This window comes from Oreochromis aureus, linkage group 7 (genome assembly GCF_013358895.1).
Source record: "Oreochromis aureus strain Israel breed Guangdong linkage group 7, ZZ_aureus, whole genome shotgun sequence".
Classification (NCBI taxonomy): Eukaryota; Metazoa; Chordata; class Actinopteri; order Cichliformes; family Cichlidae; genus Oreochromis; species Oreochromis aureus.
The window spans coordinates 25,655,258-25,774,633 of record NC_052948.1 but is presented as its reverse complement, the minus strand read 5'-3'; the positions used below and the strand labels follow the sequence as shown (position 1 = coordinate 25,774,633).

At 40.1% G+C, this 119,376-nt stretch overlaps 2 protein-coding genes and 2 long non-coding RNA genes across 5 annotated transcripts in view; 2 read left to right on the top strand and 2 right to left on the bottom strand.

Annotated features, from left to right (window-relative positions):
- Positions 1-15,684: 15,684 nt before the first annotated feature.
- Positions 15,685-88,617, bottom strand: LOC116319269 (NT-3 growth factor receptor-like). Its single transcript, XM_039614366.1, has 19 exons — positions 87,965-88,617; positions 77,297-77,371; positions 71,536-71,607; positions 66,084-66,155; positions 56,892-57,046; positions 51,962-52,104; positions 46,535-46,676; positions 43,690-43,802; positions 36,014-36,194; positions 34,826-34,846; positions 33,595-33,612; positions 33,398-33,444; positions 32,845-32,950; positions 27,951-28,139; positions 26,090-26,220; positions 24,823-24,995; positions 23,392-23,635; positions 22,196-22,354; positions 15,685-18,709 (listed from the first exon to the last, which is right to left on the bottom strand). The coding sequence occupies exons 1-19, from the start codon at positions 88,219-88,221 to the stop codon at positions 18,524-18,526; spliced, it is 2,484 nt and encodes an 827-aa protein (XP_039470300.1). The 5' UTR covers positions 88,222-88,617; the 3' UTR covers positions 15,685-18,523.
- On the top strand, positions 88,500-92,926 carry LOC120440880. Its single transcript, XR_005613591.1, has 3 exons — positions 88,500-88,565; positions 92,641-92,689; positions 92,819-92,926. It is a non-coding gene; the product is annotated as an uncharacterized LOC120440880 (long non-coding RNA).
- Positions 92,927-106,539: 13,613 nt separating this feature from the next.
- Positions 106,540-111,927, bottom strand: LOC120440929. 2 transcript variants are annotated; one of them, XR_005613636.1, is made up of 5 exons: positions 111,763-111,927; positions 111,561-111,612; positions 110,360-110,505; positions 110,099-110,254; positions 106,540-106,604 (listed from the first exon to the last, which is right to left on the bottom strand). It is a non-coding gene; the product is annotated as an uncharacterized LOC120440929 (long non-coding RNA). The 2 variants fall into 2 exon arrangements; XR_005613635.1 differs by lacking the exon at positions 111,763-111,927 and having other exon boundaries at positions 111,561-111,715.
- Positions 111,928-116,841: 4,914 nt separating this feature from the next.
- The window catches only part of pard6a (par-6 family cell polarity regulator alpha), a 17,954-nt gene continuing 15,419 nt past the window's right edge, over positions 116,842-119,376 (top strand). The window contains exon 1 of the mRNA XM_031738540.2: positions 116,842-117,188. Within this exon, the coding sequence (XP_031594400.1) occupies positions 117,114-117,188 (75 nt within the window). The 5' untranslated portion in view covers positions 116,842-117,113. The remainder of the gene's footprint in view (positions 117,189-119,376) is intronic.

The following is a 119,376-nucleotide window of genomic DNA, read 5'->3' as shown; positions in this document are numbered from 1 at the left end:
TTCTGGGGTCTTCCACTTGACTTTTTGTTCCATAACCCTCAGTAACAAGAAATTCAAAATGACTGTCACACTGCGTCCCACCTCAGCAGCGATGGCGTGCTGCAAGAGACCGTGCTTATGCAGTTCAACAACCCGACCACATTCAAAAAGGGAACATTTTTGCCATCAAAACGTCATGACAGTGTGACTACCTGACAGAAAATGACAATGAATCCACATTTTAGCACAGATTTGGCCTTTTAAAGGCATGTGGTCGTAAATTTTTGATCAGCTGTAAAACAGCCTGTTTCAGTTTAAGCGTTGTTTTCAATAAATTGCATGCTCAAAAAAATGTTTTATCTCACTCCCAAAATATGATATTTTGCCATTGATCGGGACTGTAGTACTGATCTTTCTGACATGCTCTTACACATGTTCAAGACTCCAGCATAGTCAAGATACATCCCTGTTTGAATATATCCATCATATATACATCCCAAGACCCTCAAAGCGACTACCAGATGTGTGTTAGCAGAAGTACAAACATCTGCTATTTCAGTGTGACAGGCTGCAATTGTCCAAAGTATGTTCCTTGATTTGAATGTACACCAACAGTGCTTTGCATCAGAAATAAAGGGATTCTAATGCCCCTAAACTGGCTGTGACACTTGGCTTTGTTGAACTAACAAACATTTTAGGAAGGTTTATGACTTTTGCATTGGAGATTTAAGAGAGTCCAAGAATTTTATTTTATTGTCTCTAATCTAGTTATGTATTCTGAGTTTTACCATAAATTGGTGACTCAACCATTTGGTAGAGACCACTATTTAAAAAAAAAAAAAGGGGTTGTTTGAATCAAAGAATAAAGATTAGATTTACTGTGGCCCCAAATGGGGAAAAAATACAATAAAAAACTGTTTTCATGTGTTTTTTTCTTGGCGCTGCCTTTAAAGGGTCAAGGTCACTGAAATTTGATCTCGTTCAAGATTTTTAGTAGATACACATATGGTATCAATTAGAAAATCCTGTCACTTTGTTCTCGCACTATCACGCTCACGAGATTTTCAGAAAACTTGACCTCTGACCTTGAGGCTGAGCTGAAGGTTTTTATAAGCTTAAAATTCATATGAGTTCAATTCAATTTTATCTATGTAGCGCCAAATCACAGTGGATTAATTTGCTGATTAATTTCCCAGGTAACAGACTGATTGAGAATAATGAGAAATTCTAATGTCTAAATCTAAAAGAGCAGAAGTGTGAGAGTACAACAACAGCATGAACAACAATAGATCTGAGGAACCACTGGAGCATAAATAAAAAGCAAGTGAACTTGGTTATCTTTCACTATCTTTCACCTTACAATGTGAACATAGAAATTTCTCTTGGTGCACTTTCAGATCCATTTTGAAGAGGACTGTATGTAAAAACAAGATTTCAGGCTGCAAACAAGGTTTTCAGTGTGCAATTTAAATGACAAACCCATGGGCCCTAAAGCAGATTTACTGAAAACTTATGTTATTATTGCCAACAATGTTCTAAGTGTGAAGTATTTTTCAATCACTGTGACAAAAAAAGACACACAAACACTGGAAATACATTTACAGGCACAATGGAGGCACACAGATGAACATACATACACATGAGACTGTGGTTCAGGGAATCATCTTGCACCCACAGACATCAATAATGCTGGACAGACATTTTAATTATTAATGCTCTGAATGAAGTATCTTTCTATTGCTCTACACTGTGTCTGTCTTTATGTGTGTGTGTGTGTGCGCGCGCACAGGCAAGCACATGTAACTCCACAAAGCAGCATGCATAGTATAATACACGTTTCTATCTATACACACACACACACTTCTACACTTTTTGAAAGAGAGAGATAAAGCATTAAGGTGAGCCGAACTGTAAAATAAGGGGCTATTTTTTGTACAAGGCAACAACTCTCTAAATATGCATATTAATTAAGTACATGTGCAACAGTAACAGATGGATAAACATGTCAGTATTTATAAATTACAAACTAAGGACAGATAATGCCTTATAAATGATGTCTTAAGCACTTGCTAATACCTTATTAATGCTTCATAGCGTGACATTATTATGTGCTACTGTGTGGCTTAACTGTGTGGCTACAATTATATACAGGAGGAGATGTGTTATCACAGAGAGTGATACGACTGTCTCTGAAACACAATAAACAATACACAGGGCTATAATAGCTCTCTTGATACAATAACAGTTAATTAGGCTGGTGAAGTGGGAGCTGTATTGATTGGCTCAGTTAATTGGTCATTTAACTCTGCAATCCCACAGGCCCATTCAACACAGCTAGTGTTACAGGTAGTGTGTGTGAGAGTGTTTGGCAGTGTGTCTGTGTTTGTGAGCGTAAGCCTATACAACAAATAGTAGGAAACACAAAGCAGCCTCATGCCTTTAAGCTAGAAATGTTCTGCCTCACTACTCTTATTTTTGCACAGAGTTGTTGTTGACGTCTAAGTTATAATTATGGATACATGGACTGGACTGGCGAATACTATTTACTCTAACTTTGCATTAAGCACTTTTTACTGCAAGCTTTATTCATCCAAGCAACCTAAACCAGCCTAAACTGAACCTGTTTTAATCCATTTAAAGCTTTATGGTCAATGGTAATGATGTAAAGCTGTATGCATAATTTATGCACTGAATATTTAGATCTCAAATCACAGCATGCATTAACTCCACCGTCCTTCCAAGTTTTCAGTAAGAGACAAGATTTTTGTTTGCCATGAAAAAATGTTTGTATCAAGAAAAAGAACTTCAACTTTAAGACCTAAAGATCCTTTCAGTTCATAAACTAGCTGACACAAAGATACTGAAAAAGTATTTGGGCCTCTTTATTTTTTGTTGGGTTTTTTTGGCATTTTAGTCATATTTACATAACCCGAGTAAATACTGAATGCTTTTTTAAATACTTTTTCACGGTGCTGTAAACATGGAGCAGATAAACTGTTAATCCGGACTTGGCAAAGGCCACTTTTTAGTTACTTTGGGTTAATACTTCTTGGATTTTTTGATCTTGCCATTGATCAGTAAGATGGTAGAAGACAGGTCTCACTCTTGGAAAAATAAATGGATTTCTGTTAACTTGCTGAAAAAAATGTAATTATTTACACATAAATAACAAATAACTGGTATGTTCGCTGGCATTGGAAACTGATTTTTTTTAGGCTAAATTGTATTCAATTTCATTTCAGTACTCTGAAGTCATCGTTTCTTAAATAATGGGCAAATTAAGCTTTTTTAAAAAAGAAAAAGAAAAAAAAAGCTTAGTATGCAGAGCCAACAAACATAGTTGTCGCATGCATAAACAAAATAAAACATTGCAGTATTAAAGCTAAATTTAAACATTATCACAATAAATTAGCTGATCATTTGTCTTTTAAATCAATTATTATATAATGTCAACAGATCAGATGACTGTCCCACAACAGCTTCACTCACTTACACATAAACATAATATGCTGCACTACCATTCATATATTATTATTGTTGTATTAAATTATAATATATTATATTTTTTATAATGAAAATACATGTAAAATGTCTGACTGCAGGGAAAACGTGTGAGGTGGAAAAAGTGAGTCAGAAGAACAATAGAGAGTAAGGAAAGAGATATAGGAGGCTGCTCCTCAGAGGACCATCATCTACTATATCAGGTTTTTAACATATCAAAATATGAAACTGGAGCACGGGGAGTGAAATCTGTTCTATGATTTCTGAGTAGTAAATTATTTATCAGTCTGAAAGCCCCTCTAACTACGGTAAGACCTATTGCCAAGGGGGGTTGTGAGTCATGTATATGTAATACTGCCTAATACCAGTGACAGAGACACTGACTTGGAATTACTCTACAGGTTTATATCTGCGCTATGTTCCTCTGAAATTCATGGTGATGAGAAGACTTCAGGATGTTATTGCATTCTGGCAAGAAACAGGAGGACATGTCCAGTGTTGGGAAGGTTACTTTTAAAATGTATTCCACTACAGAATACTGAATACATGCCCCAAAATGTATTCTGTAACGTATTCCGTTACGTTACTCAATGAGAGTAACGTATTCTGAATACTTTGGAATACTTAATATATTATCATGCTGTTTACAACTACATGAATGTCCTATTGCTGTGATTTATTACTGTTACTGAAGGTCCGCGGCTCCGAAACGTAGTAAAGGGACCTCTGGCTAATACGTCGGGTTCGTGTCGGGCTGGTAGCCGAAAACTAGCTTTACTTTGTTGTCTGGGTCAACTTTGCTTGCGGGAGACAGAGAGAGGCGTTGAAAGGCTGCTCCAACAGAACTTATTTTTTCCGGAGGAAAACACGAACACAGTGTACAGTTGAGTCTTAATAGCTTACTTACAGCTGGGCTCCTCAGGCACTCTTCTTGGTTGCTGTGGTTATTATTATATTTACATGCTTCCAGCTCCCGTTTTTGCTCCGTGACAGCTCGGACTTTTCCTTTCTCTCCCTCCCTCGCTCACAGACACATCACGTGTATGGCAGTCCATTCTCGCTGCAGCACGGACTACACTGCCCATGAGGCTACATGCTTTAGAGCTATGCCTGTAGCATTCTGCCTTTTAGCTTAGCACAACAACAACAACAAAAAAGCGCTCTCTCACCCAGGAAACACGCAGAGAGAGAGCGCGTCACCCTGTAACCATGGCAACCGTAACGCTGCCGCCTGGAACAACAGAACGTAGCTGTCAAACAAACCCAAACAATCCTGACCCGCGACAATATGAAACAGGAAAGTACCGCCGTGTATTCCATTTATTTCAACAAAGTAACTGTATTCTGAATACCACCTTTTTAAACGGTAACTGTAACGGAATACAGTTACTCATATTTTGTATTCTGAATACGTAACGGCGGTACATGTATTCCGTTACTCCCCAACACTGGACATGTCACAGCTACGTTGGCTGATTTCCATTTCCTACACTAACAGTATACTTCTTATACACTGTATACTAGACCTATACAGTTAGTATAAAGGTGGAATTCGGTGAAATAATTAAGCGTCATCAGCTTAAAATGCAAATTGTTCTGTAACACTTGATGTAACCAAACACTGACCATGAGCCTCACAGCCAGTGTTCAAATGTCCAACACAGCGCTTTACTATAAATTCACAACAGTACGACAAACTAATATGTTTATCATGCACAAGACTACAAAATATTTTCATGCAAGATTTGAATAACACAAACTTGATATACTTTCTTTTTGTTTGTAGGATGTTTCATAACACGAAAAAACATAATTTGGCAAAACTCATTATATAGAGATGCACTATGTGTGCAATACTTCATACCATCCCTCAGAGTTAACTGGTAAATGTGCTGGTACTTATATAATGCTTTTCTACTTAATTTGAGCATTCACAGGGCTTTCTTACTGGAAGCCTCATTCACCCATTTCCAACGCATTTTCTTTCTATGGCTAAGTGCTTTCAACCTAACATGCACACACTCACACTTTGATAGATGCATCTGGTGCAACTTTGAGAACAGTATCATGCCCCAGGATACTTCAGCATGCTGTTTGAATGGTTACAATTCAATTTATTTCAATTTTATTTATATAGTGCCAAAACACAACAACAGACGCCCCAAGGGACGTAATCTTGTTCGGTAAAGACCTTCCAATATTAGACAGAAACCGCAACAATCAGATGACCCCCTATGAGCAAGCAGAGTTTTAAACATTTTAAACATTAAATAAAAAATAAAAATAATGTTGCAGCTGTGGCATAAACCTTATTCTTCTGGGCATCCTCGTCTCTCTCTCTTATTTTCTTCTTTCATGAGCTTCTCAGAGTAGTCCTTCTATCTTCTTAGCACATTTCTATTTCTACCCTTAATCATCCTAACCTGCTGCACATCCTTTCAAAATCACTCAAACTCACTATAACTCTTTGCCACCTCTCTCTTTGTTGTACATCTTAACTCCAAGTACTAGCGTATACTTTCTGAGTATCCCACTTTTTCCTTGCTAACCTCTTCCTTTGAATACTTTCCTGTACTTCCTCATTCCACCACCACGTCTCCTTATCCTCTTTCCTTTGTCCAGAGGATACACCAAATACCTTCTTGGCACTTTCTCTCATCACTTCAGCAGTCCTTTCCCAGTCATCTGGTAACTCTTCCCCACCCTAGAGCCTGTCTTAATCCCTTCCTCTTTCCTAAATGACACAAAGTTTTCAGAAAACATTATCTGGCTATTGCAGGGTTCTAACCAGTCTGCTGGAGTTGCAATATTAGAGTATAATTTCAGTGATAAAGTTTTATTTTTAATTCTTGAATGCACTGTTCATTATATTCTACTGGTTGTAAACTACTTTTGATTGCTCCCTTATTCACACAAGGGTTTATTACAACAAGTAGCTCTGCATAGATTTAAGAGAATTTTACACTGGACACTATTCCTGATGCAAACCCGCCTGAACTTATTATGGAATCAAAAGGCACTGCCCTAATCATAAATGGAGAATGGGTGGAATCTGTCTCCACCTTCAGGTTTCTGGGAACCCACTCTCCGCCAATCTCTGCCAATCTCTGCCAATCTCAACATTGGTGTTGTGGACCCACAACACCAATGCCCTGGTAAAGATAAAGTGTAGCAGAGGCTGAACAGGAAGGCTGTGAAGAGGGTAATTAACACTGCCCAAAAATTCTCCATTGCCAGCTGCTCCTGTCTGAGGAAAACTAGGGCCATCAAAAGTTACCCCTTGCACCCTGCACACCGGACCCACCCAACCCTCCACACACACACACACACACACACACACACACACACACACACACACACACACACACACACACACACACACACACACACACACACACACACACTACCCCTGGGCCCACCCACCCACCAATCTAAGACAACCTTCGTAACCCTCATCACTCAGACCACTCACATATGGATGCTACTCAGACTGAGTCCCTTGCACTACTTCCAAGCACTCTGCAACCTGTTCTTTAATGTGCCTTTTCTATTGTTTGTCTTTTTCTTGTTTCGTATATATTTTTCATGTTTGTTATTTATACCTGCTGTCTTTCTATTTATATTTCATTCCTGCACAGCTGATGTGGAGCTCCCAAAATGTCGTTGTACATGTACAATGACAATAAAGGGCATTCTGTTCTATTTACTAAGTTTAATTAGCGTTTTTGCTATCATACCACTTTTATTTTATTGCTATTTTAAATCTATATTGATAGTAATATAGGGCTGTTTACCACACGCCTGACCCAATTACGAAGAAGTTCTGGTCAATATCAGCTCAAATAACAAAATCAAATCTGATATCTTACCAGCAACCCTCTTAGATCACAGACCCACAGACGTTTCTTGAGATAAATGTCTCGGCACAGTACAAAACAAGAAAGGCAATATGTTGGAAAGCTGGATTTGTGTGTATGTGTGTGTGTGTGTGTGTGTGTGTGTGTGTGTGTGTGTGTGTGTGTGTGTGTGTGTGTGTGTGTGTGTGTGTGTGTGTGCAGGAGAGGTGGTCTAAGTAATGGCAGATTGTGTGTCACTCAGGCAAAGAGACTCCCGTGGGATGATGTGATAAAAGAGAGAAAATTTGATTAAAATACTGACAAGGCACTCAGAAGCACACACACACTTACACACACGTAGATTAGAAAGAGAAGACAGAGCAAGAGATGGAGCGATAAATGCAGTAAATGGAAGGAGCATAAAAAATATGGGGTGAGTTTGAGAAACAAAGACAAATATTTGACTTAAGTAGAGTGAAACTAATTGAAAATAATTTCAGTTCATGCATAACAATAGATTGAATTTTCTGAACATTCAGAACCCAGTTTTAACATTGGTTCATGATTTTGTGAATAACAATACCCCAATAGTAAATAGTACTAAAAGAAAGCAGAAATATTAGTTCAATTCTTGTTCGGGTCGCTTACTCGTTTAAAGAATTGTATATTTATTACATTTACATTTTTATGCATGTTACATATAGGGGCAGTACAGTGGCATGGTGGTTAGCACTGCTGCCTCACAGCCAGAAGGTCCAGAGTTGGACTCCACCATCCGGTCAGAGCCTTTCTGTGTGGAGTTTGCATCTTCTCATGTTTGTGTAGGTTCTCTGTGGGTATTCCAGCTTCTTCCCAAAGCCTAAAGACATGTTTGCTTAGGTTAACTGGTGATTCTAAATTGCCCATAGGTGTGAATGTGACTGTGAATGGTTGTCTGTCTCTCTGTGTTATCCCTATGTTAGACTGGCAACCTATCCAGGGTGTACCCTGCCTCAGAGACATTATTATTAGATGATGATGATAAAATGGTAAATATATATATGTGTGTGTGTGTGTGTGTGTGTGTGTGTGTGTGTGTGTGTGTGTGTGTGTGTGTGTGTGTGTGTGTGGAGAGATTAATGCTGCAGAAAATTGATAATCTGGGAATTTAGCAGGCAGAGTAGTAACTTAGTAAATTTTAATGGGAGCTAATTCTTTTAATGCTGCTGTCTGTTCCTAATGTGATGGCTACAAATGACAGCTTTCAACTGGATCAAATTAAACATCAAAGCTTACTGCCCCATGGCCTTAAGGAGACATGGAAATCGCTGTAGTTTGGAAGCTGATCAAAGATGATTTGTAAAGGTGTGTTCATGTGGGTCCATGAAGAGTGTCAATGAAATGTTTAATCTGTCAACAGACACAATGCGCTATATGTTCACATTGTTACCTTTTCTGGACACTAGAACAGAATGGTGAGTGACTCTGCTGTCAGTACAGAGACTGACTGACGTCTCAAACCAAATTGTTTTTCCAAAATAGTCCAAAATAATTTTTTAAAAAGTGTCCTTGTGCAAACATCAAACCCGAAGTCCAACAGCATGATGCAGTTCTGCTTTCCTGTATTGTAAAAATATATATAAACACAGGAATTAATATAATTTGTAATTATTTTTTTTAAATAAAATACACACACATACAAGAACATAAGCTAACCCACTACTATTAAAGTAGCAAGCTGCTTTCATGAGCTACAGTAAATATGCCTCTGAAAAAACATTAAGAGAGCAGCATTCTGTAGTATGTGGTCAGTCAGTTGTATCATGTCTCCTTTAAAAATTCATTGGCACCAAAAGACTACTCCCTTATTACTCCTGATAAATTCACTCCAGACCATGCGGAGGCTGATAGGCAAGCATTTACCATGCAACTCTATACTTAAAGGTCACAAAGAGCAGTACAAGCCTGTGTGTGTGTTGTGTGCTATGCAGTAAGGATTCCAGCTTCAGTTAACAAATGATATGGATTTGCTGTGTCTGTGTGTGACTTGGCTCATGTCTCCTCTGAGGATCAAATTTCATGGTTGACAATCTAGAAAAAAACCCCTGATGAAAATTAAAATGACAATATCATTTGTCCCCCTTGTTATACATAAATGCTCACAGTTGGCACAGCTGTTGAAAAGACCAGTGCTGAATCACACCAAATCACAGCAATGGTCACCTCAAGGTGCTTATTGTAATGTAAAGACCCTACAATAATAAGGTGTAAAATGTAGCTGGTAACTCCTAGTTAGATACATATAGATAAAGTTGGGCTTGTCTCAATGCACCGGTTGAGCTCTGGAACCAGATGGTGGAGAGGGGCTGGACCAATCTGGAGTTGCCCTTGCTGAGATGCAGATGACAAGGTTAGGTAGAGCTGTATCTGTACCTCAATTCAACGACTGTATCTGTTTTCCCTGGTGTATTACAGATTTCCTTCTCTACGCCCTTGGCTTGGGGAAAAGGTCAAGACTGTTGTTTGTGCTTATGTGACAAATAACAGTTCAGCGTACCCAAACTTCTTGGAGTCACTAGGCAAGGTGCTCGAAGATGTTTGAAAGTTCCCTGCTTGAGACATACTGTGATATTGAAACCTTGGTTCTATCTGTTCACACTGTTTGATATTTCAAGGTTTGGACACAACTTTGACTTATAGCCCTGCCTGTGAATCCAACCTAAGTGTGTTTATGTAAAGTAAAAATGAGTCTGTCATCAAGGTGCATTGCCAGTCAAAAGTTTGGACATAACTTCTCATTTAATGTTTTTTTTAAAATTTTGATTATTTTCTGGACAGTGAGGTGGAAGTGAGAGAGCTAGGTCCGTACAAAAGACTTTTGGGAGATTGTGATAAACTTGGGGATAGTTTATCACAATAAAAACTTGGGCATTGAGAGAGAAAAAGCAGGTCAAGTGGCCTTGCTATGGTGATGTGCTCTACTAGAGGTGTGGTGGATTTTAAACACAGTTGATGGCAGTTTAAACTCCATTCAGAGATGCTATTCTTGCATCAATTAGTATTTAAATTGTGGGAGCTGAGCCAGGGGTGACAGAGAACCAAAGTCATGTGTGGAGCTTTGAACAAACACAGACTGTAGCAAGAGGGACCAAGTGCTTGGCAGTTTGGCAGTGAGTGACTCCGGTATTGATGTCAAGGAAATTAGTCTGAGTTATGGCCTGAGTTCTATGTGTTGTGTCCAGCAGACGGGGAGAAAGGTTCAGGAAGTGGAACGGGAGATAAATATGAATGAGCAGTGAGAGAGTGATCAATACAATTTGACTCCGCTCCGGAATCAATTAAAGCTTTGAGGAAGTAAGTTTGACCGCTGACTGAGATTTTAGCTAGAAGCATGAGTCTTGGCATGTTTCCAGTAGACATAAATCACTAGAGACTTTGCCCGCCAATAACACCATCATTATTGGTGGGCACAACGTTTGGTATGAAAAAACCCCATGTTTCTCTAACTCACCATCTTTCTCTAACTAACTCAGGCATAGGTAAAGGCCTTTTCAGAAAATTGGGTGGCGGCGATGGCTGCAGAACAACAGGTGGTGCGGGGCTGTGAGGACAGGTAGGTTAACCAGAAATTCAGTTACATGTGTTTGCATCATACCCTTCACTTCACCCAAATGAAGGGTGATTGTGTTCATTTCTCCTGAGATGTGCTGCAGTATTTCTTCATGACAGCCCAGCTGTTCTTGTTGGTTTGCAAGGGCGCAACTCACTTGACCCGAGCCGGCTGGGTCCATCTGGCTAGATCATTCTGTCGAGGTCTGGACACAAATTGGATTCACATGGAGTTCCAAGTCAAAGTTTAGTGTGCTAATAAAAATCAAAGACTCTAATATGGTTGTCCACAGTTTTTAAACTATTAAGAGAATGTCTTTAAATCCAAACACAGCTGACCATTCTGTAGAAGGGAATTCTCCAGGCAAACCTGAGCACAAGAAAAAGGCAGATAAGGTTCTTTCTCACCGATGAGTCAAAACATAAACTAAAGACTTGGAGTCAGGTTACATTAAGTGTTGCAAGTTAACGATCCAGCGAGGACTGAAGATCTGCCACTCCCCTATACAGAAATTGTTACTGCTCTGGATGAAAACCGTAGGTGAAAACCATGGGTCATGGTGGACATTTGCCATGGGTCCCTAAAGCCGAGCATGCTGTCCTGTGCTTGGCTTACAGGATATGGGGCTGGCTAGTCTGGCTCCAGGAACAGTTGGAAGGCAATTAATGCTGTGAAAAGTCTCTAGCTGAGGCCTGATGTCCTTTGTCCCCATGGTTAAGGTGCCGAAGTATTGGCCTTCCTTAGCCCGTAGAGCGTCTGGACAGGTAGGAAGAAGGTAGAATGAGATAATCAGAAGCAGGTGTGTGATTAGGCCAAGAACCCTGAAGGTCCCACTTCTGCACCAAAACCAGAATACACACATGCAAATACACACACAACAGAGTGGAGAGAGAGAGAGAAGGAGAGCGAGAGAGAGAGAGAGACATAGAAAATGGTGAGTCGACCAATAAGGACAGAGGGACAGTTTTCCATATGTACAGGGTATGTACATAGGTGCATGTATTCATTTATAATTCTTTAAGACACTCTGGCTTGCCCGGCTACGCCCCAAAGCACAGAGTAATCAAACCTCATAGTACTGTATCACCCCAATTACTTCTCTCTCAGACTGCTGGCTTACTTGTGGTTTTTAGGTTATTTAAAAGTAGAATGGGAGGCAGAGCCTTCAGCTTTCAGACCCCTCTTATGTGGAACCAGCTCCCAGTTTGACACACTGCTTATATTCCTGGATTTCTCCAGATACACACAAAACTGCTAAGGTTGAAGCTCACTCATATGCGCACACGCACGTGCGCATGCACACACCTGCACACCTTTATATATTTATCATTTTACATTTTGACTTATTTTTTGTTAAGATTAAAAAGGCTTTATTATTAGGATTTTAATCTCTTTCTACCCCAGGGCACATGACAAAATCTAATATTAAAAAAAGCCTAGACTATGCCAAAACAAGGGAAAGAAGACACACTTGCACATGCTTGTATGGGTTATGAGTGTATTACATCAATTGTTTTGCTGTGGTTTGCTATGGTTTTGAGTGCTTCACTTCATTTTGCAAGATGGGGAGTTTTGATAAACCAATTAACAATTAAAACAAAGCAATTAACACAGTTTGTGTTCAGAGCTTTGAGAAACTGAGCCACAGTTTCCAGAAATGTATATAAATGTCTGGGGAATAATATGTTACGGGGAGTGGGGAAGTGATGTTACATAATGAATATGAGTCACTTATTTCTCTTTTTTTCTTGTTAAAAATAAGTGGACGCAAACTTCATTGAAGTCAGTTTTAATGAGAATTGAGAGTCAGAATCATACACAGAGCCACCTTAAAAAATCACCACGTCTAAGCTTGTCAGAAACATGTTATACAAGTTTAAGTCAAATGATTCACATACATATGTGTTGAGATGGATATACAACAATTAGAAAAGACATGGATTCTTAATAGAGTAATGATGTTTCTTACATATTCAGCTTAGAAACCTTGTATGGTAAAGTGACAGTGGGAAAGGGGAAGAGAATAAATAAGAACACAATAGACAAAAAAGAAGAATACATGTAAAGTGAAGAGCAAACAGAGAGAAAGATTTCATTTAACCCTAATATCATTAGAAACAACCAAGACTGTCAGTCTGTTAAGCTTAAGGCTTGATCATACAGGAAACATTTATCTGGTGATTTCTGTTTTGTAATACAATTTGATGTATTTTGCTAGCCAATTGTGTCCTCCAGGAAGTTTGCATGTATCAACACAGCATGCTTGCAGCATTTAGGAAGGTCTCTTGAGAAAACAGGATAAGGTTAACCACTCAGAAGATGTCTGCCCCTCCCTGAGCCTGGTTCTGCTGGAGGTTTCTTCCTGTTAAATGATAGTTTTTTCTTCCCACTGTTACCAAGGATGTTGTTTGACTGTAAAGGTTTTCTCCATATTATTGAAGGGTCTTTACCTTACAGTATGAAGCACCCTGAGACGAGTGTTGTTCTGATTTGGAGCTATATAAATAAAATTGAACTGAACTGAATTGAATATGGTTCTGTTCTTCAGTTTCTTCTAACATGGCTTATTGGGTCCCTAATTTTGACTTGAGCATAAAAATAAAATTGAGATGAATGATCTTTTGCCCATTTCTTACAATAAAAAAGGGGAACTATGTACACAATTTTAAAAATATAAAGTTTATGTATCATCATTATAACTCTAAGCTGCTAGGAAGAGTTCCACTGCTCTCACTCAAATGACAATCTAAATCACAGTTTTGCAAATCTCTGAACACAAACACATTTTGTTCTAGAAACATGGCCTTAAAGTACACTCTGACTATTAATTAGTCTCACTCATGGTCCTCCTTTGACCCACTCAACTGGAAGAACGATCCTGTATCAGAGGATAACACCGGCTTCAAGTGACAGACAAGAAGGTGAAGCAACGAAAACACAAAGGAAGAGGAAAGGTAAGAAAAAAGCCTGGGAGGGAGAAGGCATTCTTTTATTTTTGTCAGTTCATCTGAAAACTTTGTATTGTGGTAACAAATAAATGTTTTGTTTGTTACCTTTTTTCTAAAAATCTGTGCACTGATTTGCTTTGTTTTGTTTCTCATTTATTTCCATTAAAAAGGTTATACTGCACTAGATAAATGTAAATGGTATTTGGACAGAATAAACATAAAAATAAACATGTATACTTTTCCAAAACAAGGAAAAGTATGTACCATGGCCTCATGAAGCCAAGACATAGTCAAACACCTCTGATGGTAGGTTTTGAATTGATCGGTGTTTTTTATTCTCTCTTAGATATAATCATATAATAGCTGTTTGTATTGTTTAGTTGGAAAGAATCGGTTTTGAGAGTGCTGTGTTTCATGTTGAAAGAGTTAACTCCTTTGACTTTATGTTTAGAGTTCTGTGAAACTGACTTTTTCTATAAATGTGTTGAGATTTCTCTAAAATTTGCATTTTCTTTTGTGTAGAAAACGAATGAAACAAAATTTAAATTCTGTAATTCACTCCTGTAGAGTGAGGTTCTAATGAAGCCGACCCTCTCAGGTACCTTGCAGACCTTATAAGTAATACCTGACTTCCTGGAGGACTTTGAGTAAGCAAACACTCATAGTGAGAGAAAGACAAAATTTAAAACACTGACACTAATGCAAATATAATCAATTTGCTAAGATGAAATGAATGGCTTAGAAACAGAGTTCACATTATGGGTGATACTTGGTAAGCAAATCTACTGTAAGATAACTTCGATCATGTTTTATTCTAGCATTAGGATTGCAGTTTAGAAATGCACATATCTTTAATTACACAGCTCTAATCTAAATTTAGAAAAGATACAGAATCAGATTTATTCATAGTAACCAGGCAATGCAGGTGATGCACCTGTTTAATGTTTATACAATATACCTATATATCAATGCAAATCCCAGGTATACTTTTTATGTTCAGTTATTTTAGATGAACTGTTTTAGAATAAATACACTTTTGAGAAACAAAATCTTAGAAAAACCAACACCAAATATGTGACACTCAAACATCACGCACAGGATAGGATGACAGTGACTTTCTCACAGTATTGTAAATCTGTCTCATTTAACAAGAAGGGACGAAATAAATGAAGTGTGTCTTTTACTGCAGACTGATGATACATTCAAATATCAATAAATAATTAATCAAAGGCTTTTCATTTTGCTCTTCAGATGACTCTTCTAATGGCTTAGGAGGGGTTTCATGTATCAAGCTAATGGACAGCATGCTGCTGCCCCTTTGTTGATTCAAGTAAAATAAAGAAAAATACTGATTCCTGCATCTCTAGATGCTCGCTGAAAATTGAGGTATAGAGTCAGTAAGGCAATGCTAAACCCAGTATTCACTCATTGACCCAAGAGCATATGAAGTTAACAACTTTATGCACTGAATTCCTTGTGAGACTAGATTTTAAATTCTTTAGGCCAGTGTGGACAAAACAGTTAAAATCTCAAATACAGTGTAGAGACTAGGTGCACGACACATCACTAGACACACTGATGACAGTGTTATTTGTCATTTTCTGACTGTGGTCGATGAATGACAAACTATTTCTTTTAAATTACAAAATGCGTTTGATCTTTGAACAGTTCTTGAAGAGGGCAATAAAACATTGACTTTTTAGCATTTGTAACTTTGTAGTTTTAATCCGTTTTCCTGACTTATTATTTTTTATTAATTTATTTCAATTATATGAAATGCCTCATAACCCTGAATTGGATAAGAGGAAGAATATGGATGAATCAATGGATGCATAGTATAAAATGACACAAAACAAAATGACATTTCTTAAATCTAGATTTTTTTAGCCAGTCTCTAATGAGATAAATGCAACTCGTGACAGTAAATTACAACTGGAAAGCAAATCAAAAGATCTATAAGATTTACAGTAATCATATAATAACATATTTAGAAACAAAAAATAATCCAACATAGGAAAACAAAATAAATTAACATATCTCAAGACAGACAGATTTACAGTATATACATCCTAGTGTCTCAAGTATTATCCTTTCAGTTCACACATATATCAGTTCATTAATTTTTTTTTAGCTTTGGAAAATGGCAAATGGTTATCTGTAAACGGTCTAGTAGCACACCTTGCTAATAGTGAGTTGGGCCAGTTTCTAATTTCAAAACTGCCATAATTCTTTGTGCCATAAAATCAACAAGGTGCTGCAAACATCTCTCAGAGATTCTGATCCATGCTGACACAGTTAGTACAGATTTTTTGGTTCTACATCCACAACGTGAATCTGTGGTCTCACCACACCCCAAAAGATGGGTACACTGTGATCATAGTCATGGTCAACAACAATACTCGGGTAATTTGTGACAATGAAGGCATATTATTAAAGGCCCAAACGCTTGCCAAGAAAATATCCCACACCACCACCAGCCTGAATAACTGACATAAGGTTGGTTTGATCCATGGGTTCATCATATTCTGACCCTACCCTCCAACTGTCATGGCAGAATTCAAGACTCATCAGGCACTGATGGCAACATTTTTCCAGTCTTCTATTGGGACCCACATATTGTACGTTTAGAGATGCTTCTTGGTTGTAACGAGTGATTATTCGAGTTCCTATTGCCTTGTTATCAGCTCAAGGCAGTTTCAGCCTCGTTGGTGTAACTCTGCGGCTGGTTGTGTGGGTAAATCCCAGTAGTATCAGTTTCTGAAATACCAGCCAACCTGGCACTGGCATCCATGCCACGTCCAACGTCACTTTAATCACCCATTTTCACCCATTCTGAAGATGGGTTTGAACTTTAGTAGTTCATTTGGACCATGCCTACATGTCTAAATATATTGGGTTGCTGTCATGTGATTGGCTGATTTGATATTTATACTAATGACCAGTTTAACAGGTATACCTAATAAATTGACTGGTTAGTGTATATACTAAAATGTAATTTCAATTTCACCTTGGGTAGTTTGGCTTTTAATTTATTTTTTTTTTGCTTTTAATTTTTTTATACAGTAGATACTTATGAAACTAGGCTGGTAATAAGAAAAAGAAGAGTTTACAGCTAGTGGCCATTAGGCAGGTAAACAAAATGTAAAAGTGCTATTATTTTGAAAGACTACTTTCCTGGTTCCTAGTGTTCAGAAAGAAGTAGGAGGCACTTAGGTCCATTTCTATAGTGGCAGACAGTCACTCAGGCCATGCTTCCAGGCTCAGGATTGGAAGGTATGGTCAGGTTCTTGTAAAGCTAAGCAGCTCAGTGAGCTATCATGAGCTCCGGACTTAAAAGTGTAGTAACAATGATGTTTCAGAAAAAAAACTGTGTTGCAAGCTGCCACTGAACTAGCACTTAAGAACAGCAGTCATGTATAGCAGCTGCTGTACATGAAATATTTGATTTATGTGCATTGTTCTATTTTTTCACCTCCTTCCTTAATTTATACATGAACAGAAAGAAAAGTCAAGAAATATAATCTGCACATGGTCACATAAACTACACATTTCCTTGACATTAAGATACAACTATCTGGTCCTTGTGAATGCTCAATAAATGTGGTCTGTTCCCCAAATACCTGTGTCAGAACAACTGTGCCACAACCCACAAGAATGTTGGTGGTTTCAGGCAGGTGCAGAGCCAAACTGTGGCCACAGTGTAGCAACCATAAACAACCAAAAGCAAAACCTTTTAGGGATCCATGTGCTAATCCACGAAACTGAATTACATCTAGTGAATACTGTTTCTCTGAAAAAGGGGGGGAGGGAAAGGGCTTTAAAAAGAAAGCGAATTTTCTGTGCTCAACCTCAGCCTTGCAGCCTGGCCACCCCTGAAAATATTTTGGCTCTGCCATTGGTTTCTGGGGTTGCCAGAAATTAAAAACAGAATACAGAAATGTTAGTACTTTGAAACTTTATAGTGTCTCATCATCATCATTACTTTATATTAAAGATGTCTACCACTGCAACCCAAGACATGAGAAAGATTTTGTGAAATTGACGAGCTTGGGCACAGATATAAATTAAAATAATAAAAAAGAGAACAAATTCATCCTTCTGACTTTTCACATTTCACAAATGAAGACCAGGCAAAGATAAGCCACAGGAAGACTAGAAGGTTACTTAAGGTTTGTGAAACCTATTAGCCAATCCAACTGAGATCAATGTAATCCTGGGCAGGATTACTACCAGTAAACTACCAGTCCAGGTCAGGGTTTATTAACTAGTGCTGCTATGATCAAAACAGGGTGAAACGCACATTATTATGATGTGACACCTTAACTATACCACATCAGCACTATCAGGATAATCAGTCCACATTGTTGCAATACATACTTTATACTTACGTCTTTTTAGTTACAATTCCATTTGAAAAAACTAAATGGGTATAGAATTTGCAGGTTCCAGATTATTCGGTACTGATTCAATTCAGATCATTTTGGTCCAGTTAAATAAACATAATATACAATGTGTTAGTTGCAGTCCTCAAATATCGGGCAGATGAAAACTGGGTATTTTCAGCCCCTAATCCGCATAGTTTCACCACAGAGTATGCAAACAGATCACTTCTGTTTGGGGGCAATTCAGTGCTTTGAATATATTCCATTAGTGTCTCCTTGTGGCTATTATTATCCCAGTATGTCCAGATAGACTGGTGTGGCTTTCATCAAAGTAAACAGCATCTTCTGGATGTCCTTAATGTTGAGACGTTGTTGCGGTTCCCTCTGCCAGCAGCCAAGCATAATATCGTAGATTTCCTTAGGACAGAGTCTTGGGCGCTCCAGTACTCTGCCTTGAGTAATACACTCTATCACCTGTAAAGACACAGAGACCAGTAGCTCAGCAGAGATACTTTACTGTCTTTTTCAAGAAAGGACTGCTACGCAACCAGACTTGCATCAGTTGTACACTGCACTGGCCTGGCCTATGGCTGTATTGTTTTTTTTTTTTTAACCTGTCCCGTTTGGTTCTTTTGCCATCAGAATTATTGTCTAAAGGCGAAGAAAGATGCCCAACGGATTTACTTTACCAAATGGACCATCCCAGCCTTGCCGTAATGGTCCATCTGATTCACCTTTTATTGTTTATTTTATTTTCACTTGCTGAATACGGGACAGACTTGACTGGTGGAAAGAAAGGGAGAGAGAAAGAGGAAAAAAAAAAAAAAAAAAAACACCTGAGAAGAGGACGGGAAAAAGGGCAAAAACAAAAACCAACAGAATAAGCAGACAAAAAAAAAAATACATATCGATCACCTGGATCACCTGTTGAGAAAGAAAAAAGAAAGCAAGCAGAAGAAGACAAGAGTAATGAACAAGATCACAATGATATATGGGAATATGACAGTAAATACTAAATATTAAACATTATGGTGCAGCACGTGAGATCGACAGCGCACAGTGTGCTTTGAGGTAGGAGCCCAAAAGGGTGTAGTTTGTGTGTGTGATCACCCGTGTGTACACCTGTGAGCATGAACGCGCTTGTTTTAAGAGGTTCCTTCATGTAATGATCTGCTAGAGGGTGTGGGGGGCCACTGCCCCGACCTCCAGGGCATGAAGCAGGTATGGAGGAGATCAAAACTCCAGACATCCAGAGGCCCCCAGAACACAAGAGACCAAGGAAGACCAACAGAGGGGCAGCCGCGCACTATCCCAGAAAGAGCTGAGGAGAGTCCCAGATGAGGGGTCACTCAGCAGCCGCGAGCAGAAGCTGGGGGTTGCAGTGGCGTGCCCGTGAGCTCCGCCGGCAGCCAGCTGTGCCTGAGTGACCGAGCCCGGGCCGAGGCCGAGGCACCCCATCCCAGTGGCCCGAGCGAGCCCCAGGCTCTATGCCCCGATAAGCAGCACCAAGGAGTGAGCCGGTGGGTACCTGGGCGCCCACCCCCGGACACAAAGAACCACCAATGCACCTATGGCTGTATTGTGGAGTGTCATTATACTGATAGGCAACAAGTGATGCACACAGTATATAATGACTACATCATACAAATAATCCAGGTACATATTTGTTTTAGAAAACAAAACAGCCTATTAACAATAATGTTAAAATGTTCGAACCTTAGGAAGACTTCTTTTAAATACCTTTCTTACAAATAAAACCAAGCAGTACATCTACTGAGTTTTCTCGTTAATGCCAGGAGTATGAGGAAAATCTGAACATTCTTAAAGCCAGTGATTGTACTTGTTTGTGTAATCTGCATCATAAGAAAGAAATAAGGATATGTGAAGATTTTGAAACAAAACAAAACAAAAACCCTCAAACAGTCAGCAGCAAAACTGGGTCTGGGTTATTGCTTCAAACTCTGACTTAAATCCCACTGGAAACCTGTGAGGTGACCTGAAGACTAAGGTCCACCAAAAATAGCCTGGGATTGCTCAGAAAACGTACGAAACTTTACAACAAGAATACACAACCTACTTTTAGCATGATTGGGGTAATAATTTTGACCTAATTTTTAATAGGGGGGCTAATAATTGCATCCTCATCTGTAGATCGTCAACAGACTCTTCCCTTGTTACACCAGTAATGACACTGAGGATTGGATTCTACACCAGAAAGACCGTGCAGAAAGACCTTTGTTGTTACTGAAAGGACCAGATATTTTCTTACTGTACTGTCATTTTGTTTTCCTGACACCACAGGGTAGGTTTTCTATAGCTGTTGCAAGTCCTGTAGTGTCACCAGCCCTAAAGGCTGCCGTGGGGGGCCTATGATCCTGTCCTGTCAGCCATGGCTTCTGGTTAGCATGGACAGTAACAGTTTTGCAGTGAGTGACATTATCAGTGTATTTTGCGATGTATGCTGCAACAGCCTCAGCGTATTCCTTAATGTCTGTTTTAGGTGGGTGCTTGTTTGAAGATGTACCAGTTTCTAGTGCTGAAGCAATCCTTCAGAGTTGAGGAGGCCCCCTCTGGCTACACACATCTGATTTTGTGTTGGTCTGATGGCTCTCACTCTGGGTCTGTATGCAGGTCTCAGAATAATGGTGAAGTGATCAGAGAGTCTGACTTGGTGTTCACAGCGTCCAGTAGTTATCTTCCATGGTCCTAGCAGTGGCGTTAGTGGTGGGAGGGATGTAAACATCAATGAGGTCAATCGATGTAAATTCCCTTGCTAGGTGGACTGGTCGGCACTTAATGATAACAAACTCTGAGAGCGGAGAACAGTGTTTGTGCACAGCAGTAGATTTCAGCACCAAGCGCTGCTGATGTAAACATCAACACTGCCCTGCCACAAGTCCTTCCTCCTTCCATAAAGACTTGGTTGGCATGGTAGATTGTTACCCGATCTAGCTTAATGGAAGAGTCCAGGATTCAGTAAAAATAAAAGCACATCTTGCACTGTGTGTAAGATATACTGGATCAATTTTGATGTCTAATGAGTGGCTAGCCTAATCTATATACCTTCACACTTGTCCCACTTGTGCTCTCTCTCACACTGCCCCAGTGTCTCCTCTCTGGGTGAGATACAGTCCGTTGACGTGGTAATCCAGCAGAGAAGTCTCAGGCCCTGGAGTATCTCTGTAACTTTCTGGTCTGAGTTGAGGGTGTTTGGTTTTATTTGTTATATCCAAAAGGGAGTGGTGGCAGTATCTTGTAAAGTACATCAAGCACTTGACATTGTAGTAATTAAACACTGTTTAGAGTCTAAACAATACCAAACAGCTTATTCTGCTATTGACACTTTTTTTGAGCTTATGGTACCCCGGGTGTCTGATTAAGGACACCTGTGAGTTTGGACCCTGCTACAGTGGTCAGTTGGTGTCGATTCTGAACATGCCATGTTTGACTGAATTGGCTAGGACTCGTGCCGTAGGGCAACCAAAAGCTGATGTTCTGCAAAACCAAGTGGCCGAAGTATTTGGAGTGAGCCCTAGTAGCATCTCCAAATTGAAGGCCCAGTTCCATATAACAGGGGATGTCAGAGACAGGGCACCAACTGAGCATTCCAGGAAAATTACACCACAAAAAGACCAATTCAATCCAACTGAAATTTATTTATATAGCACAAAATCACAACAAGAGTTGCTTGAAGGCGCTTTATAATGTAAGTTAAAGACCCTACAACATTATTTTGTGGAAATTCATCAGGTTTTGGAGAAGTTAGGTAAAATGAGAGTGGCTATTAGTTCTGTCCATTAAGTTACAGTGATATATGCACCTCTATTTTTTTCATAATACTGGACTAATAAATTGGGTGCCTAGGGAAAAAAGCTCATTTAAGTAAAATAATCAAATGTTTTTGTTCCTGGTAATTATATCATGTCCTCAGCAAACGACAGTGTTGAAATAATAGTTTACCTCATTATTGGCGAGCTGGAACCATGGCTGTTTTCCATAAGTGAAGATCTCCCACAGAATAACGCCAAAGCTCCACACATCACTTTCTGTGGTGAACTTTCTGTACATGATGCTCTCTGGTGGCATCCAGCGGATAGGCAGCATGGTGTGACCTCCCACCTGAACATACAGATACATACATACACACATGCACAAGTTGAAATGCTTTATGGGAAAGTTATAAGCAATATGATAACTTCAAAAACTTACACAAACAAGTCAGACTCAACATGGCAAATCTGACTTATACATTTGTGATAATCATTTGAATATAAAAGTAAATACATGAATTCATGCTGGACTGAATTTTGGGCACTGGTAGTCTTTTCACAGATAACAAAGTAACACATTCCGCTTAGTTACTCAAACAAGCAAAAGACATTTTCTTGGCTTTAACACGTTATAAAATAAATGCTGACTTCACAATGCAATGGCTGTAGAAGAATGACATCACACTTAGATTACCTGTCTTCAGAAAATTTAAAATAAAATTATGCCATACACCAAATATAAAACAAATTTCTACCATGCCTTCTACCAGAAGAGCCCATCTAAAGTTTACAAAATGTTTTCTATATTTTTAGCCTTCATGTGTGCACTGTATTCAGAAAATATATAGAACATGTCATATTTTTGTTTTTACTAAATTTGCAGGAATTTCACACAAAGTCTCTTCACTTCATCATTATGGGCTATTATGTGTAAAATTTTGAGGTGAAAAATGAATAATTGAATTGAGTAATTTCATCTGTTTTGGAATAAGGGTGCAACATAACACAATGTGGAACAAAAGAAGTGCTGTCAACGCTTTCTGGATGCACTGTATTTGCAAAGGTCCCTGTCATAAAACAGATGTTACAGAACAGTTACAGAACAATTCCTCTACTTCTCCAGTTCTTGAAGACTTTAGAAAAGCTGTTTTTATAAACTGGTATTAAGCGATTACCAATATGCCTTCAGAGTAAACACATCAGTGTAACTGCAATGAAACGTCTTGCCTTTTAAAAAAGCTTTTGATACTACAGGTCTTACATTATTGATGAACAATTTAGCAATGTTGCCCATGAAACTTACCATTTCATTGCTCATCTTTGAAAACATTTCCAGTTTTGATAAAAGAAAGGAAGACAAAAATACAAGAAGAAAAATGTCCTTACCCTGTAATAATCTGTGCTGTAAATGTCTCTGGACATGCCAAAATCTCCTATTTTGACCAGAAGACCATTCCCCACCAAGCAGTTCCTGGTTGCCAGATCACGATGCACAAAGTGTTGAGATGCCAAGTAGATCATCCCAGCTGCAATTTGGCTGGCTATATGAAGCATCTGGGACAGACCGAGTTCACCACTCGTCTGCAAAGGCTGTCCATCCACTAGGATCATGGCATCTGGCCCATGGGCTCTGAGAAAATCATCAGAGGGTTGCACTGTTAGGAATGCAGGACATTCAGAACAATTTTAATGCAAGACGGTTCGACTTAAAACTTAATCTGAAGACTACCAAAACATTTTGGTAGTCAATGTAGGGCCCAGTGTCAGAAAGCTGGGTCTGCATCAGAGGTCATGGGTGTTCCAGCAGCACAGTGACCCCAAACATAACTCACAAAGCACCCAGAAATGGTTGAAGACAAAGCGCTGGAGAGTTCTGGCCAGCAATGAGTCCGGATGTAGATCCAATTGAACACTTACAGAGAGATCTCAAAACTGCTGTTGGGAGAAGGTGCCCTTTAAATCTGAGAGACCTTGAGCAGTTTGCAAAAGCAGAGTGGTCTAAAATTCCAGTTGAGAGGTGTAAAAAGCTTGTTGATGGTCATACGAAGTGATTGATTGCAGTACCAAAAGAGGGTGCTACCAAATATTAAGTTGAAGGTGCCAACAATTTTGTCCAGCCCAGTTTTTGCATTTTGTGGGAAAAGCTGTCAAACTCAAGTTTGTTTGTGTTGATCCACTGCACATAAAGGAAATAAAGATGTGTACACCAAAACAAATGTAATTGTAACAATTTTATGGGAGAAATTGTGCATTTTTTGGAAAAATTCCAGGGGTGCCGATCATTATCTTCGTGAGTCTTTATTATATGGCGTGCTACTGGCAAAAGCCAGTTCTAACCTTTGAGTCCACACTCTTTTATGAGTCTTGCTTAGGTTGTGGAAGAGGTTTGTTGTGTTAATCTCTGTGGCTTGTTTGCTGCGTAATTTGTACAATACAGTTTTCTGCTCAGTGTCAGACTTTCCATAACAAACCATGTCCATGCTACAGAGGTAGCCCCTCATTTAGGAAGGGGCTCCTCAATTCGTTTTGGCTGGTCCTTCTGTTGTTCTGTGGTGACCATTACTGTTATCTAAAGCAATGAAAAATATTTACAGTAAACAGAGTGTTTTGCAACATCACGAAATAAATAATAGAGTATAATATGAAACAATAGATGTTTTAATATTGTCATCCGATATACTTCATCATATCTCTCACAGACACACATTAGTGAATAGCACTGTTACAAGTAGAATCGAATTCTACTTGTAAAATTGTCTGTCGTCAAAACCCTGTAGAAGAAGAAAGACACACCTGCTGCTTCAGTGGTTGACTTACCTGAGAAACTTATTGAGATCTCCGTGCTTCATGTACTCAAAGACCATGATGAGAGGGTCTCCATCCACACACACTCCGTAGAACTTCACTATGTGCTCGTGTTGAAGGTTAGTCAGGAGCTCAGCCTCACGCTGGAAATCCTTTCTGGCTGCAAGTGTGGGATCCTTCAGCGTCTGGGAGATTCAGAGAGTATGCTGTTGTCATACGATCATATCACAGCACGAACGTTACACTCGGATAGCTATGGTAACAGTTCTCCCTCACATGTATATCCATAAGCTTTGGATAAAACTTCATTAATTACTTACAGTAAATGATCCTTAAATTGGGCCAGATTCTGCCAGTATCTGACTACAAATGCCAATTATTTTCTGTACTTAACACTGGTGGGTTGTCACACAGACTTCCGTTTTTTGGCACCCTGTTAAGTGGCAGCCTGTTACAGCAGTTCCCATTATTGTTGTTGCTGTGCTGTATTAAATGACTTTATCACCCGATAAAGTTGATCTTCCTTGCTGAAGTTGAGATGACTCATTGTTTTGCATCTCATGTCCTACAGCCTGGAGTAAGACTTGTAATTCTGAAGGAGCCACGGGGGAGACAGACCATGAAGTAAGTGGAGAGCTAAGAAGAAATATAAACAGGATGTACCAGCTGTAATTGATGTAAAGTCCTTGGAAAATAGGATGGACGAGCTTGGTAAACTTATTAATAGAATAAAGGAAAACTGTGAATGCAGTTTGTAGTGTTTCATGGAGATGTGTTCACACTCACACTGGCTTTTTGAGTGGACAGAGATGATAACCTGAGTGTTAATGAGAAATGTGCAGAGACTGCACTGCTTGTGAAAGGTTATTGCCATTGCTCTTTGAACTCAGTTTGAATCAACACAGTGTTTAGATTCCTTCACTAATACATTTTAACTTCGACCAGATGCTTTTGGTAGTCATCAACAAGCTTCTGACATAATTCTGGCTGGATATTTGACCACTGTTCTTGGCAGAATTGGTAGAGTTGATTTAAATTGGTTGATTTCCTGCCACAGACCCAGCTTTTAAGAATGGGCCAGAAATATTTTAAAGAAGTCAGGGTTTCAGGAGGGGCAACATCAGGTCAAGTTAAAAGACACTGTAGACAGTGTAGTCTGACTAATCTGTGTAGGTTCTCAGTCATCCAGGTCACGGTAGTCTAAAGAGCTTGGGAAGAAAGCGTCCTCATGACTCATAAGGATGAATACACACACACAAGTTATATCTGTGTAGCTTACCTTTACAGCTACCAGCATCTTGTCCTTAGTGGGACTCAGGTTGTAACACTCAGCCAGGAACACCTTACCGAAGGCTCCCTCACCAAGCTCTCTTTTCAGAATTATGTCCCGCCGTTTAATATGCTGAACATCTGAGAAAGACAAAGATAAGGAGGGAATGAGTTTTCAGCCAAATGAAGCTTCCCAAGTATTCATTCCCACTGCTTATGTTTGATTGCCACCTGCTTATGTTTGATTGCCACCTGTGGGCTACAGTTTACATCATGAAGTTGAATAAAACTGCAAAACTTATTAATAGATCTACTTTAAACTAATCAAACAGAAGATTACTGACACTGTTCTCTGTGGATGATCTGAAATAGTTTTGTTTTTTTGTTTTTTTACATGTGTTTTATGGATTTTAAAAAAATAGATTTTTTTCATTTGAACACACTGTTTTGGGATTTAGCACAAGTGTATTTTATTTACAACAGATATTTGTCCTGCCTGTAGCAGTAAATGACACATTTTCAGAGACTAAAATGGGCTTCTATTACACCTTAATATTATATCTCAAATAGCATATATTTATGCAAGGAATTATTTTAATATAAATTTATGTGATTAATTAATTAATTAACATTAAGGAGGAAGTTATCTAAGATATCTCTGAGGAAGCTGATGGCAGCAGAGTAAGTGCATATCATAATAATCATCTGAATAAAATGATAATAAAGATAACATTGTTACATACACAATCAATGAGTTTCAAGACTGAATAACACTTTGTGGAATTATTCAAAAACATCAGCATCAAGATTTTATTTAACAGTGAACCAGTTTAATGGCATTTGAACCTTTAATGTCAGGGCTATAAGGCCTTTTGTGGCGTTTCTTGTCTCTGCCTCTAATGCTCAGAAATGTGTGCACAAAGCACAGTTTGCCTTAGTGAATCACTGTAAGATTCATTTAAATATTCTCCTCTCAAAATGTGCGTGTGTGTGTGTGTGTGTGTGTGTGTGGGTGTGTGTGAATGTGAATGTGAATATCTCCATCTGAACAGTTCCCTCATTTTCAAGGGGAAGCTATTCAGAGACAAATATATCAGACTAAATCTACCTCTATTTTAAGTCCATATTGATATGCAGTGATGCCGCCATGCTTGTTTTTCAAGATTTTTTAAGAGCAGAGTAATCGAACTGTTAACAATGAGTACACAGTGGCTGCTGTGATTGCAGCCGTTCCCCAACTCTCTGTGAATGGTACTCATGGCCACTGATCAATGGTCTCTGATCAATGATCAGTGGTCTTTGATCAATGGTTGTTGATCAATGGTCATGACAATTTGGATATTAATGATCAAAGGCCTGACCTCACAGCCCATTGTTCATTCAGTGGGCTGGTTTCAGTTATTGTGCAAATGTACTGTTTATAAGGTTGGGGGAACCTGCAGTCAGCTGAAACTGAAGGAGTCACTTGGATGATTGTCAAAACGCACTTCTCTCACTGAAAACGTTTCGTCCACATTAACAGAATCAAGCTTCTGGGATTTACTTACCTGGTTGATTGAGCATGCATCAAGACATTAGTTATTTTTAATGTCTGGCTTTCTTTCACAGCATGTCTTTGTCCTCCCCTCATCCCCAACTGGTCGCGCCAGATGGCCTCACTTCCCTGAGCCTTGTTCTGCAACCAGTTCTTCCTGTTAAAAGGGAGTTTTTCCTTCCCCAAGTGCTTACTCATAGGGGGTCGTCTGATTGTTGAGTTTCCTCTGTCTTTACTTTACAATATAAAATGCTCCAAGAGTGTTGTTGCGAATCGGTGCTATATAGGTAAAACTGAAGTGAATCGAACTGAAAACTGAATACATGTTTTCACTTACAGGTGGTAGGTTTGTTGCAGTTGTGCCCATGTCTGAAGTACTGTGGGTTCTCTATAACAGGAATTCTAGTCATTCCAATCACCACTGCAGCTGGTCCAGCATCCAGTGTACAGGGGCTAATGATCCCATGGTTAACGTGATGAAGGGGGCTGGCAGAGTCTTCCTCACCACTTATCACTGCCACTGGACCTACAAAGAGACAGATGGAGTGTTTAGATTGAATGAATATCTCTATACTGTCAGTCACTAACTGTTTCTAAGTCTAGGACACTTCCTCAAATATTTCCTGTTATTATAAGAAGAGTCTCTGAAACAAAGGGATGTGATACAAGGGTAAAAGCAGAGTTTCATTGTTGATTAATCGTTGACTGTTCAACTGTTTTTATGCACTACAGAGGAAATAATGAAAAGGCTGTGTTTTAGGACGATATAGCTAATCTTAACAATCAGTCACAACAATCAATCAACCAACTAGAATCTAAACAGCTTGTACTTCAAAACCAGTTCAAGATATACTTTATGTCACAAACATGACAAATATAAAAATAAGGCAAATATGAATTATATTGTTGTCTTAGTGACAGTAGTTAGTAGTCTATGTTGACAGTAGACTGTGGGATATTTAGTAGTGAGGACATTTCATAGTTGGACTTGCACAGGTGGCATCCTATCAGAGTATCATGGAAATTACAGAGCTCCTGAGAGCGACCCATTCTTTCACAAATGTTTGCAAAAGCAGTCTGGATGCCAAGGTGCTTGGTTTTATACACCTGTGACAGTGGAAGTTATTGGAACTTCTGAATTCAATGATTCAGACGGGTGAGTGAATAATTATGTCAGTACTACATCTTTGTCTTATCTGCCTTATTAGCAATCCTACTAAGTTGTCACGCAAAGCTGGGTTGACCTGTTTACTCAGTAGGTCAGTCCAGAGTTTTTACGTATCTGTGCTGCCCAGAGGACTGTACTACGAAGCAGGATTTCACCTTATCTCTGTAACTTCAGGGTTAACCCTGGGTTTTCTGTACTATGAAGGTGGTTGATTACTTATCGAAGTACAATCTCCATAGTAACATGCACTGCAGATTCGAGATCAACTGATTTGAAATCACTACCTACTGACTTCAAATAATTTCAGCCTCATCTTCACTCAAATATTCGGATCTCTATCGCAGATATCAGTGTAACCAATTACAATATGACAAATGACAGAGCTAAACTGCTGTATCATTTTTTGTTTTTTATGATTAAGGTTTGGCTGTGAGTTCATTTCCTGGCCTTTAAGAACATTTGAGTTTGAAACTGTTTATCCTTTATTAGATAATTCTCTTTTTAGTCATAGTTGTCAAAAAAGTCCTAATTGGTGGGACAGTAGTGAGCATACAGCCATATAAAGATGGCTAAAACACTCAGAGCCTTTTCATTGGCTTGGGTGAGGAAACTCAGAGAAAACACTCAGTTGTCACAGCAACAAACTCATTGTAATGCTGGTTGTCGCTTTGTGCCTTGAATGTTACAGCAGTGTTGACAAACTGCAAACATGACATTCTTTGAAGACATGAACTGAATAAAAAAAAGAAAATATGATTAATGCACAGATGAATATAGTGTTAACATGTGCACCTTATGTACAGGAATTAGGGGGGGGGGGGGCTGGCTAAAATTAAATCCCTCAAACACAATCATAAAGAACCCACTCAAAAAATACAAAAAGCGATCGTATCAACTGGTAAAAGTCAAAATACAATTAGTTACAATTCAGATATTTTGTGGATTAAGAATTGTGCACCAACATGTTAAACCTAAATCTACATTTTATCATCTAAAACCTGAACTACGAATGCACCAATATAGTTTATAGTTTTTCATAATTAATTTTCATATAGATTTTCTGCATGGGGCACAGTCTCAATTCAATTTCACTCCCAGAAGACCTATAGGACTATACGCATCAGACAGACAGACTATAATGACCTTAGCTCATCGGGGGGAGAGCAGAGTATCATTCAAGGTTTACAATAGAATAAAACAACTAAAAAAAGGTCATACTAAAGAACGGACTGGACTTGAGTGACCAAGGAAAATAACACATTCAATTACAGACATGTTTTAGTCTCCTAAGAACATAACAATCCTATTGGAACCAAAAGGAGAGTACAGTGACATACAGATGCCAATGTTCTCTCTTAGAAGAAACTAGAGAGTTTCTCCCCCAAAAGGTCTCTGAGGAGCAGGATTTATGAAGCCCTAATGGAATCATCCCTTTTTTATTCTTTTACAAACAATGCATTTGGAGCAGTGTAAGTGAACAGTGACACAATATCAGTGCAAGCTAAATGTCTTCAAAATGTGCGCGTGTTTCTGTGTGTTCATGGCCATTAAAACGTAGTTTCTCTAGGGCTTCACTCGGGCCACGCTGGCAATCACATTGAGGCCCAGACATAGGTCACTGATGTATTTTAATGTAAAGTAAAATTCAAGTCTCATTTAATCTCCTAACAAAACGCATCCTAATTAATTCTGTTTGCCATTCGCTGGCTGTCATTTTTAGCTATTCTTTTTTTTTGGCAAATGGTGAAGCATTCTTCTTTTAAATCCTTTGAGATACAGATGATGAAGATTGGTTGGATTCAGCCGGTCTTTTGAAGACCCCTATGAGGTCTTAAAAAAGACTTTATTGACCAAAATATAGTCACTCTGATATATTGCTCTTTGCGTTCGCTTTAAACAGGGGTTTATCCAACCACCACTGAAAAAGAAACATGGACACACCACTGAAGAAAACCTACAGGCCCATTTCCAAACTTCCTTTCATTGCCAAAATATGTGCCCCAAAAGTTTGTTGAGACACAATTAAGGAATGTTGGAGAAGCACAATATTCTTGAAATTTTCAGTCTGGTTTAAGGAAGTAACATCCGCTAAAAGAGCTCTCTGTGGAGACTATGAGACAACTGTAGTCTAACTACACTGCAGCACAGCAATGCGAAGACGAAGTAATGCACTCAGTATTTCTCTGTTGATGAGAAATTGTTCCTTAAAGTATCACAGTTAATGGTCATCCAGCACTGAGCTCTGACCTGTGTGCATACTGTCAAAGCTAATAATTATAATAATAACTGCAACTATGGGGTTTCTCATTTGTGTAAGAACATCATCACCTTAAGTAGTTCAACTCATTTTACCTCAGACAGCACAGGGTATCTCTGTGACTCCGATAGTTAACAACCTTTAGTTTTATTAAGAATGAACCTACACACAAGTCACAAAGTGATTGTGCCTTCTGCAAGGTGAAACACCATTTTCTTGTCAGTTTCTCATCAGAAAAAGCTGCCTGACAGCAGCTTCAGGATAGAAAACATTCATCTAATAGGGCTTTTGTTGCCTCTCTCTTTTACACCTTTGTGAAACCTATTAAATTAAAAACTTAAAAGCTGCACTCCAATCACATCTCAATTGTTTGATTTATGGATTGTGTTGGTGCACAGAAGAAACAAAAATTGCCTAGTAACTTTCATTCTCATCAAGACACTAAAAAGAAAATTTGGTTTGAACTGAAGCACATAAACTCTCCAACCAAACAGAGTGACAATGTGAAACTGAGAAAAATCCAAGCTTGACTCATCATGCCTGGACCTTTTCCCACTCTAATCCCTTTTGAATCCACTGATATGAGTCATCATAAGGGAGCTAGGGTGGTAAACATGAGCATGCTGTGGACAGTTTACTTTCACTATTTCTAGATTTGATGTGTGCAAACACCCACCTCTAGATACCACCTCATGATGGCAGTGTGTGAGTTGACGTGCTGTAGCTTTAAACCTCTGTTCTGCTGCAGACACTCAGCTAGGAGTGTGTACTGCTGCACGGCAAGGGCCACATGCTACTCAGTGTACCTGTTCCACACATCCTGCATGTCAGCAGCATGCTTCTTTTTGTTGATTTTTTATAGTCAAGCTTTCACCACCAGTGTCTCCCCATTTATTTTCAATGTAGCATTTTGATTTCAATTCAATTCAGTTTTATTTATAAAGCGCCAAATCACAACAACAGTTGCTTGAAGGTGCTTTACATTGTAAGGTATAGATCCTACAATAATACAGAGCACGTTTCTTATTGCTTCTCAGAATAACAATAGGGAGAATGAATTATGTATGGAAACATCTGTTTCCCTTGATTTCCAAAGAATTGTACTGCTTTTGCACACGCTTGTGACATTTAGCAAGCTAAAAATCCCAATATTTTTGCCATCAGCAGTGTATCTAATCAAATAACATACAACACAATGTATCGCTTAGTCTTGCTATGTTATCATAATCAGTTCATATAGATTTCAACAGAATGCTGTGCTGGTTGTTCCTCACTAGTCAGTAAATAATATAAAATAAAAGTCTTATCCGACCAAAAAAATGATTTCATGCCAGCATGCATCAAGTGACAAAGAGGGAAAAGAAAGATGTTGTAGAGGTCGAAGGTGAAGTAGAAAAAACGCCCAGACTGGCCAAACAGTCAAACTGTTTTTTTGGCACTTTGTTGTCTCCTATGTGTTCTTCCATTGTTCCTCCATTTGGTCTTGATTGCACTTGTATTGCTTGCATAGTATAGTACCATGTTTGCATAGTATGTCACAAATATTATCTGCAATTTTCTGCAGCCCACCACAATATATATCCATATCAGTGTTTGCACACAATGAAAAAACGAGCAAAGCAGATTTCACACTTTTAATATTTCCTTCTAAGCATTCAGTTCAGTTTTATTTCTATAGTGCAGATTTAGAACGACTACAATCATCTCACAGTGCTCATCTTTCTGCTGCCCACCTTCATACAAGTCACACATTTTTATTCCAGAGCAAAGACAGAGCAGAAAAACTGAAAATACATTCGCTCTTACCTTTCATGCCAAACTTGGATCGCCCACCATACTTGTTGATGAGAAGAAAGAGAACCACCAGCATCAAACTTAGGGCAAACCCTGCCAGGCCCACTGCTATGGATACCTGTAAATCACATGAAGTCTAAACATCGCAGTCACACAGTTTCACAGCATTGAATTGAAAGTACCTGACCTCTAAAGTATTTTCAAGAGTGAGGACTCACTATCTTTAAACCCACAAACATCATAAAATACTGTCTTCAGCAGGCAGTAATCTCTGAACTAGTAAGATTTTTAAGTTCTAAAACCAAATGGTGAAGAGTCCCAAGTATTTAATCCCTAGATAAGAGGGTCGTAAGCCCACTATTAATCATGTGCCTCACCACATGCCAAGGTGAAAAAAAGGCGTGGGTCAATATCAGCAGAGGTTTCGGGTGAAACGATTGGGACACCTTAGCTCACCCTATTATTTGACTCACTGAAATCACCTGATGCAAGATGTGAGTGGCAGTTGAGGCACCTGGGAAGGGTTCTAAAAACTGCACTGTAGGCGGCAGACAGTTTCACTTACCCCAAAAGTATCTTCCTCTGGTATGTGAGTCTCTGCAGTTGGAGTTCCTGTAAGAAAAACACAAAAAGTGTTAGTTTGTTTTCCCAGGCAGAGGTAAAGTACAGGTGTGAGCATCTCTTAGTTGCTGGGTGTAGCTGATTCGTGTTAGGGGAAACATAATTGACTCGTTTTAGGCAGTGGCATCTTATTCCACTCACCTGGTTCACCTGTGGCTCCTTCAAGAAAAAGAAAGAAATCACACATTATTAACAAATTCTTGCAGTCTTGCTTGATAGGATTTCTGCTGCTGAACAATTTCATTTGTTGAATGTTTTTTTCATAATGTTAGATAAAACAACAACAAAATAACACATGCAACAATTCAACTCAATTCAATTTTATTTATATACTGCTAAATCACAACAGTAATTTCCTCATGGGGCTTTTTATTGTAAGATAAGGGACCCTACAATAATACAGAGACTACAGAGGCAAAACCCACCTATGGGATGACCCCCTATGAACAAGCACTTTGGTGACAGTGGGAAGGAAAAACTCCCCTTTAACAGGAAGAAACCTCAAACAGAACCAGGCTCATGGAGGAGCAACTATCTGCCACGGCCTGTGTTACTCCATATTAAACCTTGGTGTGTGAAGAGGGGTCTGTAATTACATAAACAAACACCAGTTCATCTTCAGCATATGAGTTATTTGCTTTAAGGTGCGTGTTTAAGAGTTATACTACTGATTCAACAGTATGGAGTCTTACACAGTGAAGATGTAAAACTATTAGTAATATAATTTACCTCTGTGGGAGTAGAGTTCAGGAATCTGTTCTGTATTGTGTTGGCACATGACACTCAAGTTGACAGTGAGGGAGTTATATCCTTAAATTTTAGTTAAACCACTTTCAGAAAGACATTTACTGTAATAAAATTTATTCCCAAATGATCTGTAATCTATTATTCTAAATGTTATTAGAGTTAGTTAGGAATTAGTTAGGGCTTGACCCTGAATCCTCCCTTAGATCAGCTGCAATAGCTCTAGGCTGCTGGGCCACTCCCATGATGCCTTGAGTGTTTCTTCTTCAATCAGCTTTTTCACTCACTTTGTATTTATGCACCTCTCTGAATTCAATGATTATTATTTATTAATAATCCCTGACTCTTTTCCACAGTGTGTCTTTGTCCTGTCTTCCTCCCCCAGATGGCCGCCAGTTCTGTGAGCCTTGTTCTGCTAAAGGTTTCTTCCTGTTACAATGGAGTTTTTCTTTTCCACCGTCACTAAAGCGCTTGCTCATACGGGGTCATATGATTGTTGGGGTTTTCATTGTATTGGGGTTTTTTTGTATTTTTTTTAAAATGGAAAACTAATGAAATGGAAAACTACATAATTTCCCCTATAAAGTATTCCGATTCTGATAATGGATTGATGGATAATAAAACTTACCATAATCGTAATCATCTGTACCTATAAAAGAAAGAGAAGAGAAAAAGTGAAGATTGGAAAGGATCCTCTATAAGGCATACTCTGCAGAGGAATCTGATCAATCATGGAAAACAACCTACGCATCACTTCAAAGAAAGCAGTTGTAAATGACTGAAAATGACTTAAAACTGAAAATGTGAACAATTTGGAAATAAATAACATTACTAAGAAGCTTATCATATCCTGTATGACTTTTCTAATTTCTCCACATCTAATTTACACTTAGGCTAAATATAAGCATTATTTCACAACTATATCCAGTACAAACACAGGGTGATGATTAGAGTTTGACATGACATGGGGAGCATGTTTTTTTATAAGAACACTGTGACACTGAATCAAACTGAATGATAAATCATGACAGTGTGCTTGATGGTAATCTCTGATAAAGCAAAGGGAACTAAAATGTCCCTTTAGCAGAAACTTGTGTTTTTCTTTTACTTTTTCCTGCAAAGGTTCTAAACACATTGAAACTGAGCTTGAAAGCAGCAGAATAATGCAATGGTTCCTTGTGGTACAAGGCTAAATTAGGCAAGGAACATTTCATGTTTTGTTTGTTTGAATATTTTTTTTTTATGTGGCAAAGCAGTTTTTGAGTTTTATTATTGCCATTGTTTAACATTCAATCACCACCCAGACTAATAACTCAGGGTCATGTTCAAGAGTAAAGATTTTTCTTTGACTCAGACAACTGATACATTTGAAACTTCCATGTTCACTTTAACAGGGGGCACTTGCAAGAGTGGGACCCTATGGTGCTGTAGCCCAAAAAGGTTGTGTAACTTTTACAGGATAAACATTCTTCTTGTTCTAGTTTGTATAAAATTTTTGATAAAATGAAAATGGAGAAGCGTGATTTGACTTCCAGCCAATACTAAAATGGTTTGCAGCTCATCTGAACTGGCAGGAAAAAGAATTAGGAACTTGACATCCAAAGCCATGGCTCTCAATCGCAAAAGGATGGAGTGCCCACTCAGAATTTACTGCCCTTTCTCTGAGTCTTGTCGAAAAGTAAGGGGAAACTGGAGCAGGTGACTGACAGATTGATGTAGTGCCGACAGTGATGCAGGTGCTGTGGTGAAGAGACAGCCGAGTGTGAAAGCAAAGCTTTTGATTTACTTTAGTATAACTCTAAATGATTGAACTTACCAAAAGGCTTTTCCAGGAAGTGCCCATACACAGTACTGGTGGCTATGCCCAGATAGTTTCTGGCCTCCAGAGTATAATTGCCATTATTGTGGTGTGTTGGGTTTTTAAAGGTTAGGCATCCCTCTATGTAGTCCAGGTAAATATCCATGTCAGGACGCACATACTCAGTGTGGGAAATTTCCTACATTGGGAAAAAAGTGCAAGTATTGATGTGAAAGAGATCAGCTACAGCCCTGACAACTTATGTACATGATATAGTATACAGAGCTCTGTAACATTTTTTTTTAAACTTTGTAAAATGCTTTACTTTAAAAGTTTAATATTTTTTTTCTAAAACCCTAGTAGTTATTGTGGTAGTCAATGTTCCCTCTAATTTTTCATGTGTCTGAGCAAACACACAAACTCCCTGAGCGGTCCCCTGGACTACTGTAAGCAACATTAGACGTGTGCGCTGTGGTCACGCCAGCATTGAATCCATCCAAGTTATATGGTTTATTAAAATAATCAAATTAAAGCATTTACATTTATGTTAGACTACTTTTAATTAAGTGCTTTAGCCCACTTACAATGAAAATTAAAAAAAAATCTTGTTCATGACCTGTGTAGTATGTTAACACTATTAGAAGTAAAAATAACTTGAACTCCAATTTTGAAAACACAACTTTCTTTTTTTTTTTTTTTATAAAGCTCTGACTATTATTATAAGTCTGTGGTCTGTGAGAGAGTCCTGTAACTCTCTGTCTGCAAAATACAGTATATAATGACCAATGATGGGCAATTAACTATAAAGTAACTGAGTTTTGCAAACAACAAAGTTTTTTGCAGCTTTTTACCTAAAAATGCAGCTAAGGCGGTTTTTTAAAGAAACATTTCAAACTATTTACAGAACAATCAGGTGTTCTGCATCAAATTTGATGCCACACAAAATATTTGTGCCACTCCAAAAAATAATTTGTGTCCACTATGAGATAAAGAAGAACATCACAAGCCTGATACCTGCAGGCCTGACAACAGATGTATCACTCCTCTAACACCTGTAACATTCAGCAGTCGCCTCATTGTTCTGACACCCACAACAAAACTATTGAATACACTACACACTAACTACACAAGATTTGCGCTAAACGTTGCAAATCTCTCACATCTCAAAACCGCCATCGCCCCTAAAACTTCCCCCTTCCTAAACAACTAAATGTTGTTGTTGCCATATCATTTTTTGATTGGTCGACATGGTACATTTTTCCACCAATAGCAAAGGGTGGGGTTTTTTTGCTTTTGTTTTTGCTCACAGGCGGAGAGTGCTTTCAAGCGCTTTCCTTATAAAACACCGTTTTTACCGTTTCTTATATAAGTAAATATAAACAACGATAGTATTGTAGCGGGCCAGGGCTGTTCGGGGTTCTGTTATTACAGTTATGTGTTTGTTGTCATGTTGTTATGGTGACGAGTGACGCGCTCTCTCGGCGACTGTGTTTCCGGTGAGAGAGCGCCCTGTCACTACCCGATCTGTACCGGAAACCCGATCGGTACCCCGCATGCGCGAAAGGTGTCTACTTCTGGTCGAAGCGTTTTACGATAGTTACGGGTCAGAGTATCTGTTAAGATGTTAAGAATAATAAGTATATCTTCAAATGTTTGCAATAATGAAGCATTTCAGTACAATGTAGACAAAAGCGAAAAAAAAGATAGTTACGGATCAGGACTCCCCGATCCTTACTGCGCATGTGCACAGTCCGACCGTACAAATCGGGTCTACCCGATCCGTACCGCGCATGTGCAGATGTTTTCTTCTTCTTCTGTTCGTTTAATGGCAGTTTACTCCCCAGTGTGCGAGGATACCGCCACCTGCTGACCGGCGAATGAACCCTGTTATAAACTGAATTAGCGTCATTTCAAATGCGTGTTAAATTTGATTTAGCGATAGTCAAGTGTGTTTATGCTTGTCTGTGTGGAGAGGATTGATTGGAATAGTGACGATGATGTCCGCTATCACTGTCAATTGTCAGTAAACACTTAATCTGGCTGATGAATCTTCACGTGACCTATTACAAAGTCTGTATTATTAAGTCTGTAATTAGGCGCCATTCTTATTATTTTACGGAGCTTTTGTTCAATCGGGGGACGCTGTCTGTTGAGGAGAAAAGCATGAATTTGTTTGTATACGGATTATCCATTGTTTAAATGTCCCGGTAGTCGAAAAGGAGGCAGAGCTGTTGAGAAATGCTAGGAGCTAACTGGGCGCTAACTGTATCATTCAAATATATTGAATGTCGCAATGCTGGCAAAGAGAGGAAGTGACGTAAGATTTGCGCATGCGGGGTACCGATCGGGTTTCCAGTACGGATCGGGTAGCGACACGCCCTTTTTTGTTGTTGTTGTTGGTTGCCGCGCGGAGCAGTGAGGGAGCGGCAGTGTTCTCGCGCAGAGATAAATAAACGGGTGCTCCCAAGAAACCTCTGTCTCCTCCGTGTCTGAGCTCGCCACATTGGTGTCAGAAGTGGGATAGCTCACCCTCGCCGGAATGGAGAGAGACACTCAGAGGCTGGAGCAAGCCGTCGAAGAGAGCATTCGCTGCTTGGGAAGTGGGCGATTGAAGAGAGAGCAAGCGAGCGGCCATGTAAGTCCCCCGACGGGTCCCGACGGCGCGAGCGCACCGTGGCAGCGGCCCGTCACGACCGACGCTGGGACAGTGCTTCATGGGCTGCCTCTGTCGACCGACACGCCGGGCCCCCAACAGCGAGCAGTGATGCCTGCAACGCCAGCTAAGGTACCGAAATACAACGGGCTAACCCGCTAGAGCCCTACCTCTCACAAGTGCGGCTAGCCATGAGGCATAATGGCTGGAGCGACGAAGAGGCTGCTACACACCTAGCGTTAGCATTGGAAGGAGATGCACTGCAGGTACTCCTTGACCTAGCCCCGTCAGAGCAGCATGAGCTCCAGGCCCTCACTATAGCACTCGAGAGGCGATTTGGGCAGCGGCACTCCACTGATCAGAGCAGGGAGCAGCTGACCAACCGGAGCCGTAGGCCGGGGGAGAGCCTGGGCACCTTTGCAGCGGATGTGTTGCTGTATGCTCGTCGTGGCTATCCAGAGTTCCCAGCAGCAGCCCGTGAGGAGCTTAGCCTGCATGCATTCCTGCGAGGACTTTTCCCAGAGCGACTACGCCAACACGTCCGCCTGGCCATGTCTCAGACTCTCCGTGAGGCGCTCCTTGAGGCTGAAAGGGCCGAACTCGTGCTCACCTCGCGACCTGACCAGCAGTTGCGCCCCACAAACTACCCTCAAATCAGAGCTGCAGACTGCGACAGTGAGGGGGAGGTCGCGGGGATATGCCAGCCGCAGCCCTCCGTGCCCTGGAGGCGCCCCCGTCGACCGACCGACCGCTGCTACCGGTGCGATGAGCCTGGCCACGTGGCGCGCGACTGCCTGGCGCCCGCCCCGAAGGCCAGAACTATGTGGCCTCAGGGGGATGAGAGGGGGAGCGTCACAGCGAGGGGACCACCGTTCCAGCTTCCTGGCCCCCTCCAAGAACGATGCACGGTGGCGGGCCTAGTCGGGCACCTTAAGGGACTCTACCTGAGCTGCTGTGTTGAGGACCAGCCCTGCCAGGCCCTGGTGGACACGGGGTCCACCATTTCCCTAATACGACCTGGTGTGTTTCCTGGAACATCCGGGCCGCTTGTGATGGGTTGGTCGCCCATCAACACCCAGCTGATGACAGTGACGGGGGAGAGAACTGACATGCGGGGAAGAAACCGTTATGGATCCGGTGAAGGATCTGGAGCTGGTGCACGACTTCTGGCTTGCTGACATCCAAGATCAGTGCATCATCGGCCTTGATCTGCTGACCCGCTGGGGGGCCTGTGTTGACACCGCGAAGCTGGCTATCACTCTTGGTACAGAGACTCTGGCCCTCCAGTGCAGTCAAAAGCAGGGAACCAGAGACTGCAGGCAGACGCGGCTGGTTCAGCACACCATCGACACCGGCTCTGCTCAACCCATCTGTCTGCGCCCACGCCAGCTGCCCCTCTCGAAACGGCAGGGAGAGCGGGCCCAGGAGGCACGGGGCGTGGCTACTGCTCGGGCCACAGCCGGCGGAGGGGGATGGCTCTCGTTGACCATGCAGCAGCTGAAGCAGGAGCAGGGGGCTGATGCGACGTTGGTTCAGGTGGGGGCCTGGCTGGAGGTAGCACGACGCCCAGGCTGGACAGGGGTGTCAGGACAGGGGCCCGAAGTGAAGGCCTACTACTCCCAGTACAACAATCTGGAGACCCACGGCGGCCTCCTGTACCAGAGATGGCGGGCCCTCGGACAGGGCAAGGATCTCCTGCAGCTGTTGGTGCCTCGGTCGCTGCGGTCGCAGGTGTCACAACGGGACTGAACGGACTCACGCGCAGGCTCTGAATCCGAAAGCACAACAGTCTTTATTACAGCAACACTGGGTGATCTATTTACAAAGTGAGGGGAAGGACGGGCTCCGGGGGTCTACACACGAATGGGGAAAGACGCTGACAGTCCACACACACTCCGTCCACGCCTCACGCTCCTCTTCACACTCCACAGAAAATACGATAGCTTACTCCACACCTCGCACACACGATCGCTCAGGTAACACAGGGGTTGGTCCAGGGAATCTGCTCACAGAGACACAAAGGGATTACTGACGGAAGATCGCTGAGAAACACACGAGAGTAAACTGAGCTGGGGTTACACTGACGAGAGTCGACAACGGTCCAGCGACGAGAAACACAAAGCTGCCATCTTATGAAGGAGCTGGAACACTCGTGATGAGCCACAGGTGTGTCATTGCGACCAGGTGCGTGGGCCAAGGGCGGGAGCCCACAGGTGAGCTCCGCCCAGGCAGAGGGAGGTGGGAAAGGGAGGAAGGGAGAGAGCAGGAGCAAAATGAAAACACAAACATGTAGCCATACTGAGCCGACCGGGTAGGCACAGGGATCCTGACAGCAGGTGCTTGAGCTTGTCCACGGCTCGGTGGGGGCCAGCCACTATGGAAATGCTAAAACTCTCCGCCGTCTCAGGGGACAGTTCTACTGGCCTGGTTGTCGACGGGAAGTGGAACTTCATGTGCACTGCTGTGACACCTGTACGGCACGGAAGGGCCCCACTCAACGCTCCACTGCCCCCCTACAGCGGCATCGGGTGGGGGCCCCGATGGAGAGAGTGGGAGGAGACGTCCTAGGGCCTTTCCCCGTCCCCGAGGCAAGGAACCGGCGCGTGTCGGTGGCCGGGGACTGCTCCAGGAGGCTGAGGGGGCGGCCGCGAGTGGTTAATGAATACACCCGCCAGGCCCAGGTCAGCGCCGCAGTACGACAGAAAAGAGCCTGCGACACCAGGTGCCGAGGGGGAGTTTTTGTGCCTGGCGACAAGGTTTGGGTGTACTGCCCGGTTCGCAAGAGAGGGGTGTCCCCCAGGCTGTGCGGTCACTGGCAAGGGCCGGTGGAAGTCGTGGGGCGGCTGACAGAAGTGGTGTACTGGATCCGCATGCCGGGCCCAGGGCGCGTGGCGGTGTTGCACCTGGACAGGCTCTCACCGTACCGCCCGCCCGCTCCAGCAGCCGCCGGGGCAGGGGATGCTGGTGGCACCCCAGGTTCTCATCCGAGTGACTCTTCCCCTGCTGGTCGAGATCGGCCTGCGCGCCGAAGGAAGACACATGGACATTTGCAGGACTTTGTGTTGGGTAATGCGGTTGTCGGGGACGACTGACCCCTTAGGTGGGGGCTATGTAGCGGGCCAGGGCTGTTCGGGGTTCTGTTATTACAGTTATGTGTTTGTTGTCATGTTGTTATGGTGACGAGTGACGCGCTCTCTCGGCGACTGTGTTTCCGGTGAGAGAGTGCCCTTTTTTGTTGTTGTTGTTGGTTGCCGCGCGGAGCAGTGAGGGAGCGGCAGTGTTCTCGCGCAGAGATAAATAAACGGGTGCTCCCAAGAAACCTCTGTCTCCTCCATGTCTGAGCTCGCCACAGTATTCAGGAAAAAACAAACAAACATTGCACATATTTTTTTAATCATAACTCTGGTTTTACTTAGCCTATAAACACAATTTAAAAACTGGTATATAGTCCAAACTTTTTCCATCAATTGTTCTGTCTGTCCCGCTCACATCTCCAATGGTTGTACACGTTGTCATTAACGTGGCTTCACTCCACATCAGCCACGCCGCTTTGCTAGCTGAAACACCGGTGTCGGCACATAAGGAAGCTGTCAAAGCCTGTCAACGATGTTGATTAGCTGCGTATATACGAATGTGAATCGTATCATTTGGCTGGAGCAGCCAGTCACCGGTCACTTACTGACTCACACTGCAAAACAGAATGAATTGTTAACGTATTTATTTTAATTTCAATTCAGGTTTGATTTTTTTTTTTTTTTTTTTTTTTTTTGCGCAACGCAGACTTTCTGTGCGCGGAGACCATGCCAGCAGTGCGCAATTGCGCACGCGCGCAGCTTAGAGGTAACATTGGTGGTGGTTAACAAAGCAGTGTTTTTCTTAAACCAAACAGCAAATAGTAGTCCCTCAGAAATGTAATGAAAAAGCTAGATAGAAGCCTAAATATATTAATAAGCTGATAACAATGGATAATACTGGATATCAATTGAAATTCATCCTCCCCTATGTTCCAAACATTGCCCTTTTGGATGTTTTGAGGTGATAATGTAGAGAAAATGACATGGAAACATTTATGGTAGCTTCTGTGTAACATTTGGACTGTTAAACGAACTTTTTCTACTGCATTTCATAGAATAGAGCAACATATCTAGCATTTGCCGATACATATTGCATTACGATTCAGTGGACCCAAATTGTATTTTATGCTTAGTGTCAATCCTCTCCTGTTTTTAAACTATAACTGCAATGTCACATACATACTAGCACGGTTGTTTCCAGGATCCTTTAAAGGACTTGTCACATGGGGAAACAGCAACAAGTCTGAGGGGTGCCACAGGAAATATGAATATTTAATCAGTAATAACTTTTCTTCTTCTGTCAGCTGCTTCCTTTAGAAGTCACAGCAGATCATCTGCCTCCATCTCTTCTTATCTCTAGAATCCTCCTCTGTCACACCAACCCTCTGCTTGTCCTCCTCCACTTAATCCATGAAAGTTCTCTGTACCCCTCATCTGCACATATGCTGAGTTCTAATCCTATCTGATCCTCATTTGGGATTACAAAAAACAAATTTAGCATTTCTGTGGTACATGAAAAAAACCAAAATACAAAAACTTGAAAGGACTATTTTCAACTTTATATAATCCATAGTAAAGTTATTATTATCATTACCAAAATAAACCTTGGATAACTACAATTTTAAGTGGAATTGAAGTTTTTATGTTTCTAATAAATGGTTGCTGAGTTACTTTCAACCTAAACCAGTCACAACCTCACAGTACTTGTATTAGAGTTGATGAGTGCGTATGTTTTTTAAAATTATTTACTTCTTTCCAGTGGCATTTATCCAACAATTTACTAAAATTTTCTGAGTAAATACTTAATAGTAACTAAGGGGCTGTAAAGTAAATGTAACTGCTTTTGATGAGCATGAAATTTCCTTTTACAGAGAGAAACAAGTAAACAACAAATTTTTATCAAATAAAATACAAATTAAAAATATGAAGTGCACAATAGATTTACGAGCATGAAATTACAAATATACCTCATTTTGATAGAACCATCGTAAGGCTGGGTGGGGTGAACCACGAACGGTAAACTCAATGCACGTGTCATGGCGGCGTTCTGGCTCCTTCAGCCTAATAATGGTGGGAGGAACTTAAGAGACAAACAGTAGAAAGAAGAAAGAAAAGAATGTAAACAATCTGCACTTGTATAGCACATGTTAACAGGTACTCACCTGCCTAAGTTACAATTAAACCAAAGAAAAAAGTAAAATACTTTTGTGTTTCCCATATGAACTTGATTGTTTTTACTGTCAAAAAAACCCTTAAAACATTGAAATGTGCACTTGTAATCGTATTTCCTTTCAGATCTGTTAAGGATAATAAGAAGACGGACAGCAAGCCATCAACTTGGTTATAGCTGTTACTGAACTTTTTAATACTTCTTTACGTTTTACAACTGGAATAGCAATCCTGTTGATTATTTAAGATAGCAGTTTTCAGGCTGTTACCTTGGACAGGTCTCCATTAAAAAAGGGTTTTGATATCAGTGGGACTTCCGAGTTAAACAAAGTTTATTATAATAATAACAATAATAATGACAAAAAATAACAACGAATATCATTATATATAAATGGATAGTTGTATATAGATATATAAAACCATAATGAACACAAAAAAATGAAAAAAGAAAAGAAAAAAGTTTTGAGGGTGGTAATGGTAAATGGACTGGTCGTGGCCCTGGGTTTCTACCCAATAATTTGAGTTTTTGTTTTGGGCTCATAATTTGTTTCTTTTAAATTTAATTCTGCATTATTTAGTCTTGAGTATAGCTCTTGCTAGTTCCTCTGTGTTTTGTTTCTAGTTCCTTGTTTAACTGTGCTAATTCCTCCAGTCTGTCCTGGTTTTGTCCTGTGTCTCGTGTCTTCTGTCTGAAGTCAGTCTCATTTCTGTATTCCTTTTCATCTCTAGGGCGTGTCCTTGTCCTAGAGCTTTTCTACTCTACCTGAGTAATCGAAGTGTTTTATAGAACGTACCTTATTCACCTATTCATACAAGCACTTCTTTTTTATTCATTCACACAGATTAATACACATATTAACACATTAATGGATGCATTGGAGAGCAACTATTGGGTTAGTATCTTGCCCAAGGACACTTTTACATGCAGACTAGACTAGACTATAGCTACCCAAGTAAATTGGTGAAATATCGTGGGTAATCCCTAAATACCTGAAAATACCTGGAAATTGGAGCAATACAAAAATTAATAAAGAAATTAATCAATTCATTTAAAAAATGAATACATACAAAATAAAAACTGTATGGTCAGAGGTCCCGGGCAGCTCAGCAGAGCGAGCCCAAGCAAGTCAGGAAATTTTATAAATATATAGATCTCTGTATAATGGAGACCTTCCTCACTTTTAATGGTTACTAAGATTGGCATTACACAGGTGTTTAGACTGGAATCACACAGCTGTCTTGATCAGAGGGAGGATGACCCAGTGCATGACCCCTGGCAAAAAAAGCCCCCACACTATGCTGGGAGACTGCTTATTGGTTGCTTTGCATTTGCTGCCCCCTCATGGGGTTATTCAGACTGGTCCAGATCAGTATACTACAATAACCTGCTGCTGATACAGATGAGGCAAAAAAAACCTACTGCAGCTTAAAAAAATAATTATGCAACTTATTTCCAGGTGAGTCATCACCCTGTATTACTACATTGACCGTGATGTTTCTAAACAAGAAAAGTAACAAACTGAGATTCCGTTCCATCCGATTCTGAGGAGAAGCAGCAGCAGGGAGACTGGCATGGTTTGATCCAGGAGTTAAAGCTGTATCATGGCTTTTATACATATTTCAGGATGTCAGTGGGACAGTTTGAGCTCTTGCTGGCAGAGTTGGGACCACATCTAAGGAGGCAGTGAAATCATTTTAGAGAGCCCACTGACCCGGAGCAGCATCTACTGTAGCTGTCTGTCTGAGATTAAATAGGATTACTCCACTATTTCCCAAATCATTTTTTTATCAGTACTGGGTCTGAAAATTTAAAAAGAATCGAGCTTGGTTTGAAAAAATAAATTCCGCCAATTTTCCAGTGAAATTACATGGTTGGTGTAAACAGCTGCATTAAGAATAGTTGACTCTGAAAAATAGTTTTAAGACATAAAATATGTCCACTGATTTTACATGTCTGTTGTGTATAGGCGTTTATTGCTATAATATTCTTGCAGCCGCTTCAGTCCTTTACAACCCAAGGCCTACCCTACAATCTCAAACACAGCTGCAACATATTAGTCACTGTGTGACATTATGTTTAGCACTCTGCATATAGACTTGGCTACAATAAACTTTAATACCACTAGTATGCACTCAAAGAAGACAAATGATACCACAGTAATTTCTCCCTGCAATATTCTAAGATTTACACAAACATTAACCTAAGTAAAAAGAAGCAGCTATCTAATAATACTAATATATTATATACTACTATATACTAATACTAATAAATATTGATTCAAGACAATTACAAAATTTGGCAGCTAGAATAGAACTAAAACAAAAATAGATGTTAAGTAAAAATTTTAAAAAAAGAATTTGTCAGCACCCATCTTTAACTAGTTATTACTATTATTAATCTCTTCCACAGTATTTCAGTCACTTAACTGGCTCATAGAAATCTCAAAGACAATCTCGTAAAGTAAAGCTAGAGTTTTAATTTATCAGTGCATCTTACTAAGATTTAGATATTTAAAAGAAGAGAGCTTAAAATGGATACAGTAGCCAACTCACAGTTCCACAACTATTTATAATGCTGTTTTTCACAGTTTTCATGGAGTGCAGTTTTGTGTATAACATTGTGTCTGTGGTGTATCTACTTACAATGAACAGTTAGCTGAACCGAAGCGTTGGTCATGCCCACTATGTTGGTGGCAGTGCATTTTAAACTGAAGTTGTTGTCATCTCTGCTTACATTGACCAAGGTTATGTTGATGGAGTGAATAGTATTGTCGTAGACTCTAGCCTGGAGAGACAACAAGATAAAATATACAAGCATAAGCAACAAAAATATGGTCTAATAGAAACATTGATTGTTTAGAGGAAGTAATTAATGAACTATACTCAGCAAGACCAATCGAAGAGAAACGGTCTCGGCGATTAGTTATACTTTTATTTATGAAGAAATTCATGAAATTCATCGCTAGTTTAAAAACACACAGCTCAACAGAGTTCTGAATCTGAAGAAAGAAACTTGGTTTTGTTCCAGTTTTAGAATAGAATAGAATAGAATAGAATTCAACTTTATTGTCATTGCACATGTCACAGGTACAGGGCAACGAAATGCAGTTTGCATCCATCCAGAAAGTGCTTTAGTCGTGATATAGATATATTACAATATAAATTAGCAATAATAGAGATGTGTAAGTATATTACAGAAATGGGTCTATTATGGTATGTTATAATGTACACAGTGTGAAGTATGTTATGAATATTCTATAACTATAAGTATGTACAGGCTGTAGTGAGTACAAGCTATGTACAGGATATAAATATGAAATAAAAAAAACTATACAGAAATCTGAGATATACAGTTATACAGAATGTGAACTATGTAAGTTATAAACAGTTGTGGGATTAAAATTATCGATATGTACAGAATGATTATCTACACAGAACTATACAGTAGTGGTAAAGTGCTAGTGGTTGTGGGTGTGTGTATGTTCAGTCCATGAGTTTAACGTGGGTCAGATGTCAGGAGGCAGAGTTCAGGAGTCTGACAGCTGTGGGGAAGAAGCTGTTCCGGTACCTGGTGGTCTTAGTCCGGAGGCTCCTGTAGCGCCTCCCAGAGGGCAGGAGGGTGAAGAGTCCATGTGATGGGTGACTGGGGTCTCTGATAATTTTCCCAGCCCTTTTCAGACACCGCTTCCTGTAGATGTCCTTTATGGCAGGAAGTGGTGCTCCGGCGATGCGCTGGGCAGTTTTCACGACCCTCTGCAACGCCTTCCGGGCCGAGGCAGAGCAGTTCCGCACCAGACTGTTATACAGTTGGTCAGGATGCTCTCAATGGTGCAGCGATAGAAGTTCACCAGGATGTCTGAGGACAGGTGGTTCTTCCTCAGAGTCCTCAAGAAGAAGAGGCGCTGGTGAGCCTTCTTGACCAGCTTGGAGCAGTTGGTCGTCCAGATGAGATCCTCGGAGATGTGGACTCCCAGGAACTTGAAGCTGCTCACACGCTCCACAGCCATCCCCTTAATGTGGATGGGTGGATGTGGGTCAGCATTCCTCCTGTAGTCCACGATGAGCTCCTTAGTCTTCTCGGTGTTAAGCAGCAGGTTGTTTGTGTCGCACCACTCAGCCAGACGATCCACCTCCTCCCTGTAGGCGGCCTCGTCGTTGTCACTGATGAGGCCAATCACCGTGGTGTCATCTGCAAACTTAATGATGGTGTTGGAACCATCAGCAGGTCTGCAGTCGTGGGTGAAGAGGGAGTAGAGGAAAGGGCTCATCACACAGCCCTGTGGTACACCGGTGTTCATTGTGATTGTTGATGAGCAGCGGTTATCCAGTCGGACATGTTGGGCGGTTGGCCAGGAAGTCCAGTAACCATTTGCAGATGAGGGAAATGATGCCCAGGTCTGTCAGTTTCCTGATGAGTTGTGAGGGTGGATTGTGTTGAATGCTGAACTGAAGTCTATAAACAGCATTCTGGCGTAGGTGTTGTTGTTGTCCAGGTGTGAGAGGACGGAGTGCAGTGCGATGGAGACTGCATCCTCTGTGCTCCTGTTCTGGCGGTATGCAAATTGGTGGGGGTCCAGGGTGGGGGAGACAGGATTTGAAGTGTGCTAAGACCAGCTGCTCTAAGCACTTAGTGATGATGGGGTGAGGGCTACTGGGCGGTAGTCATTGAGGCTAGATGGGTTGGAGTTTGTGGGTATCGGGACGATGGAGGTGGATTTGAAGCAGGCCGGTACCACAGCGTGTGGAGCCAAGGACAGGTTGAATATGTCTGTGAGCACTCCTGCAAGCTCCCAGAACACGCTCTGAGAACACGCCCGGGATGCCATCAGGACCTGCAGCCTTGTGGACATTGATCCTGCTCAGCACCGCTCCTACATCGGTGGGGAGAGAGAGTCAGAGGTTGGTGGTCTGGCGTCATGTCTGTTATGGTTGTGGTTGTGGGTTCCCTCGCTCAAAACGAGCATAAAAGTTGTTGAGCTCGTTGAGGAAGGAGGCATCAGAGGATGTGGGGGAGGGTTTGGTGGTCCTGTAGTCTGTAATGGTCTGGAGTCCTTGCCACATGCGTCGGGGGTTGGAGTTGGAGAAGTGTTCTTCTACCTTCTTTTTGTAATGGTGTTTGGCTTTTTTGATGCCCTTCTTTAGATTAGCCCTGGCTGTACTGTAGGCGTGTGCATCTCCTGACCTAAAGGCGGTGTTGCGGGCCTTCAGGAGGAGACGAACATCCCGGTTCATCCAAGGCTTCTGGTTGGGGTACATGGTGATCCGTTTCTGGGTGGTGACACTGTCTGTGGTTTCGGAGATGTAATCCAGTACAGATGAGGCGTACTGGTCCAGGTCTGTGTGGGTGAACATATTCCAGTCTGTGTTTTTAAATCTGTCCTGGAGCACTGCGTCTGTCCCCTCTGGCCACACTTTAATTGTCCTCACAGCAGGTTTCACACGTTGGATGAGTGGTGAATACCTAGGTGTGAGGAACAGGGAGAGATGGTCCGATTGTCCAATGTGGGGGAGGGGTGTTGCTTTGTAGGCTCCAGCCAAGTTGGAATAAACATGGTCTAAAGTTTTCCTCTATCAGTGACGAGTAGCATAAATATTTAAAAAAAATATTTATATAGAGTAACAAACAATTTTTAATAAATATCTAGTAAATTAGGGAAACACTCTCAAGCTTCTGGGTTATCTGTTTTAAGGAGTGCGTTTGAGAATTATACTACAACTCAAACCTCTCTGATTTGTTTCTTTATCTGAGTAGTCATGGTATCCAGCATCGTACGCAGTGAGGATGCTCACTATGTGGCAGTGAGTGGTCTCCAGCTCCACTGCAGGGTAGGCGTGGTGCAGTGGGTTCAGGAGGCGGTGCCAGGGAGGCTTGCAAGGCAGCTGGAATTAACTCCCTCGGGGGGTGAGCTGAGCTGGAGAAGTGATGGCCGGAAAGTTGTTGGGAGCAAGAGCATGAGTTTTGGAGTGTAGCTACACTAAATAAATGGAAAAACTGCAGTACTAAGCTGAGCACCAGATGCAATGTCCTGGAGAGGCTGGACGGTTGGTCTGGGTCCTCTGCACGACTGCCCTCCTCAGGCCTGTGAGAAATGCTGCACCGGATGGGGGCAGAGGACGATCCCCAGACATTCCTCAACTTGTTACAGGACATGACAGAGGAATGCCAATGGCCTACAGAGGAGTGGTCACTATGGCTATTGCTGCTCTTGTTGCGGGAGGACCAGATGGCGGCCCTAAGCTTGGCACCAGCTTCGAGAGGGGGCTTCCCTGTTGCGTGCAAAGCCATCCTGGACCACCTGGGACTCTCTCTGGAAAATCACAGCCAGTTTTCCAAAACAGCAAGATGGCAGCAGAGGATTGCCCTTCGCATTTGCCCTGTGACTCCAGGATGCAGCGGCAAGTTAGTTGCAGCCTGGGGGAGGTGTGGCTGCTGGAGATAGTGGTCCACAAAAAAATTATTCAGTGCCTTCCTGGAGAGACTGCACAGTAGGTCCGCTGCCATCGACCAGCGAGTCAACACACATGTATATTAAAATCTCCAACAATAAGAACATGATCATAGTTGGGCATAATCCCAGCTACAAAAAAAAAAAAAAAAAATCAGGGAAGTTGTTTATGAAGTTCCTGTTGTATTTCGGGGAGCTACAGATGACAGCGCAGAAAACTGGGTTAGTGCGACTTATTTGAAACGAGGTAAATTCGAAGCTGGAGAATGAAGGTTGTAGAAAGCACTGCTTACATTTGTAATCCTTTTTGTATTAATATACAATACAGTCGCCAGGATTACTGGGCATAAAATCTGCTTGGACCAGGGTCTACCACCCTCAGCTGACAGGTTGGTAGAACGGCTGAATATGACTTGGAAGTACGTGATCACATCCTGCCGGGGTCCTAAGACCAACAAAGAGGTGAGGCAGTTTTTGGGGGCTGGCTGGTTATGCCGGCTGGTTCGTTCTGAACTTCACAGAGCTGACCAGCCCCCCGAAAGGGTGCCCCAGGTCTGGTTCAGTGGACGGGGCAGTGTTAGGTGGCATATGTGTGGGTGAAGAAGGCTCTCTGTGGGGAACCCTTGCTCTAAATCCCTGATTCTATGATTACGGTAAATTTAAAAGTTATCAAAAAATGGTAAGGAAAAAAAGGTTTTTTTGTTATATGGTCAGTTTTTATGTCCTATGTAGGGCTGCCACAAACGATTATTTTGATAGTCGACTAGTCACCGATTATTTTTGCGATTAGTCGACTAATCAGATCATGCATCCATTGGACGTAAAATGTACACCTGAAAATATGTTAAACGTTTATTTTGTGACCCAGAAAGAATAATAATTGTAATATTAAAACTAACTAGCTGCCGCCATTGTTGACAACTGCGCTGGGCCGCGCTATGAATTCTGGAACACAGTTTCTTCTTCTTCGGGGTTTAACGGCAGCTGGCATCCTTGTACATGCAGTGCTGCCATCTTCTGTTTCAGTCCGTTATTACACTCTTAAATACTACTACTTATTCCTGCGTCTTTTGGGATCTTACAAAGCTTCAAACGACGCGTCGACTATTAAATTAGTCGTCGACGATTTTAATAGTCGACGTAATCGTGACTAGTCGACTAATCGTGGCAGCCCTAGTCCTATGCCAGGACAAGATCAGAATGTGATTAAAATTGTGAGTAAGCTTATTTTCATTTCAAGGAAAGCCTGTTGACTCTAATATTAAATTAAAAGTAGTCTTGAGGCAGTTATTTCAAGCTTCTACATGATTGTTAAAATCAACTCCCATAAAAAACAGGGAAGTGATACAACAATTAGTTGTTGTAGCTTTGTAAATGAACTGAACTCCCTTCCACCCCCTTCATATCAGTAACTAAAGCTAACTTTTAAAATAAATCCAAAAGCATACAATGGTCTCTTTCTAGTATTAATCATGTCAATAAATGATACCAAGAAGACATAAAAAAGCTATTTATGAAGGAACGTCCTGCAGCCATTTGGTATCAATTTACGGAATGCAGTCATTTCAAGCCTAGGATTAGTCCGTTCTCTGTGAAGTTGTGAATTTGTGCATGTCCTCCCTACCTCTTGTGCATTGATGGAGTGCAAGCCCTTGACAGGCCAGTCCACTTCAGGTAATGGTGAACCAGAGCCATTACAGATTGCCGTTACTTGATCACCTTCGACAACTGTGAGGTTGCTGTGGCTGACGCTGATATCTGGTAGGTCTGAGAGGGGAATACAGAGAAGGAGAAAGAGAGACTAATACTATAGCACCATATTCATTACAGGTTTAGTAACAATCACCTACACATATTGATTATAGGGGTCACTGGAGGTTATATTCTCTCCTTGTGCTTTACTTTGGTATGGGATATTGTATTTGTTTTAAATGCTATATACCTATGTGGTATGTGACTTTTGTTGCCATGATGCCAGGTCTCTCTTGGAAATGAGATTTTTACCTGGATAAATAAAGGACTAATAAAAACTTACAAAAGAAATAAGAAATGAAAAGTACTTCATTTGGAAAATTCATTTGTTACAGCAAGTGATATAATGATTAAATAATAACAATAATAATAATAATAATAATAGTGCCTTTAGTGCACATTGCAGCATACCAAGGCTTGCTGCAGTCAAGATTTTTACTGCAGTCATTTAGATGTTTTACATCTTGGATTTTAATCTACTACTTATCTACTGCTTAACACTTCTTGTACCCACTTGATGACGCTGGAAAGCATCCACTAATTATATATCATGCTGATGTGTTTTTTGAATGTGATCAAATATTGGCGCATTGATGGCTCAACGGACTCTCATGGAGCATGTGAAGATTTCACAATTTAGCATTGCCAAGGTCTTTGAACTGAAATAACCAAAGATTATGTCAATCCAATTAAATATCTAGCAGGAGTCTGAAGTGTAACACCTGAAAAATGCATCACAAATTTACCAAATATCTGGCTAACAAATTTTACACATGTAAATGAAATGTAGTGCCAACACTGCTATACTGAACTGTCCGCTCTCCTAAACATATCCATACCTCCACAGGTATATAATCTAGACCAGCTGCCTTTCCTTTCACTTGCCTTTCAACATCCTCTTCACTTGTAAGCACACCTTAATCCACAATCATTATAACCTGCTGCACATCCTTTCCAGCACAATCTCTCTGCCTAGCCAGTCAACACAAGCACTCTTCTCCCTCTTTAATGTCCAGCTTTACATAAAACACAGCAGAAGGCTTTTCTCTCTTTGCCAATGCTGCCTATATGTTATCCTATGTTCCTCCTTCTTCCTCCTTCTTCCATCCTTTTCACAAAACCCACCATCATCTGAACGAGCTCTCCTTAACACCATACCTACCTAATACCTCGTCATCACCTCTGTTCCATTCAGCTACAGGTCTATTAAAGTCTGCTCTAATCACTGCTCTCTCCACCCTGGGTATGCTCTTTACCACTGAGATTCCAACTGAAACTGATCTGGTACAACCCCAAAGAGAATTTTTTTCTAAATGTTTGAAAATGGCTAAAACTTCCAACAGTGTTAGGTTTCAAGTTCACCAAGTTGTCACTGTACATGTCCAGGTACTTGCCCCACCACATCCGCACCTTGTTCCAGCATAGACACAGGCCATGTAGCCATCCTCTTCCTGCTGAAATGACCACTAGATCACTAGGTTGTCTAGCGCTGTTCACATTCAGAAGCAGATGATTACCCCAAGAACACCTCCTACTGTACTGCTCATCACTAATACACTGTTCAAAAAACTCTGTAAAAACATCAGATATTAATGAGGAAAAAACCCTGCTGGATATCTACAGTAAATGGCCTGTATTTTGTATAGCGCTTTCCCTAAGGACCACAAAGCACTTTACACATCCAGTCATTCACACACTGGTGATGGTAAGCTACATTGTAGCCACAGCCACCCTGGGGCGCACTGACAGAGGCGAGGCTGCCGGACACTGGCGCCACCGGGCCCTCTGACCACCACCAGCAGGCAACAGGTGAAGTGTCTTGCCCAAGGACACAACGACCGAGACTGTCCGAGCCGGGGCTCGAACCGGCACCCTTCCGATTACAAAGCGAACTCCCAACTCTTGAGCCACAATTGCCCCCCCAGTAATATCGACTGGTAATGTGTTAGGAACAAAAGGATACCGCATCGTTTGTTGGAAATGAAAATGATCAACCCACATTGGGCTGAATTCAAGTACGCAACAAAATCCTTCTGACTCTCTCTCCTGAATTCAAGAAAGAAATTCATGCCTTAATTTCATCCAGGTTTGATTACTGCAATAGCCTTTATTTTGAAATCAGTCAGGTCTTCTTTTCTTTGCAACTAATTTTGAAGGGGGCTCCTTCTGACATGTGCATGTAAATACAGTAAGACCATATTTCTGCTGTTTTGACTTCTTTACACTGACTTCCAGTACATTTTAGAATTTAAGTCATTTTAGGTCTTTAAATAGATTAGCACGCTCTCGCCTTTCCAAAATTTTAACAATGCGCTTCTAATACAGTGGCTTGCAAAAGTATTCGGCCCCCTTGAACTTTCCTTTAAACGCTTGAAGACCTTTTATCTTTACACCCATATCTTTACGCCCTTGTGTTTAAATGTGATGCTGTTTTGTTTCTTGTTTGTCTTAAGTTTTTTTCTGCATTTTCCTGCTCTGTTTTATTCCTTTTATTTATACAACACTTTTGTTAACCCTTTTAAAAAAAAAATGTGATTATAAATAAACTGACTTAGCTCAGTGTGGACCAGGGCATCACTAAGATCCCAGACAGATGCAACCTGGTGGGATTGGATGGACTGAAACATAATGTCCCAAAGGAGTTCTATTGGATTTATGTCAGGCAAGCATGGGCCCAGTCAATGGTATCAATTCCTTCATCCCTGAGCAATTGCCAGCATATTCTCACCACACCTAATGGCAGTCAGGATGCCGTTGCCAAGCCTGTAGAGGTCTATGTGTTCCTCCAGAGAAATTCTTATTCCTACCATCACTGACCCACCATCAAACCAGTCATGCTGAACAATGTTACCGTCATGTTCTCCACAGCTTCTCCAGACCCTTTCACATCTTGACATGTGCTCAGGGTTAAACTGCTCTCATCTGCACATGATGCCAGAGGTGGAGCTGCCAATTCTGGTACTCAATGGCAAACGCTCATTGGGCTTCATGATGCCAGGCAGTGAGGACAGGGCCCACTAGGGGATGTTGGGCCCTGAGGCCACCCTCCTAATTTTGTTTCTGATAGTTTGGTCAAAGATATTCACATCAGTTGCCTGCTGGAGGTAATTTTGTAGCGCTGGCAGTGCTCATCCTGTTCCACCTTGCACAAAGCAGCAGGTACTGGTCCTACTGATTGGTTAAGGGCCTTCTATGTCCTTGTCCAGCTCTCCTAGAGTCCTAGCATTTCCTTTGCCTCACCCTTTGGTCATGCTGCATTCTCCTCAGTTCTTCTCTGTGCGCAAACCTGAAAATGTTTGATTTAACCCTTTAATTAAGTAGTTCCTTTTGGTCACTAGCAATGCAAGGCTTATTGTTCATTTTGTTAGTCTGTGATGCAGCAAGGGAAACTGTTAATGTCTCCTCCATGTAGCTTATAAAGTACTTTCCAGGCTCTAGACTCAAAGCAGACCTGCAGTGTCACAGCCTCATGAACAACTCTTGTAGATACAATGTGTTGTTAAGCAAGAGGAACATACCTTGGTGTCAGCAGGACTACATTATGGTCAGATGGTCTGAAGAGGGATTGCAGTGACAACCATAAAAGTCCCAGAATTCAGGGCTGGCAGGCATTTTACGGAGGAAAGACTGATGTTACATACTGCATCTTCATCAGCTGATGGTTCAACGTAAACAACACCAACAATAACCGATAAGAAGTAATATGAAGGCACACCAACAGCTTCCAGATCAATATCTGGCCCACATAGTAACATGTCCAGGATTGCACCATTTTTCAGTTACTAATGCTGTCATCTGGGATGTGTGAGTTCAGCCATGTTTAGGTGATGCACAACAGACTAAACTCACAGTAGTCCCTCTGTGATAATCAGCCCTCTTTAATCTATCCTATTGCTCAAGGAACTCACATTCCCCATGATGTTAGCTGGAATGGACAGATTACATCTCTTATTTTTGAATCACTTAGCTCTACCCATGCAAGCCCATTGTCTCCTCTGGAAGAGACAGGAGACAGATTATTCTCCTTAGAATACCAGGTCTTGTTCAATTTAGTGTAAAAAAAAAAAAAAAGTAAATTAAAGAAAAAAAGCACAGTGAGAAGTAGCAAAGTCATAAACACAAGGGCTACTGCAACAGCTTGCATCTCAACATAGCGCCATGATAATATGAATACAGAGAGACAGAACAAAGAAGAACAAAGAGACACACGTTCTAAGACAATTGTGTTTTGCTTGATTACTTTAGTAAGAGTGTGCCTGTGTGTGTACAAAGGGGGAAAAACAGAAAGAGAGGGGAACAGCCATCTGCTGGAGCTGCAGGTCCAGTCAGTGGCAGGTGCCTTCTTTGATCTTTGAACCAACAGGTAACTGACACTGAAGATATAAGACTCATTTAACCAACTAGCATTTTTAGTATGTATGGTTTATGTTTGTGTGTGTCTCGAAACATTTTTGCCAACATTTCTATTGTTGTTATTATTATTAGTATTATTATTATTATTATTATCATTATCATTATTATCTTTTAATAACAATAAAAACAACAACAATAATCATCATCATCATCATCCTCAAGCTAGTGGCTTTTATCCATTTTCCTTTAGAGGTGCTGTGCTCATTTTTTCTCTCGGCTGATTTTATGAGGTTGACAGGGATACCTCAGTAGCATCAACAGACTTACTGAAAGAAAGACAAATGCTGTGACCCAAGTTCCATCATTTTACTGGCTGCAATTAAATGGAACAGCAGAATTCCATATTAAATGTGTATATTTAGAGTGTAAATATTACCACACAAGCTTACCACAACTGCTGATGTTCATATCTTGAAGCAATATTGTCCTGTAGCTGTCAGCACAGTATAACTGCTGGCTGCTAAGACCTGCCTCTCCTCTCTGTTGCCATAGCTGCAGCCAGCGAATCTCACAGCCGCAGGTGAACACCACATCCTCCAAATGCCTGAAAAGAGAAGAGCACTGACAGCATTAGCAATGCTCTAAATCTCATATTCACCTTTAGACTCACTGCCAGCGGAACAAGAACGTTTGTAATTTTCAAAACTTCGAAGGTTCTACAAAACTAGCATCTAACCAAGAAGTGCAATGTTCCATGAGATGACTTGCTCCCCAGCGGGCCTAAGCCGAACACACTCCAGTTTGGAAGTCCTGGAATCCATGGCAACAAAGACTGGTGTTTGTAACAGTGAACATTAATGGGTCTATTTCCTTTGAACTGTGCATTTTCAGGTTGATGAAATGAGTCAGCCAAGTAATTATATTAAAATACATGAGTCAGCTTGCATTTAAGATATTTTTAGAAACTTCTGGCATAAATTGAGAGAAAGACAGCCTTACTGGAATCTTACCAACATCAGCACAAAAAAACGAAAGGGGTTAAGTAGTTTGAAACTTACAACTGACAGAGCTAACTGATTAAGTGTTTCACAAATAGTGTTTTGGTAGCGAACTGGGAATTTGGTAAACTTGGTGTTAAACATAGAGCTGTGTAAACAGTTTCTGTAGTATTAGTGCACCGTATTTTCCACACTGTAGGGCGCACTTAAAATACTTTAATTTTCTCAAAAATCAACAGTGCGCCTTATAATCTGGTGCGCCTTATGTATGAATTCTGGTTGTGCTTACTGACCTCTAACCAATTTTATGTGGTACGCGACGCTCAAAAATCTGTCAAAAAATGTTTTAGTACCACTTTGGTAAGCTATGAAGCCGCACCACTTGATGGATTGTCGGAGCATTACAGCTACCATAGTCAGGAGCCTCGCAGAGTAATCTGAGTCCAAAACCCCGTCTGTTTCAGGTCCCAAAGTCAAACAAACTCTGCGGCATCACTGAGAGTTAAAAACTGTCTAAATTCTTTCATCTTTAATAAAATGATCAGCGTTGCTGCTTTATCAGGTGTAACAACTGAGTTTAACATCCAGGCATCCATGAAAACAGAATTTATTAAATTTAACGGAGTTAGAAGTTAGCAGGAAGTTAGCTCGCTAGTTTCCACCTAAACATGATATAGCATGTTCTGACTGAGAGATTTCTGAAAAAATTTAAATGTAAAGCTCTGCTATCACTTCAACATAAATGAAGACAGAAAACTAAACTGCAGTGATAGTTGTAGGGTTATGTTATATGATGTGCTATAATGATGTGCTACGTGATCACTAGCGACACAGCTATGTTAGCATAACAAACAGTGAAGCTGGAGAATGAACGCTAACTTTTTTCTACTTGATGAAAGTTAACGTGAGGGTTCCTGATGGTTAGGGACAAATGCAATCGCATAGCAGGAAGCTGTAAACGGACCAAACTTCAGTAAGGAGAACAACTGAGATAATCTATCCACAATACGAAGTTAGTCAAAATATACTATACACGGGAATAGAGCAGCTGCCAGAGAATTCAACATTAATGAATCAATAAGTAAAGTAAGTAAAATTTTATTTATATAGCACCTTTCAAGATACAAAATCACAAAGTGCTTCACAGAAGCTAAAACCTAAAAATAAAAATTAACCAAAAGCGAGTTTAAAAAGATGAGTTTTTAGCTGTTTTTTAAAAGCGACGACGGAGTCCACAGATCTCAGGCTCAAAGGGAGAGAGTTCCACAATCTGGGGGCCACAGTTACAAAAGCTTTGTCGCCTTTTGTTTTCAGCCTCGTGTGTTGGACAACCAGCAAGCCCTGGTCACATGACCTCAGGGACCTGCTGGGAATGTATCGATGTAAAAGTTCACTTATATATGTTGGTGCTTGTCCATGCAGAGCCCTGAAAGTCAAGGTCAAAACCTTAAAGTGGATTCTGAATTTAACGGGGGCCAGCCAGTGCAGCTGAATCAGCAGGGTGTGACATGGGAATACTTGGAGGACTTGGTCAGAAGCTTTGCAGCAGCGTTCTGAACAACTTGCAGATGCTCCAAAGAGGCTTTACATAAACAAGTAAACAAAGAATTACAATAATCCAGACGAGATGAAACAAATGCATGAATGACAATTTCTAATTCGGAGTGCGATACAATGGGACTCAGCTTAGCAGTGTTTCTCAAGTGATAAAAACAGGAGCGAACCAGAGATTTTACATGAGCATCCAAAGTCAGAGCTGAGTCAATAGTAACACCAAGGTTCCTGATAGACGGTTTGGCAAATGTAGCAAGTGGACCCAAGTTTTCCATAACACTAGGTACAAAATTTTTAGGAGCACAAACAAAGACTTCAGTCTTCTCCTCATTTAGTTGAAGAAAGTTTCCAGCCATCCAACCTCTAATGGAGTCTATGCACTTATGCAAAATCTGTAGCTTGGAAACATCTTGGGGCTTAAAGGAGATATATAACTGAATATCATCTGCATAGCAGTGATACGAAATGTCCTTAAAAGTGCTCAATAAGTGTTGAAGAGGAAGTAAATACAGCAAGAACAATAAAGGCCCCAAAACTGAACATTGTGGCACACCATAGGCAAGAAAAGTAGAAAAGGAACTGTACTTAGAGGTAGCCACAGAAAAGGATCGTTCATGCAAATAGGATTCAAACCAGTCCAAAGCAGCCCCTGATATACCCACCTAGTGTCTCAGCCTATCTAGCAGAATATGATGGTCCACAGTATCAAAAGCGGAGGTCAGGTCCAACATCAACAGAACGGAGCATTCTCCTGCATCACATCTCATCAAAATGTCATTGGAGACTCTAAGAAGTGTAGTTTCAGTAGAGTGAGCTCTACGAAAGCCAGATTGGAATTTATCCAGAATGCTGTATTCATCTAGGACAGCTATAAGCTGCTTAGCCACAACCTTTTCTAAAATCTTAGCAATGAACAGTAATTTTGAAATCGGTCTGTAGCTACTGAGAAGAGAAGCATCAAGCTTAGGTTTTTTTAACAGTGGGTGAATAACAGCATTCTTACAATAAACAGGGACCTGACCAGAAACCAGTGAGGTATTGATAATTGTGAGCACACAAGGACCAATAGACTGAAAGACATTTTTAAACAAAGATCCAGGTAAAATATCAAGAGAGCAGGAGGATGCTTTCATCGAATTAACTAACTTTACCAGCTCTGGTAAGGACACAGGTAAAAATCTTTCTAAAATTACAGGCCTAGCTTGAGTTGAAGCAGACAAGAGAGACACAGAAGGAGAGATATTGTTCCTCACGTTACTGACTTTTTCAACGAAGAAAGAAAGACATTTTTGTTAAAATTTGTTAAAAGATGAACATCGTTATAAGGAGATAAAACTAAATTAAAGGCATCGGAAAATTTAACAGCAGTAGAGGAATTCAAGATGCGAGAGCTAACCACGAGCCAACCTCGAATAGGAGAGAGGGACAGATAAAAAGACAGGTTAAAAAGAATACAACGATGGTCCGAAATAAAAATGTCCTCAGTATAAATAAAATCAATGTTTAAACCTAAAGTAAAAACAAGGTCCAGTGTGTGTCCTTTGGTGTGTGTGGGACCAGACACATGCTGAGTAAAATGAAAAGAATCCATGACGCTAAGGAAACCTCTGGCAAAGAGGTCAGAGTCATCATCAACGTGTATATTAAAATCCCCGACTATAACCAGTCTGGACAGCTTCAAATTCGAGGATAAAAAGTCACTGAACTCCTTTAAAAACATGCTGTTTAGGCCAGGTGGACGATACGCTACAGCGCAGTAAAACGGATCTTTATTTCCAATTCTAACCAGCTGTAGTTCAAAGGATGAAAAATGTCCCACCATCATTGAGCGACAATAAAACCGACTTCCAAACACCGCAGCGACACCGCAGCGACCCGACGTCCGAGGCTGGCTGACGAAGGAGTACCCACTCGGGCAAAGTTCGATGAAGGATGAAAAGTCACCATCGCGCTGCCAGGTTTCAGTTAGAAATAAGAAGTCCAGTTTCTCGGAAAGAATAAAATCATTCATGAAGAACGTTTTATTAGTCATTGATCGAGCGTTAAAAAGCGCCACGCTCAGCGAAGTAGAAGACATATTATTAACAGTAGCGGCCCGATTTAGGGGACGAAGAAACAGAGAGTTTGCCCCGCGACGCTCATAAATTCCACTCACCGCAGGGATGGAAGGCCAAACAACAGGAGAGTCTGGATGAACACTCCTGAGGTAGCGCCGTCTCATAGATCCAGGCATAGCTAGTCCCCGCTTCCAGAACAGTCTGAGTTTTACCTGGACACCTGCTCTTTTTCCTCTCCTCCTCCATGACTTGCGCGGACACAGAAAGGCGCCACTGATGACACATAACGAAGATCCAGACACCGGTGTCGGCAGCGGAGGATGGAAAATACTGCAGGAGGATGAGGCATCTTGATTTATCATAAAGGATCGGATGGATAAGAGCGTCAGGCGATCATAGACAAGGGCAGCCAACACTTTAGTGACAAAAAGCGAAAGCAAAAAGGCCGAGAAAAATGGTACGAAAGTGGAGGAAGCAAGAAGAATGAGTTGAGTAAAGTTTGACTTCTCTGACTGTTTTGTTTCGCTTAATGCGCCTTATGATCCGGTGTGCCTTATGGTCTGAAAAATACGGTATTTAAAAACCTTTTGTTGCCCAATCTTTCCTCCAGTCGTTGGCATAGGACACAGGTGTCAAACTCCAGGCCTCGAGGGCCGGTGTCCTGCAGGTTTTAGATGTGTTCTTGATCCAACACAGCTGATTTAAATGGCTAAATTGCCTCCTAAACATGTCTTGAAGTTCTCCAGAGGCCCGGTAATAAACTCATCATTTGATTCAGGTGTGTTGACCCAGAGGGGTATCTAAAACCTGCAGGACACTGGCCCTCGAGGCCTGGAGTTCGACACCCCTGGCACAGGATATATTTTCATTGCTCTACAGATGATACCCAACTTTATTAGAAATTTGTTATCTAACCAGATACTTACTCTGGATGGCATTACCTTGGCCCAGTAACACTTTGAGGAATCTTGGAATAGTTTTTGACTAGGATATGCCCTTCAATGCACATATTAAAGAAATTTGTAGGACTACTTTCTTCTATTTGCGTTATATCTCTAAAATTAGAAATATAATGTTTCAAAATGATGCTGAAAACTAGTTCATGCATTTATTGCTTCTAGGCTGTAATTCATTATTATCAGGTTTTTCTTGAAGCTCCTTCACTTGAAATAACTTGAAAAATTCGTATTCAAAATGCTATGAAAAATTTTGCCCTTCAGTTTTCAGGCCCCTCTTTTGTGGATCCAGCTCCTGGTTTAGACGTGGGAGGGAGACACATTTTTAAGATTAGGTTTAAATCGTTCCGTTTTGCCAAACCATATAGTTAGGGCTGGATCAGGTGACTCTGAATCCTCCCAGGCTTCTTGGGGTTTCTCAGAATGCACTGCGTCTTTCTTCTTTACTTGCCTCTTTCTACTCTTAGTTATTATTAATTTCTGTCTCTCTTCCAGAGTGTGTCTTTTGCAGCAGATGTCTGCATCTTCTGCCAGAGGTTTTTTTTTTCCATCTGACAGGGAATTTTTCCTTCCCACTTTTGCCAAGTGCTTGTTAATTGTGCTGGTTTTCTATTATTCTGGGGTTTTTATCTTAAAAAGCACCTTCAGGCAACTGTTGTTGTGATTTTCCACTATATACAACGGAATTAAATGTGCTATTAAATAATAAATACATGGCTGCATTTTTTGCTAGAGCTACAAAACAGGTGGAGAGATGTGTCCAGTTTGATGCTCAAAAGCTACTTATCTTGACAAAATGGTATATTTATATCAATAATTGTGCATCATTGTCAAATCTTTTGATCAGTAGTTATCATTATTGTGTGATAATGATAAATTCTATATTACACTTAAAAGAAATGGAGAATGTTAAAAAGAAAACTATCAATACATTATTTGTTTATTGGAATAAACATTTAATATATTTGTATTAACTTCTGCTTGAAATCAACATCACCAATGATGATCCTCTACACCATAATTGAGTCAGTTTCTTTTCTTTTTTTCAACATTGGGTTGTGCAGCATGACTTTATCCCCCAGAGTGAGAATGTCAGTGTTCTCTTCTAGTCTCATGTTCTAATGTGTCTGAGGGAGAACCTTCAGAGGAAATGATGTATGGCATCATAGTAAATGGTAAATGGCCTGTATTTGTATTGCACTTTACTAGTCCCTAAGGACCCCAAAGCGCGTATGCCTATCTCAGTGCACACTGTAAAAAACACTGTACAAAAACTATTTTTTGTTCACCACTTACCAGATTTTCCATGCTGAAACTTTATAGATAAGAATACAGATAAGAGAGAAGGAAATAGGGAGGGATAATATATTGGGTTATTCTCACAAAGCCTCAAACATAAGATTGGCCAAATCAGCAAAAGCTTGTAATGTGTTCTTTAAACTTTTAATCTTCTATATTCCTATTATTATAATGTGATAATTATTTGACTGGATGCAGTATTGCACTATCTAGAGATTTTTCTTTAGATGCACCTGTGGTATCAATTTGAAGCTCCTACATTGCTTCATTCTCCAGTCATCATATTCAGAAATTAGGTGTCTACACCACTGATGGGGTGATGACACCATCAGTCTTTTATGACGGTGGGGTAAAAAGTTGGTACTATTGAAAATACTGCTTGCCATGGCTATCTGTGGTAAGCAGACAAAATGCATGATATGTATCAATTCTCTCCCAAACAAATAAACCTTCTGAAAATATTGCAGACAAGTTCTGGATACACTACTATAAACTTAAACACAAAAAGAAAAAAAAACTTCAAAAACTGAACATGATTTGGATGATAAAATGAGAGAGTCAAAAATCAAAAGGAGGATCAACCGTTGAGAAGAATGAAAATGTAATAAAACATGTTCTTTGTATCATCTGCACGTTGCTGGTGTCTCAGGATCAGACTAAGACACCAGCTAATCAGCCTTCTTTTGCCCATTTCAATCTATCAGAGAAGTTGTTGAGTTCCTCAGTGAGTCACTGTTACCACTGACTTGATGATGGATGCCCTATCCTATATGCCTGGGGTATTCATCTCCAAAAACTCTTTTCATGAATCTTCAGCCTCTAGTCTGCTGTTGCACCCTGATGGCTCTCTTCAGCTTGGACCTGGCAGAACCAGAGTTTAGCATTTCCTGACATGATGAATGTTTTGCATTCTTTCAAACAGCAAGCTGACATCTATGACCATGCATTGCTTGTTGTTTGGTAACCATCGGATAGAATTATCAGTTGTGACACTATTCACCTAGTTCTTTACATAAAACAGGGCAGTAATTGTGTTTTTACTATTTCTATCACTCATGTTTTCACCTTTCCAGCTTGTTGTCTTTGAAGCAACTGTTGTCTTTCTTTTTCTCTTCTCTTCTCTGTTTCTGTGTGTGTGTGTGTGTGTGTGTGTGTGTGGGTGGGTGTGTGTGTGTGCGAGTGTGTGTGTGTGTGTTGGGTGTAACCCTCGCCCCTCCATGTCCTGCTCAGCACAGACCAATCTGATCCATCACTCCAAAGAGCCTGCTATAAGAGCCGTTTCGACACACACACCATGTGTAGTACGTCTTGTTATTGTAATTTGGTGGAATGTACATAGCCACATCAACGACAGCTGTGAACATACTGCTGAAGAATCTGGCATGGGTGATGTAAATACTACACAGTGCTGGTCTGTGGAGAACCTTCTTTAGCCTGGTTTGTATTCAAGCTCAGGAACCTCACTTCTACTTTCTTTCTCTCCACCGCCTCCTACAACAGCACATAAGGTAATCCATGGAACTCATGTCCCACATAGAATCTCCTTTGGAATTTATTTTTGTTGAACGTTTGCAGAAAAATCTCTGACACAACAAGACATGCCGACCGTAAATGTATGATAAGTTTTATTATTCCTCTCATGAATCAAACGTAGCTGAGATGAGTTCATGCACACATTTGGAGCATTGCTGGATCAGTTTTTGAAATACAATATCACATTACATTACACACAAACCAGAGCAGAGATGGAGCAGCTCTTTACCACCCTCCAGGCGCTCTGTGATGAAATAAACCTACCTAGTGTGCATTAATGTGTTTGAGGTAAGAGGTAAGAGTAATGAATGGTTGTTGATCTAAACCTAAGCTAACTACACACGCATACACACACACTGTCAACCTTGAGATCATTGGGGGTATAAATCCAGCCATGGATTTGATATAGAGAGCAAACAAGAAGTTTCTGCAGATTTTAATTTATCCTGAATTACACTCAATAAAACAGACAAACTCACATAGTAAACAAAACTTTCCTTTTAAAGAACTAAAAGGTTTTTTTCATTATACAACTTTTCAGGGAAATATCTAGCGCAGCAGAAAGTATCAATAAAGGATCAGAAATGCCTTCTTCTGTGGTAGCATCTGAGCTTTTATCATCCCTGACTATCAGCCAATGCAGGCATGACAACAAGCCATTTAAGATTTCAGACATGCTGTGTTATGTCCTTAGTCACTCTCATTAACATGTCTGAAGTACAGTGTGGTGTGACGTTTCTTGATTTTACAATTTTATGCAGCCGCTGGATTGTGATTCAGTGTTACCTGTAGGATCAGCTCTAATGCAACTGTGAGTTACCACATTCACAAAATTTTCAGAAAACTCGACCTCTGACCCCTGACCCTGAGGCCGATGTCACTGAGATTCGAACTCATCCGAAACCTACTAAAAGGTCTTGGATGACACTGTCCATTTTTCAGAGCAGGGCTTAACGGTGTATATTAGCCTGTATGTGTGTAGCATTTCATGTTCCCTTTAAGGTTGGTAGTTCGTTCCCAGCTGCTCCAGTCTCCATTCTGCATGCCAATGGGTGAATGAAGCATGTTGTATAAAGCGCTTTGAGTCTAGAGTAGAAAAGGTGCCACTGAGCCATTGGTTGAGATATTTGGATGACACCAGGGTGAAAATTACATTTCAGGACATAGCACAATTCACTGATCACATTAACTCGGTTGAAAAAGACACCAGCAATGAACTAAGAAAAAGACATGGGTCTACTTACAGTTCCACAAGCGGCAGATGTTCAAAGATCTGCCAGGACAACGTGGTTAACATGGGGTTCTTGGACAGGTTTCTAAGAAAGAGAACGAGAAAGTAACAGAGAGTGTCAGAAACCTTACTTCAACATGACCATGAAAGCTCATGGATGTTAGGTTTACTACATGATGTTTTGTAGTGAGTGCAAAACATGAGGGAAAAGTGAAATTCATAAAAGAGCAGAATTCCACTTAGGGTGTTTAGTCAGTTTAAATCGACTCTGGTTCATTTTCCTGCTTAATGAAAGTTGTTTGAGCAGATGTGAACAGTAATGACCAGTAATTGATTGGCTTGGAGTTCACTTATATTTTTCCCTGTGTGAAAACAAACCAAACCACAGGAAAAGGCTACAGGTTTACAAACTCATCAACTGATTCGGACCAGAGTAAACAAACTGTAAGTGTGAAAACATCCATAGATATCTGTAGATACATTACTGTACAACAGATGCACTCCCTCACAACTATAGGAATAATCCCAGGTTTCTCTTCAGTGCTGCAAAGAGGCTGACAAAGAGTCAGAGCTCTGCTGAGCCGAGTATTCCTTTAACTTGAAATAGTGAGGACTCCATAAATTTCTTCACAATTAAAATTTTAACCATTATAGAGAAAAGAACCAACCATTCCTCAGATATATCATTAGGTGCAACCACTTTTAAAATAAAGAACTGCTGATATTTACTTGTATTGTCTTTCCTCATTGATTTTTCAATGACTTCAATTACTTCCTCCAAACTATTAACATATCTACTTGACTCCACATCCTACTATTAATTCATTCTTTAATCTGAAATATGACCAATCTATCTTTATAGAGATCTGTATCACATGCTTTTAAGGTTGCAATAATTAAACCACGTTTTAAAAAACCAAAGGCTTTTTAAATTAACTGATCAGCCTTAACTGATCATCTACAAAGGAGCAGTTTATTCAAAGAGTTACAGTCACGATTTAGAGTTGACCACAGCTGCATGTTCTCCTTAAATTGCTGCCTGTCTTCTTATGGCTTATCTTCTTATGGCTCAGTGTGTGAAGAGGACTCTCCATTTACATGAACAAACTAAGGTTAATTATGGAGTTCCACAGGGTTCTGTGCTAGAACTAGTTCTGTTTACATTATACATGCTTCCCTTACGCAGTATCATTAGAAGTTATAGCATACATTTTCACTGCTGTGCAGATGACACACAACTTTATCTATCCATGAAGCCAGATAACACACACAAATTAGTTAAACTGCAGGAATGTCTTAAAGACATAAAGACACAGATGACCTCTAATTTTCTGCTTCTGGCTGCCCCTCCCTGACCCTGGTTCTACTGCAGGTTTTTTCCTGTTAAAATGTAGTTTTTCCTTCCCTCTGTCACCAAAGCACTTGTTCAAAGGGGGGTATATGACTTTTGGGGTTCTGTCGGTTTTCTTTGTATTACTGTAGGGTCTTAACCATAAAATATAAAGTGGCTTGAAGCAACTGTTGTTGTGACTGGCTGCTATATAAATAAAACTGAACTCAATTGAAAACAAATACTAATGATCTTATGATCAGTGGACTAATTGGTTACTTGTCCTGACCTCAATGCAGTGTTTGACAGAACACAGCACAGGTATTTAAATAATCACGCTGCAGTGGTTTGAATCTGATTTATCTGCTTCCATAAGAAAACTGTGAAAACAACACACACACAAAAACACACACAGACACACACACTTAAATCAGATGGTCTGCAGTATGTTTTTGCTTTCATCTGAACTTTTGTATAGTGGTAGAATTAAAGCAGCTGATAGTGCTTTGTCCTTTTCAGCTGAGAAATTAGAGGGTGGAAGAAAACACAGAGAAGGAAAAAAATGGAGGAGAGGAAGAAAAATTAGTAGAAAAGAGAAGCTGACGATTTGAAAAAGAGTACCGCTCACACCACAAGCAGTGATGAATTGTAAGTAGCCCACTGAATGCACACTACTGGTCAAAAGTTTTAGAACACCCCAATTTTTCCAGTTTTTAACTGAAATTTATGCAGTTTAACATTTCATTGCACTCTGAAATGAAAGCATAGTACAAATAAGCAATTTGAGTTAAAAAGAGAAATTGTGGAATCAGTTTATAGACCAAAATGTATTCTAAACCTTTGACTCATCAAAGTAGCCACCATTGGCAGATATAACAGCTGAACACACCCGTGGCATTCTTTCTACAATAGAAATAAATATTCCATATTAATATGGAATATTTTATTCCATATTAATTATACCATTAATTAATAATAGTATAATTATTAATAATACTATTAATAATAACAAATATTCTTAAGAAAGTTCCCATATCTTTTGCAGAAATTCCCATAATTGTGTGGCACTTGTAGGTTGCTTTGCTTTCACTCTTCTGTCCAGCTCATCCCAAACCAGCTTGATGGGGTTTTAGTCTGGAGACTGTGCTGGCCACTCCATGTTTTCAACTTACTGTCTTCTTCTTTTTTTCCTGAGGTATTTCTGGCATAGCTTGGACTTATGTTTTGGGTCATTATCTTGCTGTAGGATGACCCCTGATCAACTAGGCACATATCAGAGGGTATTGCATGGCGCTGCAGAATGCTGTGGTAGCCATTTTGGTTCAGGGATCCTCTCACTCTGTACAAGTCACCGACCCTGGATCCAGCAAAACAGCCCCAGACCGTCACACTTCCTCCTCCATGTTTGACAGTTGATGCCACACACTGTGGAATCATCCTTTTGCCCACTCGATGGTGTATAAAGATCCTGCTTATGAACCGAAGATTTCAAATTTTGATTCATCAGTCCATAATACCTTCTTCCAGTCTTCAGTAGTCCAGTGATGGTGTTTCATGGCCCAGGCAAGCCTCTTTTTCTTATTCTGATGTCTTAACAATGGCTTTCTTGCTGCAACTTGTCCTGTCAAACCTGCAGCTCAAAGTCTTCTCTTGACAGTTGAAAATGAAACTTGCTTACTACAACCACTATTAAGCTGTGCTTGAAGCTGTTGTGCTTTGAGCCGCCTATCACACAAGCTGTTAACTGTCAAAAACTTGCCCTCTGATTCAGTTTCTGAGTGCCTTTTTTATGGTGAAGGAAACTGGACTCACTGACACCTTGACTTTCTTTGCAATGTCTCTGTAGGAAAGACCTACATTTGTAAGTGTTATGATGGTCTGTCTCTCCTTCATTGTTAATTGCCTTTTTCTTGCCATTTTTGTAGCAACACACTACTTTTTGCAGTACAATAATGTTCAATTGATGCTCATGAGGGTATGCTACCACAGTGTGTTCCAACATAAAACCTTATGCAGACAGAGGGGGTGGTAAGTAATCCATAAAAGTTGGAAAACCTGCAGGAATTAGTAGCACCAGCTTTCAAGGCTTGATCAGCCACCATTGCTGCAGAACAGCTTTACATTGTTGACCCATTTTGTGTTCCCTGAAAAAGGCGTTTTTGTGTAATTCTGAAATGTAGATTATTTTTCAGTTTTGGGTAACCTTATCTTTTTTTTAAAATCTCTGGCAGTTCACCACTTACCTTTGTACCATTTCAAGCTATTCATTGGACTTGAACTGCAACAAAATACTAGAAAACTTGGGGTGCTCTAAAACCTTTGACCGGTAGTGTATTTACTGCAAACCTGCTGTTGAGGACTGCGCTTGAATATTCCCAGTACATTTATCTGACAGCTATAGTTTTTAGCTAATTCTAATCAATATAGGAAAGAAATATAATTCTCATCTTCTCCAGCAAAGTTCTAGGTGCAACAAACTTTTCATTTCGGATTCTGTGAGAGTAAATGAAGTGCACATGACAATTAGATTTCCTAAATGAGATTCAGTTTTAAGTGTCATCAACTTGTCCATTTCCTGCTACAACAAACCAAAATGCCCGCTGCTCACGAACAATAAATGAAGAGGAAATCAACCTACAACTCTGTTTTTCTCTTCTGTGGTCACAAATTCTTTGATTTCGCTCTATTTGTTCCTCTCCTCTTCTTTCAGCTGGTGATGTAAGAGTGTTTATTATTCATAGCTGCTGAGATCCAGTACCTCATCAGTATTCTACTCAGGATTGGGAGAGAAAAAGCATGCAAGAAATATAAAATACATATTTTGTATGCAATTTCTGATGAGTCTTTAATGCTGTTTGACAAACAGCATTAAAGAGCCTAAATGTGTTCTTTGGATGTATTTTGCTGTACCCAGTGATTCACAATAGAGGTAAGAATAGAAAGAAAGTGATGATAAAAATCCAGGTCTCATTTTATAAAACCCTCCTTATTCCTGCCAGCCTCTCTCTATAAAAACCAGTAATCACAGATCTTCCTGGCAGCATTTCCTGCTTTAAAATAATTTAGAGCATAAAAATTACATGAAATTAGAATCACTGTGGCTGTCAGCTTTGTGTTCATGCGTAAATACTAAGAGAAAGAGTATATGTCTTCATAGTATAGGGATTTGTGTTGGTGTGGGACTATAGTCTGTAGGTTTATATTGTAAAATGGTAAATATGTTTCAGGTCATTTTACAAAGCAACAAGAAAGTAATGTAACATGTAACAAATTACTTTCTTTGGACAGTAATAAGTACTGTAATGAGTAATGTGCAATAGATTACTTTTTTGAGTAATGACCTCAACACTGATCACAACAAAGATGGGAAATGCCGCTGACATGCACAAACACTTGTCCACACAGCATGCAATTCCTTGGCGAAACCAAACAGCCACTCCATAAACCATTTGATGTTAGAACTGAAGAAGCCTCTTGGGTGAGAGGTGAAACATCTTCACAAAACTTAAAAAAGTCCAGTTGCTTTCTTTCCAAGCTCCTGAGACATAAATAAGGACAGCTGTAATATTAATGTATCTACATCTGAATCCGTGATGGGGAGTTTATGGGTAGTGGAATCAGTGCAACACTCCCTATACTCATGGATCCATGGATGACTGCATGTATTACAGTAATGCATATCTGTAGTGACTGTAGTGAAATTCTTCTCTGAGTACAATACTAAACACATGCACTCGTGATTAGTATGTGCTATTTTCAGAAGTGACGGATGTGAAATGACAGGTGTTGTTGCAGTCATTCACTCTGTCTGTGACACAATACTGAGTCTAAGTTCTGTCTCTTCTCACGAGTTCTGCTCACCAAACCACTAATTGTGTTTCAGTTTTAATAGAGTTCCCTCCTTGTAAACACTAAAAAAACCTTTAAAGGGACACATTGTTTATTTCCATTAATACACTCTGCTACTAGTTTATTAGGTTTTTTTATCAATCCAATTCAAAAGTGTCCTGTGTTAAAGAGACAGTCAATATGTGCAGGGTACACCATGGACAGGACAAAGGGTTTGTACGTGCCCAAAAGTGTTTCCGTGTCAATATTAGAAATCATGTTTTGTTTTGTGTGTGTGTGTACTCACATGTAACGAAGCTGTGGGTTGTTGGAGAAAACGCGAGCCTGGATCGTGTGTAGGTTGCTCCTCATAATGGTTCTAACACAAACAGACACACACACACAAAGAAGAGAGAAAGCACTTTGAATAACTTTCAGCTCTGTTACTCTGACAAACAGGCAGTTAAAAATGAATGAACGAATGAGCAGCTAACAACTTAACGACTCGAGCCGATTTATACTTGGATCAAAATCAGGTCAAGGACACCACAAATGTGAAAATCAGTGAAAACGTATTATTATAACTTATTATCTCACTTCTGACAGTGAGTTTCTTGCTTGAAACAGCTCCAATGAAGGGATTATTTTCCATTTTTGCCCGTAGTGCATCTGTATATTTGCTCTCTGCTTAACTTATATATATGTCATGTAAAAGGGTATGAAGAGAGCTGTACAACATTTAACATATAGAAGCAAAAGATTTCAGCCAGTTCTGGTCTGCTTCAAATCGGGGGGAAAAAGTAGGCTGTGCGAGTTAATAACCACCACTGCCCAACCATTGAGGCAGCAGTAAATCTGACTATTTTAAAGGTCAATTACACTGGCCAACAACTAGCACATTTTGCTACTCAGATTCTTTCACCTGTACTGTAACAAATGTTATTTACAACATTTAAAGAAATAAGTTTGGTCTCAAGAAAAGTGAGGCCAAAATTAAGAAAACTGTTGTTGCTGGTCCTAAAAATCCATGATCTGATATTTAATGATGAGTTAAAAAGGAAACTCGAGTCAACTGAATGAGTGGCATGGGAAGCATTCATACAGGTTGTCCAGGATTTGATGTCAATCAGAGCACACAATTACGATGAGCTTGTGATAACGTGAAAGCACATCAGCTAATAAGTGACAGAATGTCAGTGAAACACTTTTTGAATTCACATCTTGACTATCTTCCACCAAATCTGGGCGATGTCAGTGATGAGCTAAGGCAAAGATTTCATCAAGATACGAAAGTGATTGAAAGTAATTGATTTTGGTTTTTTTGGCGGTCTTTGCTATTTAACAGTGTTAGAAGCCACTAAATAACAAAATGAACAGATTTACAACAACTATTTGCTCACCTAAACATGCTGAAAATCATTTAATAGGAAAATATATATCAGCACAGTATTATGTATGTCTGTGAAATAAAGCTATAATAGAGGCTGTTTAGTGTTTTCTATGAGAAACATTAATGGAACTGGTTATAGAGTAATAGCCTCCTGAGAACCAGCCTATTCATTTATGTCCTCTGTGATGGACATTTGTTTTCGGTCTCTATCGTTTGAGTTATTTGAGCTACTCTACTAAGTCCTGATGTACTAAACAGAGTACAACCTGGGCTTTCCATTGATTTCTCACGTGTTTGTGAGAAATCTTTTAGATCCAAAGAGAAAGGAAATCACAACAAAAGTTCAATGGAAAGATTCTTTTTTCCTCGGTTCTGAGGAGGAAAGTCCAAACGATAGTAAGCCTTTCTAATATTTCCCTAGAAGTGCCACTTAATCCTTAATGCCAAACTCTTAATACATGTTAAGATACACAATGATTTTAGACAGCAGTATGGATAAGTAAATGTCATTTTGAACTCAAAAGCATACATTGCTGTGGAGGAGTTATAGCAGCTGGGATGATACAAATCTCATCTATAACTTGCATCTTGTTGTGGAGACAACAAATGTTTAGCATAACAAGAAGAGAAGAGAAAGAAATGGAGGATGATAAAGACAAAATAGACTGGTCAGAGATGCACAGAAAGAACAGACCAGCTGTGTCGCTTGTTTGGAAGTTTTATGGTTCATTAAAAAACAAGTATGATTTGAGTACCAGTATACCCCAGTGGGTTGAGCAGCCGACCCCAATGCTGAACGGCTACTGCAGATCTGATTCCCCATGCCAGGACATTCCCTGCGGATCATTTCACTTGCTCCCTTTCCATCCTTTCCTGTCTGCACTATTGTCCTGCCAAAAAAATAAATAAAAATTTAAGGCCAAAAATGAATCTTAAAAAAAACCTCTAACTATAGTAACCTAGTGCTAGTAAATCATAATGATTTAACAAAGTGAAGAAAAATTCAATGTGGAGGCCAGTGAAAAGCTGCTCTGTTGTTTGTTTTAAGCCACGTTTTAGGTGTGGCCAAGTAACTAAGGGTTTTTGGTTTGGTGGCCTCAGGATCACCTCTATTTTTGGGGGGATGATGTGGCTCTTCCGGCTTCATCAGGTGCTTGCAACGGTACTGGTTGCAACCAACAGTGAAGCAAAATGACTGTACAAAAGATGGCCGACCTGGCTCCACTTCCTCCCACTATGCAAAATTGAAGCCAATATGTACTGTTTCTGGGGGCTGTCATCTTATATAAGCTCAAAGATAAAAAATAATCACTTTTTAATCCTAGTACAGCATCAAGTCAGTCAAACTTCTGGGATGTTGATCTGGTAAGTTAATTGGCAGAGGGGGGTGTTGATCGGTTTCAGCTTCTTTGGTATAAAAATTAATTACAGGTGCACAAGAGGAGAAACAATAAGACAACCATGGAGCCTGACTGGCATTTGCCACAGAGTACCAGAATTGGCAGGTCCACTACTGGCACCCTGTGCTTTCCACAGATGAGAATAGGTTCACCCTGAGCACATGTGACAGATGTGAAAGGGTCTTGAGAAGCCGTGGAGAACATTATGCTGTTTGTGACATTGTTCAGCATGACCGGTTTGCTGGTGGGTCAGCAACGGTCTGGGAAGACATGTCCATGGAGGGACACACAGACCTCTCCAGGCTAGGCGATGGCTCCCTGACTACTATTAGGTATGAGGATGAAATCCCTGGACCCCCTGTCAGAACCAACTTAGCTGCAGTGTTGCAGTGCAGTGAGTCAGAATCACTCAAATCCTTAACTTGCCCATTTTTCCTGTACTTAACACATCAACTTTGAGCGCAAAATGTTCATTTGCTCTCTCATAGGATGTCAACAGTTCTACAAAAGTTTGGATTTGGTTGATTCTTCATATATTGGATCAAAACACTATGCCGTTCTCCAAACGCATGTGTTAGGGCAAATGACCTTACTTCCCAAAGCTTCAATCTAAAGAGGGACACCAGACAGCGCTGTCCGCTTTCACCCTCAGTTTTAGTCATTTTCATCAAACTACTAGCGGCAGCAATCCGACAAAATGTAGATATAAATAGATACAGACCACAAGGTAAGCCAGTATGCTGATGATGCATTACTGTTCCTTGGGAACTCACAAACCTCTCTTCTGAAGACGATCACACTCATAGATAAGTTCTCATCCATATCAGACTACTTTATTAACTGGAGTAAATCAACAGTTCTGCCTCTGAACTGTAAATTTTAGAAGACCTCCATCACTACACTACAGCTGGGTAACATTAGATATTTAGATATAAATTTTTCCACCAGTTTCTCGGTATGATTGAACCATATCCCTCTAGTAGAAATGGTAGAAGATAATCTCACGTTTTGGAAAACTTTACCTATAGCACTCAATGGTCAGTCATCACAACTAAAATAATGGTTCTGCCTAAAATAAACTACTTGTTCTCACTGATCCCTAACAAACCCTTTACTGCCTGGTTTAAGTCATTGGACATCTCAACATCTCATCATTTTAATCAAATGAACCATCAAGAATAAGTTTGAAAACTCTACAAAAGCCAAAACACAATGGTGGTTTAGAACTACCAAATTCTTATTACTATTTCTTATCCAATAGATTGCTTATATGCTTCAAAATGGGTCAAATCAAGCTCGCTAGACAGCCCATGGCTGGACCTAGGACAAGCACTCTGTGGAAAAGAAAAAATCTCTAATCTGCTTTTCATAAGGCTTAAACCTTTCACCATGGAACGAGAAGGGGTGAAAACTTTAATGCCATTTAGTTTAATTTCAGGAACTCACATCAAAACATGGAATCAGGAACAGTAAGTTTCTTGATTATCCGCAACTGAAATGAATCACACAGGAAAGATTTAATCCCAGTCAACTCAACTTTTTTCTGTTACCTACTTGGGTAACAGAATTTTTGCATTTCTGTACATCGAAATTGTGATAAAAATGTATACAGTAAGATTTTATTAAAAATTGATGATTCAATCTCCCTTCCAACCATGAAGTGAGAGTGAGAGCTTTCCATCAATCCAAATCACAACTTCTGGACACAAATACGCTTAAATACATTCAAAATAACTTAAAGCCCAACTTACAACTTATATAATGTACTTATACAAATATGCAATATACAAAGATGAGCACTGCTGAACAGTCTTGTGCTGGTGTCACACCTGCCCCCTCCATGTCCCCTCAGTCATGCTCACTATTTACAACTCATACACTCACTCTGTATAGAGCAAATGAGCTAAACAATTTCTTTAGCAGGCTTAGTTCACAGACTACTGCCTGCTGCTACCTCTTCCACCAGACACCCTGGCCTCCACATGGCCCCAACTGCCTTCAGTGTTTTTGTCTTTTATCCTCACAAAATTAACTTTCTAGGTCAGATCCCAAGGTCAGGAGACCACTGAAGAAAGTACACCAGGTCAAGTCTGCTGGCGATGGTGGCATCAGCACCAAGTTTCCAAGAACTTGCTGCTAGGCGTCTCACTGTGTGATCCCGAGTCACATTTACAACCCCAAGCCTGAAGTAGGAGAAAATACCAGCACTGTAGAAAACATTGTGTGTGATTCCTGTTCGGGAGAAGTTAGCAGCATCAGAGCTTAACAATGTTGACTAGATACTCTCATATCAAATGTGATCAAAGTGCTGGCTTAACTAGTGTGACGAGGAAACACATCTATTACCTATTGTTGGAAGAAAAATAACTATAAAGCTATGCAGGTTACTTTAAGTCAGCTTTCCTATGGACATTCTAAAACCAGGACAGCGAAGGAATGTTTATGTCATTAGTCTACCTGTATTTATGGAAATAAATCTAATTAAAAGTACTTGAATGAAATCAATAAAATAAAGTCCTAATAGCTTTGAAAATAGTAAAAGTGAAAAAAAAAGAAAAGCTGGTTTAAGTAAGTCACCAGCACTTGTGGTGAAAGCAAACCAACCTATTCATCCACTGTTAAATGCCGTTTTCCTCGACGACCTCTCTTACCTAGATTTGAAATAAATGACAATGGCAAATCCAGACTAGCCATTTGTGTGCATGCATGCATTGAATTCTGCACCTAATCTGCACCACAAATTATTTTGCTACCACAATAAAACAGGAAGTGAGGGAAACAGACAGAGAACTAAACATGGGGGAATCAACACAGAAGGGAAAGGCTGGAAAACACTAAGGGACTCCATAAAGATTAAAACAAATGGAAGATATTTAATAAGAAACAGGATTTGAAATTCAACACACAACTATGTATCGAAGCACTGCTAACAGCCTTACTGGACAATATTGTTTACTTCCCAAGTGGTCCAGCTAGTGAGTAGAGTTCCAAAGTATGCTGAGGTGCTTCCTTTCATCTGCTGTAGACTAAACTGTGAATTGTGCGCAGATTCTTTCCTGAGATTGGGATATCTCTGGGTCCAAATATTATTAGAACCCCTTACTTGGGTCAGTGCATCTTTGAAGTGTGCAGGCCTGCTTGAACCTCTTTAGAGGAAACATTTGCTTTTCTGCATGTGTTTTTAAAGCATTGGTCTGATCCCCAACAATAAAGTTAAATATTCTCACTGGCCAGGCATTTCAGTGATAACATGTTGTAGAAAATGCCTTACTACTTACAGCCTCTGTAAGCCGGTGTAGAGCTCCATATCGAAATCCCTCAAAGTCTGCAGACCAGTCCAGTTCTCGATGTGTCTGTAAAGGAGTACAGGCAAGACACTGTAGTAAGGTGCACTGATATAACAAGTTAAAAATGTCTAATATGCAATAATCTAACAATTTCTTTCATGGATCAGATTTGTTGGGCTATTTATTCTATAACGTGTCAGATAGTTAGCCCTGTAGCCCAGTTTCCTCCAGTTATGCCGGTTTCCTGCTACAGTCCAAGGACACTGAAGTGTGACGTGTTAGGCTGATTGATGATTCTAACGTTCCTGTAGCAAGGAATATTTCTCAACTTTGAGCAGAGTGATTGAACTGATGATTGACATATGACATTGTATAAACACATTAGAGCAGGGATATTAAACTCATTTTAAATGGTAGGTCGCATACAGCCCACTTTGATCTTAAATAGTCTGGACCAGTGAAACTCTGCTTTCTGTCAGTTTAAAGTTTACTTACACATTTAATTTCTGTGCCTCTCAGTATAAGAAAAAGTCACGGAATTTCAATTGGCTGTCTCAGTTTTTCCAAAAGATAAGAAAATGCTGCTGTAGTTAATGAAAACTGTCCGTATGACTTTTGGGGTTTAAGTTGTAAGAAATAAGCTGTCCTGTTATTACAAAGCTATAGAACATAGAAAGAGAAAATGCTGAACACAGATCCAATTAAAGAGATGAATATTTGTTCAAGATTTGGCGGAGATCAGTGAATACTGCACTGTAGAAATTGATCAGCTAGACACAACACCAGTCCAAAAATCTCTGAGCATTTCTCTCCAGATTGCATATTTACAGCAGACAGTTAAAAAAGTGGTCAACCACATTATGAGCAGTAGTGGCCCCACGTAAAGCATGCACATACTGTAGTCTCGAGGTTACTAAATATAACAGAAAATGTTCAAACCAACTATTTTTGTGCCCAACAGTACTACTACTGCCTGCCCTTACTCCTCCTCCTCTCTCTAGTCCTCCTTTCTATTTCTCCCCCTCTCCTCTTTCCTTCCTCAACTTGGCACTGTTTGAAAAGTCACAAACAAACCATCAATGTTTGCTTGCCAGAAGGAACTGCAATGTTACAGCAGCCTCCTACACACTCTGCCTCCAAAGTGTGAGAGACACAGCCGTAGAGAGAGGGAAAGCAAATTTGGAAAGAAATTCACAGACCAAATGTCATCTGTTTTGGTCGTAGGGATGACGACTGCCAAGTGTGGAGCTGGAAGAGCAGTTTATTGTTAAAGTCTTTCTCCATTTCCCTTCTTGTTTGATGTAATTAGAACAAATATATATCAATATATTGTTTTAAAACGCACATTTTCATTGCACATACAGTGTTGTGCAAAAGCCTTGAGCAATCCCCATTGCTTTGTATTTTACTTACATGGAGCCAGACTCTTAATTAAATAATTAAAGTGATCTTGAGTAACAGTTCTCCAGGTCTGTCAGAGTTTTTCTTTGGACTTTTTCACTCTGTTTATTATGTTTTCTCTAAGTTTATTATCATGTAATTAATTTATCATTGACCTCTGAATCACCCAAGCATAAAAAAAGCACCTAACTCAAGTAATGAACCAATGTGGTGTATACACAGAACAGTCAACTTGGGATGTCTGTAAATGGACTGATTCTTTTACAGTGCTTACTCCACTTGAGCATTCAGAGTGCTTTATATAACATGCCTCATTCACCCATTCATAGAAGCATTTGTCTTATATGTCTTAGTGGCGTTTTTTTTGTGTTTTATGTTTTGTTAAACTGTTAAAACATGGGTGATGTCAGAAAAGCTGAAGAAAAAAAACCTAAAAGCTTTCTACCTTTAAAGTGACCTTGAAATTTATGATGGGAAATTTCTAGTTTATTCTCATATTTAGATTTAGGTTCTTAGAATTTCACTGTAGAATTTTGTATTTTCTTTTATCTCTTAGGTGAAGGACATATGTGTCAATATCACCTGATGTAGGCTGCTTAACTATGTTATCTGCTGACTGTTAGGGTGTAGAAGGATGAAACTCCCAGAAAGACCAGTGCCAGGTGCTTCCTGGAACATAGTGCGAGCTCGCTCCCTGCCCCGGAATTGCACAGCTTCAGTAAAAACTCAAGATAAATTCTATTTAACATGACTTTAAAAAGAACACTTACAAGCTGTGATCAATTGCATGTTTGTGATGAAATGAAGTGTACACTGATACATTAAAATTGTTGTGAAAATTGATGGAATTATATGTCAATGGCTGTGGACAAATAGAAACTTGTAAATAAGTCATGAAAGAATAAAGTTACGTTGAAACCAAGCACACCATTGTTTTTCTTGTGACATTACCAATAAGTTTGATGTGTCACATGGCTCTCTTCCTATTGAAAAAACAAAAGTTGTATCCAAGATGGCCGACTTCTAAATGGCCACCATGGTCACCACCCATCTTGAGGAGTTTGTCCCCTCACATATACTAATGTGCCACAAACAGGACTTTAATATCACCAACCATTCCCATGTTATTACGGTGTATCCATATAAATGGCCCACCCTGTATTATGGGTTCATCCACTGGTCATTGTTTCACTTTTGTTTTTGACATGAGTGTCAATTATCTTACCTGTTGACAGGCAGCGATCACATAAAAGAGTAAGAAAAACAAAAAAGCAGAAGAGGGGATTAATGACTTAAACCAATAATTTCCATTAATAATTAAAAGCTTTAAATTATGGGTTGGAGAGAAGAAGAAGAAAAATGTTCAAAACACACTGAATGGTAAATGGTGATCAGTATGCTAAAGACAGATACATTTGCTTTGTGTATTAATTTAAAGACTTTGTTTAGACTTCATCCGACTTTACCAGCTTAACAAGACTCTAAAGGTCTTTTCACACATGACTATTAGAGGAAACTAGGCTAGAACATTATCTGAAGTTGCCTTTTTTTGCACTTAGCTCACAACAGTCATGTTCTTACTCCTGGAAATACTTTGTCTATTTTAGGCAAAAGTGCTGCCTGGATAGACTGGGCAAGACATAAGACAGGAGCTACAAATAACATGCATGAATTCCCTGGACTGTAACTTGCACTTATTTTATCTTTATTCATCCTATTCTCTTATCTGAAGAATGTGAATGTAAAAACCTACAAGCTGTCAATGGAGAGATGCCAAACTGTGTTCATTGTTCTGGTAACAGTGACAATAAAGATCTATCTTATCTTATCTATTATCACGCTGCTGCAAATTGAATATCATAGTGATTTTGAAGACCATTTAATACCCATTTGCATTCTCAGATACATCTCCATCATATAATCTCGAGAAATGTTATAGGCCACAGTGTATGTTTTTATGTGGGATTCAATTCCACCCATACAACTGAACACAAATCCCCAAACAAGGCAAATTTGTTTATTTCACTACTTTTGAAATATTTTCACAAGATTACATACAGCATTGTGGTCTGACTTAAAATTAAATTTAAAAGGCTTGTGATCCAAACAAAATCCAAGCGCTGAAGCCAAAGTAGCCACGGCAACCACTACACACCCACAAAGCCTCTGATCAGCTGTTCTCTAAAATTACTTTGCATTCAGCAGGAGGAAACACAGTCAGCAGAGCTGTCCGGTGCTGATTTTCAGCAACCCTCCACACAGGCTTCTAAGAGCTGCTGGTGAGGAAATTCTTGGCTACTATTACCACATGATTCCAAATTTAGTACTAATCAAGTCACTTTATCCATACAAGAACCAATTGGCACAAGCTCGGGCAAACTGTCACTTGACTGCATTGATGACATTGGACCTGCCACATGCATCAGTAAACTTGACATGTTGAAAGGATATTGGCAAGCTCCTTTAACCAAAAGGGCATCAGAAATTTCTGCTTTTGTGACTCCACACAGTTTTCTCCAGTATACTATCATGCCTTTGGCTTTATATAATGCTCCAGCTACATTTCAGAGGCTTGTAAACAAAATACTGGGTGATGTGCCAAACTGCAGAGTATATCTTTACGAGGTCGTCGTGTACTCCAATCATTAGGCTGACCACCTTGCTACTTTCAAGAGGTTGTTCCCACCCTCCTTTGTCCTCCTGTTTCCTCTCCCCTCCAGTGAGGAGTTAAACAATTTGATGGCTTCAATTAGATGGGACAAAGCAGTTTTTAAGTCTGTTGGTCCAAGACTTTGGGAGAAGCAACCTGTCACTGAGCAGACTCCTCTGGTTGTTTATGACCATATGCAGAGAATGCCCAGCTTTCTCCATAATGTCCAACAGTTTCTTTAATTTCCTCTGCTCTGCCACTGTCACCAGAGTGTCCAGCGTCAACCACAGAGCCCTGCAGAAGTTGAAGGAACTCCTGAGGAAGTACAGTCTGCTTTGGCCTATTTTATACAGGTGCTGTGTGTTGCATGACCGAGGTACTTGTACATGCTGAGTCTTGGCTGATGCACTGTCATGTGCCCTATGATCTTGATCTCATCTTGTTTGGACTCGTAAGGGCGTATGTCTTGCAGACTCTTTGTTTTCTCCCTGCCTTTGTTTTCTGTTTCTCCATAGGTACACAGAATGCAGGCTGGTGCCAATTTGGAATCCCCAGCTAACTGGATGGAGGAGAATCTGAAAGGATCATTGAGGACTCATAAAAAAAGCCTGTGGTTGGACTGCTGGTGACTGTTTGGCACACCTGTGTTGCTGCTGCTCTGGAGCATTTCTTTTGTATATATTGGGTTGCAAGATAAAGTCTGTCAGTTTGGTTGCAACAGTATATCTCTGCTGTATTATTGGGGATATTCATGTTACAGCAGCACAAGGTGTCAGCAACAAAAAGTGAATTAGAACTATATAGGACTGCAACCATTTATTGAGTAGTTGGAATAACTCAATAATAAAAAATCCTCAACACGTTTTTGCTTTGATGTTTTATTAAACGGATAGCTCTATATCATCATGTGAATGCAAGCATTTCATTTTCCATTGCAACTAAAAAGAGACGTGCATTAGACATGTATCAAGGAGCAGTGTGTGAATAAAAAGTCTGACAACATTAGGCCCATGCAGCTGCCAGTTTTTAAACAAAAAGATGGATAACACAGATAAACGGCAGCAGTGACAATCGTGCCGTCATAGATGAACATGGAGTCAGAGTGTGTCTACACACACCCCGTAAAGAGCAAAGACGTGGAGCTGTTACTGAGACAGTCACTTCAGGCGGAGTGAAAGAAAAGTTTCTAACATCCAAATGAGCAGCACAGTTATCACCATTAAAATGTTTACTTGGAAAAAGCTAGATTCATCAAACCATCTGTTTAATAAGCTCTAATGTGAAGGAAAAGTGAACTTCATTTGTTATACACAGCAAAAATCTACAGTAAAGCTACAGAAGTTACATTAAAATATACAGAACTGTTAATTTTAGTCTAATAAAATATTTAAATTAGGCACCTTGCATGCCTAATTGCATTTTACATGGCAGCGATAGGTGCAAGCAGAACAAGGAGGAGTGAGTATAAACGGAGGCTTTTGAAACATTTTTCAGATATAAAGTAAAATAATGTAAAAAATTATGTTCATTAAATTGTTTTAATATTTTAAAAATACAAAAATAAAAGCTTTTTTTCACAGGCCAATAAAAATGTACACGGGTCAGTAAAACTCTGAGCCACTGACCCAGGGCTGTTGGGTTGGACACTTAGCTATTATTAACATTAATTATTAACATCTACACCAACATAATGTCTGTTTTCAGCACAAAAATGTTGCATTAAAACACCGGGCAGACTTCAGAATGCTGAGATGCTGCCTTTGTTTATTGCAGCCGCCACATACTCCTTTAAAGGCAGACACAGACACAAACTCATTCACTTGCACATGCAGAAACACACACACTAAATCCACATCATCCAGGAGATACGACACTGTCAGAACTCTTTTTGCTCCTATTAATCTAAGACAGTTTTCCAAGAAGAACAAATTCAGGTAATTTTTATGGCTTAGTTTATTTAACTTAACTTAACCTTAAAACTTGCAATATAATAAAAATTCAAAATAAATAAATAAATAAGAAAAAATTGTGTACAATAGTAAAACTATTTGGTAGTGGTCAGAACTATCATGCATAACAGTTTGTTCAGTGAGCTCCTTTACACCACAACTTCAGAAGTCTCCAGTTTGCAGCCAATCACAGAAAAAGCTGTCCTGATCAGTTTATTAGTCTGTTGGTGAGTACACTGTGTACACACCACGACTGACTGACAGGAAATAGCCATGTTTTTTACATTAAATGAGCTCAGTTTACTTAGGAAACAGAGTCTGCTTATCCACTTCTTTTTTTAAAACTTTATTTAATCAGGAAGTGAATCTCTGGAGACAGAGAATATCCTTTACGAGTGTGTACTGGTTTGGCATGGCAAGCATTAATCTAGCCTAATTTTTTTAATACCCCTGAAGGCAATGAATGCGTGTAAAGGCCATAGTGTGTAGAGCGTGTTGTGGGGAAAAGCAGCAGAGGACTGTGAACCAAAAGTGTTTTAAAAACGGTTCAGCTTTTCTGCTCCCTTCAGGTTTTCTTGCTGATGCCGGTTTTTGTCCATCACCTTAAAACCAGTGATTTTCTTCATTTCACTCCACACATCCCTCATACTGTTCTGCTCAAGTTTGGTCTCCAGCTTCCTCTTGCAGGAGTCCTCAGTTTCACCCTTAGAGGTCGTACTGTGCTCTCCTCAGTTTGTCCCCATCCTCAGAAATTAAGGTTCTCTTCTTTAAAAAAAAACAAACAAATCTTAAACGATATTTATTTTATTTTTTTAAATTGTCTTACAGCCATGGTTGGTAAGATGGTATGTTCACAGAATTTGATACGTTTAAACTGTACTCCCTATGTGGGTCACATTGTACATTCCAGTCTGTAGACCTCAAAACCTAATCCATCCTACTCATGCCAAGATATTACTGTTATTATCATTATTACTATTATTATTATTATTATTAAGTCACAATTCAATTAAAAAACTATTTTCCGGATAACAGATACTTTATTTACTCTCTGTCTTACCGTGACATATCAGACATCTCTTTGTTCTCTGTGTAATCTGTAATTTCAGTTAGTGCATTAGTGAAGAACTTATTGACTTTATCTTCATTGTCATAAATGACAGCATTTTAATATTGATGTCAGCACAGTATTGATCCTCAGGTATTGATGTTGTGTCATAATGTCTTTCAAAAACAGCTCAGTTAAATACATAAAGACATGAAAAAGAGGACACAGTCACATGTTTAATGTCAGTATGACTGTTTACTGAATACAGCTCTTAAAGTCAGCTTGTTGGTTGTTTACAGCAAATGATTAATGATTTTAAATTATTCTTTGGTTAATTTTCCTGGCATTTTTCCACCATCATAAATTTCAGAAATCTACTATATATCCACTGAATTTTTTTTAACTTTAAACACTGTCCACTAAAGGGAAAAAAGTGCCAGAAACCATTATAATTTAGTGGCAACGAATTATATTAAACCTTAAATACTTTTCTCTGACATTAAACTTACAATTAAATAGACAAAAATCCAAAGTAAAAATTATCCCCCAAAATATTAAAACTCAAAGCCAAATATATTCAGTCATGAATTTACTTCAAATTAAAGATAACCCAAACCTACTAAAAGGAACATTATTACGCAAGAAATACAATTATTCATAATGATTTGTCCCAATTTGATCATTTTTTAAATGAAGTTAACGACCCAGGACATGCTGGTGGTCTCGTAGTTAAACGAAGCTCCTTTCAGAAATGAAAAGATGCTTTTATTCACGTTAATATCCTGACATGACTTCATATAAACTTTATTCCCTGTACTTACACACACTTTATCTCATGTTATTACATCATTTTTTGTTAAAACTCAACCCCTCACTTAACTGTGTGGCATACGCAACCAAACCGACCCTGTGTTTTTCAATCAGTTTTCCACTATTGTGCTGATGAGCACACGGAACAATGGAGCTGACTACTGACACTACACATGCTTCACTTGTTCTGCTTAGGTTTATTATCATTATTATTATTATTATTATCATTATTAACATTATTATTAATATTATTTTTATTATTTTGCAAGCAAACTGCTTTTTTTTACACAATTCTCATATTTTTCTGGGTGTACGATCAGTGTTGGAGGGGGAGGAGAGAATTCGATGTTGAGCAGCTCCTTTGATCAGCAATAATTTTTCAGAAAACCAGGTTAATAATGAAGTGAGGTTTTGTCTTCACAAAATAATCTGTGTGTGTAGCAATGTGTTCTCCCTTCTTTTTGTAGATCGGCCACAGTTTGCAAATGCTTCCCGTTCTTATTAATTACTATGTGTTTGTCTGTAGTGTGTTTTGTTGGCTACATAAGAGAGTATAAAACAAAGAAGCTACAGATGCTGTGACAGTCAGGTCCACTTCAGTCCACAACAACAATATGATGGACCACAGCCTGTATGTGCACGTGTATGTGTGTGTGCATTGTCCCTGAGCCCTTGAGCAAGTGTATATGTGTGTGAATGGCTGGGTGAGGTTTTGTAGTGTAAAATGACTTTGAGTGGTCACTGAGATTAGGGCTGTCCATGTAAACTTTACGATTGCCTAATACTAGAGTCGACTTTATATTAAAAGAAAAGGGTTTATAGCGAAGCTCTAATATAAACTGTCAGTGCTGCAGCAGATGCGCTCCTGGCAACTACAGGAGATAAGAGGCAGTAATGATCTGGATCTTCTGATCAAAGTGACTGCAGTGCCACTCCCAAAGCAGGATGTCCACTCAGCATGCCCTACGTTCTTTCTCAAAGAGGCTCTGGAAGAATATGACAAGGAGAGAAGACACCACATCTTCTCAGATGAAACCAATCTGTAGTTAATGAGAAAGAAATTATCTGAGCATCAGGAAAATGACTGCCATTTATATACTAACCCCTCAAATCACCTTACACTACAACCACACTCACCCTTAGAGGACTTTGACCACACCAATTTGGGGTTCCGTATGTTATCCACAGACATTTCAACATGTAGTTGATTTAATGACTTAGGATTTAAAGCACCACCCTTCCAGCTAATGGATGATCTGGTGTACCTCCTGGGCAAGGTGACTGATTGAGTTCACTGTAAGGAAACACACTGGACTTTGGTTTAGTCACAGACCAGTGACTAAACACTATCCCTAAACAGAGTACTAAATTTATTTATTTATACAAAAACCCACATTAACCCATTCACACACACATTTAGTCAATGCCTTTAAGAGTTTTTTAACAATCTCACACACACTCTCTGCTTGACGTATTCCAATAATTTAGAGGTTAGTATCTCGCTAAAAGACACCTTGAATTGCGGACTGAAGAAGCCGGATTGAAGCACTGAAGTTCTGATTAGCAGACGACCTGAACTACCTCCAGCTGCCCCATTCCACAACATTTCCTCACCAAAGAAATGAACGTAAATGTAGTTATATTAAACCTTATGATATACTGAGGACTGTTTGCCACTCTCTTCCAAAGCAAGAAGAATGTTGTTGAGAAAAATTCACTAGTGGTCTGATGTGGTCAGTTTTCAGTATCTGCCCAGATAACATTTTTCATGGCTGGTTGGCTCTTCATCTTAAAGAAACAGACTTCTGCACTAAAATTTGCTTAATAGTATCTGAGTAATGACTATCCTTATAATGCAATAAAAAGCTATTTGGAAAAATCTGGACCAATTACCTCTCACGCTGGACTGTTTCCTAGTGTATACAACTATGGCATTTAGCAATGTTATGCAGGAACAGCTAAGGGAGAGGCACACTTGCCATCAACAGATGGCTATGTTTAAAAGTATCAAATATATTCATGCATTTCAGATTTCCATTTCTTATATAAATGGATTCATTCACATCTTTTAGATCAGTTCTGAATTCGGAATTTGAACACTTGAGGTGATTTTGTGGCGTACCAAAGACCTGTACATTACCCTAAACACAGACAAAGATCAAGCCTCCTTATGTGTGATTAACCATATTCATCAATCATTCTAATCTTTTCAGACCTGCTCAATTCTTTTACATTTATATTACTCATTTTATTTACAAGAAACTAATAACAGAATTAAAATTTGTTTTTAAGTAACTACAGACTTGCCAGCTCTGCTTGTTCTGATGGGGCTTTACCATCATCATTAATCACAGTGCAAGGTTCCCGAAAGTGAGGAACTTTACACTGCACATGTGCACAGATGAAGGCAAGTTTTGGAGAAGACTGAAGTTTCTCAAAAAATGTTTAAAAGGATGTTTGAGATAAAGTCCTGAATAAAGCAGATACATTTATTATTTGAGTCAAGTGGGACATTTATTTGCATAATCATTCTTAGGTATTCTGAGCCTGGATCCCTGAGTCGTCTGGATCATTATTGATGTTACTGTTATTCATAGAAATATTTATTAAGAGTATTATTAACAAGAAGAAGAATCATTTTATTTTATTATTATTTTTTATATATATATTAAGTATTATATGTAAAATTTGCCAGATATTCAAAAAGTTCACATTTTTTGAACAATTCTGTGATTTCAATTTCAATTTCAAAACTTCTCTTGAATATCCCTAAAGCTTTAATCTAGAGAAGCAGCACTCACATGGAGGTGATGTTCTGGAAAAGATCCTCGATGCTCCCGGTATTATTCCCAGCATTCCCGGTCCCCTGGAAGGACAGCAGCGGGAAGAACTGGCTGTTGTCGGACTTACTGCAGAAGATTTCAGTGGGAGAGCAGGTGCAGGTGGGGGGACAGTCCAACGAGGAGCTCGGGCAGCTGTGAAAGAAAACGCTGAGCAGAACGGAAACCTTCCAGCAGCACCGAATCCTGAGAAGGCGACGCGCGCCGAACAAATCCATGCTGTCACGATTCAGTCCCAGATTCCAACTTTGAAGCTGAACGAGAATGAAAATGACTAAAAATGAAAATGACTCAGACCGTCAGAGTCTGAAGCCGTGTGAACGCTGTGCTCGCCTTATTCCGCTCAGTGGAGTCCAAGCGGTCAAAGCTGTAAACATCTCCCTCCGTGTGTTCACGCGTGTCTGAGTGTGCGCGTGCTTGTGGGGGTATCAGAGGTTTTAATGATGCCAGTCACGCCCCCCTCCCTGCTCGTCACACCGACAACGTTTGGATGGAACAAAGAGGACAAAATAAGAAAAACCCAGAGAATATATTCTCCCGCTGTTTGATGTGTACGGTCGCGGTGAGCATTTTTCTCCTTTTCGTCTCCTTTTTGAGTCATCTGTCCATCTCTCAGTCTCTCCCACACGCTCTCTCTCTCTCTCTCTCGACGCCAGGGGTCGAGAGAGAGAGAGAGAGAGAGAGACCCCATCCTCTGAGTCCACCTGCTGGGCAGAGGAGCGCAGTGGACACGCGTCAGCTTTGCTTTTGTGCGCACCCACACACACGAGAGAGAGAAAGAGAGAGAGACACTTCTCTGATCAGGCTGGGTTACAGAAAAACAGTTTAAATAGCAATTGGAATAAATATGACGCCGAGTTCATGATTATCAGACACATATGTATATTATATTATCTCCATCAAGCTTTTGAACTGTCTGAGGTGACGGTGCAAGAGTAAAGCTTTGGTTAGGTGGAGAAAAGCTCCTGGCCTTTGTGACCACTGAGCCACAGCGCTCCCTGTTTGGCCTGACTGAAACTATAGCATTATGTGACCACTAGAGGTCCCTGAATGACAGAGTGTAGCTGTGGGATCATACAGGCTTAGTTTTCCTTTCTAACATAATGTATAACTCCAGTTTTGGAACATACTGTGATGTACGTGTAAGTGTATGTGTCTGCATACGTGTTGGATCCCAATGAGATGTTACACAGATTCTCCTCGCCTGGAGATCATGTCCCCTGTGGAAATCACAGTTCACCTGGAAATGTGTCCACACAGATTAGCCCCATATTCTGCTCTCCACACACTCTTACTCAACAATAAACGGTCTGTACAAAGCATCTCATGAATGTTAATGTAGAGCAATGAGCCTGCTGACCATTATTCTTCCATTCATGTTGTCCTCTGTCTCAGTTTAATCACAGCTTATCAAACTGATTGTTAGTCAGTTTTCCTCCATCCAGGGATATCAATTGAAAATGTGACTTTTGCTCATAGTCACTTGGCCTGTAATATTATAAGGTCTCATTAGAGGATATCCACTTTAATGACTGTTTGAGACCTATCACTAGTTTTATGTACAGATGGCAAATTTACACAGAGGGGGAAGAATTTCTGTGGGGGCCACCACAGTGTCTCTAGTGGGCTGTGTCTACCTGATGGCACAGTCATGTTCACTGGTATGTGTATAAAATTTGAAAAAACTGCCAACACTAGAACTGGTGTATATTTGTATATCAATATATTCCACGTATAGTCGCAATTGATATCAGGGGCAGACAAAACAGAATGATGATGCATCCTGCATCATCCTGCACTTCAGCTGGAGTGGTACACAGCTGATCTCAGGCATTGATAACTGGTCCACTGAGGAAGAAGTTGTTAATCCTTGTCTATTTTTTGATAGATATAAAGGAGGTCAAAATGATATTTTTTTAAAAAAACAAGCTGGTTGGAATAAATCTTTACCAAATCTCAGTGTCATTTATGAAATTAATTTTCAATTATATAAATTCTGATCAAAATATCTCAACAACAACTACGGCAGTGTGTGTGAGTGTTGGGGTAGAACGGAGGATATCAGGAGCCTGACCTCCACAGGCAGTATCTCAATGTTCAATTGGTCTGTTATTGGTAAGGACACTAAAAATGGTGAAGAGTACAACCCTGGAGGAAAAGTGCAGCACCAGGTCATGCAATAATCATGAGTGTGATGAATTTCTGTGAAGCCATAGTGTATCTTTTAATGTCCAAAATACTTTCAAAGAGAGCTTAGGGCCAGTGAAGGGATGGAGAGTTCTGCTCTGCAGGCACAACCACAGGCCTTACTGTCTCAGTAAAGTACTGGATGCCAGATCGGATAACAGACTGTGGCACAGACTAAGGCATGTAGCAGAGTTTTATTTGTGTTTTTATTTTACTAACAGGAGTTCTTCTGGCCTTACAGGACAACCTCGATATCTGTCTTGCTCTTAAAAGAGTGGATTCCTTGCAGTTATGAAGCCAATTTCCAGACATGAAGTGAGTGCAAAAGAATTGAAAGCATACTTATTGCCTAATTTACTCGGATTTAAAAACAAGTTCTACTTGGATAGACTTGATACGACTCAAGTCAGTTCGACTTGTCTTCCATTACAGCCGAGTACCATCTAATGTGTATTGTGTCGTTACAGCAACGCGGTGAAATATTTGTATGCGACATAAATACCGCAACAAAGGTGGATGTTGAAGCAACGGTATACCTGCTGCTTGGTCTGTTGTTTTTGGTCATGCTCGATGACCACAGTGTTGTTTTTGGGCAGCTGTTTCCCTCATTGCCGAGTTTAAAAAATGATAGTTTGATTTTTCTCAAAGACACACTCTCATGATTCATCGAGCGACTTCACTGACTAGCCAATCGGCATGTAGGCTGTGAATGTCACATTTTTGGATCATTCGAACCACTTCAAGTAGCTACTAAAAAAGTAGCTGGTACGAGGTACTATCGTCTAATGGAAAACCCTAAAAACCGTGTCAAGCCGTGCCAAACCCAGCTGAGTAGGTACTAATGGAAAAGAACTATCAGTGACAATTTAGGGTCACTTGATTCAGCCCTAACTATATACTTTATTAAAAAGGAAGTTTTTAACCCTATTCTTAGAGTAGAGTAGTAGAGAGGGTTTTTGGCTTGTGAATTTAAAGCAGGAGCTGATTCCACAGAAGGAAGCCTGGAACCTGAAGGCTCTGCCCGCCATTCTCCTTTTAATACCCAAAGTACCACAAGTAAGCTTGCAGTCTGAGAGAAAAGTGCATTATTGGGGTGATACTATGAGGTCTTTTAGATTAGATTAAGCCTGATTATTCAAGGCCTTGTATGCAAGAAGTAGGATTTTAATTTCAATTCTGGATTTACCAGGGAGCCAATGAAGAGAAGCCAGTTTAGAAATATACTCTTCTCTTTCTAGTCCATTTCGGTTGTCTTGGTGCAACATTTTGGATCAAGGGAAGGCTTTTAGCAATTTTTAAGGCAACCCAATAATAATCAATTATAATAGTTCAGCCTAGAAATATTAAAATTAACTAATTTGTTAACATCACTCTGTTTTACTGATAGGAAGCTCTATAGTAGGGTACAGGAAAGGAGAGCTAATTAGTCAAACCTCAGATTAAGGAGGAACGATGTCATTTTCATCCCAGTTGAGGAATGTAAACCAGGTCTTTATCCTCTCCAGGATATTCAAATGTGCATGTCCAGTCTACATGTGTTTTGTGGACTTGGAGAAGATGCTGAACTGCATCTCTTGGGGAACCCTGTGGGGGGGTGCTTTGTGAGTATGGAGTATCTAGTCCACTGCTATGAGCCTTTTGGTCCCTGTATAACCATTGCAAGTCTAGGCCCACATTGCTGCAAAAAGTTGGATCTTGTTGGATCCCTCGCTTACGAGTGAGGGGGAGGACAGCAAGAGATTGAGAGACAGATTGGAGCCAAGTCTGATGTGGATGTTGCACCAGTCTTTCCTGTTGAAGAAAGACCTCAGCATAAAAATAAAGCTGTTGATTTACTGGTCGATCTATATCTTCACCCTCACCTATGGTCATTAGCTCTGAGTAGCAACTGAAAGAATGAGATTGCTGATACAACTGGCAGATATGAGCTTAGTCAGAAGGATTGCTGGTTTCTCTCTGAGAGATAGGATGAAGAGTGCAGTCATTCAATAGAGGGTCAGATTAGAGCTACTGCACTTCCACATCGAAAGGAGCCAGTTGAAGTGGTTCGGACATCTGACTAGGATGGCTTCTGGGCAACTCCTGATTGAGGTGTTCTGGGAATATCCTACTGGAAGGAGGCCCCAGGGCAGAACCAGGACAGGGTTGAGATATTAGATCTCTCAGCTGGCCTGGGAAAGCCTTGGTGTTTCCCCCCGATAAGCTGGAATAGTTCGCTGGGGAGAGGAAGGTCTGGGCGTCCTTGCTTAGGCTGCTACCTCCATGACCCAACCCTAGATGAGCATAAGAAAAAAAAAGGATGGATGGATTGATAGATGGATGGAGTTTTTGGTACCTTATTCTTGTCATTGTCCCTCAGTCCTCCCTTGCTTTCTGCACCAGGTTTGTCTTCTTTATATTTCTCTCCCTTGTGTGTTTGTGTCCGTGTTTGTGGGCGAGACTCAATGCAGCAATCAACCACCCATTCCTGAAGGTCGCATCAGGGAGCCACTACTTAAGGTAGTAGCTGATAGTCATGCTTTGCATCATTGAACTACTCAGTTAAACACTGGCTCTTACTTCTATGTGTGTGTTTTGTTCTGCCTCTCGTGTCTCACGAATTCTTACCATTTGTTTTACTCTGTACAGATCTCCAGATTCCCTTCTCTGGTGTGCTGAGCCTGACGCTGAGTTTGAGAGAGAGTGTTACCTGTAAATATTGAATGTGTGGATTCCCTACCTCCCTGGACCCACCTGGAGCCCTATTCCCCTGTTGCATTGTGCCACGGTGTAAATATCTATTCACTGGAAATAAAAGCACTGAACTGTGATCTTCTAAACCTTGCATCTGAGTCCTACCTGCCCATTAGCCCTGATAATTTTAGTGTATTATGAGTCTTAGGTATTTGTATTATTGACTTTTTGGGTGTTGTTTCACCTTTATTGTTTTTCTAAAGAGGAGGTTTTAAAATTTGAATTAAATTAAATTTAAATGTAAATCACACATTAGTGGAATTTCCTGTTTCTGTTTCTTTTGCTTGGCTTCTGGCTTTTGAAAAATTAAGAGGAAGAGAAGAAAAGAAAAATAGTGTTTGCTAATGTCATACTATAAGCTGTGCACCTGTTTTTTGCTTTAATTTAATTTAACTTAATTTTAGTTTGTCCTTACTGTAAATCACTATATATCTATATTTATTCCACTTAGGTTTTGGGATAAAAGGGTTTGGTGCCACCCATTCTGATGAAATCAATCAGATGTTAATGTCATGACTTCTTAATGTACCTATGACCGTAATGCATTATGGATGAGCCATTGATTCCTAATGGCTGGTTAATGTAGAGCATGAGCCCAGGCTGTGGTTTCATGATAGATGGATAGAAACAAACCTCTGTTTTTAGGTCTTTCAGCGCCTCTGTCATGTTCTTATACACACACACACACACACACACACACACACACACACACACACACACACACACACACACACACACACACACACACACACACACACACACACACACACACACACGCACACACGTACACACACACACACACACACACACACACACATATGCACAACACAGGCCTGCAATATGTTTTGCAATAACAGACTCTTGAAACACTGAGGGCATCACTTGATAACTGCACATTTTAATTGTTATTTATTATATTTTATAGTAAAATTCATATAACTATAAATAGAAAACATCAAACATTATGTGCTTCCTAAAGGTTGAAGGCACAGAATACTGAGTACTGAAATCAAACACCTGTGCAATTGGAAATCTTCTTCTTATCATTTTTTATTTTAAGCAGCAGGAATAAAATCTTAAAGATGATGAAATGACGACGACAGTATGCTGACTTTAAACTTTACCAGCTCTGGCCTCATAGCATCTGCTTTTGTTGTGCCATACTGGCTCCTTTAAACTGTGTGCTTGTCTTTTGGTGTATTGCTTGTCACCGTGTCCATAAAAAGAATGGGCCAATCAAACTCCATCCAAACCTATTAACTTATTTAAAACACACTGACTCAACCAATTATTCAATTATTATGTTTTCTTGTGTTTGTCTCATCCCCGTGTCTCCTGTGAGAGTCTGTCATGTCCTCTGTGTAGGTTTCCTCAGTCATGTATTTATTTATTCCCTCTCTGTCCCATGTTTGTTTTCCCATTTGTGTCTTACTCTGTGTCTCTCGTTTGCTCGCCCTCCTTGTCTCTGTGTTTCGTCTGTTCCCATGTTCCTCTCCTTGTGTTTCATCCTTTGTTTCCCCAGTCTGTCATATGCGTTCATGTTTGTTTATCATAAATCTTCACATCTCACTCTGTTGCAGACTCCCAAAAAGTTATACCTAATAAAGACAGTAGTTATAGTACATTATCCATAGCTTCAGCCCATAACAACGGAGCAGTATTACCTCTGGTGGGCCACTAGACTGGGAGTGTCACAGTGCAGCTATAAACTGATGCAGATAGTTGGGAGTGAGATAAAGCTACAAATTCTCCTTTCAGTCTGGTTAGCTTTCTTAATATTCATTTTAGCCCTAACAAATATATTTATGTCCTCCCTATTGAATTATTTCACCCTCTATCTGTGGACTCACAGAGCTGAAGGACAGATGAGTCCATTTAGGAAAGTAATGTCCCTATTTGTTCTATGAAAAACAACACATACATGCACAACATGCACACACACACAAACTCACACACTCACTTGCGCACGCACACACACACACACACACACACACACACACACAAAATTACACTATTACACCATTACAGACTGTGCTGTGCCCCTGGCAGTATAACCCATTAGCCTTTAGCCATTAAGAAGGTTTTTAAGGACCAGACCACAAACAAATCTTTAAAAATCAAAACACAGACACATGGACTCATGGACCACTTCCTTTTTTCTTCCTACAGATGTTACACAGATGATACGTAACTGTGCATCCTAATGAAACCTAATGAAACCTGGTAACCGAAGCCTAACTACCTGATGTAGTACACTATAAAAAATGCTAACTAAGCCATAAAATACCTAAAATAGTGATGCTTATGCTCTGCAAGAGTGCTTTTCAAAAGTGTGTGAATTTGAGAGCGAGAGCATGGGAGAGCACTTGGAAATGGCTTTGAAGGACAGAACAAACCCCAGAAAAAGTATTAGCAGGTAAAAAATGAGAAGAAAGTGTTAGATAATCAGGTGTCAGCCTTTGACAGGCCAAATGAAATACAGTGTACTTGTATGTAGGCGGGCCTGAAGGTGACAGGCGCTGAAGTGGTTTGTTTCACTCAGCACAAAAACTGGATAAAGGAACAGTACATGTTAATGTTTTAACTACAACAATGAAATTCCTCACTGGTATCAAGACTGAAATACACATTGATTTCAAGTGGAAATGCACAGTTCATCCCATTGTTGTCTATAAGTTTGTCCTTTTTCTTTAGCCTTTTGTTTTTGTAATAATGGATAGCTTTCGTGATGTTGTGTCTTTGATTCATATATTAGTTTATACACATTCTTCCATTAAATTTATCTTGTGATATTTTTGTTGTAACAGCCTTGTAATATCTGTAATATTATCAATCTAATAATCATGTTATCTCTGCAAAGGAGTTTCACCAGCAATCTTTGTGCTCCATAAAAGCCTTCATATGACTTGACATCTTTCCTTTTTATATCCTCTTCCTTCCTTTCTTAGCTTTGCCCCTTCCCCCTCTATCTCCCAATTAACATCAGCATCTCCGTCATCCAGAGCTCTTACTGCCTATCTCTTCCTCTTCTCACAGACTACATCTTCTAATGTTCTTAATGCCCACCAGGATCATCTTCATTTATTTCATATTTGACTGTATACCCCAAGCTCAGCCTCCTATACTCACGTCTTCCTGCATCCTCTTCCTCTTTGTGCACTATTCCCTCGGGCTGTTTCCAATTAGAACTTCAAAACAAACGTTTCAGCCCCACAACAATTTCTGACAACATAAAAAAAAAAACCCATGGTAGTTTGTTGTGCTGTGGTCAAAGGCCACACAGAACAGCAGCACATATACATAGGGCAATATGATTTAATGATCAAAGCACATATTCATGGAACAAGCCTGTGACCATTTGCTACAGTCAAATCTTATACTGTGAAATCTTACACAGGTCAAACTGAAGACAATTCACCACATCACTGAATGTGTATAGAATAGAGAGAATAGAATAGAATAGAATAATCCTTTAATTGTCCCACAAGGGGAAATTTGGGTGTAACAGCAGCAAGAAAGACACATATACAAACAAACAGTGCACAAGACACAGAATAGAAACATACACAATTTTTACATATTTACATCAAAGACAATGGTTACCAAAAACAGAGTACTGTACAGTTATTAAATTAAATAAAATTAAATACAGATAACTATAATGTGTATGCACACATTATAGTTCTGGGACATGTACCTGTTTATATATGTGTGTGTTTGTGTGTATGTTTGGGGCAGAGGGGGCGTTAAAAAACTGCCACCAATCAGAAACAGCCTGCTTTTAACTGGTGGTTTCAAAAAAAATTTCAGTGCTTCATTTTCATGCACTTTAGCTCCAGGTCTAGCTTTTTTCCCTATGTTTATGAAAAAGCAATTTCAGAAAATGCAGTTTATTGTAGGCCTTTCTTTGTCTTTATTTCTTACAATATTTAGATTTTTGGTACTTCTTTTTTTTAAAATAATTTAGCTGTTCATGACCTGGGGTAATTTACTTATTTACAGAAAATCAGGATTTTTCATGTAAAATACTGGTGACCACAGCAAACTGCTAGAGACCAGATCAACCAGAATGAGGTTTCAGCTGCTGCACTCTCTTCACAACTGAGTTGCCACAAGTGTTACAGAATGTATCACCCCATTCAACCTGATGGAGCTTGAGGAGAGAGAATGGCAGAAACTGCACACAAAGAGGTCCTAAGTTTGTAGCATCTGTGATACAAAAGAAACTGATGCATAGGCTGCGTTGTGGAACAGTGCACATTTTATGTAGCTTTGCCATGTTACTCTTCTCAGCCCACGCCTCTGGCTGCTCCGACATGGCTGAAATAATGAGCACTAGTTCTAGTTGCTCTAGCTCTAGTCGTCCAGCCTCCCCTGGAACTAGCCCCTGAACCCACTGCACCACCCTCTCCTGTAGCCAAGCCACAGCCCACAGCCCACCACATACCTCCATTGCCCGACTTAGGCTGGGTAGCCGTCCAACCTAAGTTAGGCCACCTATGTGTCATTTTAATTTTTCCCTGGGCTTAAACCTTCCTCCCAGTTTTCTTTATTTAGGTCCAGCACTAATATAGTATAGTTTATAATACATAACTAATATCAAGCAATATCCACATGCACTCTTGTAAAATGGCCTGATGAGGTCCATGCCAGCATGCTCAAACTGGCTCTCCATCAGCAGTAACTGGTGGCACTCACGGGATGGCCAGCTGATTCACCTGCTGACACACGTGACAGGATGGGCACCACCAGCAAAATCCCCCCAGATGTGTAGCCAATAGAATTGGACCATGACTGATTCCAAAGGGGTCTCCCATGAAGGCCCTACCATTTCTTCCTCCCCAGAATCAGCGTCGGATGATCTTATAAAAAAAAGAAAAAAAAAAGGATGATCTCACTCATCACTGAGCACTACACCTCCCTACTGGTTGTGAGCACACTCCCCCAATCTCTTCAAAACTAAGGGGTGCGCCAGGCAGGAACTAACCATATCCTTAAGTCTATATGTTTTGTCCTGGTATTTAATTTTCACTGGCACTATCGGATATTTGTGAATATCCTAAATTACATATCTGATTTCCGCCCATTCAATGCCCCCGGCCATACCAGAGTTGGGTGGAACAGGGTCTGCTCACAGCCCAAGTCCGCCATAGCTTGACATGTACCCTACTGGCACATTATCAGGGCACTGTACATCTCTCCTGGGCTGGGAGAGGTTCTTTGAGGGCCGGAGACCAGAACACCTGTCCCACTTCCATTAGCAGCCATTCTCACGGATGTGTCTTAACCACCTGCACCTCTAGGACTCCTGCCTTGATCAGTCTGCGGCTCATGATGGGTGGCGTGCAGTATCCATAGCCACCGGGATCTGCAGAGAGACAACAGAAAAGAAAGGGTTATTAAGAAACAGCAGCCACTGCTCTGCAACAGCTGGGCACAATGATGACAATGATGATGCACTACGGAGCCTCACCCTTAGGCTGGGATCGACCAATTTCCCACTTGTGGCCTCTCCACTGGCTCCTCCGGCCACAACGCTAAGTGTTCCTCCACCAGCGTCATTGCAAAATCCAGTCTTCTGGGCCGGTGGCAGCAGACCCACTCCCCGTGCAGCCTGGAGGCCCTCCACAAACTGCTCCAAGATGATGAGGTCCAGAAGGTGAGCTTCCTCTTTCGTGGAGCTGGGATTTAGCCACCTGGCCACCACATCATACACCTGCTTAGTCTAGATGAAAAGCTGATCTTCCAGCTCCATTCGGTGGCAGTGATCTTCAGGCGGCCCAATTGGTCCATGATTGCCTGTCCGCAAAACAGGCCTTCACGGATGTAGGAAGGCTGATTTTTCAGAACCCAGACAAACACCTGTACCTTTACTGATGGAGGTGTTGGCCCCGATAGTGGTGGAGCATAGGCAGCGTGATGGAACAGTGCACCTCTGGAAAATATTTACAAGAATTTCAAGCAAACGCTTAACTTAGTTGTTATTGGGTATTGTGTGTAGAATTTTGAGGAGAAAAATGAATTTAACCTATTTTTTGAATAAGGCTGCAACATGACAAAAAAAAAGAACAAGTGAAGTGCTGTGAATATGTCTCAGATGCACTATAAGATTCACTAGAGCTGTTTGTAGCCAAGTGTGAAGTAGCAGGAATACGAATTTTTCTGAAGCCATAGTTCCCAGCCAAAAAAAAGTAAAGTTTGCATCGGGGAGAGGTTGAAATAATGTGAGGAATTCACCTTTCTACCAGGTGAAGTGTTTCAAGCACTGGGATGAGGTCTCGAGACAGAGCCAGGCCACATGAGAGAGAAAACATGTTTTGGCCTTCTTTGGAATGCCCCAGTGTTTCCCTGGAAGTGCTGGAGGAGGTGGCAGAGAAGATGAAGGACTGAGAATCTCAGCTGAGACTGCTGTCCATCCTATGGACCTGAGTAAATAGCACAAACTGCATGGATGCCAGAAGATTTATATTTTACCCCATTTCCATGTGTTATCTGATGTTTTGCCTCAGTGACTTCACTCACTGCAGACTATGATTGTTCATTTTAAGTTGAGAAACAAGCATTTTAGCACGCCCAACGCCGGTTGGTTTTGAAATAAATACAACTTAATCTTTTCTAATGGCTTTTTCTCTTATCTCAGCACATTACTGGACAATATTTCCTAATTTGTATCCATTAATGTATTTGGTTTCTTGCTGATTTTCAGATAAGATGGCAAACAATCTGCCTTGTTTAAATTGATCCTTTTTTTGTTTGTTTTTTACTAAACTGCTCAAAGTGCAGATGAAGGTGTAAACCAATCCTGGACAACCCAATTATCTGTGGTCACTTTATCTTTTAAGTCATCGATAGGAGGCATTTTATCCCCGCTGTTTATGATTTTATGTTGTTATATTGATGTCAGCAGTCCTCCTGTACCTCCACACACACACACACACACACACACACACACACACACACACACACTTTCATAACCCTGTTTCATAGCACATACACACACACATGCACTCCCAAACCAACTTTATGACTTGATCTCTACCCATTCAGCCACGTTAATGGAAGCAGACCACACATCCAGGGCTGTTTTAAATCCCATTGCGAAGTTCTTATGATTCACAAATGCTTCCTCTCCTTTTTACTAATGCTCCTTCACCACAAAAGCCCACGAGTCAGCAGACCTCAACAACCTACTCCCCACACACACATACACACACACACACACACAAACCACGATTGCCCATTAAGTGGCATTAGAGCCTCTTTCTGGTGGCTTATTCTGGCTTCATGGCACCAAAGTAGCATTCCACAGTTACCCTGTAAGACTCTAAGTCTCACCACACATTTCACATCAAAAACTACTGCTAATGCACTAGTTCACAATATGACAGCATAGTGGAGACCGGTACCTGGAAACATCTATACTTGTCACGCTGTCTGCTTGATCTGCATTCTCTTTTTCTCTGTCTTTGACTATGTAATACTATGTGGATATAGTTTTATGTCCTAACAATGCATGCAACAGTCCTGCTAGGACATACATTGTCCTTTGAAAAGATTGTTTCACTGTATTTTCCTTCACTCAAGAAAAAAATAGGCTGTTCAAATTCTTGACTTTAATTGCTTTAATTACAGCTACATTTTTCTTGTAATTTTGTGATTTAAGTACAGTGATCTCAGTTTCGATAATCACATCAACAATGTTACCAGAACTGCTTTCTATCACTTAAAAATATATCTAAGGTTAAAAAATTCTCAAACTGACTCTGAGAGATTAGTTTATCCTTTATCGTTATAGAATTGCCTTTAAAATTGTTTTAAATTTGTGCTGTTTTACCCTTTTACTACCTTAAACCTGTACAGTTCTTTGTAATGTTTCCTCATTTTCTGTGTTAAGCACAGTTAGTTTTCATGTAATGGAAGTTGCAATATAAATAAAATTGTCACTGTCATTTTTATTGCAAGAAAGGACAAGAGCAAGCATAGTAAGTAAGTATAGTAAGCATGAACTGTGCCTGGAAGAGAAACACCTGCATTAGGGCGACGGTGGCTCAGGGGGTTGGAAAGGGCACCTGTAACCGGAAGGTCGCCGGTTCGATCCCCGGCCTCTCTGTCCTGGTCGTTGTGTCCTTGGGCAAGACACTTTACCCTACCGCCTACTGGTGTTGGCCAGAGGGGCCGATGGCGCGATATGGCAGCCTCGCTTCTGTCAGTCTGCCCCAGGGCAGCTGTGGCTACAACCGTAGCTTGCCTCCACCAGTGTGTGAGAGTGAATGAATAATGGCATTGTAAAGCGCTTTGGGTGCCTTGAAAAGCGCTATATAAATCCAATGCATTATTATTATTAAACTGTTGGCACAAGTATCTGCACCAAAAACACGGTAACACAAAGCCAGTATACAGAGTGATGTAAAAGCCCAGCCATTAGCCAGAGGCTGATCTTCAACATGGTACAAGGCATGGCAATGATGAGCAGTGAGGTTTGTAGCCTCTGTTTGTATGTATGTATTATTGTAGGGTCTACTTTACAATATAAAGCACCTTGAGGTGACTGTTGTTGTGATTTGGTGCTGTATAAATAAAATTGAATTGAAATACCTGTACATTTTTTTTACAGAAGACACAAAACAAAATTATTACATAAGCTGTTTAGGAATTTTTTATACATAGTCCCCCATAGTCATACATAGTCATACTATGTATGACTGTGCAATGACAATAAAGAATTATCTTATCTTATCTTTTTTCAGGGGTTCAAAAGAATTTGGGCACCACACAGGGTCTAGCTGCTGGACTGGAGTTGCAGACAGGCAGCTTTATCATCACCCTGTGTTCTTGGCTAGCTCTGCATTAGCTTGTTGTCTGTACATATCCTTGTAAAGAGTGGAAGTTGTGTTAGCAATATAATACAGTTGTTTCTGTCCTGGACACACTTTCCCTTGCTCTGGTCCTTTTGTGGAATAAAAATAAAAGTAATGTCCATATCTACACTCCTCAAAAGTTGTATCACAGTACTGCTTTACTATTTTCCTCCTCTGACACATGAACTGAAAGCACCAGATTGTACCACAAGCATGAACATGAACTGAACAGAATCATGAAATACTTGAACACAACACTGAGCAGAGGAAGACAGAGGACTTAAATACACAGAAGGGTAAAGAGGGAAGCGGAAACACAGCTGACATAAATGAATGTGATGTTACATGGGAAGTGAAACTAAACACAGCGAACATGGAAACACTAGACCTTTCAAAATAACACAGGAAACATAGATAGATGAGGACACGGGAATAACTTACATGATTAACATAGAGGACAAGACAGACTACACAGAAGACAGGAAAAAACTCATAAACACAGAGAACTAGAAGAAACATAAACCAGACTCAACTAAGACACACTAAATAATAATACTAAATACTAAAATAATACTCATGAGTAATCAAAAACACAAAATAACTCAACTACAACCTTAACTGTGAACAACACACGAACTAAACAATACTTTAACAAAAGAAATCAACAATTCTAAATAGTTTAAAAAGCTGGGTCACAGCCCCTGACAGCTGTAGGAGGAAGGCCCAGAAAACTCTGTCTGATCGCAGTAATGATGTGCCGTTGTATCTGACAAATAAACTTGATAAAGTGCACAGTGAATGAGTAATAGGCCTGTAAGTGTAAGGGCACTTTGAGTGATCAATAATGAATGACATTCACTTCTCCCAGTACGGCCTTAATGAAATTGAGTTTGACACTTTAAAACTTTTAAATCCAAAACAAAAAAACGAGCTGATTTCTTTCTATAGCAAAGAACAAAAAAAAAAGAAAAAAGAAACAAGTCACGGCTGTGGCAATTTTTTAAATAAACTTACAGTGCATCTGGAAAGTGTTCACAGTGCTTCACTTGTCCCACATTTTGCCATGTTACAGTCTTATTCCAAAATTCATTAAATTCCTTTTTTTTTTTTTTTTTTTTTTTTTTTAACCTCAAAATTCTACACACTATATCCCATAATGAGAAAAAGACATCATTAGTCCAATCATCTTCTTCCCCACCTTGGAGCCAATTAGCCTCCACTCTCCAAGGTTTTAATCTGTGCTCTCTGTCATTTTCCCTTTCAGACTCTTGTTTGTGCAGCCCACCTCCTTCCCATCTCCAGCTCACAGACTCCTCAGTCAGAGTTCCATCCAAGCCTCAGCCTTCATCTGTTACTGGACTCTGAAGATTCTAAGAAACTTTCAAAAGTATTCATTCTGTGCTGTGACAAATTCTATAGCCTGTTCAAATTGTTTTTCATCAGTGTTAATATTGTACTAATATATCAGAAGCTGTGTATAAACCTCTTTGTGCATAGAATGTGAGCTTAGAGAATGATTTATATATCATGTCTATGTTAGACCTAAAAAAAGAAGAAGACTAACTTAAATGTTGCAATCATTTTCCCAATAAAAAAGAACCTTGACAAATGTCCTGACAAATTATGTTGTAGGTTATTTTGGAAACACTCTGGCAACCAAATACAATATGCTCGGACGCTTAATAAACAATACTCAACTGAACAAAGAAGCTGGATTATAAAGGAAAGGAGAGCTAGTGAAGTAAAACAGTAGGAGTCATGTGAAAGAGACATTAAGGACAGAATCCACGAGGACCCAGAGCCAAAAATAAGAGAAAGAGATTTCAGAAATTATAACAGTAAAGGCCACCTTCTATGCTACAGAAATCACATCTGGTGTGTGCTTCTGTGTGAGCTAAATGGATATGCCACAGGGCCTTTCTCTTATTAAAGTTATTACAGGGACATATCCAGATCACCATTGCTTCTTGTTTATTGAAGATAAATTACAACCACTATAACAGGAGCAGGTTTCATAAAAAAAAAACACCACTGTTCTCTTAGAGTCTAGGCAGTGTTTGGTGAATTCTGTCATTTTTTTTCAAGATACTGACATTTCTTTTGATAAATCATGAACGTAATTGATTTTATTTAAAGAGGCCCACATTGTGGAAATACAAGGTGTTCTCAGTTATTGAGCTGTTTGGATATAATTTAGCACCTTCAGAGAAACAGTTGGATGTCCCACAATACACCATGCTGACCGTTTGCTGACTGTCGGTGAGCTTTTTTTCCTCTTCTCTGAGGCTGTGCACATCTTTAGTGTCTGTGCCGCAGCTGACAACTGACATCCCGCAGAACAAAAGAGTCCGGAATTCTCTGTAATGGATTACAGGAATTTTCAGTGATTTTATGCACACACACACACACACACACACACACACACACACACACACACACACACGTATAATGCCTTTATTGTCACTATACAGATGTACTGTGATGACACCATATGAAGGTGACAAATGGTGACTGTTTAAAAAGTTGGTTTTAAAGGGAAAGTGAGATGCAGTGAAGTTCAACATGAGGAGGGAAATGCAAACAAAAAACAAAAGCACAAAACAGAATCAAAAGAAAAACAGCTGAGAAGCAAACAATGGCTGCAGCAACCAACCTCCTCTGAACAAACAAAAGCAGCATATATTTACAGTCAGCTGACAGCACCATCTAGTGGCAATATTATAAAGCAAAGAGGGAGTTAGTGAGGCTGTGATGAAGACACAAGACAGATTGGTACAAGCTATCACGGTACAATGCTGGAATTCACTGAGCCTCTGAGAGCAACCCATTTTTCACTAACATTTGTAGAACCTGTCTGTGTGCTGCTTGAGTTTATCTATATATTTTATTCTAGTCTAGAATGACACATTATGTCATTAACTTCTTTCTCCCTATTTCACTTCAGACTCTCTGTGCATGCCTAATTTAACTTTTTTAAACAACACTAATTACAAAGACTGATTTATGTATGCCAACATTTATTATCAAGTTTTTCAAAAAACTCCCTGAAAGTCTTTATTTAGGTGTGTCTGAAAGGCTGCAGTGAGAATAGTAACAGGGAATACAAGCCTCACGGTTACATCTAGATTTGAATTTGAAATCCTTTCACTGACTGGCAGAGTCCTGAATGACCAGATCCCATCTCATTAAAAATTCAATTTGATTTTATTTGCATCGTCCCAAATCACAACAACAGTTGCTTTATATCATAATGTAAAGACCCTACAATAATACAGATTCAGACAAAGACTCCACGGTATCGTTTTATGCCAATATTGCACTTTTCTCTCAGACTGCTGGTGCATTTGTGGTTATTAGAGTTTGGGAGGAAGAGCCTTCAGCTTTCAGGCCCCTCCTGTTAAAACCAGCTCCCAGTTTTGATTCAGGAGACAGACATCCTCAAGATTCTTAATTACATTGCATAAAGACAGCTTTTGTTGTGAATTAGTGCCATGTCAATAAAATTGATTTAAACTGAATAATGTAATAAAAAATCAGAAATGATGTTTGCATTCTCTTTGTTCTAAACTTATTTACCACTAAAAGTGCTCTTTGCACTGCAATCCACATGCAGACGGTCACAGTTATTAATTCAATGTACTGTGTGGTTCAACACTCAAAGACACCTCAAAATGCAGTGAGAAGCCTATTACTGAGTGCAGATTAAATTTATCAAGACACTGTCCTGAAAGCCATGAGACCACGACCCCCAGCATCTGTCAGGACTGCTGCTCACACTCTGTCAGATCACCAAAAAGACAATAAGCTAACTATAAAAGTATCACTGAGCTTTTTTCACATGAGAACCCTCGGCCCTTGACCTTCACCATCTGTTGGAGAGTGATTTGTTTCAGCTATCCAGTTCCAAAAGTAAGAATCAATGCTAAGAACAGACTGGATTGCACTGAAGGCATATCTAGGGAATTGATTGCATGAATTCACTATCAGTGTAGGCTGAAGGAAAAAAGGAAGAGAGACATCATGCTCAGGACTGATTATGATACTTAGGATTTGACAGAATACATCTTTATTTACTTATAGGATATGTTAATATCTGATAATGTTTTACCAAATATTTATGCATAAATTTAGAAAAACATCTTTCAAACTTAACATATCCTTGTTCATCTCAAAATATTTCATTTGTAACCCCTAACCCAGCACTAACTATAAGCTTTATCGAAAAGGAAAGTTAATCGTGTCTTTCTCCAGAATCAAAACTGGGAGCTGGTTTCACGGAGGAGGGGTCTGAAAGCTGAAAGCTCTGCCTCTACTTCTACTTTTAAAAACTCTAGGAACCTCAAGTAAACCAGCATATTGAGAGGTCAATGCTCTGTATACTACTATGATCTTGTAGGAGAACGACCCAACTGAACACATGCAATCAATGTTTATTTACAGTCCTTTCAACTTTTCAGTTTACACACTTTGTTAGCTGCCTTCTGCTTCTGGATATTGAATTGCATAATCCACCAGAACCAATACAACGCGATATCCTTGTGCACTCCAGTGAAACAGCTCAATGAGGTCGATGCCAATGTGCTCACACAGGACCTCTATTAAAGGTAGTGCACAGGCACAGAACAGGCTGCCTTGGAACCTTACAGGCATGCAGTATGTCTGTCCTGGACCAGAGGCGAGCTATCGGAGTGGCGGTGCGCCGGAACAGCTGTCCCAGCTTCATTGCCAGGAAACATGTCTGAGTCACCTGCACCTCCAACACACCTGCTCCGACCTTTGTGCCAACCCGATCAGTGGGGGCCAGTGTCTCCAGCTGCCGGGACCTGTGGAGAGACCGCAGAGGAGAAAGGGTTAATAGGCGGCAGTGGCCATTGCTTGTGACATGTTCCTGAGCATCATCCTCGGAGCCAGGATCAGCCATCCTCTTCCCACCTGCTGCTCCAGCCACACCGCCAAGTGATCCTCTGCTAGCCTCACTGTGACATTAAAGCTGGCCAGTCAGTGGCATTGGACCCACTCCACCGCGCCTGCCAGAAGCGCTTCCACAAGCTCCACCATCCGATTCTCTACTGGTACTTTTAATACCACTGATATTTACTTAACTTCAGTAATTACTTCAACAATCAACATGTTGTTTAGACCCCATTCCTTCAAGACTAAAGCATTAATTAATGGTAGGACTTTTTTGAGCAATCTTAAATATGATCAACCTGTCTCTAATAATAGACTACATACCAATGTTTTCTGGCTGCTACCAGTTAAACAATTATTTAAAAAGCCATCACTTAACCCAGCTGCTTTAGCTAATTATAGGCCAATCTCCAGCCTTCATTTTTATCTCCCAGCTAACTGATCACTTGAAGAGGAATGGTTTATTTAAAGAATGTCAGTCAGAGCTCATTTCAAAGCTCATCACAATACAGAAGCAGTGAACTCATCTCTATGCTTATCCTACCAGACTTCACTTTCTATTTATTACAGTGATTATTTATATGTCATTAAACAACAGCATGCATTTTCACTGCCATGCAGATGATACCTAACTTCAAAAAAATCTTAGAAACTTGGCATATAACCAGACACATACTTTGAATGGTATTACCTTGGTCTCCAGTAACACACGAGGAATCTTGAAGTTGTTTTTGACCAGGATATATCCTTCAATGTTAATATAAAACAAATATGTAGAACTGATTTCTTCCATTTGCACAATACATCTTTAATTAGAAACATTCTGTCTCAAAGTGATGCAGCATCAATGAGTCTGGTTGTGCCGGAGGTTTCTTCCTGTTATAAATGGGAGTTTTCGCCAAAATAATAGCATTTTAGTATGAATTATTGTAGGGTATTTACATTACCTTGCCTTGAGGTAACTGTGACTTGAATTATACTTTTTTTTTACAATAATGCACACTGTAACCAGTTTGTATTTGCAGTTATCAGAAAGAAGCCATAAACAAGATGTACAATTATGATTATTTTCATAACTTCAGGTCATTACAGGTCTGCTAAGCTAACTGAGCTACAATGTTGTAATGTCACACCCTCTTGTGACATCACAGCAAAATTCATGTAAGACTTCAAAAGCCCTCTGATGACTTTGAGAAAGAAATCTTCAATTTATACTAAAAACAATTGTTTTGTGTTCTTGAGATTATTAATTACATTATAGTTCAAATCTTAAATACATCTCAAAGCAGGATGAGTTTTTAAAAATACAGGAACACAGGCAGGCAGATATGCTGGAGAGAGACAGAAGTGCTGTACATGGAGAAAAACCGTGGTGTACCATCTGGACTCATAACCAACAAAAGAGGGAAAACAAGCAAACAAATACACGACCACTTTTCAAATTCCACCTCTGTTGTTTAGTTGAGACGTTGGTGCCCTCAAGAGGCCAAGAAATGTATCACTTGTACAGGTTTGGTTTGTACAGTTAAGCCCAAAATTATTCATACCCCTGGCAAATTTTGACTTAAAGTTACTTTTATTCAACTAGCAAGTTATTTTTTGACTGGAAATGACACAGGCGTCTCACAAAAGATAATAAGATGATGTACAAGACGCATCATTGTGGAAAAAAAATATTTCTCAGCTTTTATTTACATTTGAGCAAAAAGTATCATGTCCAGAATTATTCATACCCTTTACAAACTGTCACCGTCTCTGGGAAAATCCAAAGTTCCATACCATTCCAAATAGTCAAAGCTGTTCTAAAGCATCCTAATTACCCTGATTAATTGGAAATAGCTGTTTTGATCAACTCAACAGGTGAAAAACAGCAGCTCTCTGCAGGTGATCTGTGGACAGTCATGGCTAAGACAAAGGAACTCAGTGAGGACCTGCAGCTGTGCATTGTGGCTGCTCACAAGTGAGGAATGGGCTACAAGGCCATATCCAAATGTTTTCAAGTTCCAGTGGCTACAGTGCAAAGTATTATTAAAAATACAAGATGTTCCGCACTGTGGAAAATCTCAGAGGACGTTGTCGGAAGCCAAAAGTGACACCTGTGCTGGCCAGGAGAATAGTGAGAGAGGTGAAAAAGAATCCAAGGATCACCACCAAGGCCATTCTGGTGAATCTGGGCTCTGCTGGTGACAATGTCTCAAGGCAGACAGTCCAACGGACACTGTTGGGTTCCACGGATGCAGACCAAGGAAAACGTCACTTCTCCAGGCACTTCTAAGGCATGCAAAAGCTCATTTGGCCTTTGCAAATGCTCATCTGGACAAAGAAGAAGGTTTCTGGTCTTCAGTGTTATGGTCAGATGAAACAAAAATTGAATTATTTGGTCACAATGATGTTGCCTTCATTGTGATCATTTGGCATAAAAAAGGAGAAGCCTTCAACCCAAAGAACACCATCCCCACTGTCAAACATGGTGGTGGGAACCTAATGCTTTGGGGGTGTTTTTCAGCCAATGGACCAGGGAACCTAATCACAGTAAACAGCACCATGAAAAAAGAGCAATACATGAAGATTCTCAACAACAACATCAGGCAGTCTGCAGAAAAACTTGGCCTTGGGAACCAGTGGACATTTTAGCACGACAATAACCCAAAACATACAGCAAACGTGGTGAAGAAATGGTTAGCAGACACCAACATTAACGTTTTGCAGTGGCCTAGCCAGAGTCCTGACTTGAATCCAATTGAGAATCTGTGGAGGGAGCTAAAGATCAGGGTGATGGCAAGAAGACCCTCCAACCTGAAAGATTTGGAGCTCATTGCTAAAGATGAATGGGCAAAAATGCCTGTGGAGACATGCAAAAAGCTGGTCTGCAAGTATAGGAAGCGTTTGATTGCTGTAATAGCCAATAAAGGCTTTTTTCTATTGATTATTGAGAAGGGTATGAATAATTCTGGACATGATACTTTTTGCTAAAATATAAATAAAACCTGAGAAATATTTTTTTCCACAATGATGCCTCTTGTACATCGTCTTATTATCTTTGGGGAGACACCTGTGTCATTTCTGCTCAAAAAAGAACTTGCTGGTTGAACAAAAGTAACTTTAAGTCAAAATTTGTCAGGGGTATGAATAATTATGGGCTTAACTGTATATGTGCATGTGCAAAAACTATTTCATCTTGACACCAAAATCTTGACACACTGTTGATAATAATGTAATTTCAAGGCCATTATACACTGACATTAGTTTAAACAGAGCAGAACTGTATTTTCATAAATGTTGAGGTCTCCACTTATTCTGTTTTTGATTACTTTATTATTCTTTAGAAATATCAAAACACAGTTGCATTAGCATATAAGTAAAGACTGTGACAAATACTGCTACAGAATGGATAAATTATGCAAACCTTAAGCAATCACTGTCCAACAAAATGAATCTGTGATGACTTTTTGTGGTCTGGACTTCTTCTTCTTTGACTGACTGACCGGAGTTTAAATTAAGTGGATGAGAAAACCACGGACCCTTCATAATTTAGGAAAAGTTGTTTCAAATGCCATCATAGCTGTCAAGAAAAAATAGACAAAGTATCAAAATGAGTATAAACTATATGGGTGACTGCCAACAAACTGCATTTTGAGGTTAACCAAAGTCTAAACAGTTATCATACCTCAGGAAGCATCTGCTTACTCTCACTCCTTTAGCTCCTCCCCTTGATGAAACTGCATCCATCAGTTTTGGGGTCTAATGGTCAAGTTTGGCCATGAAGGTAGATTCAAAGCTTACAGCGGTTATTCTCTTGAACTCTTCTTTTATCTGTAGAAAACACATACGGAAAAATTGCTATAAGAAACATTAACCATTATTACAAACACATATCAGGCTTCACAATTTAAACTTGCTTAAAATTGCAGACAGATAATCCACCACAGTTATAATTTAATATATTTTTAAAAATATTTAATAATGTTTATCTATACACAAATTGCTTACGTAAAGTCTTAATGTCAGTAAGATTCACATAGTGTATCTCCAGGATGATACTGCCAAAATCATATTAACAATATTTCACCAAACTTCATGTGTTAAAAAAGTAATAATGATACATACAGCTCTTGAGATCAAGAACAATATTTAGCTGTTTCACAATCGTAACCAAAATCATTTACAATGTAACATCATGTATAGCAGGTATACTTCTCACAGAAGTATTTACAGTTTGAAGGCTTCTAACTTTTAAACAAAAAAACAAACAACAAAAAACAAAAAAGAGTCTGTGACTGAAATTAGATATAATTAAATAGCAAAGTTTGAATCATGCTTTTCTTAGTTACAGCAGCATACTCTCATAAGTATTATCCACTCCTATGCTAAAGTTCAGAATGACTATATACAGTGTTAAACATGAGCATTACTTACATGTGGTAGTGCTAAACATTTGCACATGAGCGTAACATCATAAACAAATCCACTACTGCTCATAACATTGCTTTAGTAGAACTCTTATTTGTAAAACAAATGTTACTTACCTTAAACGTGCAACACACAGTTATCTACCTGATTTAATTAACTGCACCTTGAATTTCACTTTAAACCCATTAAAACTGGGATTTAATTTCAAGTTAAATACCAAATTAAGTTGATGTAATTCCCAAAGTATTCAGTCAACACAACCAAACAAAATAAAGTTTGCAATTAAGAAGATTTATCTGAATACATTTTTCTCTTGCCGTTATGCATTTAATCAAGTGGTGGTAACAGGTGTGATGAGTGTAGAGACCAGATCAACCACAAGGAGGATTTTGCTGCAGCACCCTCTTTACAACTGAGTTGTGCTAGCTCCTGTGAGGAACTAATCACCAGCCACTTACACATTTTGGCCTAAAGTCCTTCTTTGTCATCTTCAGGGATTCCACGTTGTTACTGAAATGACAATATAAAAGTGATTGTGCCATAGATGATCCAGTCTATGACATTTTATTATGTTGTGCTAAGATTAGCTGAGGTTGTAGCAGTATAAAACGTTTTTCACTACTATGTTCAAATATAACGGAAATTTTGTTGAATTCATACCTCACGTGCGGAAAACAGAAAGGAGGAGGGGCTTGCCGTTCTTGTTAACAACCAATGGTGTAACCCTGTTCACATAGCAATGAAAGAGCAGACTTGTTGCTCTGACATTGAACTGTGCGCTGTTGAACTCAGGCCATGTTATTTGCCCAGGGAATTTACCCATGTAATCTTGGTGGCTGTTTATGTTCCTCCCTCTGCTAACCCCACAGCTGCATGTGACATTGTTCACTCTGTGGTGGCCCGGTAACAGACTCAGGAATGGAGTGCCTTCATTGCTATTTTGGGTTACTTCAACCACGTCAGCTTGGACAATAAACTGCCAGCTTTTTACATTACTACCTCAGGCATTAATAAAGTTTCCTGATTCTGATTCCAAAAAGATAAGTTTGCACATGCAGGGAAATTACTGCTACTATTATTTTAACACTGCTGTGTTAATGTTATAATACAAAGATGAAGAACTTTCACTAGGTTACTGCTTACATAGTAAAAGTAATCAAATCAAAGCTGCGCATATCTCGTGAAGTTGCAGTTTCATTTTACAATGAAAAGTCTCAATTTCTGCTTAATTCAGAGTCGTAACATGAATCTACTTATTAAAAAACATGGAAACATTTGCTTTTTGAAAGAGGACACTGGAACCTGCTGCATGCATGACCAGAGCACAATGTAAAATGAGTATCACTGCGATTTTTGAGAGTAAATTTGCACACAAAAAACAAAATAAAACAATACAAAAAAATAAAGCTCATCCTCATTTTGATTTGCCTTGCATCGGTGATTTTTGAAGTATGGGCTGAAACTCATCCATTTTTTTCCTTTTTGAACAAACAGTAGGGTAAAGTTCTTCTAATAAAGCAATTATGAAATCATCTGACGTAGGCCGAGACACTGGTATGCAGATCCTATTGTGACTAGCAGTTAAGAGGCCTGAGTGACATCCCATTGTATGCTGGAATGTGTGCGCATATGACCTCCACCCTGTATTGTTACACTGGAAACCAACCAGAAAACCACGTGACACAGATAAAAACCTGTTCTACAACATCACCACCTGTCACACCTCATTACACAAAACTAACTTACATTTGAAGCTGGGACATACCACACATATCAGACATACAAGAGCAGGACCTGCAGAAAAAGGTGTGTGACTCCTTGCTAAAAGCATGTCTTACTTCACTAAAGTATGCCAGATGTTATCGTTGGAAAAAAAAAAGTGGTCTCCAAAGTAAAAACGAGTGTGAAGAAGAAAAAGGAAAAGCACTAACCATTAAAAAGAAGAACACATTAAACTGAAACCCCTGAAGCTGAATTTTAGGAAAGGAAAGAGTGGAGTAAAAAAGAGTTGTTTAATTGAGCGAAATTTACGAAAAAGCAATAAAATCAGAAGTGTTTGCAGGTCAGATTAGATGTGTGTATTAGTAATCAGACAGGACTCATGAGAGAAACATAGAAATGTAAAACTTAAAAGGAAATAATAAAAATAAGCCACGAAGGAGAATATTTGTTATGTGGAATTAGGAAGAAAACGAAAAGTAGAGAGACATGAAATATGAAGGCATACAGAAGAGCTTTGGATTAAGAGCAGTTGCAGGTCAGCTCACATAGCTGACATTCCTGATCACATGCACACTTTTATCTGTTTCAGTCTCACTCTGTCTCTCACTGAGCTCTGATTCACATTCAGATTCATTAAACCTGACTCATCTGGTTTCCTGGGTGTGGCTACAGGTTAATAGATGAATAACGTGGCACACTATAAACACCTCTCTTCTTTACTTCCATTAGGGTCTAATGGGAATAAAGAATAAAAGTTTGTGTTCTGCGTCCTGATCGGCTGTGGACCATTGTGAATCAATCTCGTGCCGTGTCTCCTGTACAGTACAGAATGCGTTCAGCTTGTCAAATTTACATAAATCTTTGATCTCTAGCAGTGTGACTCTGAAGTGCTGTACTGTATGTTTGTAAGTTTTCCCCCCAACAAACAACAGCAATGTCAATGAAACGTTTTGCACCTTCAATGTCATCGCGGGTGCCTTTGGTTTCATCCTATAATACTGGACTTTGAACAAAGGTTTGAACTTTGAGGGTGTTTAAACAATAGAGGAAAGCGTGAAAATGTTCATGCCTGTCTGAGAAAAGTGTATAAAGTGTGTAGTGTGGGGTTTTACAGCCTTAAAACATCTCTAATAATTGTAAAAAATAAAGTTGGCTACTTCGCGGAGTTCACCTATCGCGGGTTATTTTTGGAACATAACTCGCGCGATAAACAAGGGACCACTGTATCCCAAAGCTTTTCAAGCTTTTGTACATAGACCACAGCATGAACCTTCTTGTTACTTTCTTGTTTCCATCTTATTACCCCACTATTACCAAATAAAACCCACTGGTACCAACCACTCAATAACAGCAACTTCTACTTATTTTTTTATTTAAGTCTGACTCAAACCTGGGACAAAAATCATGATGTTTTGCCTTTCACAGTTTTAGTTTCTAACACTCATGCTATCTCCTGTGGGGCATATGTATTTATATGACCTACATAACCATGATATCCCTGCTTCAACAATCCTTCTGATCAACATGTTCCAACCAAGACCCTTATTTGCATAACCCTAACTCATAGGCTAACATTAAACCAAGCCATTACCCTAAAGAAGTGGCAAGTAGGGGATGCACAGAAAACAAGACAGGATCAGAGATGTCTGTCCATCTCTCTGTCCATCTGTCTGTCCTTCTGAGCATTTCTGAGGTGTGGGTTGTCCACTAAATGCACATCCCAAAGTGTCCATGAGCAAGACACTGAGCCAAATTTAAAAGCTAAAGGGCAAACAGTCTCTAATATAAGCAGGGGCCCTGCCATGATACACACATACAAACACACTGGCCTCACTGGCTGGAGGCTTCCCATGATACACTGTGTGTTTATATACGGCTCTGAATCTCATCATTGGTTATTATTAATGGTTATTAATTTATATAATTATTAATTAGTTACTCCCACCAAAGCAGATGAATAATTGCTATGCTGATTCATGTAATGAATTTTTCCATTGCATTTTGTTTAAGATAAGACTTTACTGATTAGACAAAGCTTTATATTACCTCTCACCAGAATCCCACCAGGTCACCCATTGCTTCAAATCACACTAGGGAGACATCGGCTAAGTGTCCTTACTGTAGCCTGGCTCCTTGCTGCCAAATAGCATTCTCATCTGGTCCTACTTGGCAATCTGGAGAGATGCAGTGATGTGAAAAGCAGAACGTTTTTTCTCCGCTAGGTTACTAAACACAGTGTACAAGATCTCACTAATGGGTTCAGCCTTAAGTGATCTAGTTTTGTTGATTTACATATATTGTAGTTACAGTCTTCTTCACTCACCTTTTTTACTCACTATATGTCTTTATCCTGTCTTGACAGGTAGCCCTACCTGTTAAAAGGGAGCTTTTCCTTCCCACTGTTGCCAAAGTGCTTGCTCATAGGGGGTTGTCTGATTGTTGGGATTTCTTTGTTTTCTCTGTATTATTGTAGGATCTTTACCTTACAGTATAAAGGGCCTTGAGGCAACTGCTATTGCCATTTGCTGCTATAGAATTAAAATTGGATTGAATACTTGTTGAATCACAAATCAACTGTGATTAACCACATTTTTTTGGACAGATGAGTTCAGTTTCACTAACCACAGCCAGGCCTGAATATTGACAGACTTTTTGACAGACAAAATCACTTAAATAGAACCTATTCAACAAAGTAAAATAGTCTAAAGGATCCCCCAAAAGGAAAACATACTGCTATAATCCAAGGAAACAGCTGAGAAACAAAGCCAGTCACTGACATCTATTTGTCTGAACAGGGGGGACAAAGCCATTGCTGAGGCTTGGGTAACTATGGTTACAGTTATTATCCACAAATGGAGAAAACTTGAACAATGGAGACACAAGCTGGACTTTTGGGAAAGTTTGAGTCCTGTTACATCTGATATAAAACTAACATAGCTTTTCATGAAAAGAACATCATACTAACAGTTAAACATGGTGGTGTACTAGTGGAATGGTCTGGGGCTGCTCTGCTGCTTCAGGACCTGCATGACTTGATGTAATTGATGAACCATGAATTCTGCTCTCAACCAGTAAATCCTGAAGGAGAATGTTCATCCACCAGTTCAAGCCCTGAAGCACAAGCACACTTGGGTTATGCAGCAGGACAATGATCCACACACATATAGAGAGAGCACCTCTGAATGGCTCAAAAATCCAATGATCAAATGAATTAAATCAGACTGAGATGCTTTTGACATGACCTCATGCTGGAAAACCATCCAACGTGGTTGAATTAAAACAATTCAACAAAAAAGAGGCCAAAATTCCTCCACAGCTATGTGAAAGACTCACTGCCAGTTATCACAAACACTTGATTGCAGTTCAGCTGCCAAGTGCAGCACACTCACTTATTAGGTTTATAGGGGAATTACTGCTTCGCATAGGGCCAGGTAGGTCTGGATAGCCTTTTTCCATTAATAAATGAAATCATAATTTAAACATTGCATTTTGAATTTTCTCATCTTTGGCTGATACTAAAATGCGTTTGGTGATCTGAAACATGTGCCCAATATGAATAAAACTATGAATTTAGAAAGGGTGCAAATACTTTGTCACAGCACTGTACTATTGTGCTCTAACATTATATGTTTGCAACATAGCTGTGTTACAGTTTGTTGTCTAATATCCTCTTTATTTCTGTCTCGGTGTTTCCACACTGGTTAGAATGTGCGTTGTTTGCACTAGTTGAGTTTTTCTCTGAAATATAACATTTTATATTCGCCAGGCTGTCGGTATGATATAAGTAAAAGTGATTTGACATTAGAACAGAGTATTATCATTTCTGTCCTTGTGCCAGCAAAAGCAAAGGAGGAGTAATATGAATCTGTCCACTGGAGTATGGAGCAGCACACACACACACACACACACACACACACACACAGAGAGAGAGAGTAATAGACAGGTCATGTTGTGTTTTCTTCTTCCAGTATCACGTCCCGCCCCCTGTGTTCATCAGGAGGAGGGGTGGGGAGCAGAAGGGCGGGTTTCGCTGGTACCTCAGATCTCATACTGGATTTACCGGACTGCACCTGTGAGGAGCCGGATTTGTTTCTGTGCGTCGGGAGGAACGACAGGAGGGCCCGCAGCAGCACGGCAGCCAGGAGCCTGTACGAGGACCACACCATTACCGCTGCAGCCCCTCAGCAGCTTTACGCTCGAGAGCAGAGGAGGGAGCTGCCAGGCTGTCAGACCTCCAGCGGATATTTTTACCCGCAGTGCCTCAGACAAGCAGCCGACCGAGGAGCACAATGTCCAGGCAACAGCAGCAGCAGCAGCGGACTTCGTTCAGACTGTCGGACAACCTGGTGGAGGTCAAGAGCAAAGTAAGTGATGGGCTGCTGACTGATGCTGTTAGCGACGCAGGGTGTGCGTTATCAGGACCCCAGCCCTCCGCTCTTCTCATCCAGATCGTGATGTAAGGAACACAAATATCTGGCCGCTGCAAATTCACGCGATATTTAGAAGAAACGAAATCCGAGCGGGTTCAGCTGACAGCGGCCTGGCTGCTGCCGCCCGCAGCCCCCCCACCAACACCACCACCATCATGTCAGCCTGCTCAGCCTCGATAATCCCAGTCCTGTGTTTAACTCGATCTGTGTGTGTGTGTGTGTGTGTGTGTGTGTGTGGTGCCAAGCTGTTGTTGGCTTATTCTTTGGTGTTTACATTTTAGTTGTTTGTGAGCTTTATCTTTTGTAATAGCTGAGAAATAAGCATACCGAACACATAATATTACAGTGTGATTATTCTGTGATAGTAAGTGCTTTCATGAAGATGAAAACCAAAATATTTTTTAGGTGAAGCTGTGTCCGTAAACTCAAATATTGGCAGCATTTTTCATGTACTCTTTATTGCTAATGTTTGAAGAGCCTGAAAATAGTTTAAAGAAGGAAATCTTCCACAGGCCCTTCAGCTCCCTCGCACAGACTGTAGACTGGCTTCACATGAAGAATGTGGACCAGTATAGAAATATGTAGACTGAAGACTGAGTCAGTGCAGAAGACGCTCAAACCCACACAGTTTTGAATAGGTAGGAGGGGGTGTGTCAGAAACACCTGTGGTTCTGTAGGAATCTGTGTCCTGTGACGTCTACAAACACGCTATAGATGCATATGTGCTTAAAGTCAAACAACATGAAGGGCAGTTTAGTAAATAAAGCTCCTGTTAGAGAATTCTGTGATTTCCTCTGCTTCACAGTCAGGTTTGTGACATCATGACATCCGCTTGCAAACTGATAGTGCTAGGGAAAATGTTTAGCTTTACAATGGGATTTACTAACCAGTGGGTCATGTCACAGTGGCAACATTCATCTTTTATAAGCAAGCTATGTTTCCCATGATTATCTAAAGGAACTGACATTAGAATGGGCAACATAGCCTCAAAATTCTATCAGATTTTTTTAAGGAAATCCAATAATATGAATCTGATGATGTTCTAAGTGAACTTTTTATCAGAGAGTTGCAGACAGCAGCACTGATTAGTGCAAAAAAATGAGGGACATTTTCCTTTTATTTCAGTATGCTACTGTCAGTGATGACACACAACTTGATTCAAAGTATGAATCTACTGAAACAATGTGCCAGCAGCAGCATTATAGTGCAGTAAGAGTGACACAGGATTATATACAGTGACACAGAGTGAGTCGAGTGTAAGCACACTGCTTAATGCTTTAGCAGTAACTGAAGTAACTTAATAGTTCAGTAACAGTTCAGTAACGCGGAACAGTGTTATCACCTATTACCTAGTACATGGTTTGGTTCTTACACAACACTTTTCTACTCAGTTTCATCATTTACAACATTTTCTACTACTTGTCTCATTCACGCAGTCACACACACACATTCACCCAATGCTTTTGTCTATCAGTCACAACTTACCCTCTGGAGGATGGATCAGTATCTTACTCACTGTCCAATCTCTGCTCTTCCTATCATTAAATTCAGTTCAGTTATATTTATATAGCACCAACTCACAACAACTGTCGTCGCAAGACGACGGTTGTGATTTGTCATTTGGTTGTATGGAGTACAACTAGCTGGTGGTCCAGTGATGATGGCTGAGTCATTTGTTTACTTTCGGGTCAACATCACCAGCTGACGATATTTCCTGCTCAGATGCCTTCATAGCCTTGCTGCATTGCCTGCTGTGTTTTTAGCTCAACCGGTTTGTTGTTTACATTTTTAGTGGGAACAGTTTCGTGAATATTTTGCAGTCTTTCAGCTTTACTCTGTGCGTTGCCGTACAGCCACAACTCCTTACACCAGAGATGAGCTAATAAACATCAGGGCTACAACTGCTGAGGACTTATTTCCATCATTCATTGCCTGATGTGGCCATTCAGTTCATAAAGTGAGATGCTGTAGGAGAGGAAAGCAAGCCGGTATGCTCCTGCATCTCCACTGCCTCCGTACTCCACTACAGGGAATATTCCTCTCCAACATAAGCTCATTGGGGAGTAAAATAGATGAACTCCAGCTATTGATGGGGAAAAACAGAGACCACTCTAAACTGGCT

Coding starts and splice junctions, on each gene's coding strand:
- LOC116319269 (XM_039614366.1), bottom strand. CDS start 88,221: ATGGATTTGTTCGGCGCGCGTCGCCTTCTCAGGATTCGGTGCTGCTGG. Junction 52,105..56,891: donor TATGAACATCAGCAGTTGTG/GTAAGCTTGTGT, acceptor TTCCCCTCTCAG/ACCTACCAGATATCAGCGTC. Junction 43,803..46,534: donor GGTTCAGCTAACTGTTCATT/GTAAGTAGATAC, acceptor TTGTCTCTTAAG/TTCCTCCCACCATTATTAGG.